At 41.8% G+C, this 144179-nt stretch overlaps 1 long non-coding RNA gene across 1 annotated transcript; it reads left to right on the top strand.

Annotated features, from left to right (window-relative positions):
• Positions 1-67445: 67445 nt before the first annotated feature.
• Positions 67446-96133, top strand: LOC115135405 (uncharacterized). The gene is made up of 3 exons (XR_003864496.2): positions 67446-67818; positions 68416-68490; positions 92550-96133. It is a non-coding gene; the product is annotated as an uncharacterized LOC115135405 (long non-coding RNA).
• The last annotated feature ends 48046 nt before the right edge of the window (positions 96134-144179 follow it).

Raw genomic sequence — 144179 nt, 5'->3', positions numbered from 1 at the left:
CCACTGGCTCTCTGCATTTCAGTCCAACCAAGCCCATGGCAGACAGGAAGCAGCTGTCCCACAGACAGAATGTTGGTTAGCTTCTGATAGACTGGCCTTCACATGATGTAGCTCCATCGGCCTTCAGTGTGGTGCTACACAGACTGTTGGTTAGAATTGTCTCAGCTCCAGCCACCACTAGCCTTCAGTATATTGTGCTATAGCTCACTACACCGACTGTTGGTTAGTCTCATGCACTGGCCTTCAGTACAGACTCTCTGCAGCTCCACTGACCTTCAGTACTACAGACTGTTGGTTATCCCAGTGGTGGAAAAAATACCCAATTGTCATATTTGAGTAAAAGTAAAGATACCTTAAAAATGTGTTAGGGATCAGCCTCACTTTTTAAATGTTTGCCTAAAATGACATACCCAAATCTAACTGCCTGTAGCTCAGGCCCTGAAGCAAGGGTATGCATATTCTTTGTTCCATTTGAAAGGTAACACTTTGCTGTTTGTGGAAATGTGAAATGAATGGAGGAGAATATAACAAAATAGATCTGGTAATAGAAAATACAAAGACAAAACAGCTGTTTTTTTGTATTTTTGTTGTACCATCATCTCTGAAATGCAAGAAGAGAAAGGTCACACATTTAGCCAGGAAGCTGGATGTAATTTAGATGGTGTCCACAAGAGGGCCACAGTGTATGTGCAAAGTGTCAGAAGGGTAACTTGAAGAATGAGCAATCTACATGACATTTAGTATGAAGTCACCCAGATGTCCTTCACAATTTGCCTAAATGTACCAAAGTGGCCGAATTGGTAAATTGATACATTTTCAAGAACTATAGAAAACATACAAAAATGCTATGTTAATAAAAAATACAAGTTGACACACTCCCAGGAATGTCATACATTATGGATCATTAGCATCCCTACATAAAATGTACTAACAGGAGACCCGACAAGGATGCTGATCCAATGTCTCCAAACACAGAGATTAAGTATTTAAGATAAAGTCCAAGTTAGCAGCCAACACTGATCTAATGTCATAAGTGAACACACCCCAAACACAAAGTAAAAAAATGACTGTACTTACAACACGCCCTCTACACAAGATTGTGCTGTTGGTCCCAAGTCCCTCTCAGCTGTAAAGCACTTACCATCCTCTACTTGTAGGCTGGCCGGGTATTCACACCACTAGATGGCCGGGCCGGGGTTTGTTGTGGAGCCAGAGAGAGCAGCAGTCAGACTAAGTGAGGGATGGAGGACTTCAATGTGGTCTCTTTGAAGTCAGTCTTTACCACACAAAAAAATCAGTAGGAACTGAATTTATTACATATTATATTGAACCTTTATTTTAGCAAAACATCAAATAAACAACAACACATCTATAAACATATATTATATTGAGTTGAGAACACTGTGGTGAAGGTTGTGTACCAATTATTATTATTTATTTATTTATTAACCTTTATTTAACTAGGCAAGTCAGTACAAATTCTTATATACAATGATGCCTAACCCGGCCAAACCCGGACAACGCTGGGCCAATTGTTCGCCTCCCTAAGGGACTCCCAATCACAGCCAGATGTGATGTGGCCTGGATTCACTTTTGTCACTAAAGCACCTTATACTACCCACCACTGCGACTTGTATGCTCTAGTCGGCTGGCCCTCGCTACATATTCGTCGCCAGACCCACTTGCTCCAGGTCATCTACAAGGCCATGCTAGGCAAAGCTCCGCCTTATCTCAGCTCACTGGTCACGATGGCAACACCCATCCGTAACACGCGCTCCAGCAGGTGTATCTCATTGATCATCCCTAAAGCCAACACCTCATTCGGCCGCCTTTCGTTCCAGTACTCTGCTGCCTGTGACTGGAACGAATTGCAAAAATCGCTGAAGTTGGAGACTTTTATCTCCCTCACCAACTTCAAACATCAGCTATCTGAGCAGCTAACCGATCGCTGCAGCTGTACATAATCTATTGGTAAATAGCCCACCCATTTTCACCTACCTCATCCCTACAGTTTTTATTTATTTACTTTTCTGCTCTTTTGCACACCAATATCTCTACCTGTACATGATCATCTTATCATTTATCACTCCAGTGTTAATCTGCAATATTGTAATTATTCGCCTACCTCCTCATGCCTTTTGCACACATTGTATATAGACTCCCCTTTTTTTCTCTACTGTGTTATTGACTTGTTAATTGTTTACTCCATGTGTAACTCTGTGTTGTCTGTTCACACTGCTATGCTTTATCTTGGCCAGGTCGCAGTTGCAAATGAGAACCTGTTCTCAACTAGCCTACCTGGTGAAATATATATATATATTTTTTAAATCGAACCAGGTACTGTGCCAGTCGGATGCCCAATGTGTATTGTATGTTGACTTTGACATGTTGTGGCTTTCGGATTTACAATATACAATATACAATATAAAGATTCGTATTTCACTTACCAGTCTAACGTTAGCGTCCTCTCCTTTAGCTGTTGTCTATTACATTTTTCTGCAAGAATATTGTCTGAAATCTGTATACTTGGAATTTGATTTAGCTTTTCCAGTATTAGTAGCCATATTGTAAGTTCAACTTTTACAAAACACTTAGTTTTCATAACTCAGATATGGGTAACTCACTTCGCCAAAAAAGTGTGTTGTTGTTTTGTGCGCTCCTCAAACAATATCATGGCATTTTTTTACTGTAATAGCTACTGTAAATTGGACAATGCAGTAAGATTAACAATAATTTAAGCTTTCTGCCCATATAAGTGTCACGGCTTTCGTCGGAAGAAGAAGAGTCGTCATTGGACCAAAATATAGCGGGGTACGTGTTCATGTTTATTAGCTTAACTGACTGAACACTGAATAAAAAAATTACTGAAGAATAGCCCGAAACAGTTCTGCAAGGTGCAACCAACACTAAACAGAAAATAACCACCCACAACTAACAGTGGGAAAACAGGCTACCTAAGTATGGTTCTCAATCAGAGACGACGAAAGACAGCTGTCCCTGATTGAGAACCATACCTGGCCAAAACATAGAAATACAAAACCTAGACATACAAACATAGAATGCCTACCTACATCACACCCTGACCAAACAAAAAATAGAAACATACAAAGCAATCTACGGTCAGGGCGTGACAATAAGACACTTATATGTACCAAATTATTTTTTTAGCTGTTTTTTCTTTGCATCGTCAAGACCGGACGACAGGCTCGGTTAAGACGAAGGGAGGAGGGTTGGATCTCTTTGTTAACAACAGCTGTTGCGAAGTCTCAGGTTTTGTTCACCTGAGTTAGAATACCTCATGATAAGCTGCAGACCATATTATTTACCAAGAGAGTTTTCACCTATATTTTTTGTAGCTGTCTTTTTACCACCACAAACTGATGCTGGCACTAAGATTGCCCTCAACTAGCTGTATAATCAAGGAAGCAAGAAAATGCACATTCAGAGGCGGCGTTTCTCGTGGCAGGTGATTTTAATGTAGGGAAATTGATTGACTACAGCTCAACATTCAACACCATAGTCCCCTCCGAGCTCATCACCAAGCTCAGGACCCTGGGACTGAATACCTCCCTCTGCAACTGGATCCTGGACTTCCTGACGGGCCGCCCCCAGGCAGTGAGGGTAGGTAACATCAACACGGGGATCCCTCAGGGGTGTGTGCTTAGTCCCCTCCTGTACTCCCTGTTTACCCACAAATGTGTGGACGCGCATAACTCCAATACCATCATCAAGTTTGCTGATGACACGTGGTGGTAGGATTGATCTCTATAGAACGCTTTTCTGCTACAGAGTCTTATGGTGTCGAGCTTTACACCACTCCTGCCCCCGCTTGGCATTCCGCATGGTGATCTTAGGCTTGTGTGCAGCTGCTCGGCCATGGACCCCCATTTTATAAAGTTCAATAATTTAACAATTATTGTGCCGACATTGCTTCCAGAGGCAGTTTGAAACTAGTGAGTGTTGCAACCGAGGACAGACATTTTTTACACGCTATATGCTACAGCACTCTGCAGTCCTGTTCTGTGAGCTTGTGTGACCTACCACTTAGCGGCTGAGCCGTTGTTGCTCCTAGATGTCTCAACTTCACAATAACAGCACTTACAGTTGACCGGGGCAGCTTTAGCAGGGCAAATATTTGACGAACTGACTTGTTTGAAAAGTGTCATCCTATGACAGTGCCACGTTGAAATTCACGGAGCTCTTTAGCTAGGCCATTCTACTTTTGTATATATAATGTAATTTGCATGGACTCACTCTGTGTGCCAAAATAGTGTTTAACTTGAGACTAAAATATATTTAAAGGTGCACTATGCAGAAATCGCTCTGACATTTCCTGATTACTAAAATTATAATAGTTTGCCTCATTTCAGTTTTTGTGACAAAACAAGCAATCATTGTGTAGAGAGTCATTGTATTATCTGAACCTTTGTGAAATATATTTTCCATAACCACAAATATTGTATTTTCAGCTGTTTGAAGGTAGTGTACAAAACCGAACTTAAAAGACGCAAAAATGAATCTTAAGAATGGGAAGCATAGAAATACAGCACACACTGTAGAACAGATCTATCACTTCTTAGCCTGCTTTCAATGAGAATGAAAGATATAACTCACATTTCTATGTGAATTTGATCGGGTCACCGAAAAATGTTACATGTAGTAGCTTTAATTCATTTTTGAATTGAGTCTGTAATACAACAATATGTGGAATAAGTCAAGGGGTATGGGTATGAATACTTTCTGAAGGCACTGTAAATAAACAAATGGCTACCCGGACTACCTGCATTTACCCTTTTTTTTACTAACTCTCTTGCACACACACTGGACTCTACACACACACACACACACACACACACACACACACACACTCACAGTTACTTACACACACACTCACATATACTTGCACTGCATACTAACGCCACACACACACACTCAAACAAACATTCAAACACACACTTTCACATGCTACTGCTCCACATATGCTGCTATTATCTATCCTGTTGCCTAGTCACTATGGCCCGACCTATATGTACAGTGCCTTCAGAAAGTATTCATAACCCTTGACTTTTTCCACATTTTGTTGTATTACAGCCTGAATTCTAAATTGATTAAGCTGTTATTTGTTATCACCCATGTACACGCAATACCCCATAATGACAGTGAAAACATGTTTTTAGAAATGTTAGCAAATGTATTGAAAACGAAATACAGAAATATCTAATTTACACACCCTTGAGTTAATACTTTGTAGAAGCACCTTTGGCAGTGATTACAGATGTGAGTCTTTCTGGGTAAGTCTCCAAGAGCTTTCCAAACACGGATTGTGCAATATTATGACCATTATTATTGTCAAAATTCTTCGAGCTCTGTCAAATTGGACAGAGCTCTCTGACATAGACGAAGGTACATTTAAGCCTCATCCTCAAACCGGCCCCAGTCATTGTTTTGCAATGCTTGTCGAAGGCTGCCTAAGCATGTTCCCTTCCAAATCAGTTGTTGTGTAGAAATGACAATCCTTCCCCGCAAGAATGTGGGGGTTCGAGTGTTTTGCATAGCTCACCCTGGGCCAGGGCAGCAGTGACAATTGTAAATATATAAGTACAGTATAATCACGGTTCAATCGCTATAGCCATGAGGCTAGTAAGGCGTTAGCTAGCTAGCAGCTAACTAGAGTGGTTAAGGTATGCTGTAGCTAGTGCAGTGCTAGCCAAAGGGAAACGCGGGGGAGAAGTATTTGACTTCAGGCTTAAAAACTCCAAGACCATAAAGCTGTCAGGCTAAACATGGTTGGTTTAGTTAACACAAACAAGTGAATGTAGGTTAAACTAAATGACAGAAGAGATCTAGCAATACTACATTCTATGCAGGTAGAAAAGCTAGCTGTTGATGTTAACTTGTTTTCCAACAAGCTATTCAAGTTTCAGCCTTGCAGCATGGGTTAACTAGGTCTTGATAGTTTGCCGTTTGATGCTAGCTACCACCGGTGACTGAAAAGTAGAATAAACAAATTCGACTTGAAGCAAAGGCTTTCCTTTTAGGTCAGTACTCAACACTATCGACACGTAGCTCTCCTACGTTCGGCAGCGTTAACCTCACGTTAAGCCTGAGAACAGTTAAATAGGAAGACAGGTATCCAGGAGAGCTAAAGAACGTAGTGATTCTTTACAAGGAAGAGATCAGGAATGATCGTAAGGCGGGAGGGGCTCACCCTATTCGCCACTCAACGACCTGTCTGTCTCTGACAGACGCTGTGTGATTGGTTCTTCCTCTTTGTTGTAAATCCTGACAAATTCCCATAGTGATATATCGAAACGAGTTGTTAAAATAGAACCACTGAAGTCCTACATGGTTCACCAGATTATGTTTATCATGTGGGTCATCATATCAAAAGCTTGCTTGACTATAATGAGTTGCCGATGGAGAGGAGAGTGAGAAACACATGGAGAAACACAGTAGCAATGATTAACCCAACAGATTTCACTGGACCTATCCGGTGTATGTGACAATAAAACATCTATTAGTAAGGTGGTTTGGGCTGGGTCAAGGTTGTGGTCTAGTTTGTATGTGGTAGGTTAGGCTGAAACCACGTAATGGCTGCTTTCCGAGGTAGAGATGATGCTTTTTTTGTAATTATAGATCAAATCAAATCAAATGTTATTTGTCACATACACATGGTTAGCAGATGTTAATGCGAGTGTAGCGAAATGCTTGTGCTTCTAGTTCCGACAATGCAGTAATAACCAACAAGTAATCTAACTAACAATTCCAAAACTACTGTCTTATACACAGTGTAAGGGGATACAGAATATGTACATAAGGATATATGAATGAGTGATGGTACAGGGCAGCATACAGTAGATGGTATCGAGTACAGTATATACATATGAGATGAGTATGTAGACAAAGTAAACAAAGTGGCATAGTTAAAGTGGCTAGTGATACATGTATTACATAAGGATGCAGTCGATGATATAGAGTACAGTATATACGTATACATATGAGATGAATAATGTAGGGTAAGTAACATTATATAAGGTAGCATTGTTTAAAGTGGCTAGTGATATATTTACATAATTTCCCATCAATTCCCATTATTAACATGTTCTTTTGTGAAACTACACAGATGTCCATTATGTACACTCATGAATTAAAATAAGACGGCTCTGAGATGGAGATGTATACAGGCCACCATCATCGCAGGCAGCCGGTGCTTTTGGACTCTTGACTGATCTCCAGTTACATCACATGGTGTGAGGTGGGAAAAATTCAGAGCGAGAGGGAGGTTGAGATGGGGAGAGGGAGGGAGGGAGGGAGCGGGTCGGCCAGTGTCAACCCATGAGACAGGAGAGAGAGAGAGATCTGAGAGAGGGAGAGACGGAGAGAGAAAGAGGAGCGGGTCGGACGGCAAGTGTCCGCCCATGATGTCATGGGAAAGGAAGCGAGCTGAGTTAAATGTTCCTGAGGTCCAATTTATAGAGTGTTTACGTTGGATGTCCAACAAATGGGGAGAAAGGGAGGGCAGGGCAGTTCACGCACCAGACAATTGATGAGGTATTCTATTGTTACTGTAAGATTTTTAGCGGTTTAGTGTGCAGAAGACGGTACTCTCCCTGTCACGGATGTAACATGTTCTTTTGTGAAACTACAGATGTCGCAGATGGAGATGTATACATCATCGCAGGCAGCGGTGCTGGACCTTGACATGAGAGATTGAGATATAGTGTCAGTGTTTGAGAGAGGGAGAGACGGGAGAGAGAAGAGAGGCAGGTCGGACATGATGTCCATAAAAACATTGATAGGAAAGCCTGGTTCAACCAGACTGAATGATTAGCTCACGATTGTTACACTTCACTTCAGTCTGTTTAAACCAGGCTACTTTTCCCTTATTCACTCAGAGAATGACATGAGGCAAATCCCCCTTTACTCCAAGCTTTCACTCTAACACAATGTACTTCCTATAACTATGCCCACTGCTGCCACGCATACTTTCCAGGAGGAAGTTCTATTGTCATGGCAGTTTTTTTGCTGTATGCCCATGGCAGCATGTACATAGAGGAACATTCTTGTCACTTGGAATATTAATTTCAGCTAATGAGCGCATACAGTGACATCATAAAAGAAGGCACATGGCTTTGTTTAACGTTTAAGAGGACCCAGCCTTTTGTCATGCACTGTACATGTGTTTTGGGAACATTTTGAATGATTCCTAGATTATTTCTGATGATCTACTTCTGATTAAGTGGCTGACTGAGGTCATATTATTCTGAACAGGGTGTAAAATGGCTGAGCCAACATATTACAGTAGTAGGCCTAAGGTGGATATCCTCTAGATTAGAATTTATTATTGAGTTAAATACTGAAGCACTACATTGGGCCTACATAAGAGCTGGTGTGTGTGTGTGTGTGTGTGTGTGTGTGTGTGTGTGTGTGTGTGTGTGTGTGTGTGTGTGTGTGTGTGTGTGTGTGTGTGTGTGTGTGTGTGTGTGTGTGTGTGTGTGTGTGTGTGTGTGTGTGTGTGTGTGTGTGTGTGTGTGCGCGCGCCAATGTTAATTTCGTCAACAATAACCATGACGAAAATACTCAGTAAATGACCAACTATGATGATAACGACATGAGATGCTACTACAAATTATTTATCATTTTAGTCAATAAAAATGTGCCCGCATGAGAATTCCACATGAGACTATTGGATATTAAATTTGACCAATAGCTCCTTTTCATCTGTTTTGTCCAAAAAATAAGCATGCATCCCTGTGCAGAATATATAATGCAATCCTCTCATTGGCAGAATTTACATCTTTCAGTTGTGCAATCTGATTGATCTGATTTGCACAGCTCTCCCACACAGCTCCCAGGGGTTCTCTTCAGTCACTCTTCAATCTTTTGAACTGATGCAAAGCCAAGACGCTTTACTTATAACTAACCTCAACTAGAAATAATACATGTTTACTCTCTCGCTTACTTTCATGTAGGCTATTGTTGCTTTGATCTCATCAGAAGTTCTATTTTGCAATGTGCGCTGCTATTCTTTCATCTGTGTTGATGTCTGCAACCCAGATGCGGTCTCGCAGTCCTGAAATGCAAGTTGCAGTTACTTATTCTTCGATGGGAAAAACTAATGCTATTTTTTGAATATGGAGTACACTAATACTTCTGGCATTTCTGGAAAGCTCAAATTCTCCCTACTGTTATTTACCCCCTTGACGGCTATGATGGAGAGAAAATCAGAGCTCTAAATTGTTTAACCTGTAGCCAAGGCTTTATAGTAAATGGTTAATTATGGTTGGCATTGGTTACAATCTCACAATATCACTGTTGCCAGCTAAGGTGTATGAGGGGACAGTAGGCCTAGTTGGACAAGGCTATCTGAATGTGCACATGATGGAAGTGAGGTGCTTTTAGCAAAGCAGGTGTATTTACATACACTAGTGTGTATGTAGCCTGGTTCCTCTCTAGGTTACTTCCTAGGTTTTGGCCTTTCTAGGGAGTTTTTCCTAGCCACCATGCTTCTACACCTGCATTGCTTGCTGTTTGGGGTTTTAGGCTGGGTTTCTGTACAGCACTTTGAGATATCAGCTGATTTAAGAAGGGCTATATAATGAAATAAATAAAACATAGTGTTGCTTTAAATTGTATTGGGTTACACAAAAACAGTCCGTGGGAAGCCATAAGTTGAATGCTATTACTCACTTACTATGCTGGTGGGCTGGACGGTTGGTCATTATGACTGGGGGAATTTGAGACAAAATATCTAAAAGATCATATTATTAAACAGGCTTTCCAAACGTGGGTCTGTTGTAAATCAAATTATATCAAAATCAAATCAAATTTGATTTGTCACATACACATGGTTAGCAGATGTTAATGTGAGTGTAGCGAAATGCTTGTGCTTCTAGTTCCGACAATGCAGTAATCTAACTAACAATTCCAAAACTACTGTCTTATACACACAAGTGTAGGGAGATAAAGAATATGTACATAAAGATATATGAATGAGTGATGGTACAGAGCGGCATAGGCAAGATACAGTAGATGGTATCGAGTACAGTTTAAACATATGAGATGAGTATGTAAACAAAGTGGCATAGTTAAAGTGGCTAGTGATACATGTATTACATAAAGATGCAGTAGATGATATAGAGTACAGTATATACGCATACATATGAGATGAATAATGTAGGGTATGTAAACATTATATTAAGTAGCATTGTTTAAAGTGGCTAGTGATATATTTTACATCAATTCCCATCAATTCCCATTGTTAAAGTGGCTGGAGTTGAGTCAGTGTGTTGGCAGCAGCCACTCAATGTTAGTGGTGGCTGTTTAACCTGTTGCGACGAGCAATCCCGTATCCGGGAGCGTAATTATAGCCTCACGCTCATTACCATAACGCAACGTTAACTATTCATGAAAATCGCAAATGAAATTAAATAAATATATTGGCTCACAAGCTTAGCCTTTTGTTAACAACACTGTCATCTCAGATTTTCAAAAAATGCTTTTCAACCATAGCTACACAAGCATTTGTGTGAGAGTATTGATAGCTAGCATAGCATTAAGCCTAGCATTCAGCAGGCAACATTTTCACAAAAACAAGAAAAGCATTCAAATAAAATAATTTACCTTTGAAGAACTTCGGATGTTTTCAATGAGGAGACTCTCAGTTAGATAGCAAATGTTCAGTTTTTCCAAAAAGATTATTTGTGTAGGAGAAATCGCTCCGTTTTGTTCATCACGTTTGGCTAAGAAAAAAAACAGAAAATTCAGTCATTACAACGTGAACTTTTTTCCAAATTAGCTCCATAATATCGATAGAAACATGGCAAACGTTGTTTAGAATCAACACTCAAAGGTGTTTTTCAAATATCTATTCGATGATAAATGACTCGTTGCAGTTTGGTTTCTCCTCTGTTCAAAATGGAAAAATGCACGCACCTGGAGATTACGCAATAGTATCGACGGACGACACCGAGCGGACATCTGGTAAATGTAGTCTCTTATGGTCAATTTTCCAATGATATGCGTCACAATGCTGCAAACACCTTGGGGAAACGACAGAAAGTGTAGGCTCATTCCTTGCGCATTCACAGCCATATAAGGAGACATTGGAATACAGCGCCTCCAAAATCTGGCTCACTTCCTGTATGAAATTTCATCTTGGTTTCGCCTGTAGCATTAGTTCTGTGGCACTCACAGACAATATCTTTGCAGTTCTGGAACCGTCAGAGTATTTTCTTTCCAAAGCTGTCAATTATATGCATAGTCGAGCATCTTTTCGTGACAAAATATCTTGTTTAAAACGGGAACGTTTTTCATCCAAAAATTAAATACTGCCTTTGAGATAGAAGCTATTTTTCAGTCTCTCGGTCCCAGCTTTGATGCACCTGTACTGACCTCGCCTTCTGGATGATAGCGGGGTGAACAGGCAGTGGCTCGGGTGGTTGTTGTCCTTGATGATCTTTATGGCCTTCCTGTAACATCGGGTGATGTAGGTGTCCTGGAGGGCAGGTAGTTTGCCCCCGGTGATGCGTTGTGCAGACCTCACTACCCTCTGGAGAGCCTTATGGTTGTGGGCGGAGCAGTTGCCGTACCAGGCGGTGATACAGCGCGCCAGGATGCTCTCGATTGTGCATCTGTAGAAGTTTGTGAGTGCTTTTGGTGACAAGCCGAATTTCTTCAGCCTCCTGAGGTTTAAAGAGGCGCTGCTGCGCCTTCTTCACGATGCTGTCTGTGTGGGTGGACCAATTCAGTTTGTCTGTGATGTGTATGCCGAGGAACTTAAAACTTACTACCCTCTCCACTACTGTCCCATCGATGTGGATAGGGGGTGTTCCCTCTGCTGTTTCCTGAAGTCCACAATCATCTCCTTAGTTTTGTTGACGTTGAGTGTGAGGTTATTTTCCTGACACCACACTCCGAGGGCCCTCACCTCCTCCCTGTAGGCCGTCTCGTCGTTGTTGGTAATCACTGTTGTGTCGTCCGCAAACTTGATGATTGAGTTGGAGGCGTGCGTGGCCACGCAGTCGTGGGTGAACAGGGAGTACAGGAGAGGGCTCAGAACGCACCCTTGTGGGGCCCCAGTGTTGAGGATCAGCGGGGTGGAGGTGTTGTTGCCTACCCTCTCCACCTGGGGGCGGCCCGTCAGGAAGTCCGGTACCCAGTTGCACAGGGCGGGGTCGAGACCCAGGGTTGGAGTGGGTCTAGGGCGTCAGATAGGGTGGAGGTGATATGGTCCTTGACTAGTCTCTCAAAGCACTTCATGATGACGGAAGTGAGTGCTACGGGGCGGTAGTGGTTTAGCTCAGTTACCTTAGCTTTCTTAGGAACAGGAACAATGGTGGCCCTCTTGAAGCATGTGGGAACAGCAGACTGGGATAGGGATTGATTGTATATGTCCGTAAACACGCCAGCCAGCTGGTCTGCGCATGCTCTGAGGGCGTGGCTGGGGATGCCGTCTGGGCCTGCAGCCTTGCGAGGGTTAACACGTTTAAATGTTTTACTCACCTCGGCTGCAGTGAAGGAGAGGCCGCATGTTTTGGTTGCAGGCCGTGTCAGTGGCACTGTATTGTCCTCAAAGCGGGCAAAAAAGTAATTTAGTCTGCCTGGGAGCAAGACATCCTGGTCCGTGACGGGGCTGGTTTTCTTTTTGTAATCTGTGATTGACTGTAGACCCTGCCACATACCTCTTGTGTCTGAGCCGTTGAATTGAGATTCTACTTTGTCTCTATACTGACGCTTAGCTTGTTTGATTGCCTTGCGGAGGGAATAGCTACACTGTTTGTATTCGGTCATGTTTCCGGTCACCTTGCATAGATTAAAAGCAGTGGTTCGCGCTTTCAGTTTCACGCGAATGCTGCCATCAATCCACGGTTTCTGGTTTGGGAATGTTTTAATCGTTGCTATGGGAACGACATGTTCAACGCACGTTCTAATGAACTCGCACACCCTATCAGCGTATTCGTCAATGTTGTTGTCTGAACGCAATACGGAACATATCCCAGTCCACGTGATGGAAGCAGTCTTGGAGCGTGGAATCAGATTGGTCGGACCAGCGTTGAACAGACCTCAGTGTGGGAGCTTCTTGTTTTAGTTTCTGTCTGTAGGCAGGGATCAACAAAATGGAGTCGTGGTCAGCTTTTCCGAAAGGAGGGTGGGGCAGGGCCTTATATGCGTCGCGGAAGTTAGAATAGCAATGATCCAAGGTTTTGCCAGCCCTGGTTGCACAATCGATATGCTGATACAATTTAGGGAGTCTTGTTTTCAGATTAGCCTTGTTAAAATCCCCAGCTACAATGAATGCAGCCTCAAGATGTATGGATTCCAGTTTGCAAAGAGTCAAATAAAGTTTGTTCAGAGCCATCGATGTGTCTGCTTGGGGGGGAATATATACGGCTGTGATTATAATCGAAGAGAATTCCCTTGGTAGATAATGCGGTCGACATTTGATTGTGAGGAATTCTAAATCAGGTGAACAGAAGGAAGGACTTGTTGTGTTGTGGCAACACCACGTCACGTTAACCATGAAGCATACGCCCCCGCCCCTCTTCTTACCAGAAAGATGTTTGTTTCTGTTGGCGCGATGCGTGGAGAAACCAGCTGGCTGCACTGACTCCGATAGCGTCTCTCCAGTGAGCCATGTTTCCGTGAAGCAAAGAACGTTACAGTCTCTGATGTCCCTCTGGAATGCTACCCTTGCTCGGATTTCATCAACCTGGTTGTCAAGAGACTGGACATTGGCGAGAAGTATACTAGGGAGTGGTGCACGATGTGCCCGTCTCCGGAGTCTGACCAGAAGACCGCTTCGTTTCCCTCTTTTACGAAGTCGGTTTTTTGAGTCGCCGGCTGGGATCCATTCCGTTGTCCTGGGTGAAAGGCAGAACACAGGATCCACTTCACGAAAGTCATATTCTTGGTCGTACTGATGGTGAGTTGACGCTCCTCTTATATTCAGTAGTTCTTCTCGACTGAATGTAATGAAACCTAAGATGACCTGGGGTACTAATGTAAGAAATAACACGTAAAAAAACAAAAAACTGCATAGTTTCCTAGGAACGCGAAGCGAGGCGGCCATCTCTGTCGGCGCCGGATGGCAGGTAGACGGCAGGTAGACTCACTTCCTCTCTGCTTACCTCATGTCAAAATAAATGTCCTGCACGTGTGCCATACGTGGACATAAAAATAATAACTTGTGGGGTACTTTTATTTTGACGTGAGGTAAGCTGAGAGGAAGTGTATACTTCTGGCATCCCAAGGACTGTGGGGTAGGCAGAGACGAAGTGTAAACTTCGTAGAATAGAAAGCAACGTGAGTGTATGTAAATAAACCGACATTGCCAAGAGCAGCGAGACTGAAGTTAGGGGTAGCCAAAATAATTGTTTAATACAAAAAAACACACCATCTATTTTGTGACTAAATGTCTGTGACTAAATCTATACTAAAATTGTCTTGAGTTTTAGTCGACTGATAACTTAAAGTAGTGAACTATGAAATTACGTAAATGTTACTAAGGCTAAAGGATATTTTAAGACTTAAACTAGGGCTGAAACATAATCTAAAATAGCTGCCAAAATGAACACTGTTGTGTGTGCGGGCATGCGTGTGTGTATATGCAGTCATCAGAAACATCAGATAAATCCTGGCCAGGCCGTTGCCACTGTAGGTGGGTGTTTGTTTTGGGCTACGTCATTGTTGAGTTAATGCCCTTCTTTCTGCTATGAACTCACACTGGGTGGAAACAGCTTGTAGTCAGTCACCTGGGCTGGATGCCCAACATGGCTGACTGACAGGATACTTCAGAGCATACTTCAAAGCATACTTCAGAGCTGAGCATCACCCTGTGTAACCTTCTCCTGTTTCATTTTGTCATTTCTAGAGGATTTCCAGTAGCTGGAGATGACTAAATGAGCAGGTGTGTGTGTGTGTGTGTGTTATTTCCTGTAGGATTGTGTTGCTGGTGAAGGCATCATCTCACATTGTCTAGACTTAACTTGTCACATTCCATATAAAAAAAAGCCTCTTTGGTGTAAAAAAGGGAAATCTATGTCATGCATCAATCTGTGTGGACAGGAAAAGACCATGCAGGAGGAGGGAAAAGTGTGCGTGCATTTTGGATAAATGTGAAGGTGATAAATGTGATTTGTTTGACAATAAGGTGAAAACATCATGACTGGTTGTGTTTATGCCACATTAAAGTGTAAATCCCTTTTTACAGTTAAGTTTTTACAGTTAAGTCTTTATACTGTATATAAAACTCACAGAAAACTCAAATGAATTTTCTATGTTTTTTCTGAAATGTTTAAGGTCATGCCCCCCTCCGTCCTTGACTTTTCCTAAAAAGTCTAGAAAACAAACTGTCGTTGTTAGAATCTTAATATCACAAATGTTATAACCAGTTTTAGGAGGGAATGTCATTTTTTATGGTATCACCCCGTTTCTCCTCCTTCACCCGACAGTAAGGCCTGCTCCCCTCCTTCTCCTGATAGTTGAAGGTGTCATGCCCAGTTGATAAACACCCTGATAATTGCCTTGAAACTGAACCGAAACTATACCGAAACACATTTCACACGTACAGTGCATTCCGAATGTATTCAGACTCCTTTACTTTATCAACATTTTGGTACGTTCCAGCCTTATTCTAAAATGTACAAGATATTTTTTTCCATCATCAATCACAACACACAACACCCCATAATGAAAAAGTGAAAACAGGTTTTTAGAAATCTTTGCACATTTATTGAAAAGAAAAAACAGAAATACCTTATTTACATAAGTTTTCAGATCCTTTGCTATTTTTGCTACCTTTATTTAACTAGGCAAGTCAGTTAAGAACAAATTCTTTTTTTTCAATGACAGCCTAGGAACTGCCTTGTTCAGGGGCAGAACAACAGATTTGTACCTTGTCAGCTATGAAATATAATCCCATCACCAAACAATTGATTAAAACACAATATTTTGCAAAGGTCTACAGTAGCTTCAACAGCACTCTGCAGTGTAGCACCATGGTGTAGCCAGAGGACAGCTACCTTCCGTCCTCCTCTGGGTACATTGACTTCAATACAAAACCAAGGAGTCTCATGGTTCTCACACCCTTCCATAGACTTACACAGTAATCACGACAACTTCCAGAGGACGTCCTCCAGCCCATCAAAGCTCTTGCAGTATGAACTGACATGTTGTCCACCCAATTAAAGGATCAGAGAATTAATCTAGTACTGAAAGCATAAACTACAGCTAGCTAGCACTGCAGTGTATACAATGTGGTGCTTAGTTGACTCAGAGACAAAGACAATAGTTAATTTGTTTTATTTTTTATTTAACCTTTATTTAACTAGGAAATTTAACTAGGTAGTTGAACTGTTAGGTAGTTGAACAAATACATATTTTCACCTGGTCACATACAGCTGTTGTGTTGTGCATTGAAGTCCACAAGCAAAATTACAAGGTGAGAGGAGGAGAGTGCATAGAAGGAATACAACGTGGCTGCTATGATAGTGAACCGTGTTTACACGTGATTAGGGGTGTATTCATTCTACCGATTCTGCTGAAAAAACATTTCTTAAAACAGAAGCAAATGGAATAAAACGGGGATAAACATACCTGAATTTGTCCACTGTTGCACTAGTGATGACACATTATATCAGCAAGTTGCAGGCAAGAGTGTGCAAGGAGTATTGAATGTCACTGTCTGTCCATGTGATACTGTCTGTCACCTACATTTTCATTCATAGGCTAGGTTGTAGCAACCTCATGATGGGTATAGGGAGAATGTGACTAACACTGTTACATTGAACTGGGTGAATGAAACATGAATGAGAGTCATCCAATATGCTGTAATAGAAATAAGGCCATGCTCTTGAATTTGTTTTATCCTCCGTCATCTTAAACGGCACTGACCGCCACTGGTTTCTACAACTTGATTGAAACCATCTGTGGTAAATTCAATTGATTGGACATGATTTGTAAAAGAGCACACCTGACTATATAAGGTCCCACAGTTAACAGCGTATTTCAGAGCTAAAATCAAGCCATGAGTTCCAAGGAATTGTTTGTAGAGCTCCGAGACAGGATTGTGTTGAGGCAAAGATCTAGGGAAGGGTACCAAAACATTTCTGCAGCATTGAAGGTCCCCAAGAACACAGTGGCCTCCATCATTCTTAAATAGAATAAGTTTGGAACCAGTAAGACACTTCCTAGAGCTTGCCGCCTGGCCAAACTGAGCAATTGGGTGAGAAGGGCCTTGGTCAGGAAGATGACCAAGAACCCGATGGTCACTCTGACAGAGTTCCTCTGTGGAGATGGGAGAAGGACAACCATCTCTGCAGCACTCCACCAATCAGGCCTTTAAGGAAGAGTGGCTAGATGGAAGCAAAGGCACATGACCGCCCTCTTAGAGTTTGCCAAAAGGCACCTAAAGTACTCCACGACCATGAGAAACAAGATTCTCTGATCTGATGAAACCAAATTTGAACTCTTTGGCCTGAATGCCAAGCGTCACATCTGGAGGAAACCTGGCACCATACCTACGGGGAAGCATGGTGGTGACAGCATCATGCTTTGGGGATGTTTTTCAGTGTCAGGGTCTGGGAGACTAGTCAGTATCGAGGGAAAGATGAATGCAAAGTACAGAGAGATCCTTGAAGAAACCCAGCTCCAGAGCACTCAGGACCTCAGACTGGGGTGAAGGTTCACCTTCCAACAGGACAACGACCCCAAGCACACAGCCAAGACAACGCAGGAGTGGCTTCAGGACAAATCTCTGAATTCCCTTGAGTGGCCCAGCCATAACCCGATCGAACATCTCTGGAGAGACCTGAAAATAGCTGTGCAGCGATGCTCCCCATCCAACCTGTTTGAAGGTCTTACTCACATCGGCTATGGAGAGTGTAAACAGCTGATGTTCTCATGCATGCTTCAGTGTTACTTGCCTCGAAGCGAGCATGAAGTAATGTCACTGGGCATCGCGGCTGTGCTTCCCTTTGTAGTCTGTAATAGTTTGCAAGCCCTGCAACATCTGACGAGCATCAAAGCCGGTGTAGTACGATTCAATCTTAGTCCTGTATTGTTGCTTTGCCTGTTTTATGGTTCATCGGAGGTCCTAGCCGGATTTCTTATAAACTTCTGGGTTAGAGTCCCAGTCCTTGAAAGTGGCAGCTCTACCCTTTAGCTCAGTGCGGATGTTGCCTGTAAAGCATGACTTCTGATTGAGGTAATGTACGTACAGTCGATGACGTCTGTGGAGACGACGTCATCGATGCACTTATTGATGAAGCCAGTGACTGATGTGGTGTACTCCTCAATGCCATCGGAAGAATCCCGGAACATATTCCAGTCTGTGCTATCAAAACAGTCCTGTGGCTTAGCATCTGCTTCACCTGACCACTTTCTTATTGACCGAGTCACTGGTGATTCCTGCTTTAGTTTTTGCTTGTAAGCAGGAGTCAGGAGGATAGAAATATGATCAGATTTGCCAAATGGAGGGAGAGCTTGGTACACACCTTTCTGTGTGGAGTAAAGGTGGGCTAGAGGTTTTTTCCCTCTGGTTGAACATTTAACATGCTGATAGAAATTAGGTAAAATGGATTTAAGTTTCCCTGCATTAAAGTCTCCGGCCACTAGGAGCGCCGCCCCTGGATAAGCGTTTTCCTGTTTGCTCATGGCCATATAAAGCTCACTGATTGCGGACTTAGTGTCAGCATCGGTTTGTGGTGGTATATTGACAGCTACGAAAAATACTGATAAACTCTCTTGGAAAATATAGGTTATCATGAGATACTCTACCTCAAGTGAACAAAACTTCGAGACTTCCTTAGATTTTGTGCACCAGCTTTTGTTTACATACATATGCTGTAAAGCATATTTTAAAAATCTGAGATGACAGGTTGATTAACAAAAGGCTAAGCTGTGTTCCAATATACTTCACTTGTGATTTTCATGAATAGGAATATTTTCTAGGAAGATTTATGTCCGTTGCGTCATGCTAATTAGTGTCAGATGATGACAACTGTCCCGTTCACGGGATGGGGTGTCACTAGAGGTTAATCACCCTGTCATCTCAGATTTTGAAATCATGCTTTACAGCCAAAGCAAGACAAGCATTTGTGGAGGTTTATCGATAGCCTAGCATAGCATTTTGCCTAGCTAGCAGCAGGCAACCTGGTCAGGAAATTCAGAAAAGCAATCGAATTAAATCGTTTACCTTTGATGAGCTTCGGATGTTTTCACACACGAGACTCCCAGTTAGATAGCAAATGTTCCTTTTTTTCATAAAGATTATTTTTGTAGCTGAAATAGCTCCGTTAGTTCTTCACGTTTGGCCGAGAATTCGACCGGAAATTGCGGTCACGACAACGCCGAATTAGCAACGCCAAATTAGCTCCATAATATCGACAGAAACATGGCAAACGTTGTTTATAATCCATCCTCAAGGTGTTTTTCAAATATCTATTCGATAATATATCAACCGGGACAGCTGTATTTTCAGTAAGATCGGGAGGAAAAATAGCTGCCTAAAAATAGCTGTCTCTGTCTATTACGGAAGAATTACTCTGAGAGCACTCAGCCAGCCACTTACGCAATGTAGTCGCTTACGCTCATTCTTCAACATAAAGGCGTATAACTACGTCAAAATGCTGTAGACACCTTGGGGAATACGTAGAAAAAGGAATCTGGTTGATATCCCATTCACTGCTCAATAGGGACGCATCGGAACGCAGACCTTTCAAAACATGAGTCACTTCCTGATTGGATTTTTCTCAGGCTTTCGCCTGCAATATCAGTTCTGTTATACTCATTGACAATATTTTTACAGTTTTGGAAACTTTAGAGTGTTTTCTATCCCAAGCTGTCAAGTATATGCATATTCTAGCATATTGTCCTGACAAAATAGCCTGTTTACTTTGGGAACGTTATTTTTCCAAACATAAAAATAGTGCCCCCTAGCTTCAAGAGGTTTGGGTGCATGCTTATTAGTAACTGGAATAAGCAATTTCAGTGTCTGGTTGCTCCTTATTACACACCACAGACCAGCAAATTGTTATGCAGGTGAGTGAGGACCCAAAAGCGATTTAACAGAAACAGAGTCTTTTAATGTCCAAACAGGGAAAACATAAATCCTCAATCTTTACAGGAGATGTCCAAACAGGGAAAACATAAATCCTCTATCTTTACAGGAGAGTCCCCCTTCTAGTAGTAGAGGAGAATAGCAGGGCTAGCGGCAACAGACTGCTGGTCCCTCCGGGTAGGCGCGGGCCGTATAGGACAGAGACACCTGCTCACACGCAGCATCTGATGAAGAGGCAGATTACGACAGGACGGGACAAGGGCAAAGCAAACAAGAATCCGACAAGGACAGAAGCAGAAACAGAGAGAGAAATAGAGACTTAATCAGAGGGCAAAAGAGGGGACAGGTGTGAGAGAGTAAACGAGGTCGTTAGGAGAATGAGGAACAGCTGGGAGCAGGAACGGAACGATAGCGAGAGAGAAAGTAACCTAATACGACCAGCAGAGGGAAACGAAGAGAAGAGAAAACACAGGGACAAGACATAACATGACAATACATGACACAAATATTATTTACATCATCAACATATGAATCACGACAAAACATATTGTATAACCTCTTATACACTATATTAGGCCCAGCCTTTGGAACTTTGGTTTTCCTAGATATGGCTATTATATTGTGATCACTTCATCCTATGGATTTGGATACTGCTTTAAAGCAAATTTCTGCAGCATTAGTAAAGATGTGATCAGTACATGTTGATGATTTCATTCCTGTGTTATTTGTAAATACCCTGGTAAGTTGACTGACAACCATGAAAATGGACAATGACAATGGACAATGACCCCAAGCATACTTCCAAAGTTGTGGGAAAATGGCTTAAGGACAACAAAGTCAAGGTATTGGAGTGGCCCTTAGAAAGCCCTGACCTCAATCCTATAGAACATTCGTGGGCAGAACTGAAAAAGCATGTGCGAGCAAGGAGGCCTACAAACCTGACTCGGTTACACCAGCTCTATCAGGAGGAATGGGCCAAAATTCACCCAACTTATTGTGGGAAGCTTGTGGAAGGCTACCCAAAACATTTGACACAAGTTAAACAATTTAAAGACAATGCTACCAAATACTAATTGAGTGTATGTAAACTTCTGACCCACTGGGAATGTGATGAAATAAATAAAAGGTGAAATAAATAATTCTCTCTACTATTATTCATAAATACATTCATACATTCTTAAAATAAAGTGGTGATCCTAACTGACCTAAGACAGGGAATTTTTACGAGAATTAAATGTCAGGAATTGTGAAAAATGGAGTTTAAATGTATTTAGCTAAGATGTATGTAAACTTCCGACTTGAACTGTATGTATCAAAAACACTAGGCACTTACAGTGCCTTCTGAAAGTATTCATACCCCTTGACTTAATACACATTTGTGTTGTGCTACAGCCTGAATTGAAAATGGATTACTTGTAAATTTCTTTCTCACCAATCTACACTCAATACCCCATTGTGAGAAAGTGAAAACATTTTTAAAAAAATGTTGTATACATATTGAAAATTAAATACAGAAATATCTAATTTACATAAGTATTCACCCCTCTGGGTCAATACATGTTAGAATCACCTTTGGCAACGATTACAGCTGTAAGTCTTTTGGGTAAGTCTTTAAGAGCTTCGCACACCTGGATTGTGCAATATTTGATTTGCAAAAAATTATTCTAGCTCTGTCAAGTTGGTTGTTGATCATTGCAATAGATTTTCAAGTTGATTTAAGTCAACACTAACAATGCCACTCAGAAACATTCAATTTCGTATTGGTAATCAACTCCTGTGTATATTTGGCCGTTATTGTCCTGCTGAAAGGTGAATTCGTCTTCCAGTGTCTGTTGGAAAACAGACTGAACCATGTTTTCCTCTGAGATTTTGCCTGTGCTTAGCTCTATTCCTTTACTTTGTATCCTGAAAAACTCCCTAGTCCTTGCCGATTACAAGCATAATATGAAGAGTGGTCCTCAGTTATTTGTTGTGTTGGATTAGCCCCAAACATAACACTTTTTATCCAGGACATAAAGTTAATTTCTTTGACACATTTTTTTGTGTCTGTATTTTTACTTTAGTTTCTTATTGCAAACAGGATGCATGTTTGGGAATATTTTATTCTGTACAGGCGTCTTTCTTTTCACACTGTCATTTAGGTTATTATTGTGGAGTAATGTTGTTGATCCATCCTCAGTTTTCTCCTATCACAGACATTAAACTCTGTAACTGTTTTAAAGTCTCCATTGGCCTCACGATGATATCCCTGAGTGGTTTACCTTCCTCTCTGTCAACTGAGTTAGGAAGGAAGCCTGTATCTTTGCAATGACTGGGTGAGTTGATAGACCATCCAAAGTGCAATTAATAACCACCATGCTCAAAGGGATATTCAAAGACGTTTTGAAAAATCTAATTTGTCTTTGTGGTTAAATATGTGTTTGAAATTCACTGCTCAACTGAGGAACGTTACAGATAATTGTATGAGGTACAGAGATGAGGTAGTCATAAAATATCATCACCAGTTATGCATTAGGGGGCGCTTTTAAAAATGTTGGATGAAAAACGTTCCCGTTTTAAACAAGATATTTTGTCACGAAAAGATGCTCGACTGTGCATATAATTGACAGCTTTGGAAAGAAAACACTTTCTTTCGTTTCCAAAACTGCAAAGATATTGTCTGTGACTGCCACAGAACTGATGTTACAGGCGAAACCCAGATAAAAATCCAACCAGGAAGTGCCGCATTTTTTAAAACCGCCTCATGCTAATGACTCCTTATATGGCTGTGAATGAGCTACGAATGAGCTTACATTTTCCACGTTTTCCCCAAGGTGTCTACAGCATTGTGACGTCTTTTTAGTCATTTCCATTGAAGAATGGCTGTAAGGGACCATATATAGCATGTGGTCACATGGTGTCTCCCGCAGAAAATCTCCCGTAAAATACTGAGGTAGCCATTTTTCCAATCGTATCTTATGAGAAACCAATTGCCTCGACGGATATATTATCAAATATGGATGTTAACCTGTTGCTTCTACTCGGGACGCTTGCGTCCCAACTAGAGCTCTGGAAATGCAAATGCGCTACGCTAAATGCTAATAGTATTAGTTAAAACTCAAAAGTTCATTAAAATACACATGCAGGGTATCGAATTAAAGCTACACTCGTTGTGAATCCAGGCAACAAGTCAGATTTTTAAAATGCTTTTCGGCGAAAGCATGAGAAGCTATTATCTGATAGTATGCAACACCCCAAAAGACCCACAGGGGACGTAAACAAAATAATTAGCATTTCGGCGTTACACAAACCGCACAATAAAATAGAAAACATTCATTACCTTTCACCATCTTCTTTGTTGGCACTCCTAGTTGTCCCATAAACACTATTTGGGTCTTTATTTCGATTAAATCGGTCCATATAAAGCCTAGATATCGTTATATGTAGACTGTGTGATAAACGAAAAAAACATTGTTTCAAAACGTAACGTCATTTTTTAAAATTCAAAAAGTCGACGATAAACTTTCACAAAACACTTCGAAATACGTTTGTAATGCAACTTTAGGTATTAGTAAACGTTAATAAGCGATAAAATTCATCAGGAGGCGATGTAAAGATCATTAGCTGTCCGTCTGGAAAAATGTCCGGCTAGAAACTCAACGAAAATATCCGGTCCTAGACCTAAGGAAATACGGTGCCCTGCATGGGTTTGACCAAGAAAAAACTCGAAGGGAAATGACAAGACTCTAGACACCGTGTGGAAGCTGTAGGTACTGCAACCTCAGTCAATTAATTGTGGTTCACCTTTATCAATGGGTTCAAGTAGCGCATGGATATATTTTCCCATTTTCAGTGATCAGTTTTTCCTGTGCTTTTCGATGTAAATGCCGTTCTGGTAAAGCCACAGCAGTGATTTAACCAGTTTTTTAAACGTCTGAGTGTTTTCTATCCACACAGACTAAGCAAATGCATATACTATATTCCTGGCATGAGTAGCAGGGCGCTGAAATGTTGCGCGATTTTTAACAGAATGTTCAAAAAAGTAGAGGGTCGACTTAAGAGGTTAAAAACACCTTGAGGATGGATCCTAAACAACGTTTGCCGTGTTTCTGTCCATATTATGGAGCAAATTCGGAAAAAAGTTTGGCGTTATAGTTGCAGCATTTTCCGGTCGATTTCTCAGCCAAGCATGATGAAGAACCGGGAGCTATATCGCCTACAAAAATAATCTTTTTGGAAAAAAGGAACATTTGCTATCTAACTGGGAGTCTCCTGAGTGAAAGCATCTGAAGTTCTTCAAAGGTAAATTATTTAATTTGGTTGCTTTTCTTATTTTCGTGAAAATGTTGCCTGCTGCCAGCAGAGCCTAGCATAGCATTATGCCATGATAAACTTACACAAATGCTTGTCTAGCATTGGCTGTAACGCATATTTTGACAATCTGAGATGACATTGTTGTTAACAAAAGGCTAAGCTTGTGTTTGAATATATTTATTTCATTTCATTTGCGATTTTTTGCGTATTTATGTCCGCTTGCGTTATGCTAATGCATTTGAGGCTATGATTACGCTCCCGGATACGGGTTTGCTCGTCGCAAGACACACAGAGTGAGTCCATGCAATTTATTATGTGACTTGTTAAGCAAATGTTTACTCCTGAATTTATTCAGGCTTGAATACTGATTGACTCAAGACATTTCAGCTTTAAATCTTTTAAGAATTTGTAAAAATGTCAAAAAACATAATTCCACTTTGACATTACCGGGTATTGTGTGTAGCCAGTAACACAAAATCCTAATTTAATCTATATTAAACAGGCTGTAACACAACAAAATGTGGAAAAGGTCAAGGAGTATAAACACTTTCTGAAGGCGATGTATAATGATTTAGGCTACTGTTGTTTTCATCATTTGACTGCGCATCTCTCCATCATGGTGGTTGGGACTTTATTTTTTATTTTGTCATAGTTGTAAGAATGGTACTCCACTTATAAAATTGATTTAACACTTGAATTTGTGTTTTTAGTGGGGATTTTTCATACAGTGTACAAAACATTAGATACAATTGCTCTTTCCATGACACACTGACCAGGTGAATCCAGGTGAAAGCTATGATCCCTTATTGATGTCACTTGTTAAATCCATTTCAATCAGTGTAGATGTTAAAGAAGGATTTTTAAGCCTTGAGACAATTGAGACATTGATTGTGTATGTGAGCCATTCAGAGGGTGAATGGGAAAGACAAAATATTTAAGTGCTTTTGAACGAGGTGCGCCGTTTTGTGTCAAGAACTGCAACGCTACTGGGTTTTTCACGCTCCACACTCTCCCATGTGTATCAAAAATGGCCATCCCACCCAAAGGACATCAAGTACATGGGTCAGCATCCCCGTGGAACGCTTTTGACACATTGTAGAGTCCATGCCTTGACGAATTGAGGCTGTTCTGTGGGCAAAAGGGGGTGCAACTCAATATTAGGAAGGTATTCCTGTTTGGGATATTCAATGTATATCCTACAGCAACAAACTAATACATGCTTTTGTGCTATTTGAAATAGATATATTTTCGTATTCTAATGTTATGAAAGACCGTCATAAACACAACCAAATTATTATTTTTGTGATAGCATATATGAAATGTATTAATTACACTGTTAGAATTTTGCAGTCAGAATGACTGCTCATTAGCTTAAAAGGAGAATCCCTCGAGGTCCAGCGTTGCTAGTGTTAAAAATGTTTGTGCACGTGCTGTGAAAAGAATGTGCCCACCTATGGAAATCAATTGCCCATCCAACTGATTTGTTCTGGCGCTGGCCCTGGTCCCAAAGATATTCCATGCTGCTGGTGAGTAGTTAATCTTTTACTGCAGTGGGCTAAATCAGGATGCCATTACTGTCCTGTGAGGATTCAAAGGTCAGATCAACTTGGCAATGGATGACTTCAACCAGACCCTCTCTCACCTACAGAGGGAGGAGAAGGGATTTGGTTGAACGTTGATAGCCCACACCCTGTTGTAAATCAAGGAGAGAACATCCCTCTCCAAATTCACGTAGGAATGTGCCTTTGTTTCACAGGCATTTTCCCGCTGAAACTCTAACAAGTTCTAAAGCAAATAATGGAACAATATTTCTAAAATAGAATGTGGAGAATGGTCAGAGGCGATCTAAAGAATAATAATGTCATTTTGGTTGTTATTTTGTGATGTCCTTAAAAATGTTATAAAGGAAATACTGTAACATGAAAAGTCTGCACAATACATAGACAACGTTTCCATCCTCTACATTGTGTATAAAATATAAAAAATGTTAAGTGTTTCTATTAAGAGAGGGATGTGATTTTAGACACTATTAGAGGAAATAAACTAAAAAAAAAAAAAAAAAAACGTCCTCACTGTCATCTGCATTTATTTTCAGCAAATTTAACATGTGTAAATATTTGTATGAACATAAGATTCAACAACTGAGACTAACAGAAATTGAATAAATTGTCCCTAGTAAAATCAATAGTAACAGTCAGTATCTGGTGTGGCCACCAGCTGCATTAAGTACTGCAGTGCATGTCCCCCTCATGGACTGAACCAGATTTGACAGTTCTTGCTGTGAGATGTTACCCCACTCTTCCACCAAGGCATCTGCAAGTTCCCGGACATTTCTGAGGGGAATGGCCCTAGCCCTCACCCTCCAATCAAACAGGTCCCAGACATGCTCAATGGGATTGAGATCCAGGCTCTTCGCTGGCCATAGCAGAACACTGACGTTCTTGTCTTACAGGAAATCACACACACAACGAGAAGTATGGCTGGTGGCATTGTCATTCTGGAGGGTCATGTCAGGAGATTGTTTTCTTCTTCTTTTGAGACTTCTTTCCAATGGTGGCGAATGTCTCGTGATAGGCAACGATTCTTCTATTGAACAATGCTGTTTTCACACCTGGAATACGAGGGAGCATGATGACTTTTTGAATATCAACCCTTTTTATAGACCGCTTCTCAGGCCAATCTTTCTGTGCATCAGCCTGGTAATGGCTTCTGCTCTGCCATGCAGACTTCTTATGTTCCTCATATTTCCTACATTGCATGCAGTCGGGGTTTGTGATGGTGAATTCAGGTGCTGCATGGCTGTTGTCTTGGCAGGCTTGGGTTTCCATGGCCTCATTCTCCCTGTGCTCCATCTTCAGATGATGACACTGCACCAAACAGAGCTCGCACTCCTCCTCTCCAAGCTTCACAAAGCTGATGTTCCTTCCCTTTACCGCCTTGCAATAGATTTCTTTCCCCTCTGATCCTTTGGTGGAATCAGTTTGGTGGTGATTGACTTGCCCATCATCATGACAATCACCCTGTTATTTTTGGGGTGGTAGCCCAATGTTGTCAGAAAAAACACTTTGCACACTTGTTGTGCAGAACCGCTCTGGTTTGGAAGATGGTACAGAAACGACCTGTGCGTCGACTGTCAGCGCCAACAGTGAACTTTTTCTTAGATTGCTGTGCCACCATGTGGAAAATCCATGTCCTCTTCTCCTTATATTTCATCTCCAAATACTTTTCCCATATTACCTTTTCTCTACCCTCTGAAATATTCTGAGTACATTGCCTCTTGCATTTGGGACCACATGGCTTACCCATTGGTGGAATCTTGGATTTCTTGTTTGATAGGTTGTCTGGAGTTGTGTCCACGGGCTGAGCTGCCACTTGTGCAGTCACGCAATACTGGAATATAAAAGAAAACCAGAAACCCTGAACATGTGAGTAGATATACACTGCTCAAAAAAATAAAGGGAACACTTAAACAACACAATGTAACTCCACGACAATCACACTTCTGTGAAATCAAACTGTCCACTTAGGAAGCAACACTGATTGACAATAAATGTCACACACTGTTTTGCAAATGGAATAGACGACAGGTGGAAATTATAGGCAATTAGCAAGACATGCCGAATAAAGGAGTGGTTCTGCAGGTGGTGACCACAGACCACTTCTCAGTTCCTATGCTTCCTGGCTGATGTTTTGGTCACTTTTGAATGCTGGCGGTGCTTTCACTCTAGTGGTAGCATGAGACGGAGTCTACAACCCACACAAGTGGCTCAGGTAGTGCAGCTCATCCAGGATGGAACATCAATGCGAGCTGTGGCAAGAAGGTTTGCTGTGTCTGTCAGCATAGTGTCCAGAGCATGGAGGCGCTACCAGAAGACAGGCCGGTACATCAGGAGACGTGGAGGAGGCCGTAGGAGGGCAACAACCCAGCAGCAGGGCCGCTACCTCTGTGCAAGGAGGAGCAGGAGGAGCACTGCCAGAGCCCTGCAAAATGACCTCCAGCAGGCCACAAATGTGCATGTGTCTGCAGAAACAGACTCCATGAGGATGGTATGAGGGCCCGACGTCCACAGGTGGGGGTTGTGCTTACAGCCCAACACCGTGCAGGACGTTTGGCATTTGCCAGAGAACACCAAGATTGGCAAATTCGCCACTGGCGCCCTGTGCTATTCACAGATGAAAGCAGGTTCACACTGAGCACATGTGACAGACGTGACAGAGTCTGGAGACGCCATAGAGAATGTTCTGCTGCCTGCAACATCCTCCGGCATGACCGGTTTGGCGGTGGGTCAGTCATGGTGTGGGGTGGCATTTCTTTGGGGGGCCGCACAGCCCTCCATGTGCTCGCCAGAGGTAGCCTGACTGCCATTAGGTACCGAGATGAGATCCTCAGACCACTTGTGAGACCATATGCTGGTGCGGTTGGCCCTGGGTTCCTCCTAATACAAGACGATGCTAGACCTCATGTGGCTGGAGTGTGTCAGCAGTTCCTGCAAGAGGAAAGCATTGATGCTATGGACTGGGCCACCCGTTCCCCAGACCTGAATCCAATTGAGCACATCTGGGACATCATGTCTCGCTCCATCCATTGTTTTTTTGAGCAGTGTATTATTAATGAGCAAGCAATGCTGTGTGTGCGCTCATCCGGAAAACAAAATATTCAGTATGGGGTGCATGTCCAACTGACCATCAGCTTTCCAGAGATTGTGTGTGTGGTGTAATGCTACGGATTCAAATAACCCATTGAATGTCAGAATAGAACTATGGGGATTATATTAATTATAGGTATAATAGATTGAAGCTAGTATAAACTGCTTATCGTCTCTTATGGGAACATGTAGCACAAATCTATTGCTTCATGCTAGGTAGGTTTTGACGTTTTGGTAGGGGCGCGTCAATTTTAGCTAGGTGGCTGTCACTGGCTAGAAATCGTGTGTATTCTGTACTGATTCAAAGAAACCATCAGATGAAATTTCAGAATAGAATTCATTATATGGCTAATAGATTGAAGTTAGTATCAATTGCAGATCTCCTCTTATGAGAGCAGGTAGCATTGTTAGTCTATGCTCGCTAGCTAGCTAGCTAATTCATTTTGATCTCAGATCTACTTAGCTAGCTAGTTCTTAGCAGTTCAACCACAATTTTCCCCCGGGAATGCTGTGTCTAGGGTGTTGTATCCCTAGATTAGCAATGTATGTGTGTGCAGCTGTCAGTCAGTGCCATGCAGATTTGATTGCATCACTATCAGAGTAAAATGATATGATACAAAGGTAAAACGCAGTAACTGCAGCCAAGGGCAGGTTGAAACCAAGCTAAAAGGCAGTAAGTTCAGTTACTGCCATTTACCTTGGTTTCACAGTAACTATTTGCAGTTACTGCTAATTACGACCCCCAATACAACAGAGGCAGGATACTTGTCCACATGATTAAGCATGCATTTAATGTAACAAAAATTACATTGACTCATTTTCGACCAAATGAGCAGTTACTGCCTTTTTGCTTGAGAGAGCAGATTTAGTTTAGTGTAGTACATCATAAGTAAGGCTGGAGTTTTTGCAGATGCAGGAGGTTATGACTGTTCAGAATATGTGACTCACCACCTGGATTCGGTCTTATGTAGCAACATTTGAATTCATGTTATTTTACATTGGATAAAAGTAGAGACTCAGAGCTACAACATGTTTATCATACACTGCATTTGAGGAAACAATGGGAAACTAATTCTGCTTTGAAAGTAGATCAACTTGTAAACTCACTTTTGTGAAAACTGTCTTTCAATCTTTTGGTACTACTATTGGAGAGCCCTTCTTTGTCTACACCCATTTATCAGCATTGTTCACACACTCTTAAGCCTTAGCCCCACCCATCTCTTTAAGGGTTGATCTGTGCGTTATGTACCAACTTGCCAGCCACTTCCAGACATCTAAGAGAGAGAGAGAACAACTCACTGAACATTACTCACCCTAGCAAAGCTGGTTAGACTGTTACAGTATGTTATCCAGAGCGTTTTTGTTTATCAATGTAGCTAGCTAGGTAAACAATGAATCCCAACGCATGACGTACCGTTAGTTAGCGAGCCAGCCAGCTAACGTTAGCTAGTTAACAGTACACTAACTTGAAATGAAAATACTTTGTCAAAATTAGAATGGAGTTTTTTGTTAAGACATGTAGCTAGATAACTAACTAAACAATGGACCATAATCACAACTCATGACGTTACTACCCTGCATGAATCTGCAGTTAGCTAACTAACCAGGTTCTATGGCTATAACTAGTCAAGCAAATGTGTCTGAGATAGAAAGAATAAGATCATACACATAACATTAACTATCGACCCAGGCAGCTAACATTAGCTAGCTAACAGTACACTTGAAATGAAACCACTTTGTCTAAATTAGAAACGTATAATATCTGAAAATGTAGCTAGCTAGACTATCTTACCTGTATGTATCATGGTTGGTTGTGCCTCCTGTCTGATGCCATGCATGGTTGCCCTTAGTTTGACTATGTAATCCAGGCTGGTGTTTTCTCCATCTCCTTGGCTATCATACTCAAATTCCACTGATTTCAAAACTTGGTCCTCCAGAAAGTGGAGACATAATGTCTATACATAACGTTAGCTAGCGAGCCAGCCAGCTAACGTTAGCTAGCTAACAGTACATTTGAACTTGATATTAGGTTTATGCAGTTTTACTACACGATACATAAAAAAAGCCGCATTTGGCACAATTACCTAGACATACTGACTAGCTCCAATAGACAGACGCGTGCTATATGGCAGACCAATCCAAACTAATCTCTCGGCATGTCAGTGGTCATTATCTCAGCCAATCATGGTTAGCGGGAAGGTTGCTCGCTTTTTCTGTGGCTAAACCAACTAGGCTCGAAATGTAACAGTTTTATTCTTAAAACAGTCGGTGGTCAGTCAGGCCAAACCACTGGAGACATGAGCAGAGTAGTGTAAATAAAAATAAAAATGTTTTGTCATTAACTTCTTGCGTCGAGCCATCCCGGATCCGGTATCGTGACTACAGCCTCAAGCTCATTACCATAACGCAACGTTAACTATTCATGAAAATCGCAAATTAAATGAAATTAATCTATTTGCTCTCAAGCTTAGCCTTTTGTTAACCTGTTGCTTCTACTCGGGACGCTTGCGTCCCAACTAGAGCTCTGGAAATGCAAATGCGCTACGCTAAATGCTAATAGTATTAGTTAAAACTCAAAAGTTCATTAAAATACACATGCAGGGTATCGAATTAAAGCTACACTCGTTGTGAATCCAGGCAACAAGTCAGATTTTTAAAATGCTTTTCGGCGAAAGCATGAGAAGCTATTATCTGATAGCATGCAACACCCCAAAAGACCCACAGGGGACGTAAACAAAATAATTAGCATTTCGGCGTTACACAAACCGCACAATAAAATAGAAAACATTCATTACCTTTCACCATCTTCTTTGTTGGCACTCCTAGATGTCCCATAAACACTATTTGGGTCTTTATTTCGATTAAATCGGTCCATATAAAGCCTAGATATCGTTATATGTAGACTGTGTGATAAACGAAAAACATTGTTTCAAAACGTAACGTCATTTTTTAAAATTCAAAAAGTCGACGATAAACTTTCACAAAACACTTCAAATACGTTTGTAATGCAACTTTAGGTATTAGTAAACGTTAATAAGCGATAAAATTCATCAGGAGGCGATGTAAAGATCATTAGCTGTCCGTCTGGAAAAATGTCCGGCTAGAAACTCAACGAAAATATCCGGTCCTAGACCGGATTAGATACGGTGTCCTGCATGTGTTTGACCAAGAAAAAACTCGAAGGGAAATGACAAGACTCTAGACACCGTGTGGAAGCTGTAGGTACTGCAACCTCAATCAATTAATTGTGGTTCACCTTTATCAATGGGATCAAGTAGCGCATGGATATATTTTCCCATTTTCAGTGATCAGTTTTTCCTGTGCTTTTCGATGTAAATGCCGTTCTGGTAAAGCCACAGCAGTGATTTAACCAGTTTTTTAAACGTCTGAGTGTTTTCTATCCACACAGACTAAGCAAATGCATATACTATATTCCTGGCATGAGTAGCAGGGCGCTGAAATGTTGCGCGATTTTTAACAGAATGTTCAAAAAAGTAGAGGGTCGACTGAAGAGGTTAACACTGTCGTCTCAGATTTTCAAAATATGCTTCTCAACCATTGCAAAACAAGCATTTGTGTAATAGTATTGATGGCTAACGTAGCATTCAGCGTAGCATTTAGCATTAGCATTCAGCATGTAACATTTTCCACCAAAACCATAAAAGCATTCAAATAAAATCATTTACCTTTGAAGAACTTCAGATGTTTTCAATGAGGAGACTCTCAGATAGCAAATGTTCAGTTTTTCCTGAAAGATTATTTGTTTAGGACAAATCGCTCCGTTTTCTGCGTCACGTTTAGCTACGAAAAAAACCCTGTATCCAGGATTGTGTAAATATATCAGCAAGCTCATTAGCATAACACAACGTTAACTATTCATGAAAATCGCAAATTAAATGAAATTAATCTATTTGCTCTCAAGCTTAGCCTTTTGTTAACAACACTGTCATCTCAGATTTTCAAAATATGCTTCTCAACCATTGCAAAACAAGCATTTGTGTAACAGTATTGATGGCTAACGTACCATTTAGCATTAGCATTCAGCATGCAACATTTTCCACCAAAACCATAAAAGCATTAAAATAAAATAATTTACCTTTGAAGAACTTCAGATGTTTTCAATGAGGAGACTCTGTTAGATAGCAAATGTTCCGTTTTTACAAAAAATATTATTTGTGTCGACTAATCGCTCCGTTTTGTTCATCGTGTTTTGGTAAGGAAAAAATAATAATAATAAGTCATTAAAACGCTAACTTTTTTCCAAATTAACTCCATAATATCGACAGAAACATGGCAAACGATGTTTAGAATCAATCCTCAAGGTGTTTTTCACATATCTATCGACGATAAAATCCATCGTGGCAGTTTACTTTCAATTCTGAAGAAATGGAACGTGCATGGACTTACTGATTACGCACACAGGACACCGGGCGGGACACCAGGTAAATGTAGTCTCTTATGGTCAATCTTCCAATGATATGCCTACAAACACGTCACAATGCTGCAGACACCTCGGGGAATATACAGAAAGCGCAGGCTCATTCCTGGCGCATTCACAGCCATATAAGGAGACATTGGAAAACAGCGCCTTCAGAATCCGGGGCAATTCATGTATGAAACATCATCTTGGTTTCGCCTGTTGCATTAGTTCTGGGGCACGCACAGATAATATCTTTGCAGTTTTGGAGACGTCAGAGTTGTGTCTTTCCAAGGCTGTCAATTCCATGCATAGTCGAGCATCTTTTCGTGACAAAATATTGCGCTTAAAACGGGCACGTCTTTTTATCCAATAATGACACAGCGCCCCTATAGGTTCAAGAGGTTAAGCAGACACTCTTATTCAGAGTGACTTACAGGAGCAATTAGCATTCACTCTAACACACGCACCAGGGCCCAGTTTCCCAAAAGATTCTTACGGTTAGAATCGCTATAATCCTATGGTTCTAATATTAATTTAGCCTTAAGATGCTTTTGGGAAACTGGGCACAGACCAGTTGAAGCTGAGGCCTCCACGCCTCTGTGGAGGAGAGAGGAAAAGAGAGAGGGATTGAGAGAGAGAGTGGCTTTGCTGAATGTGTAGAGGCCTCAGCTGTTCTGGACTGTGTGTGCAGCTCCGCCAACAGCTGTTTGTGTGCATCTAAACTCCCATGGAACGGAAGAAAGGAGGGAGGCGGTAACTAATGACTCCAGAGGGAATTACTAGAGGCCCTAACCTTAGAGATGAGTAGAGAGGAGCCCCTCTCTATATATCTCACTCTCTATTTCTATGGCTGTCTGAATGCCATTACTTGCATTCTAAATAGTAATAATTTGGGGTATATGTAAAAAAGGTGTTTTATACTAGGTGAAATTTTTTAATTAAATTGGGTATGTTTTAAATGCCACGCTGTCATACACATTTTGGCTTTTCATCTAGCAGAATTCATTGCACACATTTCAGGAATTTCACATATCACACAAAGCATTGGAACAGGATAAGAGTGAGATGTTTTAAAGTCAACAAAAAAACTACTTGGAAGATGGTGTTCAATTCTAAGTAGATTTAAAATGATCAAATCAAATCAAAATCAAATCAAATGTATTTATATAGCCCTTCGTACATCTGCTGATATCTCAAAGTGCTGTACAGAAACCCAGCCTAAAACCCCAAACAGCAAGCAATGCAGGTGTAGAAGCACGGTGGCTAGGAAAAACTCCCTAGAAAGGCCAAAACCTAGGAAGAAACCTAGAGAGGAACCAGGCTATTTGGGGTGGCCAGTCCTCTTCTAGCTGTGCCGGGTGAAGATTATAACAGAACATGGCCAAGATGTTCAAATGTTCATAAATGACCAGCATGGTCAAATAATAATAAGGCAGAACAGTTGAAACTCGAGCAGCAGCACGGCCAGGTGGACTGGGGACAGCAAGGAGTCATCATGTCAGGTAGTCCTGAGGCATGGTCCTAGGGCTCAGGTCCTCCGAGAAAGAAAGAGAGAAAGAGGGAATTAGAGAGAGCACACAAATTCACACAGGACACCGAATAGGACAGGAGAAGTACTCCAGATATAACAAACTGACCCTAGCCCCCCGACACATAAACTACTGCAGCATAAATACTGGAGACAGGAGGGGTCAGGAGACACTGTGGCCCCATCCGAGGACACCCCCGGACAGGGCCAAACAGGAAGGATATAACCCTACCCACTTTGCCAAAGCACAGCCCCCACACCACTAGAGGGATACTTCAACCACCAACTTACCATCCTGAGACAAGGCCGAGTATAGCCCGCAAAGATCCCCGCCACGGCACAACCCAAGAGGGGGGCCCCAACCCAGACAGGAAGATCACATCAGTGACTCAACCCACTCAAGTGACGCACCCTTCCCAGGGACGGTATGAAAGAGCCCCAGTAAGCCAGTGACTCAGCCCCTGTAATAGGGTTAGAGGCAGAGAAATTCCAGTTGAAAGAGGGGAACCGGCCAGGCAGAGACAGCAAGGGCGGTTCGTTGCTCCAGAGCCTTTCCCTTCACCTTCCCACTCCTGGGCCAGACTACACTCAATCATATGACCCACTGAAGAGATGAGTCTTCAGTAAAGACTGAAAGGTTGAGACCGAGTTTGCGTCTCTTACATGGGTAGGCAGACCATTCCATAAAAATGGAGCTCTATAGGAGAAAGCCCTGCCTCCATCTGTTTGCTTAGAAATTCTAGAGACAATTAGGAGGCCTGCGTCTTGTGACCGTAGCGTACGTGTAGGTATGTACGGCAGGACCAAATCAGAGAGATAGGTAGGAGCAAGCCCATGTAATGCTTTGTAGGTTAGCAGTAAAACCTTGAAATCAGCCCTTGCCTTGACAGGAAGCAGTAATATGATGACATTTTTTGGTTCTAGTCAGGATTCTAGCAGCCGTATTTAGCACTAACTGAAGTTTATTTAGTGCTTTATCCGGGTAGCCGGAAAATAGAGCATTGCAGTAGTCTAACCTAGAAGTGACAAAAGCATGGATTAATTTTTCTGCATCATTTTTGGAAAAGAAAGTTTCTGATTTTTGCAATGTTACGTAGATGGAAAAAAAGCTGTCCTTGAAATGGTCTTGATATGTTCTTCAAAAGAGAGATCGGGGTCCAGAGTAACGCCGAAGTCCTTCACAGTTTTATTTGAGTTGACTGTACAACCATCAAGATTAATTGTCAGATTCAACAGAAGATCCCTTTGTTTCTTGGGACCTAGAACAAGCATCTCTGTTTTGTCCGAGTTTAAAAGTAGAATGTTTGCAGCCATCCACTTCCTTATGTCTGCAACACATGCTTCTAGCGAGGGGCAATTTTGTGGCTTCACCATGTTTCATTGAAATGTACAGCTGTGTGTCCTCCACATAGCAGTGAAAGTTAACATTATGTTTTCGAATGACATCCCCAGGAGGTAAAATATATAGTGAAAACAGAGATGTATTGGCTGTCCAGATGTGCAAAGTGTTGACTCCGCCTAGTAGAAAGGTATAAATATATGTGCTTGAGTAAACATGTCTTAGTCTTTGCAGCTGTTTGACCCCTTGGGGGAATACACCTGGTTTGAGCTTTTCCTAGTTATTTGTTTGAGTTTTTACTCTGTGTGATTAGAACCTAACACTAGCTAATCATTGGATGTAGCCAACCAGGTTTCAATAATGTCTCACCTCAAACTGGCTAGCTAACATTAGCTAGCTAGCCAACTCATTTAAACTCGGTGTAACGGCTTTCTTCCTGGGAAGGAGAGGCGGACCAAAACGCAGCGTGGTTAGAGTTCATGTTCTTTAATAAGAGACACTTAACATGAACTAACTACAAAACAATAAATGTGAAAACTGAACACAGTCTTATCTGGTGCATAGACAAGAAACACCCCCCCCCCAAAAAAAAATTAAACCCAGGCTACCTACATTTACATTTAAGTCATTTAGCAGACGCTCTTATCCAGAGCGACTTACAAATTGGTGCATTCACCTTATGACATCCAGTGGAGCAGCCACTTTACAATAGTGCATCTAAATCTTTTAAGGGGGGGGGGATGAGAAGGATTACTTTATCCTATCCTAGGTATTCCTTAAAGAGGTGGGGTTTCAGGTGTCTCCGGAAGGTGGTGATTGACTCCGCTGTCCTGGCGTCGTGAGGGAGTTTGTTCCACCATTGGGGGGCCAGAGCAGCGAACAGTTTTGACTGGGCTGAGCGGGAACTGTACTTCCTCAGTGGTAGGGAGGCGAGCAGGCCAGAGGTGGATGAACGCAGTGCCCTTGTTTGGGTGTAGGGCCTGATCAGAGCCTGGAGGTACTGAGGTGCCGTTCCCCTCACAGCTCCGTAGGCAAGCACCATGGTCTTGTAGCGGATGCGAGCTTCAACTGGAAGCCAGTGGAGAGAGCGGAGGAGCGGGGTGACGTGAGAGAACTTGGGAAGGTTGAACACCAGACGGGCTGCGGCGTTCTGGATGAGTTGTAGGGGTTTAATGGCACAGGCAGGGAGCCCAGCCAACAGCGAGTTGCAGTAATCCAGACGGGAGATGACAAGTGCCTGGATTAGGACCTGCGCCGCTTCCTGTGTGAGGCAGGGTCGTACTCTGCGGATGTTGTAGAGCATGAACCTACAGGAACGGGCCACCGCCTTGATGTTAGTTGAGAACGACAGGGTGTTGTCCAGGATCACGCCAAGGTTCTTAGCGCTCTGGGAGGAGGACACAGTGGAGTTGTCAACCGTGATGGCGAGATCATGGAACGGGCAGTCCTTCCCCGGGAGGAAGAGCAGCTCCGTCTTGCCGAGGTTCAGCTTGAGGTGGTGATCCGTCATCCACACTGATATGTCTGCCAGACATGCAGAGATGCGATTCGCCACCTGGTCATCAGAAGGGGGAAAGGAGAAGATTAATTGTGTGTCGTCTGCATAGCAATGATAGGAGAGACCATGTGAGGTTATGACAGAGCCAAGTGACTTGGTGTATAGCGAGAATAGGAGAGGGCCTAGAACAGAGCCCTGGGGGACACCAGTGGTGAGAGCACGTGGTGAGGAGACGGATTCTCGCCACGCCACCTGGTAGGAGCGACCTGTCAGGTAGGACGCAATCCAAGCGTGGGCCGCGCCGGAGATGCCCAACTCGGAGAGGGTGGAGAGGAGGATCTGATGGTTCACAGTATCGAAGGCAGCCGATAGGTCTAGAAGGATGAGAGCAGAGGAGAGAGAGTTAGCTTTAGCAGTGCGGAGCGCCTCCGTGATACAGAGAAGAGCAGTCTCAGTTGAATGACTAGTCTTGAAACCTGACTGATTGGATCAAGAAGGTCATTCTGAGAGAGATAGCGGGAGAGCTGGCCAAGGACGGCACGTTCAAGAGTTTTGGAGAGAAAAGAAAGAAGGGATACTGGTCTGTAGTTGTTGACATCGGAGGGATCGAGTGTAGGTTTTTTCAGAAGGGGTGCAACTCTCGCTCTCTTGAAGACGGAAGGGATGTAGCCAGCGGTCAGGGATGAGTTAATGAGCGAGGTGAGGTAAGGGAGAAGGTCTCCGGAAATGGTCTGGAGAAGAGAGGAGGGGATAGGGTCAAGCGGGCAGGTTGTTGGGCGGCCGGCCGTCACAAGACGCGAGATTTCATCTGGAGAGAGAGGGGAGAAAGAGGTTAGAGCACAGGGTAGGGCAGTGTGAGCAGAACCAGCGGTGTCGTTTGACTTAGCAAACGAGGATCGGATGTCGTCGACCTTCTTTTCAAAATGGTTGACGAAGTCATCTGCAGAGAGGGAGGAGGGGGAGGGGAGGAGGATTCAGGAGGGAGGAGAAGGTGGCAAAGAGCTTCCTAGGGTTAGAGGCAGATGCTTGGAATTTAGAGTGGTAGAAAGTGGCTTTAGCAGCAGCGACAGAAGAGGAAAATGTAGAGAGGAGGGAGTGAAAGGATGCCAGGTCCGCAGGGAGGCAAGTTTTCCTCCATTTCCGCTCAGCTGCCCGGAGCCCTGTTCTGTGAGCTCGCAATGAGTCGTCGAGCCACGGAGCGGGAGGAGGACCGAGCCGGCCTGGAGGATAGGGGACATAGAGAGTCAAAGGATGCAGAAAGGGAGGAGAGGAGGGTTGAGGAGGCAGAATCAGGAGATAGGTTGAGAAGGTTTGAGCAGAGGGAAGAGATGATAGGATGGAAGAGGAGAGAGTAGCGGGGAGAGAGAGCGAAGGTTGGGACGGCGCGATACCATCCGAGTAGGGGCAGTGTGGAAGTGTTGGATGAGAGCGAGAGGGAAAAGGATACAAGGTAGTGGTCGGAGACTTGGAGGGGAGTTGCAATGAGGTTAGTGGAAGAACAGCATCTAGTAAAGATGAGGTCGAGCGTATTGCCTGCCTTGTGAGTAGGGGGGAAGGTGAGAGGGAGAGGTCAAAAGAGGAGAGGAGTGGAAAGAAGGAGGCAGAGAGGAATGAGTCAAAGGTAGACGTGGGGAGGTTAAAGTCGCCCAGAACTGTGAGAGGTGAGCCGTCCTCAGGAAAGGAGCTTATCAAGGCATCAAGCTCATTGATGAACTCTCCGAGGGAACCTGGAGGGCGATAAATGATAAGGATGTTAAGCTTGAAAGGGCTGGTAACTGTGACAGCATGGAATTCAAAGGAGGCGATAGACAGATGGGTAAGGGGAGAAAGAGAGAATGACCACTTGGGAGAGATGAGGATCCCGGTGCCACCACCCCGCTGACCAGAAGCTCTCGGGTGTGCGAGAACACGTGGGCGGACGAAGAGAGAGCAGTAGGAGTAGCAGTGTTGTCTGTGGTGATCCATGTTTCCGTCAGTGCCAAGAAGTCGAGGGACTGGAGGGAGGCATAGGCTGAGATGAACTCTGCCTTGTTGGCCGCAGATCGGCAGTTCCAGAGGCTACCGGAGACCTGAACTCCACGTGGGTCGTGCGCGCTGGGACCACCAGATTAGGTGGCGCGCCACGCGGTGTGGAGCGTTTGTATGGTCTGTGCAGAGAGGAGAGAACAGGGATAGACAGACACAGAGTTGACAGGCTACAGAAGAGGCTACGCTAATGCAAAGGAGATTGAATGACAAGTGGACTACACGTCTCGAATGTTCAGAAAGTTGAGCTTACGTAGCAAGAATCTTATTGACTAAAATGATTAAAAATGATACAGTACTGCTGAAGTAGGCTAGCTGGCAGTGGCTGCGTTGTTGACTTTGTAGGCTAGCTGGCAGTGGCTGCGTTGTTGATTCGGGGCTAGCTGGCTAGCTAGCAGTGTTGATTACGTTACGCTATGCTAAAAGAACGACAATAGCTGGCTAGGTAACCTAGAAAATCGCTCTAGACTACACAATTATCTTTGATACAGAGACGGCTATATGGCTAGCTATGTAGCTAGCTACGATCAAACAAATCAAACCGTTGTACTGTAATGAAATGAAATGAAAATGTGATACTACCTGTGGAGCGAGGCGGAATGCGACCGGGTTGTTAAGTTCTATTCGGTAGACGTTGGCTAGCTGTTGGCTAGCTAGCAGTGTCTCCTACGTTAAGGATGACAAATAGCTGGCTAGCTAACCTCGGTAAATTAAGATAATCACTCTAAAACTACACACTCTAAACTACACAATTATCTTGGATACGAAGACAGCAAAGACAACTATGTAGCTAGCTAACACTACACTAATCAAGTCGTTCAGTTGAGGGTAATAGTTACTACAGTGCTGCTATACGGTAGACGGTGGACGTTAGCTAGCTGGCTAGCTGCTGGGCAGATAGCAGTGTAGGCTACGTTAGGACGACGAAATACGATAATTACGCAATTATCTTTGATACAAAGACGGCTATGTAGCTAGCTAAGAAGAAATTGCTAAGATTAGACAAATCAAACCGTTGTACTATAATGAAATGTAATGAAATGTAATGAAAAGTTATACTACCTGCAGACCGAAGTGCGTATGCGACTGCTCGCTCCAATCAGAGACAACTAATGACACCTGCATCTGATTGAGAACCATACTAGGCCGAAACATAGAAATCCCAAAATCATAGAAAAACAAACAGACTGCCCACCCCAACTCACGCCCTGACCATACTAAATAACGACAAAACAAAATAAAGTTCAGAACGTGACACTCGGACAAAGATATGATAACGTGATAGAATATGGGGAAAAGCCACCAAATTATTTTTCAATCGTAGAAACGCTACCAAAAAAAATGTATTGAAACTTCTTACAAATGACTCATTATTCACCAAATTATATTTTGAAAGAGGAAGTAATGTACTTCAAGAATATGTTTTCGTTTCAGTCTCCTCCATCTCCACTAACCAAAGCTAATTGTATAGATTTTTTCCCCTATTAATAATGTAAAATTAACATCTCTACAGAGACTCATGCGAAGTCCAAATTACAGAGGAGACATTTCTTGATGCAATTAAAGCCTTTTTAAGGCTGGAAAAACTCCAGGGCTGGATGGCATACCAGTGGAAGTAAGCCAAACCTTTTTTGATATACTCAGAGGACCTTTATTAGCATATATTATTAGCCTTAGTAACAAGATAACCAATGTAAAACAGGTATCATTGCCAGAATGATCCAGCTTCGTTGCATAGCTTGTAAAAATACTCTGTTCCTGCTCCCCCTCCCCCCATTTTGCATGCATATTGAATATTTTCCATCACCTAATGAACAACCATAATACCAGTCTGGTGTTAATCTTTCTGTGCTGTATTGACGTAACCTGAAAATTATATCTGTTGCTTTACATTGAACAGTCATATCTCAGTTATTGTTTTCATATTTACAAAAAATAAGCTATTTGCTTTACTTTCAGAGTGCGAGCTGACCTAGGGGTCGAAAATGTAGATGTTGCCAGATGTATTTTCACTGTCCGAGGAACAGGCTGTGGAAGCTTTATTGCTGGCAAAAGTGTCCATAACCAGAGGTAATTAAACTGTTCTGTGTTCTTTTTCTCTCTTCCTCTCTGCCTGTCTTGTTGTACATGGAACCTGTCTCACATGCATTAATTTAAAAACCCTTAAGATGTTAGCTGCTAATCTTAAGATTTGCACCACATAAACACTAACCATTTTCACTGGACTATCAAGCCCCTGTTACTGCCAACTGTATCGTCACTAATAGAGATTTGTTTATTTTGAGTATTCAGGTGGAGGACCTGCTTTATCAGGAGGATAATCTGGAATCTGGAAACACTGACAATGGGGTCACTGTTCCTGACATCCCATGCCCCCTGTCTCTACTGAGAATCTTGCTGTGATGCAGCGTCAAGTGAACCCTACCACTGACTCCTCATCCTTTGGTCAGGACATATACATGCATGCTCTTCGATTAGTTATGCGTCTCCAGCCTTTTTAGGTGCAGTCCTCCCACACTATGTAGGATATTGTTTTAGCCACTCTTGATAATGGCAAACATTTGTATTTTTTGGAGAAGAGTGAAAGGATAGCAGGCCCAGCTGTCAAAGGCTATTCTGGATAGAGCAGGTACTTTTGTGTAGTCTATTTCTTGTGAGGTCTTCTGTCCTAAGATACAGAGATCTGTGAAAGCCTGTCTGCAGATTAAGAGGTCCCAATGAAGAGCAGCTGCTCTCAGTCCTGGTCCTGGCTCTCAAATGGGTGCACATATTTGTTTTTGCTTTAGATCTACATAGATGATTCAAATGATCAAGTCATCATCAAACTTTAAGTGGTATTTATGTATTCATTTGTGACGCTATCCTTAATATGATCCTGCTATTGTCACATGCTACACATATCTATCTATCCAATGTTTTCATGATTTGTTATAAGGGATATTATACTTATATTATACAGGAAGTATTATTAAAGAGATGCTTTACATTGAAATACAGATAGAGATGTAGTAGTCCCAGAGTTAATGATCCAAGGTTAGTTTTGCATTTCACCTCCTGATGATTATGATGACTGACTGTGTTACAATAAAAAAACAAAGCTTTATCATGCTATCTATCTATCCTTCTGTCTCTCGTCTGCAAGTATGTTTTGATGAGAGAGCGGAAGCCAGTCCCGTCATCGCTACCTCACCCGCTCTTAATATAGCCTTCGGGCTGACTGGGAGCCCAAGACTGGTTAGGAGACACACAAGAGAAACTATGTAATTGTGATGAACTGAGAGAACATTAGGGTCACACTGTAATTCAGTAATCATATACTCTCTTCCCTGCTCCTCTGTTTTACCTCTTTCCTTTTCTCTTTTCTACACCTCTCTCCCCACCTTGAAGTACAGATTGAATTTATATTCATAATAAAGTATTACAATTATAATATTTATAATGCATGTATTATGTATTTATAACACCTGGATAATGAATGTTAAATGAAATGTTTCACATTCTCCACTGGTTGAAATTAAGTATCTTATTGGAATACTACACCTATCATGTGTCCTCAGATTAATGCAGATGAAGGGGGTTAGATATGCATAGGTGTATTTCTAAGTATAAAGTCAGCAAAAAAATAAATTACCCTATGGATTTCACATGACTGTGAAAACAGATATGCATCTGTTGGTCACAGAAAAACAATCAGAAAAAGAGTCCGTATCTGGTGTGGCTGTCATTTACCTCATGCAGTGCGACACATCTCCATCACATAGAGTTGAGGCTGTTGATTGTAGCCTGTCGAATGTTGTCCCACTCCTTTAATGGCTATGCGAATTTGGTGGATAGTGACAGGAACTGGAACACGCTGTCATACACAGAGCACCCCAAATATGTCTGGTGATTAGGCAGGCCATGGAAAACGGGGACATTTTCAGCTTCTTGGAGTTGTATACAGATCCTTGCAACATGCTGAAACATGAAGTGATGCCGGAGGATGAATGGCACGACAATGGATTTCGTCACAGTATCTCTGCGCATTGAAATTGCCATAGATAAAATGCAATTTTGTTCATTGTCCGTAGCTTACAGTGTATTCGGAAAGTATTCAGACCCCTTTAAAAAAAATACATTACAGCCTTATTAAAACATTTATGAAATCATTTTTCCCGTCATCAATCTCCACACAATACCCCATAATGCAAAATAAAAAACGTTTTTTTAATGTATATTATGCAAATGTATTAAATGTAAAAAGAAAAAATGAAATATTAAATTTACATTGCTATTCAGACCCTTTACTCAGTACTTTGTTGAAGCACCTTTGGGAGCGATTACTGTCTTCTTTGGCATGATGCTACAAACTTGGCACAGCTATATTTGGGGAGTGTCTGCCATTCTTCCAATGCAGATCCTCTCAAGCTCTGTCAGGTTGGATAGGGAGTGCCGCTGCACTGCTACTTTCAAGTCTCTCCAGAGATGTTCGATTGGGTTCAATTCCAGGCTCTAGCATGGCCACTCAAGGACATTCAGAGACTTGTCCCGAATCCACTCCTGCATTGTCTTGGCTGTGTGCTTAGAGTCATTGTCCCGTTGGAAGGTGAACTTTCGCAGTCCTGAGCACTCTGGAGCAGGTTTTCTTCAAGGATCTCTCTGTACTTTGCTCTGTTCATTTTTCCCTCGATCCGGACAAGTCTCCCAGTCCCTGCCGCTGAAAAACATCCCCACAGCATGATTGATGTTGCCACCAACATGCTTCACCGTAGGGATGGTGCCAGATTTCCTCCAGACCTGACTCTTGGCATTCAGGCCAAAGAGTTCAATCTTGGTTTCATCAAACCAGAGAGCTTTAGTGAAGAGTGGCTTCCATCTAGCCACTCTACCATAAATACCTGATTGGTGGAATGCTGCAGAGATGGTTGTCCTTCTGGAAGGTTCTCCCATCTCCACAGAGGAACTCTGGAGCTCTGTCAGAGTGACCACTGGGTTCTTGGTCACCTCCCTGACCAAGGCCCTTCTCCCCTGATTGCACAGTTTGGCCGGGCAGGCAGCTCAAGGAAGAGTCTTGGTGGTTCCAAACTTCTTCCATTTAAGAATGGAGGCCACTATGTTCTTGGCGACTTTCAATGCTGAAGAAATGTTTTGGTACCCTTCCTTAGATCTGTGCCTCGACACAATCCTGTCTCGGAGCTCTGTGGACAATTCCTTCGACCTCATGGCTTGGTTTTTGCTCTGACATGACCTGTCAACTGTGGGACCTTATATAGACAGGTGTGTGCCTTTCCAAATCATGTCCAATCAATTCAATTTACCACAGGTGGACTCCAGTCAAGTTATAGAAACATCTCGAAAATGATCAATGGAATCAGGATGCACCTATAAATTTGCAAACATTTCTAAAAACCTGTTGTCATTATGGGGTCTAGATTGATGAGATTTTTTTATCATTTAAAAAAATAATTAATTTTAAAATAAGGCTGGAACGTAACAAAATGTGGAAAAGGGAATGGGTCTGAATACTTTCCAAATACACTGTGTGCCTGCCCAAACCATAACCCCATCGCTGTTACGATGTCTGTTACGATGCCAGACTGCAGTCAGGTCAAGTCCCTGGTGAGGACGACGAGCACGCAGATAGGCTTCCCTGAGACGGTTTCTGACAGTTTGTGCTGGAATTATTTTGTTGTGCAAACCCAAAATTTCATCAGCTGTCCGGGTGGCAGGTCTCAGACTATCCCGCTGGTAAAGAAGTCGGATGTGGTGGTCCTGGGCTGGCGTGGTTACACTTGGTCTGCGGTTGTGAGGCCTGTTGGACGTACTGCCAAATGATCTAAAATTATGTTGGTAGGGAAATGGTAGCTTATGGTAGGGATGCGCTATTATTTCCATGATGGAGTTTCATGTACTCCACCCCTCCTGCCATCTGACTGCATATGTCCATAACCTGTAATACTTGACATACAGTGGGGCAAAAAAGTATTTAGTCAGCCACCAATTGTGCAAGTTCTCCCACTTAAAAAGATGGGAAGGGACTTCATCACCCACTGGAGAGAAAGAGAGAACCTCGCCCAGAGAGCTGTGCATGTCGGTATGTTAGACAGCCAAATGCTTAGATTTGGGCAAATAGACCATAGAAATAGAAATGCCATTCTAGTTCTGGTTAGAGGGTTGAAGTTGTACTCTACATACAACATATTTGTATTTTTAAGTAAAATGTATTCCTACTTTCTTTATAAACACATCAATCTTCATTTTTTTTGTCTTTGTAACACGACCACATCGAATAACATTTTTTGCTGATGTATCTACACTCAAGTTGGGTGAGGTTTGTTCAATGTCCACATGTAGCCTACACCTGTCGGAATATTAGTTCTGGGATTTGTATCCCGGGAAAGCTCTAACAGCGGACAAAAGGAGAGATGAGACAAAACTAGCCAATTATGGAATATTGTGTTGTAGGACAGTCGATCTGACTAAACATTTACATTTAAGTCATTTAGCAGACGCTCTTATCCAGAGCGACTTACAAATTGGTGCATTCACCTTATGACATCCACTAAAGACCTGGCAATCAACTCGCAGTTGATACCGTTTCGATGGTAATATGTAGTTACATGGTGTAATGAAACATTGAAACTAAGCTACAAGCTTCTTTGGTAGCAAGGTAGCAAGAGTGTCTTATGAAACACATTCCGGTTACTGGCTCTTGCTATCTTGCCATAACTGATTTGAAAGAGAAATATCAACTAGATAGGATAGCCAGCTGCAGCTATCACCAAGCTATGCCAGCTAGCTGCTGTCAGCTAGGCTAAACACAAGGGAAGTGCATGCTTTAGCCTACACAAAGAACTGAATTAGTTGACCATCTTGAGATGGTGAGTCAGTCAGGAGGGAAGAACATCAAAACTTTGCTCTTTCCATAGCAAAGCTAGCTTAGCTTACCTCTGTACTCACTACTGCCCTTGTTTGTTGTGATTGAATGGCAACGACATCCTTGAAACACCCACATCAAGCCATAACCCCAAGTTTGCCTTTAGTCATGGCCACTAGCATTTCTTAATGAGCATTGATGAAAAACAAGGCCAAATCAGGAAGTGCAGTCGCCCTTTAAGTAAATAGTAGGCAAGCCAGATTTTGTAGATGACCTCTCTCTGTGTCTGTGTTTGTTTCTCACTCCATCGCTCTCTCCTCTCTCTCTGTTACTCTCTCTCTCTCTCTCTTCTATCTCTCTCATTCACAGCCCTCAAGACAGGAGGGTGAGAATTACTAATGGCCTCCACCTGCCTCATGCTCTTCTATGACGTAAGAGGAGGAGACGCACAAATCCTGGCCAGGAGTCTCTCTCCTATACTGGTGTCATGCGTTCTGGACTGGGAGACGTTCAGTGTCAGACCTGGGTTCAGGATTTGGACAAATTAGTTTAATGGTGCAGCAAATTGTAAAAAGAATGGCCTATAATATTTTATTAATGTATCTTCTTGGAATGGGATTCTACTGCCAATGTATTGCTCCCACTCAGGGCATCCATCATAACTGGATGGGCAGCATGTTCCCATAGCTGGATGGGCAGCATGTTCCAATAGCTGGATGGGCAGCATGTTCCCATAGCTGTCTACAGGCTGCTCTGCTCCAGGAGAACCCAAGAACCACTCTGGACTATACAGTATGTTCCACACACAGGGCAAAGCTCACAATTTAGGAATAGCTCCTGTCTGTTTCGGGCTGGGCTAAGTTATGAGTAATACTCCAATTCTAGTTAGAAGATGTCTAGGGAACAGCCAGGACAAATAAATAAAAAGGTTCAGTCATGACCCAGCCTTTTGGGCTTCAACCCAAAAAAGAGGTGAAGCAGGTGATTGTGCTGGATGTCATAAAGTGGTTGCATCTCAATCGTCTACAGTCTTCCTCCTCTAATCTGCTCTCTTTAATCTGTTCCATTCAGAGAACACTTCATCTTTCCAGGCCTTCATCTCAGTATAAATGAAGGAGAGGAGAAGATGAGAGGACACCACATGAGACTATGGAGACGCAGCCTTTACAGTGTTTGGTTTTTGAGTATGTGTCAACCCCCCTATTGGTTGATTAGGGGAAGTGAGAGGGCCTGACATGACATACTGTAGTACTATAATTATTACTCCACTGTTTCCTGCTGAAGGATATCCCCATCTAAGGGAATTAACATCTTAATTTGTTTTCATCATGACATGTCTTTGTTATTTTTGGAACTGTGATGACTCCTCCTCTTCCTCTTCCTGGTGGTTTCAGTTTACCTCATGCTCTTGTTATTCTCCTGTTCCTTTTTTTCAACTTATTTTTGCTTTTACTCTTTAGAGAGCAGAAATGACCCATATATGTTCTTTGTCGTGTCCTACAGTTGCTATTTAATACTATATATTGGCACCCTTGCTCTTTACAATGGAGTGCAATGGTGCAGAATGTTCTGTTTGCTTTGTTCAAAACTGTGACCCTGTAGTCACCTGCAATTTACCACAAGTGAAATAAATTAAAGCAACTATACTCGAGAGGGTGTGCTAAAATTACGTTAAGGTTGTTTTGCACAACCTCGAGTGTACAATTGCTTTTCTACAAAGGGTTACCAATGAAATTAAAAACATTATTTTGATAAATGTGTTCATAGACTACTATTTCATCCCGCAATGAAAAAATAGGCCGTGTCCCAACACATCTACGGTTGCAAGCCAGGCTAGCTGGCCGTTCATTCTATCAGTTAGGTTTCCAGAGACGTGACCCAGTCGTGAAGTCTTTTTGTTCTATATTTATTGCCTCGACCCAGTCGTTTGTTCCAAATGTTCTGTTCCAACACTGGCTGGCAACACTCTTATCCCTTTATTGTGTTAGCTGTGTAGCCAACTACACAGCTAACACAACCACAGGTAAAACAGTGCAGCTATAATAACAGCAAAGTATCTGCATTTGTGTATGTTTAAGCTTTTTTGGGTACATCCATAACAATGAGCTAATAATGTGTGATTTCACCTGGCATAGAACATGTGCTCACTCATCAGGCCAGTGTTCAGAGGAGCTAGCCAACTACACAGCTAACACAATCACAGTAAATTAGCTGTATATCAATTAGCTGTATATCAAATATCATTTTACCTGTTTTTCTACTTTATTTCTTTGTATATATCCATAAATATGATGCTGATTCATGATTTCGACTGGCTGCAAAAAGATGTCCGTACATGCTATCGGTTAGTTTGCCAGAGATGCTACCCAGTCGTGAAATCTTTTTGTTCTATATCTATGGACGCAACCCAGTCATTCATTCTAAATTCCGTTGCCATGATGGCTATCACTTGCTTGTGACAGTCACGTCAAACAATGCAGATAGAATAACAAAGTAGCTGCTTTTCATTTTGTTTTACCTGTTATTCTATTGACATTTCTTTGTAGTTTAAGATGGCGTACCAGAAAGACTTGTTTGTTTTTGTCCCGTGTTTTGTCCTATGTAAATATTCAGATTTTTTTACTTTTCTAATTAAATATACCTTCCTGCAACTGCCTCAACCAACGTGGTATGGATCTGCTACTAGATACTTAGTCATTGTTAGCCACTGCTAGCAGTCTTTACCTTTAGCACAGACACCAGCCGCTTTAGCCTGGATAGCCTGGAAAATATCTGCCAGTCTGCACAGCGCGAAGTCAGCCCTGAGCATATCGGACTGCTTTCTTTTCCTACTTTATCACCGGATTCTTGCCACAACAATCTCTGAAACATTACACCGGATCATCGCAGCTAGCTAACTGCTACCGAGTGGCTATCGTGGCTAACGCCCTTGTGCAGGCGCAAGCACCAGTTAGCCTCGAGCTAGGCCCATTCCCCAGGCTAGCAAGCTAAGTACACCAACTACAATACCTCTCTTGCCAATTCGCATGGACCCTTTGTCAATACGGAGCCCCGCCGATCCATCTCGTTATTTGATTTGATAACGAGTGGTCTGCTGACGAATTTCGGCCAATGTGCTCTCAACCGGCCTCTGCATCGTTGACGTCGGTGAGGACCCAGCTACTAGCCCCGGCCCGCTAACTCTCTGAACTCCGTGTCTCCCGCTCGGCCAGCATAGTGACGACTGCCCGAGATGCTCCCTGTTTTGTCCATTGCTGCTTATTGAACCCTATGATCACTCGGCTACACAGCTGATGCCTACTGGACTGTTCATTAACACGGTACTTAATTTGGTTTATCTGTCGGCCCCAGCATCGAACTCAGGCCCTGTGTGTAGTTAACTGACCCTCTGCCCATTCATCGCCATTTATCCATTGTTGTTGTCTTAGCTGTTTACCCGTTGTTGTCAGCCCTCCCAATCAACACCTGTGATTGCTTTATGCCTCCCTCTAGTGTCAATATGTCATGTATACTGTTGTTTAGGGTAGCTCTCATTGTTTTGTTTTACTGTGGAGCCCCTAGTCCCACTCTACATGACTCGGTTAGCTTCCTTGCCCCACCCCCACACATGCGGAGACCACACCTAGCTTAACTGGCGCTTCCAGAGATGCAGCCTCTCTCATCATCACTCAATGACTAGGTTTACCTCCACTGTATTCACACCCTACCATGCCCTTGTCTGTGCATTATGCCCCGAGTCTATCCTAACACACCCAGATGTCTGCTCCTTTTACTCTCTGTTCTGAACGCACTAGATGACCAGTTCTTATAGCCTTTAGCCGTACCCTTATCCTACTTCTCCCCTGTTTAACCCAGGCCCTGTGTTTCCCCAGGCGCTCTCATTTGTTGACTTCTGTGACCGGAAAAGCCTTGGGTTCATGCATGTTAACATCAGAAGCCTCCTCCCCAAGTTTGCTTTATTCACTGCTTTAGCACACTCTGCCATCCTTGATGTCCTAGCCGTGTCTGTATCCTGGCTTAGGAAGGCCACGAAAAATGTTAAGATTTCCATCCCCACTTACAACATTTTCCTTCAAGATAGAACTGCTAAAGGGGGCGGAGTTGCAATCTACTGTAGAGAGAGCCTGCAGAGTTCTGTCCTACTATCCAGGTCTATGCCCAAACAGATCGAGCTACTACTTTTAAAAATCCATCTCTTCATTAATAAGTCTCTCACTGTTGCCACTTGTTATAGACCCCCCTCAGCTCCCAGCTGTGCCCCAGGCACCTTATGTGAATTGATTGCCCCCCATCTATATTCAGAGTTCGTAGTGTTAGGTGACCGAAACTGGTATATTCTTAACTTACTTCGCCACTATGGCCTATTTATTGCCTTACCTCCTTACTTCATTTGCACACACTAGATTTTCTATTGTGTTATTGACTGTATGTTTGTTTATCCCATGTGTAACTCTGTGTTGTTCTTGTCGCACTGCTTTGATTTATCGTGGCCAGGTCGCAGTTGTACATGAGAACTTGTTCTCAACTGACCTACCTGGTTAAATAAAGGTGAAATAAAAGTAAATAAAAAATAAAAAATATGCTGATTCATGATCTCGACTGGCTGAGAAAATATGTCAGTTTCGTCCTGAGAAGTTAATTCTGAATAGGAGAGTGGAGATCGAAATTCAATATTGCAACGATGTTCCAAATATAAAGACACAGGCAGCAACTTTAGTACAACCCCCCGTTGTTGTGAACCAAATGTTAGGCTAGAAGCAAGGGGAAATAATGTCTAGATGCTTTTAACTTCTTAGGGCTAGGCCCCTTTGTTCTCCACTTCCTGTCTGAATGACATGCCCAAAGTAAACTGCCTGTAGCTCAGGCTCTGATATGCATATAATTGGTACCATTGGAAAGAAAACCCTTTGGAGTTGGTAGAAATGTTAAAATAATGTAGGAGAATATAACACAATAGATATGGTAGGAGAAAATCCAAAGAAAAATCAACCTGAATTTTTGGGGGAGAGAGACCATCTTAGAAAGGCAAGAGAAAGGTCATATTGAATATTACCTCCCTGCATGCAATTCCTATGGCTTCCACAGGGTTTCAGCAGTCTATGGTCAAGGTTTCAGGCTTGTAACTTCAAAAATAAATAACAAATAACAGTTTTAGTAGAGGGACATAGGCTTGGAAATGCGTGTTTGCGCACGCCATGAAGACATTAAAAGGTAGAAATTGAGTTATGCCTAATATGGCAATTCAAATGAGTATTTCAAATGTAATTATTGTTACAAAAAAATGCTAGCTTAAAAATAACCACATTTTGGTAATTTTGGCCAACACAGCATTGGGTTAATTCAACCCAGTGGGTTTGGGTTTTGCTTCTAACCCAGTGCCTTTCATTTTTGGAAAAATAACGTTCCCAAAGTAAACCACCTTTTTCTTTTCCTGAGAAAAATCCAATCAGGAAGTGACTCTTATTTTGAAACCCCTGTCTTTCTATGCATCCCTATTGCCCATTGAAAGGGATATCACCAGATACCTTTTTCTGTGGATTCCCTAAGGTGTCTACAGCCTTTAGACGTAGTTTCAGGCCTTTAATTTTGAAGAATGAGCGTAAACGACTACATTGCGTTAGTGGCCGGCTGAGGGCTCTCAGAATGATTCTTGCGTAAAAGACAGAGGTAGTCATTTTTCTTCTCGCTCCTACTGAAAAGCCAATTGTCCCGGTTGATATATTATCGAATAGATATTTGAAAAACACCTTGAGGATTGATTATAAAAAACGTTTGCCATGTTTCTGTCAATATTATGGATATAATTTGGAAATTCTTTCAGCGTTGTCGTGACCGCTATTTACGGTGGATTTCTCAACACAATATGACCAACAAAAGGAGGTATTTTGGGTATAAAAATAATCTTTATGGAACAAAAGGAACATTTGCTGTCTAACTGGGAGTCTCGTCAGTGAAAACATCCGAAGATCATCAAAGGTAAACGGTTAATTTGATTGCTTTTCTGTTTTTCGTGACTAAGCTTCCTGCTGCTAGCTGGACATAACGCTTGCACAGTGCTCCTTGGGATGTTTAAAGCTTGGGAAATCTTTTTGTATCCAAATTCGGCTTTAAACTTCTTCACAACAGTATCCCGGACCTGCCTGGTGTGTTCCTTGTTCTTCATGATGCTCTCTGCGCTTTTAACAGACCTCTGAGACAATCACAGTGCAGGTGCATTTATACGGAGACTTGATTACACACAGGTGGATTGTATTTATCATCATTAGTCATTTAGGTCAACATTGGATCATTCAGAGATCCTCACTGAACTTCTGGAGAGAGTTTGCTGCTCTGAAAGTAAAGGTGCTGAATAATTTTGCACGCCGAATTTTTCAGTTTTTGATTTGTTAAAAAAGTTTGAAATATCCAATAAATGTCACTCCACTTCATGATTGTGTCCCACTTGTTGTTGATTCTTCACAAAAAAAATACAGTTTTATATCTTTATGTTTGAAGCCTGAAATGTGGCAAAAGGTCGCAAAGTTCAAGGGGGCCGAATACTTTCGCAAGGCACTGTAAAGACACTTACAGTATATGTACATAAATGTTTAAAATCCATTGGTTACCCCTAGCACTAAGAAGTCAGTGGAGACCAAGTTAATTTATTGGCTGGCTGGGCTGATGGGACACGAGACGCACAGGGATTTCTCAGATGTAACAGAAAACAAGATGCCCATTTTTGTGTCATAGGCTTACCCGTGCTAAACATTTTTTTTGTATAGCTTAGAACACGTCTCAACCACTCACAATGCTTGACCAACCAATTGTAGAATACACAGTAAACTAAATAATATGAATTTGGAGTCATTTAGTCCAGGCAATTTTTTGACTGAAAACTCGCAATTTAAATGTTGATGGGTTTTTTTTGGTCCTGTATAGTGTAAATCAAACAATACATGTATGAACACCAACAGTTTGTTCAATTTCAACTTATTTTAGGAATAGCCAATTGTGCAAGGGTGACAATATATTAGAATGCAGAGGTACATAATCAATAACACTGGATGTAACAAAAGCAACCACTGAAGTTTGTGTATTCCTCATTCAACCTATGCATCTGAATTGAAATGGATGGCACTTTATATTAGGATGCATTTTTGGGATTGTCAAAATCAAAGTTGAATACCTTAGCAGCTGAAATACTACCATGCATGGTTACATAACTCCACAGTGGGGAAGGGGGTGGTATTTGTGCTCAGAACAGGCTTGACTGGAGAACAATCACCTCACAGTAACTCTCTAACTTTGCAATAGTTTAGAACATCTCAAAGGCCTTTTTACTTTTTGATTCATGGAGGAATGCTTTGTGTGTTCAGACCCTGCCTTTGAGAGTCATATAATTACAGTACTCATGATGTCACACCCTGATCTGTTTCACCTGTCTAGAGTCTATACAGTTTATGCTCATCAAGTCTCCTCAGGTTTCCGTGGTATTGGGGTTTTCTTGGCTCCAGTGCAACAATCCCCTTATCAACTGGACCGCTGGTACTATCAGACCTCAGGATACGACCCAGATGCAGACAGTTCAAAGTAACAAAAGTTTATTACAAAAACAAGGGTCAGGCAAACGACAGGTCAAGGGCAGGCAGAGCTCAGTAATCCAGAGCAGAGTACAAAGGGTACAGAACGGCAGGCAGGCTCAGGGTCAGGGCAGGCAGAATGGTCAAAACCGTGAAAACTAGAAAACAGGGACTAGAGAAAAACAGGAGTATGGGAAAAACGCTGGTTTGCTTGACGAGACACGACGAACTGGCAACAGACAACCAAAAAACACAGGTATAACACAGGGGATAATGGGTGACACCTGGAGGGGGGGGGTGGGGCGGTGGAGACCAGCACAAGCTAGGTGAAACAGATCAGGTTGTGACACATGAGTTAGAGTAAAGTGAGTAAGCTGTTTGTTCTGTCTTATTAGATGACCTTATAGCAAAACCTCCTCTAAAGGCACAACTTTATATATATCCTCCAATGCCTTATCTAATGTAATGTTGTAGGGTCATACCCTACATATCAATCAATTATGAATCTAAGATATGATGTTTCATTAGGATCTTGCTGTGCACATGCATTACTGTTGTCATGGTTCTCCTATTCCCTATACACTAATTCTCTCCTGCCACCATATCGTGTATGTTACTCTCACATGCTCAGTGATGTTGACATCTAATCTTACATATCTAGCATCCAAAAATATTGTTCATGCATAACACCAAGACACATATTTCAGGCAGGAATCCTTCCCCACTTTGTTTTAACAGTATAACTGTCTCTCTGGGTGATCAAACAGGATTAAACAAACCACCCATCTCTGTACAAATACCCTCCTCCACTTTCACACAGAGGAGAAGAGAGATCTGCGTCCCAAATGGCACCCTATCCCATATGGGCCCTGATCAAACGTAGTGCACCATATAGGGGATATGGTGCCATTTGTCAGTGAGTATTACCCTACCCTATCCAGTAAAGCTCTTCTTCTTCCCTCAGGTACCCCTTAGACATGACTGCAGTTATGGGTTGCGTCTCAAAAGGGAAGTGTAAAAACTGTCATTTTTAATAACTAGCCACTGTGGGGCCTGAGGCGGAGAGGGAGGAACACGCTGGGCGTCTTGGTCCTTATGTCTCCACCAACATGTAGGCAGAAGGGTGGCTAGGCTGTTATTACACCTGATAAATTAATGCACAACCCTGTGATTAGGGAGGTGTAGAGTGGTAGTGATACTACACACACACATTGGGCTCTATTTTAACAAACCTAACTCAATGGTCAATTTAAGCACTGGCGGTAGCACTATAGGTACAGGGTGTGTCAGAAATATGTTTGCTATTTTCCCAAGCATTATTATGAGCACAATAAATGGCAGTAGTGTGAAAGGGTTGGGTTTTGATGAATAAACAAGTTGTCATAAGTGATTGGCCATTCACTAGCAAATCAAGGCGTTACTCCATAATACTGCATGCGCTTTTCACAAGTTCTCTAGGTTATTGACGTCTTTGCATCGGATCAACTCCAATTTGGCTGGGGGCACAGAATATTCTCATCCAAATCCATTGTGGATTGATACTACAGTTGATTAAATAGCATAGGCTACAGTAAGGAGTGATTGTAACAGTAAAACAATGGACATCAAGTGTTTGCTGAATATGTTGACAGTAATATTGACAGTATTGACAGTCAACATTTGCTTCAAGGAGTAAAGGTCTTTACGCATCATACTTCTCCTCAAAGAAAAAAAATACCAGGCTCCCTTAAATTATATTGTATGTTTAAGGCATGTTCTCAATAAGCAGGATACAGCCTGTTTTTTAGTGGGTAGATCAGCTTTAATATTGCAGAAAGACGTGACTTCTATCAATGTAATTGTCACGTTCGTCGTAAGAATGAGTGGACCAAGGCGCTGCCTGAGTAGAATTCCACATTTAGTACAGTGAAACTTCAAACCAACACAGAATTTACGAACGTGCATTTAACATTGGATTAAACTGAAATTTAAACCAGCTTTCTATTGCTTATTTGGAGTTTATTTAATTTTCAAATAACCAAAAGTGAGAGGTTGTAATCTGAATGAAGGAAAAAAGGCAATTTTTTAACACAGGGTGAGCCATTCTTACTAATCTGCTAGGGAATTGTGAAAAACTGAGTTTAAATGTATTTGGCTAAGGTGTATGTAAACTTCAGACTTCAACTGTATATTCATAGCTGAGATGTCTTCGCTATTATTCTGCAATGTAGAAAATTGTAAAAAAAAAAAAAAAAAAAAAACTTGAATAGTAGGTGTGTCCAAACTTTTGACTGGTACTGTAGATGACTTGAGTTGAAGTCAGAAGTTCACATACACCTTAGCCAAATATATTTCAACTCAGTTTTTCACAATTCCTGACATTTAATCCTAGTAAAAATTCCCTGTTTTAGGTCAGTTAGGATCACCACTTTATTTTAATTAAGAATGTAACGGTCATTGGTGGAAGGAAGAGTGTGCCAAAGCGCAGCGTGAAAAGTGTTCATGATATGTATTTTCAAGAAACACACAAAAAAAAAGACAAATTCAAAAACGAACAGTTCCGTCAGGCACAGACACTAAACAGAAAATAACACCTCACAAAACCCCAACGGAAAATGACAACTTATATATGATCCCCAATCAGTCAGAGACAACGATCGACAGCTGTTTGGGTACGACACTCTGCAAAAACAACAAAGAAATAGAAAACAGATTTTCCCACCCGAGTCAAACCCTGACTTAACCAAACATAGAGAATAAATAAGGATCTCTAAGGTCAGGACGTGACAGTCCCCCCCCCCCTCCCGCAAACCTGTACCTATAGGGGAGGGTCCGGGTGGGCATCTACTCTCAGTGGGGGCTCCGGTGCGGGACGTAGACCCCGCCCCGCTTTAGGCTCCTCCCCACTTCGGTGGCGCCTCCGGTGCAGGGTTCGTCGCCGGGATCTCCAGACCGTAGATCGTCGCTGCAGGCTCCAGACCAGGGACCGTCGCTGGAGGCTCCGTGCCCTGGATTTTCACTGCAGGCTCCGGCCCATGGATCATCACTGGAGGCTTTGTGCCATGGATCATCACTGGAGGCTTTGTGCCATGGATCATCACTGGAGGCTTCGTGCCATGGATCATCACTGGAGGCTTCGGGCCATGGATCATCTCTGGAGGCGTCGGGCCATGGATCATCACTGGAGGCTTCGTTCCATGGATCTTCACTGGAGGCTTCGGGCCATGGATCATCACTGGAGGTTTCGTGCCGTGGATCATCACTGGAGGCTTCATAGGTTGAGCCAGTGGAAGCCTGGTGCGTGGAGCTGCCACAGGGTTTACCAGGCTGGAGAGACATACTGGAGGCCTGGTACGTGGAACCGGAACAGGTCTCACTGGACTGGGGAGATGCACTGGAAGCCTGGTCCGTAGAGCAGGCACCCTATACACTGGGCGTGGAGGCGCACTGGAGGTCTCGAGCGTAAAGCTGGCACAGCCCGTCCTGGCTGGATGCCCACTTCCGCCCGGAAAAATGCGGAGCGCTGGCACAGAGCGCACCGGCCTGTGAATGCCCACTGGAGACACCGAGCACATCACCACATAACACGGTGCCTGACAGGTCACACACCTGGCTCAGGTCTAAACCCTTCCTCCGCCAATCTCCCCGTGTGCATCCCCCAAAAAGTATTTTGGGGCTGACTCTCGTGCTTCCGTCGTTGAGCTAACTCTTCGTGTAGTCGCCGTTCCGCTCTCGCTGCCTCCATCTGCTCCCTTCGACGGCAATACTCCCCGCCCCGTGTCCAGGGTCCTTCTCCCTACAGGATTTCCTCCCATGTCCAGTCCTCCTGGCTACGTTGCTTGGTCCTTCTTTGGTGGGGTGTTCTGTAATACTCATCGTCGGTGGAAGGAAGTGTGGACCAACAGGCGCAGCGTGAAAAGTGTTCATGATATTTATTTTCAAGAAACACTCAAACAAAAAGGTCAAATTCAAAAACGAATTCGAACAGTTCCGTCAGGCACAGTCACTAAACAGAAAATAACACCCCACAAAACCCAAACGGAAAATGACAACTTATATATGATCCCCAATCAGAGACAACGATAGACTCTGATTGGGAACCACAAAGAAACAACGAAGAAATAGAAAACAGATTTTCCAACCTGAGTCACACCCTGACCTAACCAAACATAGAAATTCAGGGCGTGGAACAAACTCCCTCACGACCCCAGGACAGCGGAGTCAATCACCACCTTCCGGAGACACCTGAAACCCCACCTCTTTAAGGAATACCTAGGATAGGATAAAGTAATCCTTCTCACCCCCCCCCACTTAAAATATTTAGATGCACTATTGTAAAGTGGCTGTTCCACTGGATGTCATAAGGTGAACGCACCAATTTGTAAGTCGCTCTGGATAAGAGCGTCTGCTAAATGACTTAAATGTAAATGTAAATGTAAATGTGACAAAGAATGTGACAAAGAATGTGAAATGTCAGAATTATAGTAGAGATAATGATTTATTTCAGCTTTTATTTATTTCGTCACATTCCCTGTGGGTCAGAAGTTTAAATACACTCAATTAGTATTTGGTAGCATTGCCTTTAAATTGTTTAACTTGGATCAAATGTTGCAGGTAGCTTCCCACAATAAGTTGAGTGAACTTTGGCCCATTCCTCCTGACAGAGCGGGTGTAACTGAGTCAGGTTTGTAGGCCTCATTGCTTGCACACACTTTTTCAGTTCTGCCCACAAATTTTCTACATTTTCTATCGGCTGAATGAGCGACACCATTTGAGCATGCCGACAGCATTTCTTTCCAGAAGCCGTGAGAAAATTGTCTGGCTGCGGGGACCGTGCAGAGGTATTAACACTACTACCTGTATTTACAGTTTAATTGCCCTTGCTTCTGAAGTCGGGATTGCAACTCAGATATCCTCACCTTAACCTTTCAGCGCACGGTCTAGTTTCCTGAATTTCCGCCTGTCTGACGTGCCCAAAGTAAACTGCCTGTTACTCAGGCCCAGAAGTTAGGATATGCATATAATTGGTATAATTGGATAGACAACACTGTGAAGTTTCTACAACTGTTAAGATAATGTCTGTGAGTATAACAGAACTGATATGGCAACTGATAAAAAACCAGAGGAAAATCAATCCAAAATCCATTTTCTTTTGAGCTCCGAGCCACTTCAAATGTGAAGCTACTGAAAACTATGACTTCCGCCTCACAGATTACAGTTCCTATGGCTTCCACTAGATGTAAACAGTCTTTATACATGGTTTCAGGCTTTCAGGCTTAAAAAACTAACGAGGAATAGTAGTTTATCCAAGGGAAGCACTAAGGCAAAAATAGTCTCTTTGCACGCGTGAACGAGGGCGCGCTCTTTGTTATTTTCCTTTCCTATTGAACATACTTGTCCCCGTGTGAAATATTATCATTCATTTAGATATTAGACTACCTGAGGATTAATTAGAAACGTCATTTGACTTGTTTGGACAAACTTTACCAGTAACTTTTAGGATTTCTTTGTCTGCATGTTGAACAGGTGGATTACTGAACTCAATGACACCTACTAGACTGACATTTTGGGATATAAAGAAGGACTTTATCGAACAAAATTACCATTCATTGTGTAGCTGGAACCCTTGGGATTGCAAACAGAGGAAGATCTTCAAAAGTAAGTGATTTATTTTATCGCTATTTATGATTTTGTGATGCCAGTGCTGGTTTGAAAACAAATGTTTTACGTGGAGCGCTGTCCTCAGATAATCTAATGCTATGCTTTCGCGGTAAAGCCTATTTTAAATCGGACAACGCGGTTCGATTACCAAGAGTCTAAGCTAAAGAATCATGTATGACACTTGTATTTTCATGAATGTTTAATATTATGATTTTGTATTTTGAATTTGGCAAGCTCTGATTTCACCGGATGTTGTCAAATTTGATCCCGCTAGCGGGATCCGTGTGCTAATGTTAGTTCTCCTGTATATTATGAGTACAGCAACTGCAAAGAGAAGGCATAATGTTACCTAGCACATTTCACATCAACATTAATCCAGCCCCCAAAAAACTGCTTCACTTCTCGTGAAATGATGAAAACTCAGAGCTCTGTTAAATTATTTAACTATTTATATATGGCCCCAAAAAATCCCTGATATTTTTCAGGAAGTCGCTGTTAATTGGGACACAAACATCATGTGCTAAACTGTACATGATATATTTATAAAATAAAAAAAACATTGATGAAAATATGTATACCAGCAGAAGTACTACCATGAATACATCAATTAGCCTTCAACAATGCCCCACACAGTCACAACATCAAGGTTATGATGTGTTCAGTTTGCAATGTATCCCTTACAACCAACAGCCACGATAAAGGCAATAAACAATGCAACGTATTTCCATTCTATAATTTCAACAATTTGGTATTTACATTCTGTCACACCCTGATCTGTTTCATCCATCTTTGTGATTGTCTCCACCCCTCTCCAGGTATCGCCCATCTTCCCCATTATCCCCTGTGTATTTATACCTGTGTTCTCAAAACCTGTGTTTGTCTTTTGACAGTTAATTTTGTTTTGTCAAGCCTACCAGCGTTTTTCCCTCCGTTCCTGTCTCTTGATTGTTCCTGTTTTGAAGTTTTCCCAGTTTTGACCTTTTCTAGCTGCCCTGAACCTTCCTGCTGTCCTGTACCTTTGCCCCACCTTACTGATCTCTGTCTACCCTGACCCCTGCCTGCCCTTGACCTGTCTTTTGCCTGCCCCTGTTGGATTAATAAACTGTTGTTAATTTGACGTTGTCTGCACCTGGGTCTTACCTTTAAACATGATACATTATATGATTTTTATAAACAGTATCATATGAATTTTGATTGGGATTAATATTTAACAAGTGAGAGTGTTACATATGGATTGTAGTTGGTGGAAGAAGGTCCTCTCCATTCCATCACAGTGTGTGTAATCCCTCTGTGAGTATCTTACACTATGAGTATTATGGGCTCATTTGCAGCATGTTTACACCTAGTTTAAGCAGAGGCAGTATCCACTGATACAGAATATCCTTTAGAAATATATAGTAAAGGTGAATGGAAATAATCTCATTGAAGCTATGTGTGAATTTGTGTAGTTTACTTGTAGTTAATTTGTGCATTTAACCATTATCTGCATCTTCTTCCAGACTCTGAACTGTTCGTTGCCCAGGTGCTTTGCCACATCAACCAGGGCTCCTGTTTTCTTTCCAAATCTGTCAATTATATGCATAGTCGAGCATCTTTTCGTGACAAAATATCTTGTTTAAAACGGGAACGTTTTTCATCCAAAAATTTAAATAGCGCCCCCTATATCCAAGAAGTTAAAGGTCAATGACGCCTTTGAACCAAATTCGCTGGTTTTAAATGGCAAATGTGCCATCGATGTGAGTAAGAAACATTCCTTCTACAGTCAGGGCCAAAAGTTTTGAAAATGACACAAATATTAATTTTCACAGTCTGCTGCCTCAGTTTGTATGATGGCAATTTGCATATACTCCAGAATGTTATGAAGAGTGATTAGATGAATTGCAATTGATTGCAAAGTCCCTCTTTGCCATGCAAATTAACTTAATCCCCCCAAAACATTTCCACTGCATTTCAGCCCTGCCACAAATGGACTAGCGGACAAGTCAGTGATTCTCTCGCGTGAGTGTTGACAAGGACAAGGCTGGAAATCACTCTGTCATGCTGATTGAGTTCAAATAACAGACTGGAAGCTTGAAAAGTAGGGTGGTGGTTGGAATCATTGTTCTTCCTCTGTCAGCCATGCTTACCTGCAAGGAAACACGTGCCGTCATCATTGCTTTGCACAAAAAGGGCTTCACAGGCAAGGATATTGCTGCCAGTAAGATTGCACCTAAATCAACCATTTATCGGATCATCAAGAATTTCAAGGAGAGAGGTTCAATTGTTGTGAAGAAGGCTTCAGGGCGCCCAAGAAAGTCCAGCAAGCGCCAGGACCGTCTCCTAAAGTTGATTCACCAGTACAGAGCTTGCTCAGGAATGGCAGCAGGCAGGTGTGAGTGCATCTGCACGCACAGTGAGACAAAGACTTTTGGAGGATGGCCTGGTGTCAAGAAGGGCAGCAAAGAAGCCACTTCTCTCCAGGAAAAACATCAGGGACAGACCGATATTCTGCAAATGGTACAGGGATTTGACTGTTGATGACTGGGGTAAAGTCATTTTCTCTGATGAATCCCCTTTCCAATTGTTTGGGGCATCAAGAAAAAAGCTTGTCCGGAGAAGACAAGGTGAGCGCTACCATAAGTCCTGTGTCATGCCAACAGTAAAGCATCCTGAGTCCATTCATGTGTAGGGTTGCTTCTCAGTCAAGGGAGTGGGCTCACTCAAAATTTTGCCTAAGAACACAGCCATGAATAAAGAATGGTACCAACACATCCTCCGAAAGCAACTTCTCCCAACCATCCAGGAGAAGTTTGGTGACGAACAATGCCTTTTCCACCATGATGGAGCACCTTGCCATAAGGCAAACATGATAACTAAGTGGCTCAGGGAACAAAACATAGATATTTTGGATCCATGGTCAGGAAACTCCCCAGACCTTAATCCCATTGAGAACTTGTGGTCAATCCTCAAGAGGCGGGTGGACAAACAAAAACCCACAAATTCTGACAAACCCCAAGCATTGATTATTAAAGAATGGGCTGCCATCAGTCAGGATGTGGCCCAGAAGTTAATTGACAGCATGCCAGGGCGGATTACAGAGGTCTTGTAAAAGAAGGGTAAACACTGTAAATATTGACTCTTTGCATCAACTTCATGTAATTGTCAATAAAAGCCTTTGACACTTATGAAATGCTTGTAATTATACTTCAGTATTCCATAGTAACAGCTGACAAAAATATATAAAGACACTGAGGCAGCAGACTATGTTCATGAATGTTTAATATTACAATTTTGAAAGAGTAGCATGTTGCGTTTGTTTTTGTTTAGTGTTTTTATTATCTATCCCGTTGCCTAGTCTCTTTATCCCTACCTATATGTACAAATCTACCTCAATTACCTCGTACCCCTGCACATCAACTCAGTACTGGTAACCTGCGTATATAGCCAAGTTATTGTTATTCATTGGGTATTTATTCCTTTTCTATTTGTTCCTTATGTTAATATTTTTCAAATGTTTCAACTCGTATTATTTTTTCTCTGCATTGTTGGGAAGGGCCCATATATAAAAATGACACTGTTAGTCTACACCTGTTCTTTACGAAGCATGTGATGAATAAAACACTATTTGATCTAATATTATTTGATTTGATTTTACAGCTTGCAGATGATGGGGATGTTGTAGACATGTTATTGTTCTCAGATATCAGTCCTGAGCACTGTCGTGACTTTACTTTCATTAATCTAATGACTTATTTATTGAATCAACTAACTATGTTTAGTTGTTACCTGATTAATGGAATCAAGTAACAATTAACTTGTTAAGAATTTGGGGCACACAAGAGCGGTTGTTTAAAGAGTTACCATCTCCTGAATTAAACTTTAAAGGTCTTTACCTATCACATCCATAAAACAGTTAAAGTATTCAATCATAACCTCATATCATATTATCCTTCTGAACAGTCGTAACCTTCTTGGATCTGCAAAAACCCCAGCCTTACTTATGATTCAGTACTACACAAATTGGTTTAATTATTTATTTACTAGCTAACTAAATAATAACATAGAATAAACACACACACTTAATACATGAGAAAAAGCCCCTAGCGGAGTGACACAACATATGACGGCTTGTTACACAATGACATGGAGAGGGAGAGAGAAAAAGAGGAAAAGAGAAAGACACACTAATCATTGATACATTTTAGAAACTATTCTAAGGGAATTTAATGTTAATTTCTCTACCATAAGCCACCTTCAACATCGTTCTAGAGAATTTGACAGGATGTCCAACCGGCCTCATAACTGCAGACCACATGTAATCACGTCAGCCCAGGATCTCCACATCCGACTTCTTCATCAGCGGGAACGTCTGAGACTAGCCACCTGAACAGCTGATGAAACGTTGGGTTTGCACAATTGAAAAGTTCTGCACAAACTGTCAGAAACCGTCTCAGGGAAGCTCATCTGCATGCTCATCTTCCTCACCAGGGTTTTCACCTGACTGCCGTTCGGCGTCGTAACCGACTTCAGTGGGAAAATGCTCACCTCAATGAAAATTTGAATGCACAGACATACTGCATGAGGCAAACGGTGATCACACCAGATGGTTTTCTGATCCACAACCCTACTTTTGTTTTTGGTGTCTGTGACCAAAAGATGCACATCTTTATTCCCAGTCATTTGAAATCCATAGATTAGGGCCTAAGTAATTCATTTCAATTGAATGATTTCCGACTGGCTCCAGAACATTGATGCTAGGTAAAGCTCCGCCTTATCTCAGCTCACTGGTCATGATAACAACAACCACGCACGCTTGTTTGTGTTGTTTGTGTCGCACTGCTTTGCTTTATTTTGGCCAGGTCGCAGTTGTAAATGAGAACTTGTTCTCAACTAGTTTACCTGGTTAAATAAAGGTGAAATTATAAGAACTTTAACTCAGTAAAATCTGAGAAATTTATGTATTTATATTTTTGTTCAGTGTAGATGTAAAATTGTGCAACTAAGACCTCGTCAAACATGTCTAAATGAAATACAGATTTCTTGATTTATCCTAGATTCCTTCTGACTATTTTAAGGAAGTGACTATTTTGAGGAAATCGCTATGTTGTTGATACGGTGACTCTAGAGGGACAAACAATAGTACCTGCCAAGGTACGACATGCGAACATAACACACCCACATCAAACCACACCCTAAGACAGCTCTCGTTTGGCTTCAGTCATGGCCGCTAGCCAGTCTTGAGCCCATCACTTAAAAAAACAAAGGCATATGGCATCCAACCTGTCAGTTGGACCTGAAGTCTGACCCTAAAAGAGATTAATTACCACCATCCCGACCGCTCCTGTCTCAGCCTCCAGTATTATGCTGCAATAGTTTATGTGTCGGGGGCCAGGGTCAGTCTGTTATATCTGGAGTATTTCTGCTGTCTCATTCGGTGTCCTGTGTGAATTTAAGTATGATCCCTCTAATTCTCTATCTCTTTTCTCTCTTTCTCTCTCTCTTCTCTCAGAGGACCTGAGCCATAGGACCATACCTCAGGACTAGCTGGCCTGATGACTCCTTGTTGTCCCCAGTCCACCTGGTCATGCTGCTGCTCCATATTCAACTGTTCTGCCTGCAGCTATGGAACCCTGACCTGTTCACTGGACGTGCTACCTTGTCCCGCACCTGCTATTTCCCACTCTGAATGATCGGCTATAAAAAGCCAACTGACATTTACTCCTGAGGTGCTGTCCTGTTGCACCCTCTACAACCACTGTGTTTATTATTATCTGACCCTGCTGGTCATCTATGAACGTTTGAACCTCTTGGCCATGTTCTGTTATAATCTCCACCCGGGACAGCCAGAAGAGGACTGGCCACCCCTTAGAGCCTGGCTCCTCTCTAGGTTTCTTCGTAGGTTCTGGCCTTTCTAGGGAGTTTTTTCTAGCCACCGAGCATCTACATCTGCATTGCTTGCTGTTTGGGGTTTTAGGCTGGGTTTCTGTACAGCACTTTGTGACATCGGCTGATACATTTGATTGATTGAGGTGTGTAGGCTACTTTGTTTTGTCTTAAAAAATACATAATTCATCTTAATTTGCTATATCATTGTTGTACTGTTTTCAGTAGGTCATGAGAAGATGCTGACAGGTCCCAGAACAGCCTGCTTGCATGGTGACCATCCTGGCCTATACCCTGTCTTCTGTCTATTCATTGCAGAATGCATGATTATCTACAGGGCAGACTATAGGCCTCTGCATCTCAGAGGCCAAACACACTAAGTAATACTGATCGCCCATTCAAATTGTGTTATTAACAAAACAAGAATTAAAATGATGATCCTACATCTGTACAAGAACACGCACGTGAGGACATACGGCTGCACAAATGTACAGGAGCACGCACGTATGCAGACACACACAAACACACACACACACACACACACACAAAAATTCGCAAAAGCTGCCAGGTGGAAACACAAGGGCAGGACCGCAGCCCTGGCCTCGTCTATTAGTTTTGGAAAAGAGCTGAAAGGATATCTCCCCACTGATGATTACCTGATGTGAGGAACTCAATCCTCTCAGACTGTATGTTGAAGGAAACCTTCTCATTATCTAAATGTATTCCAAATGGCACCCTATTCCCTATATAGTGCACTACTTTTGACCAGGGCCCATAGGGCTCTGTATTAGTGAACATGTTCTATAACCACATAGTAAGATTAATCTGCAGATGACAGAAGTTTAGCAGCCACAGCAAAGCAACCGCACACTTTACTGAGTGAGCACCTTTTTATGTCTCAAACTTTCATGAATTATCGACATAATTTGAAAAATAAACAACCCACTTCCCGCAATTTTTCTTCTTAATTTCTCGGGAGATAAAACGCCCCTGCCTTTTAAAGTGTGAAAGAGGGGATGCAGGAGAGAGGAGGAAGAGGGTGAGGGTTTATGGGTTGGTGGATAGATGTGTGGTTTGACTCAGGTTCTATTTGAAAGGACTATAAAGGATAGCGGAGGAAAGTATTTGAAGCGGAGGAAAACCACAACGATTATGTTCTCAGCAGCATCTGGGCTCGACTTGTTGAAAGCGTACGTACAATTGAACTATTTTTGGTCAAAAGTACTATTGGTTTTGAGACGGGAAATGTGTACTTTTCCACTTAAAACATTTGCAATTAATTTATATCATTATTTTATTCATTATTATTTTATGTAGCAGAGATTGGATAACAACTGCACATGTGCACCTTCATCGGGGAGACCTTGCTATGTAGAAACATCACGATATGCCCTTTTATGGAGCTTGATGTCAAATATTGGGGTGGCAGGGCAGCCTAGTGGTTAGAGCGTTTGATTGGTAACCAAAAGGTTGTTCTAATCCCCAAGGCACCCCGATGAAGGTGCACATGTGCAGTTTGTTACCCAATCTCTCTGTCGTTCTGCCCCTGAACAGGCAGTTAACCCACTGTTCCTAGTCAGTCATTGAAAATAAGAATGTGTTCTTTAACTCACTTGCATAGTTAAATAAAGGTAAAATATTAACATTTTTGGGGGGAGAAGTAGCTGGTGAGAAGGTATGGCAAATGGCAAGTAAAGTTAGTTATGCAAAGTGAAAAAATAGATAGCAGCAAGAGCAAGCTGGTGTTCGATCACTGAGTGCACTTTATACAGGAAATCAAGAGAATAAGGCATCAAATGTCACTGTTTTCTGATTTTTTTTTAAATACGGAGAGATGTAGATGGTTAGTCGCAATTCAAAATAGTAAATACAATGTAAATACTCCTGCAGCCAACTTTGCATCGCTGCCTTTGTGTAGCAAGCAGTTCAGCGACGATGCATATGAACAAGATATACAATCTGAAATTATGAGGACAGAAAACCAAAGGATACTAGAAGATACAACTGTTGCTAATGTATTTCCATGCTCTGGCGCAGTGCCAAAATACAAAGGCGTGTTTGGGAAGAGAAAGCGACATAACAAGCGTGCAGAGGTATGTAGGCTAGCCTGATTCTTAACGTTTGAGGTGTTCTTATTTTGTTATTATCATTGCATATGCCATTTATGTACGAATTGTCTTCACGTATTCAAATTATCTGCAGTACAACCATTGCTCATTCGCAGCATTGGAGCACAAGTGTCACAACTTCACCACCAGTCTGTGTTGAAAACCAATTATCTCAGAATCAACTTTTTTCCCTATAGTTCCAAACTCTCAAATCGTCAAAACAACCCAGTATCGGCTCACCCTGGCTGGGACCCTACTCTCTGAGGGTGTCTTTAGGGGGAGTTGTGTGACATGTGTGACATTTACATTTCACACAAGAAACAGGACGAATATAAGCACCCTTCCACCCTGGCTGTACATGTGGATAGCTTTGTTTCAAGCCATAGATTATATACATTGTCCTTTATAAATGATTATTGGATGCCACCCTTTGACCTGTACGTTTAACCTGAGTTATCCCTTCAGCAGGAGGCCTTGTGATGTTTTCTCTACCCTTTGTTACCAACTCAGCGAGTCAAGTACTGCGTGTGTGTGAGTGATTTTTGTACGCTCTATTATGATCTTTTACCCTCACCACCACAGGGTACCCGCATGACCCCCATCCTCCTCATCTTCCTTACTACTACTCAACGTCTTCATCACTCATTACATGGTCAGGTATGAAAAACAGAGGGTCCCCTGACCTTACATGCATGCCTCTCCTCCCACAGTCTCTTTCCTCTCATCTCCCCCCGTTCCACCGCACATCTCCCCCCACTGACTCCCTCCATTCCCCCAGTCTCTATCTTCCCCAACTGTCTCCCCCTCTCCATCACTTCAGGGGATGTCGTTGTTACCCATCCTCATATATCAGTAGTTTCAGAACAACACTGACATGTTGTTCAGCACCATGTTACATTTCCCCTGTTACCTCTTAACCTTCCAAAAGGGCTAAAATATGAATTCTCCATGAACAATCTCTTCATGTCTGACTGTCCATTAAAGGGGCAATCTAGCATTCAAACAACAACAATTATATGTTGTACCAATCCCAGATGGCCCCTTTAAGTGTCATGTTTACCATACCTCCTGAATAAGGGGGTTACACTTTATTAGGACAGTACATCTGTAGATGCTCTACAGACTATCAGTAACATTTTAACTTACTTTCTACTACCAAAAAGGATAATCCTCTCCTCAATGGATCCTCTCCTCCATGGATGATCTCATACATACTGCTACTCCACACTGGGCTGTCCAATTATGTGTGTTGTGTTCAGCACCATTTCCTATAGCCTGGCTGTTACCTCTTGTGACCTCATGTTTACCATTTAAAGGAGGTAAGAGATTAATCATCTCCCCCATTCTGGGATCTTTACATTCCAAGGAGGTAAAATATGAATTATCTCCCCCATAGAGATTATGAGATTATTAACTGCACAGTGGGCTGTCCTACTATGTATTTCAGCACCATCTCGCATGCCACTCTTACCTCTCATGTTTACCTTCTTAACTATGGAGGTGAAAGGTTAATCCTCTCCCCCATAGACAGTCAGTCTTATACACTGGGATGCCAGTCTGGGAGTCAACGTCCTGTTTTTCATCATGGAGATGTCAAAAACCAAACTTTGGTCTCCCATAACCAGACAGGAGGCAGACAGTCAGTTATGGTTCATTAATATATAATATTCATTTGGTTTAAAAAGGGAGTTAGAATGTATTGTAAAAAACAACACAGAAAAAGCAAACACAAGGAAAGGCACACCCTTACAAAAAAATCACTAAAGGATTCCTTTAGGATTATTATAGGAATATACAATGCAAATATCACTGAAAAGCTATATAATAATACCAACATACTAAAGTAATACTGTAGTCATATTTTGTAGTTTATAGATGATGCTATTTGCAGGTTAATTTCCCTTTTTCATGCCCATGGGGATATCTCCATGTCAGGGGATATCTTTACATGACATGTTTTTTATATTCTAGAGAATACAGACCATTTCCAATACATATATCGAGTTTTGTGGCTATGCACCATAACCTGACAAATTATGAATCAAGCCAAAAGTTTGTTGAACATCACATTACATAATCATGGGCATTAATATGGAGTTGGTCCCCCCATTGCTGCTTTAACAGCCTCCACTCTTCTAGGAAGGCTTTCCACTAGATGTTGGAACATTGCTGTGGGGACTTGCTTCCATTCAGTGAGGTTGGGAACTGATGTTGGCGATTAGGCCTGGCCCGCAGTCGGCGTTCCGATTCATCCCAAAGGATTTAGATGGGTGTTGAAGGAATTCTAAATTCCTCTGTTTTATTTCCCAATCAAAATTAAACACTCTGTCAATGCATTCGAAGGGTTTGTAAGACCCTATATTTTATAAGAATGGGCAGAGCCCCGGTCTTAAAAGTCAGGTAACAGCGTTTAATTCAAGAGAGTACTGGCTTCATACACATTTTACCACAGGTTATAAACTGAAAATGACGTCAGCGTTTTCTAAATGTTCTATCTCTTCTTGACACTGGTAAAGAGGCCCTATAGTTCTCGAGCCTTCCCTCCTCGCCTAAAGCCAAGGTCAGTCAGTGTAGATAGCATTCTAGACAGTCTGGAGATAGTTCATTCATTTGTACCAAGGCATTGTTCTAAACTCCTGACTATATTATATACAATTGGGAATGGGAGCAAGAGAGAAAATTCATACATGTACAGTACATAATAGCATTTGGACTAGTCAGTCCTGATTGAAATGTATACATAATTAGTCATCATTGATAAAAAATTCCCTTAACAATGGGGTTGAGGTCAAGGCTCTGTGCAGGCCAGTTCCGCACAGATCTTGACAAACCATTTCTGTATGGACCTCGCTTTGTGCAGTTGACACTATGCATTCGGGCAGGTAGCGTTTTCCTGGCATCCACCAAACTCAGAGTCCATGGCGGCAAGCTTTACACCATTCCAGCCGACACTTGGCATTACGCACGGTGATCTTAGGCTTGCATGCGGCTGCTCGGCCATGGAAATCCCAATCATGAAGCTCTGGACAAACAGTTATTGTGCTGACGTTGCTTCCAGAGGCTTCCAAGTAATTGCTTCAAAGCAATTTTTCCAACAATTGTTTACAGACAGATTATTTCACTTGTAATTCACTGAATCACAATTCCAGTGGGTCAGAAGTTTACATACACTAAGTTGACTGTGCCTTTAAAAAGCTTGGAAAATTCCAGTAAATTATGTCATGGCTTTAGAAGCTTCTGATTAGCTTCTGGCTAATTGACATCTTTTGAGTTAATTGGAGGTGTACCTGTGGATGTATTTCAAGGCCTACCTTCAAACTCAGTGGCTCTTTGCTTGATATCATGGGAAGCCAAAAGAAATCAGCCAAGACCTCAGAAAAAAAATTGTAGACACCACAAGCCTGGTTCATCCTTGGGAGCAATTTCCAAACCCTGGAAGTTACCACATTCATCTGTACAGACAATAGTACGCAGGTATAAACAACCTTAGGACCACGCAGCCGTCATACCAATCATGAAGGAGACGTGTTCTGTCTCCTAGAGATGAACGTACTCTGGTGCGAAAAGTGCAAATCAATCCCAGAACAACAGCATAGGACCTTGTGAAGATGCTGGAGGAAACAGGTACAAAAGTATCTATATCCACAGTGAAACGAGTCCTATATCAACATAACCTGAAAGGCCGCTCAGCAAGGAAGAAGCCACTGCACCGAAACCGCTATAAAATAGCCAGACTAGGGCTTCACAACTGCACATGTGGACAAAGATCGTACTTTTTGGAGAAATGTCCTCTGGTCTGATAAAACAGAAATATAACTGTTTGGCCATAATGATCATCTCCATGTTTGGAGGACAAAGGGGAAGCTTGCAAGCTGAAGAACACCATTCCAACCATGAGGCACGGGGGTGGCAGCAACATGTTGTGGGGTTGCTTTGTTGCAGGAGGGACACATAATAGATGGCATCATGAGCGAGGAAAATTATGTGTATATATTGACGCAACATCTCAAGACATCAGTCAGGAAGTTAAAGTTTGGTCACAAATGGTTCTTATAATGGACAATGACCCCAAGCATACTTCAAAATGTGTGGAAAAATGGCTTAAGGACAACAAGTGTGTGCGTGCAAGGAGGCCTACAGACCTTACTCAGTTACACCAGCTCTGTCAGGAGGAATGGGCCGAAATTCACCCAACTTATTGTGGGAAGCTTGTGGAAGGATACCTGAACCCAAGTTAAACTATTTTAATTAAGGCAATGCTACCAAATACTAATTGAGTGTATGTCAACTTTTGACCAACTGGGAATGTGATGAAAGAATTAAAGCTGAAATAAATCACTCTCTACTATTATTCTGACATTTCACATTCTTAAAATAAAGTGGTGATCCTAACTGACCTAAGACAGGGAATTTTTACTATGATTAAATGTCAGGAATTGTGAAAAACTGAGTTTAAATGTAATTGCCTAAGGTGTATGTAAACTTCTGACTTCAAATGTATACTGTATGAAGTTGGGATTACTCCGAATACCACACATGGACATTTCCGATTACCGGACATTGACTCATTCAATATCCTGATATGTGAAATCCTATTTTCTCTCTTCATGTTGACAATTACTCACTGTATACATCGTGTTTTCTTAGCATGTTCAAGATATTAAGCTATATTGATTGCAGATACAGTTTTCTTCATTTGGCCCAGGTTCCATGATCTTGATATTCTTTATGATATGCTGAAAATAAGGACATTTTCTGGAGCATTTCAGAGTTTTCAGCACATGCTCAATAGTTTGATTATTATGATATCCATATTTTGTTTTCATGCACAAATCATTTTTGGATACCCTCTGGATATCATGCATGCTATGGATATCCTGATATAAGCCTGTGGACATCTTATTTTCTCCATATGTTGACTAATACTGACATTAGTCATACAATGCCTTACCAAAGTATTCAGAACGCTTTACTTTTTCCACATGTTGTTACATTACAGCCTTATTCTAAAATGGGTGAAATAAAAAAATGTCATTAATCTACACACAATACTCCATAATGAAAAAAGCACAAAAAAATGAAATTTGAGATCAGTGTCACGCCCTAGGTCAGAGAGAGGCTTTTATTCTCTATTTTGGTTAGGCCAGGGGGTGACTAGGGTGGGCATTCTATGTTCATTTTCTTTGTTTTGGATTTCTTTGTTGTTTGGCCGGGTGTGGTTCTCAATCAGAGGCAGCTGTCTATCGTTGTCTTTGATTGAGAACCATACTTAGGTAGCCTTTTCCCACCTGGTGGGTAGTTGTTTTCTGTTTTGTGTCTTTTTGCACCTGACAGGACTGTTTTGGTTTCGTTCATTATTTTTGTTATTTCAGTGTTCACTTCCAATAAAAGCATGAACACGTACCACGCTGCACCTTGGTACTCTCCTTCCAACAGCCATTACAGAACAACCCACCACCAATGGACCAAGCAGCGTGGTGAAAAGGAGGAATGGACATGGGAGGACATCTTGAACAGGATGAAAGGGATCCTACACATGGGAGGAGATCCTGGCTGGAAGGGATCGCCTCCCATGGGGACAGGTGGAGACAGCCAGGAGAGCGGAGGCAGCAGGAGAAGGGAACCAGCGGTACGAGGGAACACGGCTGGCAAGGAAGCCCGAGAGGCAACCCCTCAAAATAATTTTGAGGAGGCACATGGGGAGTGTGGCAGAGTCAGGTTGGAGACCTGAGCCAACTCGCCGTGCTTACCGTGGCGATCATGGGACTGGTCAGGTGAAATTGGAGGTGAGCGAAGGAAGCGAAGCCGAGACTGTGAAGGAGTTGATGGGGAGATTGCTGTGTTGGTGCATGAGGCACAACATCCGCCCGACGGAGCGTGTCTGCGTTTGATGTCACCTGAGTCAGCTCTCCATATTCGTCCTGAGGTGCGTGCTAGCCGTCTGGTGAAGACTGTGCCGTCCCACGCACCAGGCCTCCCGTGCGCCTCCCCAGCCCTGCACGTCCTGTGCCAGCTTGGCGCTACAGATCTCCAATATGTGCTCTGAGCCCGGTCCGCTACATTCCAGCTGCCCGCATCTGCCGGGCTAGGGTGAGGATCCAGCCAGGACGGATGGTGCCAGCCCTGCTCTCCAGACCTCCAGTGCGTCTCCTCGGGCCAGGATATCCTGCGTCGGCTCTGCACACTGTGTCTCCAGTGTGTCTCCACAGCCCAGTGCGTCCTGTGCCTGCGCCCCGCACGTGCAGGGCTAAAGTCACCATCCAGCCAGGACGGGTTGTGCAGGCCCTTAGTTCGAGACCGCCAGTGCGTCTCTACGGCCAGGGCTATCCTGTGCCTCCTCCACAGACCAGGACTCCAGTAGGTCTCCCCAGCCTGGTGAATCCTGTCCGGCGCTGCCAGAGTCGCCCGCCTGTCCGGCGCTGCCAGAGTTGCCCGCCTGTCCGGGGCCCACTGCGAGGGTCCCCAGTCCGGGGTCGGTGGCGAGGGTCCACGTCCCGTACCAGAGCCGCTGCCGTAAAAAGACCCACCCGGACCCTCCCCTTTAGAGTCAGGTTTTGCGGCCGGAGTCCGCACCTTCAGGGGGGGGGTGACTAGGGTGGGCATTCTACGGTAATTTTCTATGTTTTGGATTTCTTTGTTGTTTGGCCAGATGTCTATCGTTGTCTCTGATTGAGAACCATACTTAGGTAGCCTTTTCCCACCTTGTTTTGTGGGTAGTTGTTTTCTGTTTTGTGTTTTTCTATTTTGGTTAGACCAGGGTGTGACTAGGGTGGGCATTCTATGTTAATTTTCTATGTTTTGGATTTCTTTGTTGTTTGGCCCGATGTCTATCGTTGTCCCTGATTAAGAACCATACTTAGGTAGCATTTTCCGACCTGGGTTTTGTGGGTTGTTGTTTTCTGTTTTGTGTCTTTCTGCACCTGACAGAACTGTTTTGGTTTTTATTCCTTCTCTTTGTTATTTTTGATATTTCAGTGTTCAGTTCTAATAAAAGCATGAACACGTACCACGTCACACCTTGGTCCTCTCCTTCCAACAGCCGTTACAATCAGGTGCATCCTGTTTCCATTGATCATCCTTGACATTTTTCTAGAACTTGATTGCAGTCCACCTGTGGTAAATTGAATTGTAACCGAAAGGTAGCAAGATTGAATCCCCGAGCTGACAAGGTAAAAATATGCCATTCTGCACCTGAACAAGGCAGTTAACCCAGTGTTCCTAGGCCGTCATTGAAAATAATAATTTGTTCTTCACTGCCTAGTCAGCCTAGTTAAATAAAGGGAAAAAAATACCCAAGAGGACTGAAGGCTGTAATCGCTGCCAAGGGTGCTTCAACAAAGTACTGAGTAAATGGCCTGAATAGTTATGTAAATGTGATATTTCATTTTTAATATTTATTCAAGTTGCTAAAATTTCTAAAAACCTGTTTTTGCTTTGTCATTATTGAATATTGTGTGTAGATTTACAATATTTTTTTGTAATCAATTTTAGAATAAGGCTGTAATGTAATAAAATGTGGAAAAAGTACTCTGAAAACTTTCCGAATGCACTGTACATAGTATATTTTCTCAGCACATACAATGCATATGCTCTTGACTGAGGTCCATATCAGGATCTTGATATGCTTTTTTAATATGCTAAATTAGGACCATTTATTATGCCTATTTGAGTTTTGAAGACAGGCTCAATAATTTAACAACTATTAAATCCATACTATTCTTTCAGACACTAGCTGTAATTGTGTATTCCTATGCATAAGATGCTAAACTAAAAGCACTATAACTGGTAGCCTAGCAACAATAATCAGTATTTTATGCTGTGGAGTTCCAACTGTCATCTTTTGTATTTTTGGTGCAACAAATAACTGTGTAAACGGTATGTGGTCGAACTGACAACAGGAGAAACAAACAGGTGAGAATCTTTTCAGAAAGTACCTCAAAGAGGTTAGCGCTAAAGTGAGTAGCTAATTTGAGATGTTTTATTTGTCTTGGTAACTAGAACTACATTACTACATTACTCATCTCATATGTATACACTGTACTCGATACCATCTACTACATCTTGCCTATGCCGTTCTGTACCATCACTCATTCATATATTTTTATGTACATATTCTTCATTCCATTACACTTGTGTGTATAAGGTAGTTGTTGTGAAATTATGTTAGATTACTTGTTGGTTATTACTGCATTGTCGGAACTAGAAGCACAAGCATTTCGCTACACTCGCATTAACATCTGCTAACCATGTGTATGTGACAAATACAATTTGATTTGATTTAGAATCAAGAACATTAGCTAATTTGGCCAACAGCCAGTATGGCTAGCTAGCTAGGCTTTATAGTGGGGAAAAGCTAACTAGCTAACAAATAATGAAATTGCCTTCCGTTCAGGAAAAAACATTTTTACCTACTATTAAGCCTCAAGGTAACAGCCAACATTTTAAAACATTTAGACATATTTTGTATTGCTGGTTAATTTAAGATAACTAAATTAGCTAGCTTGCTAATTAGCAACTTGGCTACATTTGAGCAAACTTATAACTTTATAATCACAAGCTAGAAAAATGTGAAAGGTATGAAGGTAGGTAGCTAGCCACATGGTTAAACATACAAAAAACAAAAAAATCTTAAATGGAGAACGAAATGTAAATGATTATAGCTAGTTAACAATCTACGTGTTAATCTAATTTATCCAGTTTGTCCCAGTTTAACTGAATAGCATGTGCCACACCATGGATATTGTGGGGCAGTGAAACATGACAAACTGAACATACTATGCATGTATTAACGTATAATGATCATATGGTGTAGTTAAGAAACATTTGAGATGTGAATGGCCAACATTTCATTCCAAAACAAGAGTTGATTTTTCTCTGGCTACAGCTCAAAAACGGTTGCCATTTTTCCAAAATATTTCAGAGCGGCAGACTGATCACACGACCAATATACAGTTTGTCCTCTGATTGGAAGATTAAATGCAAAATGCACACTAGCTGGGGCCGCCAATCAACATTCTCGAGAACATGTTTGTTGTTGCTAATTGTCAATTGAAGAATGTTGGAGCAACCATTGGTGGCAGCTTTGCTCTGCAATATTACCTCAAATAATTACAAGTGTATCGTAGCCTTTACACTAAAATGGCATTATCCTAATTTTCACAATTGTACAGTATTATTCCAACCTCATAGTGTGGAAATACATATACAACCCAAGAAAACCAATTTCTGACTGAACTGGGCCTTTAAGGGTTTCAGCGAGACTTTACCCCGAACCATAAGAGGATGTTCAGTACAGGTCCTGGTTTGGTAACACCATAATAAAGTATTTTGATGTCAATTTTGGGAACGTTACAAATAGGATCCTATTTGTTTCCTATATGGGACATTTAATGACCACAATGGGATATTTAATGATGGTCAATGGTCACATGATGGTCCGAAGGGAAGTTCTCTGGGGGACCTTTTTGTAGTTCCCTGTAAGTTTCCAAAACGTCAGTGAGGACCATGTCAATAGTTTTTTAGCATGTTCTCAGGACTTGCATTTTACTAGTCATTAGGACGCCATGTGATGGTCCCAAGGTATTGTTCTCTTGAGTAAATTACCTGGACTTTACTGAGGACCTATTACAAGTTATTTATCCCTCAACCTTCGAAATAAACAGAACTTTCTTTTCTATAGTATGTCCTATACGATTTTTTAAAATAAAATAAATTGTTGTTGTGATATTTGCATAGCAATCTCCTATAATAATCCTAATTGAATCCTAAAGTACTTTTTCGTAAGGGCTGGCACTCACATCACATGCACTCCAAGGCTCGTTTTATCCCGCTGGTTGGCTCCATACATTGGATAATCGTGGTTGTCTCTGCCATCGCATCTCGTCCGGGTTGGTTCCACTGGAGAGAGCTGGATCAGTAATGCATTCATTCGAAACGCCACAGTACTTCACTCCCACTAGAAGAGAGCAGAGGATGATGTTAGTTTGGCTCTCCCTGAGCAGGGTCATTTGGCTCTTCCCAAGAAGGGGCTCATTCACTCCGGTAGCAGCTTCCCTCTACCCAGTTATGGTAGACTGCAGTCTGCGTGAGGCCTGCCCTCCATCATATGTCTGGTCATTGGCTGACGAGCTACCTTCATGCAGATGAAAGATCGCAAACCCAATGCTGATCAGGTGCAGCGAAGAGTTGAGTCCCTCTTTCCCTCAGTCACTCGACAAGACAAACACTCAAAAAGAGGTTAAAAAGTTCAAGCCAGAAATAATATATGAATGAATAATATACTCATGTAGTGATACATGTCATGCAAAACTACACGTCAGGCACTTCTAGAATTTAAAGAAAAATAAAGCACACTTTAGGGAAAGGGAGAAATCTAGGCTATGGCACACATGACAGAGACACCAGTCCTAATCATGCTGCTTATTAGTATGATTGTGAATGGCATGATTAATGAAGTCAGACGAGGTGTTGCGAGGCCATAGCTAGTTGATACCTCCATCACGGATATTAGAGCAACAACAAGTGGGGATAGGCTGTAGACAGCTTCCTGGCTTCCCAGCATGCTGTCTCTGCTGTGTACGTGAATCCTTGAAGGGGACAACGTTGGGTTGTTTCTCTCTCTCTGCCAAGCAGCAACTTTGTCATTAATCAGTACCGCAGTACAAAGGCAGATCGGACATGGTTATTGGTTAGCTATGCTAACTATGCTTATTTATCTTACAGTATGTGTTGATCAGTGGCAGCTCTCTCACGCCCTGCTGAGTTTCGCAAAGCACTGGCAAATCTTAACAGTGAAGACATACAGTACACCACCATGGTGAGCCAAGGATCTGTTGCTATGATGAATGGCCCACATAAGTGTCTGAGTAAGAGAACTTGTATGCTACAATAGCAGACCAGGGGTTATTGAGGTTCATTGCCTGTTAGGATTGGTGGATATGCAACAGCATTATGCATGTAAGATGGTAATGTACTCTGTTTCATGTGAAAAATGGAGAAAGGTTACGTTTTACCAGTTTTCATACATACTCAAGTGTGTTGAAGGTGCAGTCATGAAGAGAGGGCATGTAAGAAAAACAAAACATTGGCTGGCAGTTTAAGAGCAGAGGGTGGAGCTAGCCCCACATAAAAAATGACTTCATACAATACCACAATACAGGTTTCTCGAACACGTTGTTGTAGCCCCCATAAGGTCTATCAAAGTGTGAATGAAATGGTTGCTTGTGAATCTATTGCTCCCTGAAGTAAATGCCCGCCATATTTGGTAGTGAGTCCCAGTAGAGTCAAGGTCTCTTGTAACACTCCCTCCAGAAAACAGGGCCTATTAAGAGTGAAACATGCATACCAGAAAGAGAGGGTCATCTGTAAAAAATGACGAGGAATTCAGAAACACTGCTCAACAAAGCCTTCCAGTTGGTTTTATGTTCTCCATTAATCTGAGGTTGCTTGATTGATTGTGTCAGTGTTCATTATGATTAAGTATGCACCCCTGAATGCCTAGAATGCACACAAGAAGCTCACGCGCACACACATACACACAGGCAATCAGACACACGTCATCTTTCTTTTCACACCCATTGTGAACAGAATTTTCTATTGTTTTGATTCTTCACAATAACAATGTTGTTGAATACATGCTCAAAGAATGCATGCCAGTGTATTCATAGCATGCATATACAAACATTATCTGTAGATGTACATAACTTGCCATGTCAAATTAATTTGAATTGAATGTATGATGAAATTGTCTTGGCTTGGAGCACTGGCCTCGCTCTCTGAGGAATCAGGGTCTTGCTCATTGACTCTGTTGTGACTTGTAATTGAGGCATGAGTCTAAAGTCAACACTCAAATTGTTTCCTGTTTGATGAAGAAAGAGAGAGAGCGTTATTTGTTAGGCCTGATTCACAAGGTCATGGATATCCATGAAACAAATATGTGACTTAAAAACCAGTCCACATAGTGTACAGTACCAGTTCATCAATTAAACAAAGCCCTGTGCATATACAGTGCCTTCGGAAAGAATCCCTTGACTTTTTCCACATTTTGTTACATTATAGTCTTATTGTCACGTTCGTCATAAGGATGAGACCAAGGCGCAGCGTGATTTGTATACATTCTTCTTTTTATAAAAACGAAGAACACCTAAACAAACAAATAACGAGTGCTGACATGCAACTACACATAGACAATAACCCACAAACTATCCGAGGCATATAGCTACCTAAATATGGTCCCCAATCAGAGACAACAATAAACAGCTGCCTCTGATTGAGAACCAATCTAGGCAAACATATACATAAAAACACCTAGACTGGGGAAACCCATAAACATACAAAAACCCTAGACAGGTAAAAAACACATATATCACCCTCATCACACCCTGACCTAACCAAAATAATAAAGAAAACAAAGATAACTAAGGTCAGGGCATGACAGTTCCCCCCCAAAGGTGCGGACTCCCGGCCGCAAACCTAAACCTATATGGGAGGGTCTGGGTGGGCATCTAACCTCGGTGGCGGCTCTGGTTCTGGACGCCGCCCCCCTTCTTTATTCTGAGTCCGCTCTTGTAGCACCGACCGTGGATCATCGTCGGAGGCTCTGGACTGCAGATCCTCGCCGTAGACCCCGGGCTGGGGACCCTTGCTGCATGGATCATCGCCAGATGTTCTGGACTGGTGGACCATTGCTGGAGACCCTGGACTGTGGCCCGTCGTTGGAGGTTCCGGACTGTGGCCCGTCGTTGGAGGTTCCGGACTGTGGCCCGTCGTTGGAGGTTCCGGTCTGTGAACTGTTGCCAGACACTCTGGACTGGGTACTGTCGCCGGACGCTCTGGACTGGGTACTGTCGCCGGACGCTCTGGACTGGGTACTGTCGCCGGACGCTCTGGACTGCAGAGGCGCACTGTAGGCCAGGTGCGTCGTGCCGGCACTGGTGGTATCGGGCTGGGGACATGCACCTCTTGGCGAGTGCGAGGAGCAGGAACAGGACGTACTGGACCCTGGAGGCGCACTGGAAGCTTGGTGCGTGGTTCCGGCACTGGTGGTACCGGGATGGTGACATGCACCTCAGGGCGAGTGCGGGGAGGAGGAACAGGGCGTACTGGACTGCCGAGATGCACTGTAGGCCTGGTGCGTGGTGCCGGCACTGGTGGTACCGGGCTGGGGACATGCACCTCAGGGCGAGTGCGGGGAACAGGCACAGGACGTACTGGACTTTGGAGGCGCACTGGAGACACAGTACGCAGAGCCGGCACAGGATATCCTGGTCCAAGGAGGTAAGCTGGAGACCAGGAGCGCTGAGCCGGCACCCTCCTTCCTGGCTGGATGCCCATTCTCTAGCGCACTGGAGCTCTACCGCATAACACGGTGCCTGACCAGTAACACGCTCCCCACAGTAAGCACGAGGAGTATGCTCAGGTCTCAGACCTGACTCATGCAATCTCCTCGTGTGCCCCCGCCAAAGAAATTATTGGGGCTGCCTCTCGGGCTTCCGTGCTAGCCGTGTACCTTCATATCGTCGCCGTTCCTCTATTCTCCGGTATTTTTCCTCGTAGTATCGCCATTCCGCTTTCGCTGCCTCTATCTCCTCCTTAGGACCGTGATACTCCCCCGGATGTGTCCAGGGTCCTGCGCCATCTAATCTCCTCTCAGGTCCATTTCCCCATTAAGCGCTGTTCCTCCTTTTCACGCTGCTTGGTCCTGTTTTGGTGGGTTATTCTGTCACGTTCGTCATAACGATGAGACCACGGCGCAGCGTGATTTGAATACATTCTTCTTTTTATAAAAATGAAGAACACTAAACAAACTAACAAAATAACAAAACAAACGTGCTGCTAATAATAACGAGTGCTGACATGCAACTACACAGACAATAAACCACAAACTATCAAAGGCATATGGCTACCAGAATATGGTCCCCAATCAGCTGCATCTGATTGAGAACCAATCTAGTCAACCATAGACATAAAAACACCTAGACTGGTTATAACCCCAGAAACATACAAAAACCCTAGACAGGACAAAAACACATATATCACCCTCGTCACACCCTGACCTAACCAAAATAATAAAGAAAACAAAGATAACTAGGGCATGACAGTTCTAAAATTCTAAAATTGATTAAATAAAATATTTTCCTCAGCAATCTACACACAATACCCCATAATGACAAAGTAAAAACTGGTTTCTATAAATGTTTGAAAATGTATTAAAAAAAAAAACAGAAATACATAAGTATTAAGACCATTTGCTATGAGACTCGAAATTGCGCTCAGGTGCATCCTGTGCCCATTGATCATCAAACTGTAGAAACATCTCAAGGGAATCCAGCTGTGGTAAATTCAATTGATTTGACATGATTTGGAAAGGCACACATAGGTCTATATAAGGTCCCACAGTTGACTATGCATGTCAGAGCAAAAACCAAGCCATGAGGTCGAAGGAATTAACCGTAGTGCTCCGAGACAGGATTGTGTCGAGGCACAGCTCTGGGGAAGGGTACCAAGACATTTCTGCAGTATTGAAGGTCACCAAGACCACAGTGGCTTCCATCATTCTTAAATGGAAGAAGTTGGAACCAACAAGACTCTTCCTAGAGCTGGACGCCCGGCCAAACTGAGCAATCAGGAGAGAAGGGCCTTGGTCAGGGGGAGGACCAAGAACCCGATGGTCACTCTGACAGAGCTCTAGAGTTCCTCTGTTGAGATGGGAGATCCTTCCAGAAGGACAACCATCTTTGCAGCACTCCATCAATCATAACTTTATGGTAGTGGCCAGACGGAAGCCACTCCTTAATAAAAGACATATGACAGGCCGCTTGGAGTTTGCCAAAAGGCACCTAAAGACTCTCAGGCCATGAGAAACAAGATTCTCTGGTCGGATGAAACCAAGATTGAAATATTTGGCCTGAATACAAGTGTCACATCTGAAGGAAACTTTCCACCATCCCTACGGTGAATCGTGTGGTGGCAGAATCATGCTGTTGAGATGTTCTTCAGCGGCAGAGATTGGGAGACTTGTCAGGGTCGAGGCAAAGATGAACGGGGCAAAGTACAGACAGATCCTTGATGAAAACCTGCTCCAGAGCACTCAGGACCTCAGACTGGGGTGAAGGTTCACCTTCCAAAAGAACAATGACCTTAAGCACACAGCCAAGACAATGTAGGAGTGGCTTCAGGATAAGTTTCTGAAAGTCCTTGAGTAACCCAACCAGAGCCCAAACCCGATTGAATATCTCTGCAGAGACCTGAAAATAGTTGTGCAGCAACGCTCCCCATCCAAATTGACAGAGCTTGAGAGGATCTGCAGAGAGGAATGGGAGAAACTCCCAAAATACAGGTGTGCCAAGCATGTAGCGTCACACCCATGAAGACTCTAGGCTGTAAACACTGCCAAAGGTGCTTCAACCAAGTCTTAATACTTATGTAAGTTTTTTTTTTTTTATACATTTGCAAAAATATCTAAAACTTGTTTTTGCTTTGTCATTATGCGGTAGTATGTGTAGATTGATGACGGAAAAAAACTATTTTATAAATTATAGAGTAAAGCTGTAACCTAACAAAATGTGGAAAAGTCAAGGGGTCTGATTACTTTCGGAATGCACTGTACGGTACAGTATACTGTATCTTCACAGAATCTGAATCCTATCTGTGTCTACCCCTCACGCACAAGATTGGGCAAGTTTTTGTTTCCCCAGCGGCTCCCCCAGTCGTATCGTTCTCTATGTGGGGACGTGGTTGTGAAGTGGCCCGAGTGACTGAAATAAGAAGTGAAAGTCGGCATTGTGGGGGCTCTGCTCTTTTTTGTCTTTTTGTCCTGCTCAGGCCTCTGGGAAATCGCTGTAATTGGCAGGGAAATAGGTGACTGCTTTTCGGGTTTGACTTGATCAATGTCGGTAACAGAAAAGAGAACATGGATGTCTGGTGTTTGATGAGATAGTACATAACCCAGCTAGCACAGAAACATATGTTTCTTAGAGCTTGGTGAGAGCATGGTTGTCCTATAGTTATTTTGCATACAACCTTCCCACAACCTTCAGGGAATAGTGCAGGGTAGTTGCTTGGCTTTCCAGCACGTAAAAAAAACAAGTTATTTTCTTGGTATTTCATTACTTTAATAGAATGTTAAGTTCAATCATGGTTACATTTAATTAACATTTTTTTGTAATGTTATAGGAACGTTCTGCAACTTGTTTTACATTGGGAAGGTTCTCAAATAGTTCTGAGAACCATAAGATGCAATGTTCTTCTGTGGGAGATTCAGTACTTCAGCATTACGTTTCCTACAGGTTTCCTCATGGTTGTTTTTAAAGTCATGTTCTCATTGTTCCAAGATCAATAAGAAACAAAGTTATTCTGTGGAAATGTCAGTACTTCTACAGAACATTATATACACAAGTTCCGATGTAGTTCTATTGAATGTCATATTTATACTAAATTCTGGGTATGTTCTAAAAGATGGTGTGACTTAAGCGATATTCTCAGAACGTTCATAGAATAAATGGTTCTCTTTTATGTCAGCTTTTGGCAATATTCTGGGAATGTTACAAATAATTGTATTCTAAACATCAACATAAATTACTTTAAATTCCGTTCTCAGAACATGAATAAAACTTTCCACAAAAATCACAATTTTTAGTAACGTTCAGAAACTGCTCCAAGAATGTTATATAAAAACATTTACATTCCATTCTAAGAACATTAAGATAACTTTAGTAACATTAAGAAAACATTTTAAGAATGTTATTTAAAAACATATACATTCTTTTCTCAGCGTCTACAAAACTCTGTCCTCTATCTTGTTAACTGTGTTCAGGTGTGTTGGCTGCGCCCACTAATTGGCCACACGTGATTCCTTTGAAATGGGGTCTGTTTTATTAGACTAAAATTAACATCTTTGTATGCTTAAAAAAACATGCACACTAGCTCCATCCTAGCTCCATCCTGGTGGCGCAGTGGACTAATTCTAGGAACAGAAGATCATAGATTTGAATCTTGCTGATGCTTTGTCACAATAAAAAAATGTGTTTGCATGATTAATGCCATGGTAAATGTAATGTATTTCCATGTGTCCTACTGTATCTGTGCTTGGAGTTAACCTAGAATAAGCTAGCAGTTTTATTTAAAGTCTTATTGAAACATTCAGTGAAAGTCTGAGGGAAGCTATTCAAAAATGTCCAAATAACCTTTAAATTCAATTCTCAGAGTGTAAATGTCCATTCTCAGAGCACATAAATATATCCTCCTAGGAAAGCTTTAAGGCAAAGTTATCAGAACCTCCCTGCCATCTAAACATTTACATAACAAAACGTTCTGTTTTAACAATCAGGAAACGTATGGCTTTGTTCCCACAAACAATGTGAAACCAAATCCATACGTTCCCACAGCTTCCAAGGAACAAAATATGCTACATGGGAAGAGCCTGTTTTGACTTCTGAGAGCCTGTTTTGACTTCTAGGAACCCTGATCCAGTAATGCATGTGTGAGTTCCAACGGGAAGAGCTGCCCAAAATGTGGCTCTATCCGTGACATTTCAAGCTAGCTGTTACACACAGACAGATGTTACTGCCACATGTAGATAAAACATCCATAAGCATGAAAATGTATCACTTATTCACAAACATGGCTAAAGACATCCATGTGTGTGTGTGTGTGTGTGTGTGTGTGTGTGTGTGTGTGTGTGTGTGTGTGTGTGTGTGTGTGTGTGTGTGTGTGTGTGTGTGTGTGTCTACACGTGTGTATGCGTGCCTGCATGCAAACTATCTTGCAGGTGTTCCTATGTGTTAGTCTTTATGCATGTAAGGGGTGATCAAGTGGGATATAGTTTCATGTTTATGGATGTTCTACACGTTGCAGTAAAATCAGTCTGAATTATGTGTAACAGAATTGAGAACATGCAATAAGCTCACTCCATAGCTAGCTTGAAATGTGGCAGTTGGAGCCATCCAATCAGAAATTTTTGGGTGGCTCTAACCCATTTGAACGTTGTCAAGGAGGGTGGTCAAATGTGTTGGGAATCAGAAGATCACTGGTGCGAGCCGAGTATGGGGCAGTTGGACAGTGGAGGAAGCTGTTAGCAGCACAACGCATATGCAACCCTGTTACATGTGCATTGTGTGTTCAACACCCAAGGCCTACCCCCATTGTTAATAATATATGTCATTTAGCAAACACTTTTATACAAAGTGACTTACAGTCATGTGTGCATACATTTTACGTATGGATGGTCTCGGGAATCGAACCCACTACCCTGTCGTTAAAAGCTCCATTCTCTACCAACTGAACAACAAACAACCACAGGCTTCTTCACCTCAGGACATTTATGGAATGCTGCTTCAGCGCCAGTTGTGCTGGATACGCCCTCACTGAGCCCTGAATGCTAACTTGAGTTTTCGCGCAAGTTTCCCATTGACATCAGAACATGAAAGACTGAGTGATGAACTGAAAGAGCAATGAGCACAAGTCAGGTCAGATTCAGGAACTACAACAACAATCAGCACCAAGGCCATTTCCATCATGTCACTCACCACATACAATCATTCTGTCACTATCTTTCCAGGAAGCTGCAATATAACCCTTTGAAGCACAATATCTCTCGAAGTGAAATGGCAGAGAGACAGAGAGAGAGAGAGAGAGGAGGGGGGAGACGGCATCGGAGAGAGAGATGGAATAACAGAACAGAGGGAACAGAGAGAGAGAGGGAAAGAGAGAGAGAAGGAACTGGGAAAAATAAATGGAGGGAACAGAACAGAGGGAGGTAAATCAATTTAAATTTCTCCCCCCTCTCATCAGAGGTGTATAAAACAAAATTCCAGGATTAAGGAAGCTAGCTAACTAGCCTAAATATTCCGATATAACTTCTTATTTTTTTAGACGGATAAGCTTGAAATGGCATGGTCTAATTGATTCAGCAAACAAAAACACACATCGAAGTTTATCTTTTTTTAATATTACAGAAAATGTATTGTTATTTCTGGTTGCTTATTGAACCTTATTTGTAGTGTACTCCTCTGGTCTACGTTAGATGGCCAACAACATCAGAGTTTTGTTGCTGAACAGCCCTGTTGGTTAGACATGCCATAAATCTAGAGAAACGCTCTGGAACAGACAGGACTGAAAATAACCCAGAGGAGCTAGACAAGACATGTAGAACCAAGGTTATGATTACTTTTTGCTATTTCTTAAGCCCACTGGAGCATTTGAAGCCAGGGGAGGCAGAGAACAAGTTTGTTTTGGCAGTGGAATGGGATTTCTACACTTTAAAACTATTTACGTTTTCAGTCTCTTGGAGTGATTCATTAAGCACATTAGAACGTTTTGTCAATAATATGGACTTCTCTCTTCCTGATATAACCCAGCTAGCACATTTGGTTCCTTGGAAGTTTTTGGTTTCCCATCGGTTCTTGGAATGAAGCCATACGTTTCCTGACCAGTAAAACAATGTCTTTTAAATGTTCTGAGAACGGAAGTGAACATTTAGCCTGTTCTGGGAACGTAAATTATTTGGTTGCAGAGATTGTCGAAGAACGTTTTACTATGGTTCCCTGAACACTTTCCTGGGAGGTTTTATTAAAAATTTTATAGGTTATTTGAAGGTAATTAAATAAAGTTCTGAGGACATGTCTCAATAAGACTTTTAATAACACTGCTAGCTTAGTTTGGGGTAACTATTTTGAGCTTAAAGCACAGATAGGACAGAAGGAAATTCCTTTGCCTAGGCCTTAATCATGCAAACATGTAGGCGGAGCCAACACAGCTGAACACCCTTATCAAGATAGAGGATGGAGAGTTTTGTTGATGCTGAGAACGGAATGTATATGTTTTTAAATAACATTAGAACATTCTTTGAATGTTACTAATGTTTTCTCTTGGTTTAAATGGAATGTTTAATGTTAAGAGAACATGACTTTAAAAAGAACCATGAGGAAACTGAAATTGCAACAGAAGAATGTTGTTTCTTAAAGGGGAACTGCGCCCGCTGATTTGGTCTCGGCTTTTGTCGTGCACCTCAAGAAATGCTGCTGGCAATGAAAGAAGCCAAGCGTGAGTTGGTTTAGGGGTGTGGTTTGAAGTGAGTATTTCTTGGGTGTGTCCCATCTGTCAGATCCTTGCCCACAGCTGTTTCCCCCCACTCATTCACAACAAACAAACATCCTGCAGGTTGAGTTCGATAACTATAGGCATATGTATGGTGAGATGCCAGAGGAAGCTTTGAGTAGGTCAGTAGCCTACAGAGTAATATGTGAAGAATCCAAATGCGAGGGTTTTGATAACTTTCAAATGTACTAACAGATGAATGTAGAATAAACCTCCTTTAAATAATAACATAGAAGCAGTGTTCTGCTAATATAACAATGTGCACTTTTACTCAGGTAGAATTTTACTGGGTGACTTTCACTTTTACTTGAGTCATTTTCTATTAAGGTATCTTTACTTTTGCTCAAGTATGACAATTGTGTACTTTTTCCACCATTGATGGTCTTCCCATCAAATGGCCGAGGCTGGCGTCTGGCAAAAGCATCTACTACAGTCCTCTCCATCTGTAGAAATAGGCAGAGTTAAGGCAGAGTTCATCAGTGACGCATGGTATGAAAAGGTTGTTGCAAATACAGGACATTCCTGCTGTACTGTGTTACTAGTAATCACCTTCAGTCCCACAATGTGGATGTGTTGAGTGCCAGGTCTGTCTCCATTCAGAGACATCAGTATCAAGCCTGTCTGTCGGTCGGGACTCCTTCACATCATCTTGCAAGTCGAAGTGCTGGTTCTATAGATGCATCTGTGAACACATACACAGTCACTGTTTTATTACTAATTGCAGTTAGGATAGGTGATATCTGACTAGCAAATACGTATATACTATATTGAAGTTTTAACATGTCAGACTATACCTACCTAATTATGGTTTCCTCATCGACGACAGTTGGTAAGCAGGCTAGAGGTGAGGCTGGAAGTAAGGTCTTTGCCGGTGCCCGATGGGTATGGCAACACAGATCAGCTCCTGGCCCTTCATCAAAGATACTGGTCGGTCACACACAAACACACACACAGAGGACTGATTACATTATCAATGTGATTATGATCAGCATGGTGGAACCAACCTGATCACTGCATTCACCTTTCTCTTTAACTTCAAATAACATGATTTGTAAAGTGAAATAGAATGGTAAACGCAGCAATCAGGCTGGTTCAATCAGGCTAGGTTATGAAGGTGAATTGGGACAAAACTCTAAACGGTTTGTACCTTTGACCAGGACAAATGTCCCCAACCTGATTCAAGTGTCCTCCATGTTGCATTTATAGGAATGCTCACAGTGAGGGCATGCAGCTGAAGTCAGAAGTATACATACACTTAGGTTGGAGTCATTAAAACTCGTTTTTCAACATCTCCCCAAATTTCTTGTAGCAAACTATAGTTTTGGCATGTCGGTTAGGACATCTACTTTGTGCATGACAAGTATTTTTTCCAACAATTGTTTACAGACAGGTTATTTCACTTATAATTCACTGTATCACAATTCCAGTGGGTCAGAAGTATACATACACTAAGTTGAATGTGCCTTTAAACAGCTTGGAAAATTCTAGAAAATTATGTCATGCTTTAGAAGCTTCTGATGGGCTAATTGACATAATTTGAGTCAATTGGAGGTGTCCCTGAGGACGTATTTCAAGGCCTACATTCAAAGTGCATTTTTATTTGACATCATTGGAATATCAAAAGAAATCAGCCAAGACCTCAAAAAAGAAATTGTAGACCTCCACAAGTCTGGTTCATCCTTGGGAGCAATTTCCAAACACCTGAAGGTACCACGTTCGTCTGTACAAACAATAGTACACACGTATAAACACCATGGGACTACGCAGACGTCATACCACTCAGGAAGGAGACGCGTTCTCTCTACTAGAAATTAAAGTACTTTGGTGTGAAAAGTGCAGATCAATCCCAGAACAACATCAAAGGTCATAGTGAAGATGCTGGAGGAAACAGGTACAAAAGTATCTATTTCGACATAACCTGAAAGGCCGCTCAGCAAGGAAGAAGCCACTGCTCCATAACCATCATAAAAAATGCCAGACTAGGGTTTGCAACTGCACATGGGGACAAAGACCGTACTTTTTGGAGAAATGTCCTCTGGTCTGATGAAACAAAAATAGAACTGTTTGGCTATAATGACCACCGTTATGTTTGGAGAAAAAAAGGGGGAGGCTTGCAAGCCAAAGAACACCATTCCAACCATGAAGCACGGGTGTGGCAGCATCATGTTGTGGGGGTGCTTTGTTGCAGGAGGGTCTGGTGCACTTCACAAAATAGATGGCTTCATAAGGAAAGAAAATGATGTGGATATGTTCAAGCAACATTTTGAGACATCAGTCAGGAAGTTAATGCTTGGTCGCAAATGGATCTTCTAAACGGACAAGACCCCAAGCATACTTCCAAAGTTGTGGCAAAATGGCTTAAGGACAACAAAGTCAAGGTGTTGGAATGGCCATCACAAAGCCCTGACCTCAATCCCATAGAAAATTTGTGGGCAGAATTGAAAAAGCGTGTGCGAGCAAGGAGGCCTATAAACCTGACTCAGTTACACCAGCTCTGTCAGGAGGAATGGGCCAAAATTCACCCAACTTATTGTGGGAAGCTTGTGGAAGGTTACCCGAAACGTTAAGCAATTTAATGGCAATGCTACCAAATACTAATTGAGTGTATGTAAACTTCTGACCAACTGGGAATGTGATGAAACAAATCATTCTCTCTACTATTATTCTGACATTTCACATTCTTAAAATAAATTGGTGATCCTAACTGACCTAAAACAGGGATTTTTTACTCTGATTAAATGTCAGGAATTGTGAAAAACTGAGTTTAAATGTATTTGGCTAAGGTGTATGTAAACTTCTGACTTCAACTGTATATGCGTGATGCTAAGGGTTCCCTTTGCTGGTCTTCTCTATGTTGCATTTTTGGCTGCAAACTGTAGAAAATAGTAAAATAAAGAAAAACCCTTGAATATGTAGAAGTGTCCAAACTTTTGACGGGTACTGTATATTCTGGAATGACATTCCTTGCCTTTTACTTTTTGTATTTTGTGTCGTTCTTTTTATTGCTAGTTATTATTACTGTACTGTTGGAGGTAGAAACACAAGCATTTGACTGCACATGCGCTAACATCTGCCATTCTGTGTTCGCAACCAATAAACTTTGAGTTGATTTTGATTTCAAACCTGTAGAAAACATTATCATGAAATACTGACATTTTCACAGAAGAACGTTAAATCTTTGCGTTCTTGGAACAATTTGAGAACATTACTTTAAAAAACAGTACCATAACAGGCTGACTACACCTCTCGCGTCGCGTGCGCGAGCTTTGCAAAATCAATAGAAATCTATATTATTCAATTATTGCACCCAGACTGCTCGCGCGCGCCATCGAGCATTTGTGTTGGTAAGGGCTAAAATAGGAGTCAGTTCTATTTCTGATGCAGATCACGCTGCAAGTCCTGCCTCTCCCATCTCCTCATTGGTTTATAGAAGCAGGTACCCACATGCCATCTCCTCATTGGTTATACCCACGTGGGTGACTGAAAGACGAACGAGGTCGGTGGCGGTAATGCACCTAATTTATGAAATTTGCCAATCGCAATATAAAGTCAAGAGAAGAAAAAGCCTAGAAGGAGGAGAGATGACTAGAAACAATTCGGTTGACCGTTTTATATGTGGATTAATTGTCAGAGTAGAGGACATGTGCATTTGAGGTAAAATAACAACTCAATGTTTATATCCCAGGACAAATTAGCTAGCAACAGCATGCTAGCTAAATAGGACAAATTAGCTAGCAAGTGCAAGCTAGCTAGCTAAATTGCTGTAAAGGTTTAATGCTTTTCGACCTGTCTCCAAATTAATGGTTAATTATTCGTTCAGAGTTTGTTTTGATATTTTAACCTGTGTGTCGTGATCGCGTTTGGTGTGGGGGGGACAAAATAAATGTATGCATGATGGTGCACGTGCACAGTCGGTTTGGGTTCCGTGTAAGGAAACCTGTAAAAAAACATTGTGCTGAAGTATTGAAATTCCCACCTAAGAAACACATGGTTCTCAGAACAATATATGCTAGCTTGGTAATCTGCACAATTCCCAGAAAGTTGTGGGAAGCTCTAAGAAGCTCAAAGAAACATATGGTTCTCGGAATGTTATGTACTAGCTGGTAATGCTTGGTGCTTCTTCCTTCAGGGTGCATACTATTCTATTTACAGAGACAATAATACGCAAGCCATGACTAACAGTGACAAATAAAGACGATCGAGAACCATAACAAACTGAAACTGAAATATTCTCCTATTCCGCTCTATCCTCCTCAAAGAAGTCCATCCTAACAGCCTGGCAACTTGTTTATGCAGTACAGCATTTCTCGTTACAGTGTTAAAGCAGCCCGATAGGCCCCTAAAGACCATGGGCAAACGGCCTGCTTTTTTCCCGGCACCATGGCATGAGTCTGGTAATGTGATGTTGAGTCGTTTACAATGCCAGAGTGAGGAATGAAACATCGGAATGAAGTGAGGTCACCAGTAGTGCCTCAGACTGTACTGTTCTACCCCAAACTACAGGCAGGTGAAACTGATTTTGTCATTAGATTGGTCCTTTTGATGGTTTGCTTCCTTCTCCACAGGGCAGTAAAAACATGCACACACGCACATACCCTGATGCTTCCCTTCTTTCTCCACAGGAAAGTAAAGAGAAGCCTGGTGCCTCAGAGATGTTATGGGTTCCAGATCAGAGCCCAGTTACCCGACATCGATTGAGCTTAGACTTATGAGAATTTTAATGATGCACCTTTCCTTCAATGGCTGAAGATGTAACATGTGTTTCCCAAAACACCACGTAGAGAAAATGTTTGCTAAGTGCGTCATTGAGGCCTGTGTCGATACTGATAGGATCGAAACAAAGGTAACGCTGCTCTCGGATCAGCTTTCTCAATTAAAATCTTACCTTAACATGATAATTATTCTCCCTTACTCTTGACAGATCAGCTCTGAGAGAGATATTATGACTTATGGCTGAAAATATTGAGGAGGCTCATTCTGGACCCTAAAATAAATATAATACCCTTTGTACCCTATAATAAATCAAGATTTGGCACATTATTGTGCAACATGAAATATATTGAGCTGAAAATGATAGACACTAGCTAGGTTTTTTCATCCAATTGGCGACAGATTTTCATGTGAATATTGTAAAATCTGCACAAAGAAAATATTTCCACCAAACTGTGTGTGATGACGTAGTGCACACAAAATGTACTCATTGTGTTTCCATTGCATTTTCAACTCTCACAAAAGCTGTTGCGTTAAATAGCAAATGTGCCTATTCTGGTCTTGGCACGTGCATTCTAGCCAACAGCTCGCAGGTGCATTGCGCTTAGGCTTTTTGGGTAGGCTAGTCTACATTATGAGATTATTATGGATAAGAGAGAGAATATTTATGTTTGTCGAATGGCAGTCAAGCATCGATCATCACCAGAATAAGGCCCTCGATATTTATTGGAAAGGAGCTCAAGCTCATCACCATGCACTTTCACACTCTTTGAAGTTCATCACAACATACAGTATTTAACTTGTAGAATAATAAACTCCATGGTTTCCTGAGTCGTACTGGGAGGACCTCACACCGTATCATCACGTGACTCCAAGTTTATTTCGATATGATGGTTATTATATAAACATCTACACTTAAAGGTGTTTCCACTGCCATTTCTTGTATGATTAATTTTACAGACACAAAAACATCCCACCATGTCGAACGAACAAATTATCTGTCTGCATTTATAAAATTGTACCGAAACTGCCTGTTTCCATCACAGCTGCAGTGATTTTTTTTTTATACGGTATGTCTCTCATAAAAGCTGTGGATGGAAACGTGGTTATAAGCCTACAATTAGCTAAATAGAACTCAATTTAATATGTTATATTCTGAAAACATGGCAACCATGTTCTGGGTATGTTTGGTGGAACGTTGATGGAAAATTCTCCTAACCCACAGAAAGTGGACAAATGACAGTTCTTGCAACGTTCTCATCAAACCTGTCTAGAACATTAATATCTCATGTTCTGAGAACATGGTAATCACTTTCTGGTTAAATTCTATTTGGACTTAAGGGAATGGTCTCTTGGAAACATTCCTTGCACTTCACAGGAACATTCCTATGACAACGTTAGTTAATGATCTAATGAGATTCTTAAAGGAACGTTCACTAAAGTTGTGTGAACGTTTTTGTTAGATGGGAATCTTCACCCATTGAAAGCAATGTATTAAGTTAAGCCTCATATCTGTTGGCATCAATATTGTGACACTAATATCCCCTCCCCCCAGTTAATGCAATGTATTCACTTAGGAAACATCTTTCATGGTTATCTCTGCGTTTCAAAATTGTGACACATTCCTCCCCAAATGGCGAAGGTGCATAAAGATGGAGAAATTCAGATATTATGCTATTGTTTTTAGCACTACCCACAGAGTTCATAAACAACGGTGTGCAATATGGTTCAATGTGCCAGTAAATCAGCACAATCAACTTTTTCGTTTTTTTCAAATTGCCGCCGTATTTTGAGCTACATTTGGGATTATATATACTGCGCTACTGCTTATACAACAAAAGAGTAACAGAGAGTAATGTACAATACAGCGAACTGAGCAAATTAAGCATATTGTGGTCGCCATATTTATGCACCTTCGCCATTGAATGCAATTTATACAAATAAGCATTGTGTTTATTTTGCTAAAACGTACCAGATTGATTCTTTTCAATTATATTATGTTGAAATTTACCACCATAGAGTTAGATAGAGGACTATAGATGGATAAAATCTATTTGGGCATGGACATTGCCATTTAGGGCTTCACCATTTTAAAGTAGTCAACTGGGTGGGGCATCCTATGGGTGAAGGAAGGACCAAATGATTCCATGCGGGTTATCACGAGGGATTAGCGAATTAATTATACTCGTAAGTAAACATTTCATAACTTTAGGTGGCAGTAAATTGCCATTCTTGACTTTATACCTCTTCAATCAACACACTCTAGATGGCAGTATGCACCCACTCAGTTTGTTTGCCAACACGTAGATGTAGTAGAAGAAGAAAATGGACTGCTTCAAAATGAAGATGGTCGCAATGGTGCTGGCCATGCGTTCACAGACGCAATAATGAGATATACAGCATAAAGAATATGTCTTTATTATTCTACATGTTTTCCACATTTGTCTGGGAGAAATCCATGAGTTGAGTCTGACAACAGTTTGTAGCCGGGAACTTAGACCTCTGTAAAGAACACGTGTACATGTCTGTCCAAAACAGATGTGAAAGGGTACAGATAAGATATGAGATGAAATGCGCTGTAATGTTTTATCTTATCCTTAATGGTCTGTGTTACTCTTTATCTGTCTCTCACAGTCTGTCTGTCTGTTGGATGTTGTTCTCTCTTTCTTCTCTCTCTCTCTTCATCAGCTTGCCCAACAAATAATTGTTGTCACAAGAATCCAACACCCAACAACCTCATTAAAAGGCACAAGCTGGTGTGATTCCTAGAGAGTGCAGAATGGTCAATCAATCCAGATGCAACAAGTGTTTGTTTTATAACATCTAATATTGCAGGGACGACTGGTGCCTCAAAACTTTAACAGATATATTTTCTCTGTAGATAATGAGACAGACAACTCAAAACTGCTGCAGGTGATTTACTGTTCAAAAATCATGGGTACAAGGATTTGAAAGATTTAAGGATACATTTACAGGTTTGTGGAACAAGGAGCGTGGAGATATCCTACTTGGGCAGACACTCAGGCAACGTTTGTTCCTCTTTAACCGTCCAACATCAACCTCACTTGAGATGTGCACACACGTGCACACACACACACACACAGGGAATCACTTGATTATAAGTAATTGAAGAATGGAAATAGAAGATATATTGGCTATATGATTAGGAGTCATGATGTGGCTGTGAAGCTAACCATCTGTACTTTTCTTTTTAGAGGGAGAGAGGAACACCCTCTGACCACCATACACCAAAACACGTCTTCCCATCTGTCCTGTCCTCCTGCAACCCCCAACCCCTCGCAAAATGTGGTTGTTTTATGGTCTAAACGCTACCAGCGCAGTGCCTCACAACACCTGCATAGTAAATCACTTAGGGCTGGGGCTCTGAGGTGTTACATAATAGAACCAGCCAGGAGAGCTGGAGAAGACCTAAGGAGGAGTGTCACAGGCCTGGTGGGTGGAGACAGGCAGGGCTGCACAGGAGAGGGGCTGGGGGAGAGGTGCAGGGACAGGGCTGCACAGGCATCCTAACCAGCCAGAGGGGGGGACATGGGTGGGTGGTAGTAGAGGGAGGGGGGCAAGTCTACTGTCATCTCGCCACCCACCAGCTGGAACACAAGCACACGGCGGATGCCTCATGTGAGGTGTGGAGGGAGGGAGGGAGGGAGGGGTAGAAGAGAGAGAGAGAGAGCCACATCGTTACAACACTGTACATAGCCTTAATATGACATTTGAAATGTCTCTATTCCTTTGGAACTTTTGTGAGTTTTATGTTTGATGTTTATTTCACTTTTGTTTATTAGAGAGAGAGAGGGGGTATTATGCTAAAGCACTCAGCAATTTATCAATGTTATGATTTGGGATTTTAAAAAAGCCATGATCATAAACCTTCAAAAACAATATCTGAAGCCAAAGCCTGATTCACTAAATTAACTTTAATTTACAATCTCCAAACACAGTCTTAATCCTGCAGCCTGAGGTATAGCTTCATAGCTTTACTGCTGGAGTTTAGGGAGAAGCTTTATCTCCTGGCAGTGCAACTGGCTGCAGCCCCAGTAAGAGGTCAGAGGGTACAGTACAGTATCTACTGCAGCTTGGACTGCTAGACGGGATGGTTAGTAACCTAGCACACAAGGACACGCACACACAAAGAAAGAGAGAGATGGAAAGACACACACACCATCATGTGCCAACTGTGTAACGTAAGAGCTGCCCACGCCTCAGTAGTGTGGATTAATGTATTAAAACATACAAAGTTACTACCTATGGAGGCCGTCTAGATATTGGATGGTTGGCTGGTTTACACTGAGCCAAGTATAAAAGTCATCAAAACAACTTACTCTGACTTGACTTGATGTACAGGGCAAAACATCAGAGAACTGAGACACAAACAAATGGTAAAACTTTGATGATCTAATATGTGTGCTATTTTAAACCACAAAGGTATGTATCACGTTAATTAAATTAAACATCATTCCTCAAAGTGTTTACTTATGACCGTTAATGTAAATAAACAAAAAAACAGATCAGGGAACTAACCAACCCTCACAGCTAGCACATTTGGTTCTTTGGAAGTTGTGGGAACGTATATGTTTTTGGTTTTACATTGGAACAAAGCCATACGTTTCTTGACTGGTACAACATTTTAAAAAATTAAACGTTCTGGCAACATGCATTTTTAGGTTGAAGGGAGATACTGACAACATTTTACTGATTCCCTGAACATTTTCCTAGGGGGTTTTATTAATGCTCTGAGGTTAATCTTTATTTGAAAGTTTTGTTATGGTTATTATTTTACGTTTTCTTAACACTCTAAGAACAAAATGTAAGGGTAATTTAGAGGCTTTTCAACAAGACTTTTAATAACACTGATAACTTAATTTGGGTTAACTTTTTGGAACTTTAAGCACAGATAATGTAGGACACATGGAAATGAATTTGCTTAGGCATTAATCATACAATTATTTGTATTCTTTGGGGAGATTCAAACCTATGATCTTCTTTTCTCTATCCCTGGAATTAGTCCACTGTGCCACCAAGATGGAGATAGCATGCAGTGTCTTTTTACGCACACTAAGCTGGTCATTTTATCTACTAAAACAGACACCACTTCAAAGGAAACAAGCACTCATTAACAAACTTAACAAGATAGAGAATAGAGGGACTTTTCTTGACTCTGAGAACGGAACGTATATGCTTTTAAATAACATTCTTAGAATGTTATTGTGATGTTACAAAAGTTGTGGCTTTTACGGGATGTTTTCTTCATGTTCTGAGAACAGAATGTTATATTTTAATACATAGAATTTCATTTTTTAGAACATTCACAGAATATTGCCAAGAAGTAACAAAAAAGAGAGACCCATACGTTCCCATACCTCTCCCTGACCCAGTCTGTAATGTTTCAATCAGACCACCATAGTCCCTGTGTCCAAGAACGCCAAGGTAACCTGTCTAAATGACTATCACCTTGTAGCACTCACATCTGTTGTAATGGCTGTTGTTGGTGGAAGGAGAGGAGGACCAAAGCGCAATGTGGTAAGTGTTCATATTTTTTATAAAACAACTGAACACTGAACAAAACGACAAACGAACAGTCCTGTAAAGGTGACGAAAAACACTAAACAGAAAATAATCAACCACATCTAAAATGGGGAAAACAGGCTACCCAAGTATGATTCTCAATCAGAGACAACGAACGACACCTGCCTCTGATTGAGAACCATACCAGGCCAAACACATAAACACAACATAGAAAAAAGTACATAGACTACCCACCCCAACTCACGCCCTGACCAAACTAACACAAGGACATAAATAAAGGCACTAAGGTCAGAACGTGACATCTGTAGCCATTAAATGCTTTAAAAGGCTCATCATGGCTCACATCAACCCTATCATCCTAGACGACCTGGACCCACTTCAATTCGCATACCGCCCCAACAGATCCACAGATGACAGAATCTCTCCACACTGCTTTTTCCCACCTGGACAAGAGGAACACCTACGTGAGAATGTTGGTCATTGATTATAGCTCAGGTTTCAACACCATAGTGCCCTCCAAGCTCATCACTAAGCTCAGGGCCCTGGGACTGAACACACTCCTCAACTAGATAGGATAAAGTAATCCCTCTCACCCCCCTTAAAAGATTTAGATGCACTACTGTTCCACTGGATGTCATAAGGTGAATGCACCAATTTGTAAGTCGCTCTGGATAAGAGCGTCTGCTAAATGACTTAAATGTTAAATGTAGATCCTGGACTTCCTGATGGGCCACCCCCAGATGGTGAGGGTAGGCAACAACACATCTGCGCCACTGACACTTAACACGGGGGGACCCGTGTGACCGCGCATTACTTCAAAACCATCATTAAGTTTTTTTACAACACGACGATGAGACCGCCTATGAATCAAAATCCAATCAAAATGTATTTGTCACGTGTCGAATAAAACGGGTGTACACGTTACTGTGAAATGCTTAATTACTACGAGCCCTTTCCCAACATGGCAGAGTTAAAAATTAAGAAAATATTTTGTAATAAATAGTAACACAATAAAAGAACAATAACAAGGCTAAAGAATACCGGTTCTGAGTCAATGTACAGGGGTACGAGGTAGTTGAGTTAATTGAGGTAATACAGTGCATTCGGAAAAGTATTTAGACCCCTTGACTTTTTCCACATTTTGTTACGTTACAGCCTTATTCTAAAATGTATTCAATTGTTTTTTCCCCTCATCAATCTACACACCCCATAATGACAAAGCAAAACAGTTTTTTAGAAATGTTTACAAATATATTACAAATAAATAAATAAAATCACATTTACATAAGTACTTTGTTGAAGCACCTTTGGCAGCGATTACAGCCTCAAGTCTTCTTGGGTATGACGCTACAAGCATAACTGTATTTGGGGAGTTTCTCCCTCTTAAGTGATGTCAGGTTGGATCGAGAGCGTTGCTGCACAGCTCTTTTTAGGATTCGCAAGAAATGTTCAATCAGGTTTAAGTCCAGGCTCTAGCTGGGCCACTTAAGGTCATCCAGAGACTTGTCCTGAAGCCACTCTGTGTTATCTTGACTGTGTGCTTAGAGTCATTGTCCTGTTGGAAGGTGAACCTTCATCTTAGTCTGAGGTCCTGAGCGCTCTGGAGCAGATTTTCATCAAGGATCTCTCTGTAATTTGCTCCGTTCATCTTTCCCGAGTCTACCAGTCCCTCCCGCTAAAACACATCCCCACAGCTTGATACTGCCACCACCATGCTTCACTGTATGGATGGTGCCAGGTTTCCTCCAGACGGGACGTTCAAGCCATAGAGTTTAATCTTGGTGTCATCAGACCATATAATCTTGTTTCTCATGGTCTGTGAGTCCTTTAGGTGCCTTTTGGCAAACTCCAAGTGGGCTGTCAAATACCTTTTACATATGCCTTCAGTCTGGCCACTCTACCATAAATGCCTGATTGATGCAGTGCTGCAGAGATGGTTGTCCTTCTGAAGCACTCTCCCATGTCCACAGAGGAACTCTGGGGCTCTGTCAGAGTGACCATAGGGTTTTTGGTCACCTCCCTGACCAAGGCCCTCCTCCACTGATCAGTTTTTATTTGTTTTATTTTATTTTAACTAGGCAAGTCAGTTAAGAACAAATTCTTATTTACATGAATGATAGAAACCACTGTGTTCTTGGGGACCTTCAATGCTGAATATTTTTTGGGGTGCCATTCCCTAGATCTGTGCATCGACACAATCCTGTCTCGGAGCTCTACGGAGCTCCTTCCACCTCATGGCTTGGTTTTTTCTCTGACATGCACTGTCAACTGTAAGACCTATATACAGACAGTTGTGTGCCTTTCCAAATCATGTCCAATCAATTTAATTTTCCACAGGTGGACTCCAATCAAGTTGTAGAAACATCTCAAGGACGATCATTGGATCAGGATGCACCTGATCTCAATAGCAAAGGATCTGAGTACTTATGCAAATAAGGTATTTCTGTTTTTTGTTTTTGATACACTTGCTAAAATGTCTGATAACTCGCTTTGTCATTATGGGGTATTGTGTGTAGATTGCTGAGGATTTTTATTTTATTTAATCCATTTTAGAATAAGGCTCTAATGTAACAAAATGTGGAAACAGTCAAGGGATCAGAATATTTTCTGAAGGCAATGTCCCTGACAACTGACACTGTGCAAATGATGATACCCTAGGTAGGTAGCAATAAGAACGAGTTACAAATTGACCCATTTTAAACAATTAGACAATTTAAAAAGGGGGCTTAAACATTAACAAGAATTTGGGCCTTCAAATAATCAAAACATTTAGATTAATTTGTCACGGGTGTCGTTGGAAGTAGACCAAAGTGCAGCGTGGTAGGCGTACATTTTATTTTTATTTGAATGTTGCCAACAAAACAATAAACAATACAAAACGACCGTGAAGCTTAATAGCTTAAGGGAATATTTTGACATTTGCCATATGGTTAGTGAGAAAGTCCACATTGCAAATGTACGGTCCCTTACTAGATGTCCGACAACTTTTCAAAAATTTGCGGACGGCGTTGGGCCGTGCGGCAGGGCCGGATCTTCCAGGAAGTCATCAAAACGAACTCTCTCGGACTTTCGGTTTCCATTTTATACAATTTTCTAATTTTGGTCATAAATTCCACAAGAGGGCGAATGGAATCATATTGCAAATATACAAAACATCAGCAATCACGACGTGGCCTCATCTACTAAACGGAAAATATTTCGAAGAAGAAACTTGGTGAGAATAGGTTTGGCATAATGGGCAGTTGGCCCCGAACAAAATGACGTCTAGGCCTCAACGGTTTTTGAGTTATGGCCATTTTTCTGGGATTAAAGGTCAAAAAAGAAAATAAAGCAATAATTCTTCCGCTTCACGTCAAAATAAATTAACCTACGGTGTTAATAAAAAAAGAACCAGCCATTTATCTATCGTAATTTAAGAGAAATCGTACAATGTCAAATTGGTGATGTTCAAAAATAGGTGTTTTTTTGTTGTTTGTTTGTTGTTTGTTACAGATCCAGTTGCAGCGTGTTCATACAAATCTTTTTAAAGTGTGCTTCGGAGCTCTGCGAGATTTCTGGGATTTTCTGAAATAACACACTCACTAAACCCTCCGTAAATAAGTAAATTCTTAAAACTCAAAATTCTATAAGTGCCTACCCCAAGGAGGATATGTGTTCACTTTCAGCTTCCTGTGCCTTAAAATGGTGACATAGGTGCTGTTTTGAAGGGTTAAAAAGGTCTGATCTTTTCAAAACTTCATTTGTGTTATTAGGCAACCCTCATGAACTGTAAAACAGTAATTTCTCCCCAACAGATGTCAAAGAAAACCTCTCACACACACACACACACACACACACACACACACACACACACACACACACAGCAAGGATGTAGTGACAAAGTGCAGTGCTTAAAGACACTCAGAGCCTGCAAATGCATTACCATAGTCTCTAGGCTGTGCCGAGTTCAACGAGATGCCCCGCTTGACCGTGGCTCGCTCGGTCTAAGCGCAGCGACCATGAGAAAAAGTAGGCCCAAAATGAAGCCTGGCCCTAATTTTCATTTGCTTTTGGGTGACAGTAGGAGAACCTTTAGGGTGAGAAGCACAATTTGACATTCAGGAACGTTCCTGAGGTCCTCCCGATCTGTGAAAGCCTAACCTTGACCGTGTGGCATTAACCCTTAACAGTTAAAAGAAGGTGCTTACATCAAATTGTTTTCAATGACTTCTCTCCCCATAGGAATGCATTGCCTGCACCCCTAAATTCAACCTGAAGCCTATGTGGGTTATGAATGTCTTATGAACCTGTCTTCGATGACAATCCATCAGGCCACTATGAGGTCTACCTGTGTTGATTCTAAGCTTCCTGGGGCAACCGGAAGTGGTTAAAATCACCCTAAAAGTGTTTTTCCATACCCAACCAGCAGTTTGTGATAAATAGTGCATTCAACCCTGTGTAAATCGGTCAGTTCTTAACGTAAACACTTAAAACTCAGGATTCTGTAAAGGCATACCCCAATCAGGATATGTGTTTACTTATAGCTTCCTGTGCCAACCGAAAGTGCCGTAAATGGTGTCATAGGGACTGTTTCGAAGGGTTAAAAAAGTCAGATATTTTCAAAACCTCATGTGTGTGATTAGGCAACCCCCACAAACTGTAAATCAGTCATGTCTCCCATAAAATTTCACACACACACACACACACACACACAGCTAGGACAGAGGGACACAATGTGGTGCATAGAGACAGACAGAGCCTGCAATAGTTACCTTTGCTTTTGATTTTAGAGCGGTTCACCATTAACAAAGCCTACCTGTGCTTAGTTTCAACCAAAGCACATATTTTGCCTTGTGGCAATCGCTGTTAAGTTTTGGCCACATGAGACAAAAATGTGACTATTCGCGCAATCATTCTGGAATTTCAGAAGAAATTGCTGGTATGCCGTTTTTTTGTCTTACAGTAACATTCTACTATTTAAAGGATACACAACTCTTGGCTCTATGCATTCTCTGGAAAATAATGAACGACATGGAAGGTGTGTTCCAAGACGCGCTAGCGAAATGGAGCTAACCTCACTGAGTTGCATAATTTCCAGACAACGCATAGAGTCATGAGTTGATTATAATTTAGAAATGTGTTCATTTGCAGGTAGGAATGTGTTCAACATCCACCGAAGTAGCTAGCAAGTTTATTAGATAGCAACAGTAGTTGCCTTGGTAACCAAACAAACAGACTTTCTAGTTTAGCTACCCAAACCATCAGTCCTAACTTGATATTATGAAGATCAAATTTTAAAAAATGCCAATAAAGTTTTCATTTTTCCATTAAATTTAACTTTTGCTTTCAAATGCTTTGATATAACATTATTAAATTAGCACTATTTGCCAGTAACCTGTTCTCTACGAATAGAGCAGAGACTGTGTGCAAAGTAGAGAATCCTGCACATGCACAGAAGCTTCTGGAAAAGAGCTCCAGAAAAGTCGGATCCACAGCCACTCTATTTTAAGTTTAGGTGTACATGCAAGAATAATTAAGTTAGCTACCTAGATGATTTTTCCCTGTTAGCTAGTGACAGCTAGTGAAAGTAATGGACAAGCTAGGCCTATTTGAAACATTACCATCTCCTGGCCACATTTACTCATTAGATTCATTACTTTGAAAACCCTGTTGAAACCACTATTAGAATTTAGCCCAATGTTCAGAAATAGAACTACAACTAAGCATAATTTGTGATGGTTTTTATTTAATTTTAGTTTGTTTGGGAGTCAGAGATATTTGTTTCAGTATAGTTTAAGTTTTCAAAAAGGGTTTGTTAATAATTTGTTTACTAAATATTTTTTCCATGATTCATTATAATTTTAGTTACAGTTTTGGTTCATTATAATAACCCTGGAGTTTTTTCACGTAATTCTTTGTAAGGGGAGGTGCCCTTGAAGTGTGTCTCTGTCGTTTTGCATATGTATTCAGTACCAGTCAAAAGTTTGGACACGCCAAATCATTCAAGGGTTTTTCTTTATTTTTTCACAATTTTCTACATTGTAGAATAGTAATGAAGACATCAAAAATATGATATAACACAAATGGAATCATGTAGTAAACAAAAAAGTGTTAAACAAATCCAAATATATTTTACATTCTTCAAAGTAGTGGCATGACTCCTGTGAGGATCGAAAGGATCAGGTTACAGTCGGTCCGCTCTACAGGCCAACGAAGTTGGCCGTTTTATGACGGTCATAAATACCTTACAGAAACTTCCTCTTCCTTGTCATGCAATATTGAGGGAGAGAACCTCCCTCAAAACTCCAACATGCAGCAGAATACCACCCTTAGGTACCATCTAAAGTTATTCCAGAATGGTCATGCGCTACAGCATGTCTACCCAACCATGCAACCGGAGCTCTGTACTCAAAGGAATAAAGATGATAGATGGTTTCAGACTTTGCCTCCCTCATGTGTCCCTCAGTCTTCTACTCTTGGCCATTTGGCACAGGATAATATGACGCCTCTTGGCCAACAAAGCCAAAGCTGGGCTTCTCCTCTTGGCCTTTCGGCCCCAATTTACCCACAGGATGAAGCCAACCCTCTCCGCCCACTTGGCATGCAACGCCTTGACAAACTCGTCAAAAACTTCCAGATCAAGTCAGATCAGTTCCAGATCAGCCAAACGATACTGAGACATTCCTAGCTGACATAGAGAACGCATTGGATGGCTACCCGAACGCAACGGGTTCTGATAGGCTTTACCTGTCGAACGTCGAATAGACATGTGACAAGGTTCATTCGTCTACATCAGCAACACGTGCAAAACGACTACGCTAAACTTGCCACAGCTTTGAAATTAAAATTCAGTGGTTCTGCAATTCGCAACGACGATAGCTCATTGGGTAACACTGTCAAACAAGCTCGGAATGAACACCCACAAGCTTACTGTCATTGACTTCATTCAGCTTACTGTGGCCTACTCACTGAAACAGGAATGGAAGAGCTGTTACCATTCAAACTAATTTCTGTCGAACATGTATCCCACCTTCATTACCTACTTGGGTCCTACAGCCCACGTTGGCTTGCCTATCTTACAACTCAGAGAGCTTGCAAGCACAGCTTTTGAGGCATCAAAAGTACACAACGCTAAGAGCCCTGACATCTCGGTTTTTGAAGTTTGACCAGGATCACTCACTCCAGTTAGAGGGTGCATTATCAGGTATTGAAGCGTTGAGAGATGATGCACAACAACAGGTTCTACCATGAAACCACAATAGCAATACCCACCATGGTCGAAATCACTGTAAAGTATGTAGCTATTGAAACGACTACCGCTACAATCGACCTGATCGCTAAGTTCCTGCACCCAATCCACACAAAGTGTCAGAGCAGAAGGGTAACAAAAGGTTCAAGGATGATCAAAACGTAGACCGATGTTCTCTTGAAGTTCTTCTATGTGAAGAACTAAGCAATAAAAATGTGAGAAAAGGGAAAAAGATAAGTCACAAGGACTGGACGGGGAATTGACGGACAACATTAAAAATGTAATTTCTCACTTGTGACCCTATCCAGGGCCCGATCGATCAAGAAACAAACCCATTGGCTTTGTCTATAAATTCTGATACTAAAGGTTGCGAAGAAAGAGGTCAAATCTTTGCAAAAGCCAAGTCCACTCAAAATCCGATAAGTCGATTTGCTTTCACCATGAACAGAAATGGAGCATCACGTTATTGCGAACAACCACTCCACTTTGTGGGGAATATGTACGGCAGGGTAGCCTAGTGGTTAGAGCGGAAGTAACCGGAAGGTTGCAAGTTCAAACCCCCGACCTGACAAGGTACAAATCTGTCATTCTGCCCCTGAACAGACTGTTAAACCCACTGTTCCTAGGCCGTCATTGAAAATAAGAATTTGTTCTTAACTGACTTGCCTAGTTAAATAAAGGTTCAATTTAAAAAAATAAACACAACTCAAAACGGCTAAACCTGGAAACAGTCCTGGAGGACTGCTTAAATAGTCACCACTAGCCGCCCTCCACCCAGTACCCTGCCCTGAACCTTAGTTGCTGTTACTAGCAAGCTACCACTGGGTACTCTGTCATGCACTTTAGAGTCTACTGCCCTATATACAGTATATAGAGTACATAGGCACTGGGCACTTTAATAATGTTTACATACTCTTTTACCCACTTCATATGTATATACTGTGTTCTAGTCAAGTCTCATCCAATATAACTACTGCTGTACACAAATTGACAACAGACTTTCAGCATTCTTATAGGGAAGGACATTCAAAAAGCACAGCACTTACACAAATGACTGATGAGTGGCTAAGAGAAATTAATGATAAAACCATTGTGGCGGCTGTTTTGTTAGACTTCAGTTTGGCTTTTGACATTATCGATCATAGTCTGCTGCTGGAGAAACATGCATTATGGTTTTACACCTCCTGCTATATTGTGAATAAAGAGTTACCTGTCTAACAGAACACATAGGGTGTTCTTTAATGGAAGGCTCTCCAAGGGCTTAGGTGGTCACAAATTTTAGTCTGCCGGTGATTGTCAAGCAAATAACTGTCGGTCTCACGGTAATTGACAGTTAATTAACATAAACACAGCATCTCGAAGGCTTCTACACAGCCTGCAAGCCACTGATGAAGACCTTTGGAACACCTACATTTGAGTCTAATAAATCCATATCACAATACACCCATTATTTATTTTCGACAGGTCTAAAGAAACATGATATGAAGAAAATGTAGTCTATTTCAGAAGAACAGAATAGCATACTGAGTTGTCCTTAACCTGTTAGTCCTATAGGGGCAGTATTTCATTTTTGGATAAAAAGACGTGCCCGTTTTAAGCGCAATATTTTGTCACGAAAAGATGCTCGAATATGCTTGGAATTGATAGCTTTGGAAAGAAGACAGTCTTACGTTTCCAGAAATGCAAAGATTTTCACTGTGAGTCCCTTAGAACAAATGTTTCGGGCAAAACCAAGATGTATGACCGACTAGGAAATGCACAGGATTTCTGAGGCTACGTTTTCCATGATCGCCTTATATGGCTGTGAATGCGACAGGAATCAACGGACTCTTTCTCTTGTTTCCCCAAGGTCTCTGCAGCATTGTGACGTATTTGTAGGCATATCATTGGAAGATTGACCATAAGAGACTACATTTACCAGGTGTCCCGCTAGGTGGCTGCGTGGCAATTGGTGCGCAAAAGTCAGGTCCCGGTATTTTTCCATTCAAATCTCAGAACAAACCAGGCTACAAGGACGGTGCTTTCAACGGAGAGAAATATGACAAACCACCTTCAGGATTGATTCAAACAACGTTTTCCATGTTTCAGTCAATATTATGGAGTTAATTCGGAAAAAGTTTGACATGTAGGTGACTGAATTTTCGGTTAGTTTCGTAGCCATATGCATAGTAACAAAAGGAATGATGTGTCCTACACAATAATCTTTCAGGAAAAACTGGACATCTGCTATGTAACTGAGAGTCTCCTCATTGAAACATCTGAAGTTCTTCAAAGGTAAATTATTTTATTTGATTCCTTGGCTGGTTTTTGTGAATATGTTGCGTGCTAAATGCTAATGCTAACGCTAAGCTAGCTATCACCACTCTTACACAAATTAGTGATTTTCTCTGGTTCTAAAGCATATTTTGAAAATCTGAGACGACAGGATTGTTAAGAAAAGGATAAGCTTGAGAACAGGCATATTTATTTCGTTTCATTTGCGATTTTTAAAAATCGCTAATGTTGCGTTATGCTAATGAGCTTGAGGCTGTAGTAACGATACCGCATGCGGGATGGGGCGGACTAAGAGGTTAAGTTAGGTCCTGATCTGGCTATACCAAATGGCTGTGGGCTACACTAGTTCATTTAGCAGACAAGATTTGCTTAGAATTCCGTGGCTGTATTTTCTAGTATGAAGAATACTATTGAACAAAGCTGAATACAATAGAAAAGACATCTTCTCTAAACAAATTTGATGGAGTGCGCACATGCGGCTATTGTTTGTTGAGAGTTTAACAAATGTCACGGCTGATTTCCTCCTCTTCGTCTGAAGAGGTGTAGTAGGGATGCAGCGTGGTAAGTGTCCATAGTAGATTTTAATGAAAAAAACGAAACAGTACAAAACTATAAACGAAACGTGAAACAACCCGAAACAGTACCGTGTGGTGAAACAAACACAGACACGGAAACAATCACCCACAAAGTACCCACAGAATATGGCTGCCTGAATATGGTTCCCAATCAGAGACAACGATAGACAGCTGCCTCTAATTGAGAGCCAATCTAGGCAACCATAGACATACAATATACCTAGAAGGAAACATACAAAAAACCCTAGACAAGACAAAACACATACATCACCCATGTCACACCCTGACCTAACCAAAATAACAAGGAAAACAAAGAATACTAAGGTCAGGGTGTGACAGTACCCCCCCAAAGGTGCGGACTCCCGGCCGCACACCTAAACCTATAGGGGAGTGACTGTGTGGGCGTCTGTCCATGGTGGCGGCTCTGGCGCTGGACGTGGACCTCACCACACCATAGTCTTTGTCCGCTTTAGTCTCCTAGGAACGGCGACCCCCGCCGTCAACCTAGGATTGGCAACCCTACTAAATGGCCCCACTGGACTGAGGGGCAGCTCCGGACTGAGGGGCAGCTCCGGACTGAGGGGCAGCTCCGGACTGGCTAACGACTCTGGAAGATCCTGGCAGACAGGCGGCAGACTCTAGCGGATCCTGGCAGACAGGCGGGAGACTCTAGCGGATCCTGGCAGACAGGCGGGAGACTCTAGCGGATCCTGGCAGACAGGCGAGAGACTCTAGCAGCAACTGGCAGACAGGCGGTAGACTCTAGCAGCAACTGGCAGACAGGCGGGAGACTCTAGCAGCTCTGGACAGGCGGGAGACTCTAGCAGCTCTGGACAGGCGGGAGACTCTAGCAGCTCTGGACAGGCGGGAGACTCTAGCAGCTCTGGACAGGCGGGAGACTCTAGCAGCTCTGGACAGGCGGGAGACTCTAGCAGCTCTGGACAGGCGGGAGACTCTAGCAGCTCTGGACAGGCGGGAGACTCTAGCAGCTCTGGACAGGCGGGAGACTCTAGCAGCTCTGGACAGGCGGGAGACTCTAGCAGCTCTGGACAGGCGGGAGACTCTAGCAGCTCTGGACAGGCGGGAGACTCTAGCAGCTCTGGACAGGCGGGAGACTCTAGCAGCTCTGGACAGGCGGGAGACTCTAGCAGCTCTGGACAGGCGGGAGACTCTAGCAGCTCTGGACAGGCGGGAGACTCTAGCAGCTCTGGACAGGCGGGAGACTCTAGCAGCTCTGGACAGGCGGGAGACTCTAGCAGCTCTGGACAGGCGGGAGACTCTAGCAGCTCTGGACAGGCGGGAGACTCTAGCAGCTCTGGACAGGCGGGAGACTCTAGCAGCTCTGGACAGGCGGGAGACTCTAGCAGCTCTGGACAGGCTGGAGACTCTAGCAGCTCTGGACAGGCGGGAGACTCTAGCAGCTCTGGACAGGCGGGAGACTCTAGCAGCTCTGGACAGGCGGGAGACTCTAGCAGCTCTGGACAGGCGGGAGAATCTGATGGTGCTGGAAAGGAGGAAGGCTCTAGCAGCACTGGACAGGCGGGAGACTCTAGCAGCTCTGGAGAGAAGGGAGAGTGACGGCGCTGGAGAGGAGGAAGGCTCTAGCAGCGCTGGACAGGCGAGGCGCACTGTAGGCCTGGTGCGTGGTGCCGGAGCTGGTGGTACTGGGCCGAGTACACGCACCTCAGGGCGAGTGCGGGGAGGAGGAACAGGGAGCACTGGGCTCTTGAGACGCACAGAAAGCCTGGTGCTGGGGGCTGCCACCGGAGGGATGGTGCGTGTAGGTGGCACTGGATAGACTGGACCGTGCAGGCGCACTGGAGCTCTTGACCACCGAGCCTGCCCAACCTTACCTGGTTGAATGGTCCCGGTCGCCCTGCCAGTGCGACGAGGTGGAATAGTCCGCACTGGGCTGTGCTGGCGAACCGGGGACACCATGCGTACGGCTAGTGCCATGTATGCCGGCCCAAGGAGACGCACTGGAGACCAGATGCGTAGAGCCGGCTTCATGGCACCTGGCTCGATGCCCACTCTAGCCCGGCCGATACTAGGAGCTGGTATGTACCGCACCGGGCTATGCACCCGCACTGGGGACACCGTGCGCTCCACAGCATAACACGGTGCCTGCCCGGTCCCTCTCGCTCTCCGGTAAGCACAGGAAGTTGGCGAAGGTCTCCTACCTGGCTTCGCCATACTTCCTGTGTGCCCCTCCCAAAGATATTTTTGGGTCTGACTCTCGGACTTCCAGCCCTGCTTCTGTGCTGCCTCCTCAAATCGCCCCCTCTCCGCTTTGGCTGCCTCCAGCTCTGCCTTGGGGCGGCGATATTCACCCGGCTGCGTCCAGGGTCCATCTCCATCCATTATCTCCTCCCAAGTCCAATAGTCCTGATTGCGCTGCTCCTCCTGCCGCTGCCTGTCACCACGCTGCTTGGTCCTGTACTGGTGGGTGATTCTGTCACGGCAGATTTCCTCCTCTTCGTCTAAAAAACCCCTAGACAAGACAAAAACACATACATCACCCATGTCACACCCTGACCTAACCAAAATAACAAGGAAAACAAAGAATACTAAGGTCAGGGTGTGACAACAAAGAAATAGGTATTCCTATATGCTTAATTTAGAGTAATTAATGTAACTTTAGCTATTCTACAGAAGTTGGGCTATATGTTTAGATTTCTAATAGGCTGCATGATGTGACTCTGATGATTTGAAAAAAGTTGCTCCTTGTATGAGCTCTGATTTATTTTTTGGGGGCAGGCTGTACACACTTCATCAATCACTCATTCACAACATGACAAGCACTTGATAATACATAGAATTTCACGGCAGCATCCCTTGTGTGTGGCCATAAAAAGATAATCCTCTCAATCACTTGGCTCTCCATCACCGGATCAGGTCTTTTTTACAGGCTACAAGTGAAGACAGACACATCGGGGACGCAACTACGCATGTCCTTATTCAATTCCGAAGTGCATGTTGAAGATTTTGGATGAACTGTCCACATTTACTTTTCGGCCACCAACAAGATACGTATTTATTTATTTATTTCACCTTTATTTAACCAGGTAGGAAAGTTGAGAACAAGTTCTCATTTACAATTGCGACCTGGCCAAGATAAAGCAATAAGTCTATATACAATGTGAGCAAATGAGGTGAGATAAGGGAGGTAAAGGCAAAAAATGGCCATGGTGGCGAAGTAAATACAATATAGCAAGTAAAACACTGGAATGGTAGATTTGCAGTGGAGGAATGTGCAAAGTAGAGATAGAAATAATGGGGTGCAAAGGAGCAAAATAAATAAATAAATACAATAGGGGGAGAGGTAGTTATGGCTAAATTATAGATGGGCTATGTACAGGTACTGTAATCTGTCAGCTGCTCTGTGCTTAAAGCTAGTGAGGGCACTCTTCACACACGTAATATTGTTGTATGATGGTATTATACATTTTGTACTGTAGATATGTAGTGGTATAACAATGTTACAGGATGTACTGTTTTATCTTATGTTTTATATGTAATGTAAGTGCCTTAATGTGGAAAAGTAGCTGGAAAGGAAAAGTAGCTGCTGCCTTGGCAACAGCCAATGGGGATCCATAATAAATACAAATACAATACACCTTTTCTATTCATATACTGTCCATACTGCCTATGCACAATATTACTGCATATACAGTGCCTTCAGAAAGTATTAACATCACTTGACTTGTTCACACAATACCCCATAATGTCAAAGTGGAATTATGTTTTTAGGAATGTTTTCAAATGAGAAGCTTTGAGTCAATAAGTATTCAACCTCTTTGTTATTTTTAGTTGTTTACCTTTATTTAACTAGGCAAGTCAGTTATGAACAAATTCTTATTTTCAATGACAGCCTAAGAACAGTGGATTAACTGCCTTGTTCAGGGGGCAGAACAACAGATTTGTACCTTGTCAGCTCAGCGATTTGATCTTGCAACCTCTCAGTTATTAGTCCAACACTCTAACCACTAGGCTACCTGCCGCCCCTATGGCAAGCCTAAATCACAAGCCTAAAAATGTGCTTAAAAATACATAATAAATTCCATGGACTCACTCTGTGTGCAAGAATAGTGTTACATTATTTTTGAATAACTACATCTCTGTACCCCACACATACAGAAAATTGTAAGGTCCCTCTGTCGAGCAGTGAATTTCAAACACAAATTAAAACACAAAGACCAGGGAGGTTTTCCAATGCCTCGCAAAGAAGGGCACCTATTGGTAGATGGGGAAAATAAAGCAGACTTTGAATATCCCTTTGAGCATTGTGAAGTTATTAATTACACGTTGGATTGTGTATCAATACACCCAGTCACTACAACGATACAGGTGTCCTTCCTAACTCAGTTGCCAGAGAGGGAAGGAAATCGAACAGAGATTTCATCATGAGGCTAATGGTGACTTTAAAACAGTTACAGAGTAACTGGCTGTGATAGGGGAAAACCGAGGATGGATCAACAACATTGTACAGTAGTTAATTCCCAATACTAGCCTAAATGACAGAGTGAAAAGAAGCCTGTACGGAATAAAAATATGCCAAAACATGCATCCTGTTTCCAATGAGGCACTAAAGTAAAACTGCAAAAAAAAATATATATATATATATATATATATATGAACTCTATGTCCTAGACACAAAGTGTTATGTTTGGGGAAATCCAACACATCACTGAGTACCACTCTTCATATATTCAAGCATGGTGGTGGCTGCATCATGTTATGGGTATGCTTGTCATCGGCAAGGACTAGGGATTTTTTATGGATAAAAATAAATGGAATAGAGTAACAAACAGGCAAAATCCAAGAGGAAAACGTGGTTCAGTCTGTTTTCCAACACACACCGGGAGACAAATTCACCTTTCAACAGGACAAAAACCTAAAACACATGGCCAAATATACACTGAAGTTGCTTACAAAGATGACATTGAATGTTCTTGAGTGGCCTAGTTACAGTTTTGACTTAAATTGGCTTGAAAATCTATGTCAAGACTTGAAAATGGCTGTCTAGCAATGATCAACAACCAGCTTGGATAATTAAAAAAATTATAATTCGCAAATATTGTACAATCCAGGTGTGCAAAACTCTTAGAGACTTTCCCAGAAAGACTCACAGATGTAATCACTGCCAAAGGTAATTCTAACATGTGAATACTTATTTGAGATTTCTGTATTTTATTTTAAATAAATTAGCAAACATTTATAAAAATATGTTTTCACTTTGTCATTATGGAGTATTGTGTGTAGATGTGTGAGGGAAAACAAACAATGTGGAAAGAAGTCAACGGTTTGAAGGCACTATATATATATATATATATATATATATATGTATGTGTGTGTGTGTGTGTATTTACATTCTAGACATGGACATTGCTAGTTCAGATATTTCTTAATGAATGAATAAAAATGTGTATGTTTACTTGTGTGTATTGTTAGGTATTACTGCATTGTTGGAGCTAGAAACATAAGAATTTCACTGCTCCTGCGATAACAGATCCTAAATATGTGTACGCAACCAATAAAATTTAATTTGGAAGTACCCGAAACATGAACAATACAGTCCAAAACATTAAAAACAATATAAAAAAAGTAACTCTACAGGAACTTGCACAAAGTGGCCCAAATAAATCTTTAAATGTTCTGAATTTATACTTCTTTTTTTCTCGGAAAGACATGTTTGAGAATTTACTTCTAGAGCAACATTATTTCAATATCAATAGAAAACATTATGATATACCCTTTTTCATTCAGAGGTCCCCAACTCATAACCTGCATCTCTACTGAGGCATGGCATGAGTGAGAATACACAGTCAGCGAAGTATATGGGTGTGTCTGAATTGGTACCTTACTCCCTATACAGTAAATAGTGAATAGGGTGCTATTTGAGATGTAGCCCTGGTCTCCATAGCATAGACCTCAGAGGTAGGCCAACAGCTTAATTTGAGTCTGATAAGCAGGCTAAAAACGAACTAAAACAAATGAGGCAAGCATTCTTACCAGGCCTATCCTCCATGTAGTAAAACTGCAGCTGTAGCTTTTTACATTTTATTATCTTCTGCCAATCTCACAGGACATGGTGTGTGTGTGTGTGTGTGTGTTGACCCCACTGGGAACACACTGGTTGAGTACATTTTTTTCTGTGTCATTTCAATTAAATTACGTTGAACCAATTTGGAATAGATGTTGAATTGATGTCTGTGCCCAGTCTGATTCCTGTCAGAAGAGAACATTGGACAGGATCAGGATGACCTCAGTCAGAGTAGACTCACTCCTCTCATCCAGTTACTTCAAAGTGCTAAGAGTGTCTCACAATTTAACTGCTGTGGTGTCTGCAGTGTCTCAGCGTTCATAAATCTGCAGGGCCTTGCAGAGGTGCCAAACACACATACACACATGCTTGCACGCGCACACACAGACACACCAAAAAAAAACACTCACACAACAGCACATGCTTGCACTCACGCACGCACACCCGCATGTAGGCACACACACGCACAAACACACATACACAGTTTCTCTGCTTCACTAATGGTGGTGTCAGTTAGGCACATATAAAGACAAAGTAAGACATTCATTGGAAGTGTTTCCCCACTGGGAAACTGACTTGTCAAAGAGTGTTGTGCCATTTTACCATCAAATTCAAGTTAAATTATGGAGTCAAATGTCCCTTTAAAGGTCAAATTTAGGCACATTAGTATGACAGAATACCATAATTTGAAGTACTTAATGTTCAATCCACCTCAGTAGAGTATCACGTTTCCCTATGCCAGTCCATCCATTGAAGTCGTTACCATATCCCACTCAGAATATGTCTCCCCTTTGTCATGTCAAACAAGTCTAACCTTTGTTCCAAACTACACGTGCTCGACCACCTGGTCCCCACAACAAATTGTTGGTCTCAAAACGGATCCCTAATGAATTGTGTATCAATGCCCGGCAGAACTTGCCCAACTCATAAACTACAGGGAAGGCAGAGAGAATGTTTTTTATGGATAACACCTGTCCTGTATAGGAAAACATAGGCTTAATTGCTGCTGAATCCATGAGGTGTTTTAATGCAAGTCTTCTTGTAGCTATTATCCAAAAAACACAAGAGACTCCTTCAGTGGTAAGCAAAACAATAATTTATTGGGCCATATTGCAAATAATAAATACAGAATTTTAAGTCAGAGAATGTGCAAATAAATAGTTTAATTGGTCAGAGGTTTGACAGTGACAATGTCACCGGTGTGATGAAGGCCTTTAATTACTTTGCATGCATTTTCTCATGTACTCTCAATTGAGAGCTTGTTAGCTTCCACTGTATAACCCTTGTTTATTTTGTTTGAGGTGTGGCTGCCCAGGGGAAGGTGCAGGTGAGAGGCAAGCTACGTTTGTGTTGACACTGTGGCAGAGCTCTTTTGGAAGCCTTGGTTTGTTGTAGACAACCTTAGTTAAAGTTAAAATGCTTTTCCTCTACCAGCACTGAAACATGTTTATTTATGTTTTGCTTTGTTCTGAAGACTAGTTCATCCAAGGAAGCAAAGAGTTTATATGCATAGAGTGGGGTTCAAAAATATTGACACTTGATAAAGATGAACAAAAATGACTGTATAAAATAAATAATTAAAATACTAAGCTATAAATACTAAGCTATATGGTGACTATATTATTTTATATTGCTCAGAAATATATTTAATTTAACAAGTAATATGTATATATAATATATATTTTTTAAATATAGGGGTCAAAATGATTGGCACACAAACATTCTTATAAATAAAGTAGTCAAAAGTTCAGTCCCGTATTCTTAGCACGCAATGACGACATCAAGCTTGTGACTACAAACTTGTTGGATGCATTTGCAGTTAGTTTTGGTTGTGGTTCAGATTATTTTGTGCACAATAGTAATTTATGGTAAATAATATATTGTGTCATTTTGGATTCACTTTTATTGTAAATAAGAATAGAATATGGTTCTAAACACTTTTACATTAATGTGAATGCTACCACCATTACGGATAATCCTGAATGAATCATGAATAATGATGAGCAAATAAGTTACAGAGGGTCAAAGATCATACCCGCAAGATGCTACCCTCTCCCCGTTACAAATAACAGGGGAAGTGAGCATGTCTTGTAACTTTCCAACTCATTATTTTTGATTCAGATTATCTGTAATCATGGTAGCATCCATACATGTTAAACAAAATCTCTTTCTCTGAGCAATTGTATGAAATAATGTAAATTCCCATTTTATTTTAGCATACAACGTAGCTCGGAATTTGAATGTTTTATTTTCTACAGTAATTTTTGCTAATCTTTATCAGGGGTGTCAATGATTTCCGACCCCACAGTATGTCTAAAAAGCATTGTGGTTTGTGGGAAATCACACAAACTGTAAATAATTTGGTTTTCTATAATGGGGCCAAAGTGTGACAAGGGGATAAACAAAAAAATGGTATGAAACAAAAATCAAAACTATTCTTATGCAGTTTCACGTGTGTGCCCATGAAAACTGTTTTCATGCCTTAACGTAAGAAGAAACAAAATATTAAATACCGGGTTCAAGTTCAATGTCTAATTTAACTGATAGATGCTTAATATATTATATATTGACAAACAACACTCCCATAAATGCAAGGAAAGAAAAGTTGTGTTTTTATGTAACACAAATTAGGACAAATCCGTCAAGACACCAACAATGAGAAAGGGTAAACATAGGTTGTATATCAAGTCATGAATTTTATTAAATGTAGCCATGTTCCCCCCTTATATGTTAATGTATTGACATACATGTTTTTTTGCAGATTATTACGAAAACCCCTATTCGGAAAGGATTTGTTTTGCTGGGAGAGGACGGGTGATGATGTGCATGAGCACAAAACACCACATCTGTCATTTTAGTCCCGTGGGAATGTGCCATGTCAGCCATTTTTACATGGCGGGAGAATAACAATTCAACCCAGAATAACCTACTGCTAATAGTAGCGTTTGACAGGTGCTGCTTGCAGTTTGAGAAGGATCCAAAGCTGATTTGATACATTGATGCTTATTCATATGAATGGCCTACATTTATCAACTTTCACAGTGAATATAAATATCAAAATATAAGGACCAAAAGGCTCCTCAACAGCTTCTACCCCAAAGCCATAAGACTGATGAACAATAAATAAAATGGCCACCGGAGGTACCTACGTCTTCATCCTCAGTTCTGTTTCCCTCTCCAGTGGCTTCTACCTCGGGTTCGACTCCTCGGAGCTCTCACCAGAATGTGAGGCTGCCCGAGAGACCGGCCCATTCAACATCACCAGCTGCCATCATAGGCAGCTCTATGGTGAGAAACATCTCGGTCCCCAAGGCCCCTGTGCTACCCAGGAGCACGAGTACAGAACATAACAAGGTTGCTTCCGACTGTTCTACCAAAGATGCCGGGAGCTGACACTGTCATAGTCTATGTGGGGTCAAACAACATTGGAGGGCTAGCTCGGAACATTTGAAAATAGATTTTAAAGAACTGATTTTAGCATTAAAAGACTCCAAAAAACAGCCAATAATTTCAGGTCCAGTACCATCATTGGACCGCGGGTGTGAAAGATTCTGCAGACTGCTGGCATTACACATCTGGCTAAAAGACTAATGTAGCTCTGATGGAGTCACTTTAATTGAGAACTTTGACACCTTCTCGAAACAGAAGATACTCTACATGGATGTTGGAGTCCATCTAAATAATTTTGGACTCCTGGACTCTGTCCATGCATTTCAAGGCTGCGTTGAAACAATGACTGTTAAATGTTCCAAGACCAGCTCAGTCAATCCCTACCATTGTGACAATGAGTTGTCATAATGCTGCATCAAATGTATATGATCTTAGGGGCATTGGCAAACACAATGTAAGTCATTTAATTTATGTACCCCTAATTTCACCAAATACATCTGTTTATCCTACAACTATTGTAAACAGTAATCATGAGCCTATACTATTAGCACTGAGGCGGTGTGCAAAAGTAGGATGACCACTTTAGGCAGCTCCACCCTGCACTATCAGCTCCAATGTAAATAACATCAATAAGTCTACCTCTGATAAGCTTCCCAGTAAAGCATTAAAAACAATAAAGCAACCCAGAAATGTGCTAAAAATAGCCCATATTAACATTTGTAGCCTAAGAAACAAGATACATGAAGTTAATAACTTGCTTGTAACAGATTAAATTCATATTCTGACTATCTCTGAAACTAACTTTGGTTATGGTTATAGCTACCGAAAAATAATGCCAACGGAGGCGGTGTTGCTGTCTATAATCAGAACCACATTTCTGTAAAGCTTATGTTAAATACTGTTGAAGTAATATGGATACAGGTTCACCTGCCTCACCTAAAGCCCATTCTTGTGGGAAGCTGCTATAGACCACCAAGTGCTAACAGTCAATATCTGGATAATATGTGTAAAATGCTTGATAATGTATGTGATACCAACAGAGAATAATCTTTTCTGGGTGAGTTAAATATTGACTGGCTATCATCAAGCTGCCCACTCAGGAAAAAAATTAAAACTGTATCCAGTGCCTGCAACCTGGATCAGGTTGTCAGTCAATCTACCAGGGTAGTTATAAACAGCACGGGGATTAAATAATCCAAATGTATTGATTCCATCTTTACTAATGCTGCAGATATTTGCTTTAATTAAAGCACTATCCAAATTCATAGAATGTAGTGATCACAATAGCCACATCTAGGAAAACCAAAGTTCAAAAGGCTGGGGCTAATATAGTGTATAAGAGGGCATACAAGAAGTTTGGTAGTGATTCATATGTTGACGATGTAAAGAATATTTGCTGGTCTGTGGTGTGTAGTGAGGAGCAACCAGACACTGCACTTCACACATTTATGAAACGACTTATTCCAGTTACTAATAAGCACGAACCCATTAAGAAAATGACTGTAAAAAAATGTGAAATCCCCTTCGATTGAAGAGGAATTGAAAAGTTGTATGGTTGAGAGGGATGAGGCAAAACGTGTGGCAATTTAGTCTGGTAGCCCAACTGATTGGCAAAAGTACTGCCAATTAAGAAATCATGTTACGAACCTAAATAAAAATAAACTGCACTATGAAACAAATAAATTATATAAAGAAGATAGTAAAAATCTTCGGAGCACCTGAGATGACATTTTGGGGAAAAAAGCTTGGCTTCTTCATTCATTGAAACAGATAGCTTATTTATCACAAAACCCACTGATATTGAAAACTGCTTTAACCTCTTGAATCTATGGGGCACTATTTTCATTTTTGGAAAAATAACGTCCCCAAAGTAAACGGCTATTTTGTCAGGACAAGATGCTAGAATATGCATATAATTGACAGCTTAGGATAGAAAACACTCTAAAGTTTCCAAAACTGTAAAAATATTGTCTGTGAGTATAACAGAACTGATATTGCAGGCGAAAGCCTGAGAAAAAAATCCAATCAGGAAGGGACTCTTATTTAGAAAGCTCTGCGTTCCTATGCGTCCCTATTGAGCAGTGAATGAGATATCAACCAGATTCCTTTTTATATGGCTTCCCTAATGTGTCTAGTGTCACAATACATAGTTTCAGGCTTTTATTTTGAAAAAAGAGCCTGAACGTCAATATTGCGTCAGTGGTCAGCTGAAGTCTCTCAGAGTGTTTTGTGTGTAAAGGACAAATGCGGCCATTGTTTCTCTCTATCCTACTAAGAAGCCACCAGTCCCGGTTGATATATTATCGAATAGATATTTGAAAAACACCTTGAGGATTGATTATAAACAACGTTTGCCATGTTTCTGTCGATATTATGGAGCTAATTTGGAATGTTTTTTGGCGTTGTAGTGATCGCAATTTCCGGTCGATTTCTCAGCCCAACGTGAAGAACAAACGGAGCTATTTCGCCTACAAAAATAATATTTTTGGAAAAAATAAATATTTGCTATCTAACTGGGAGTCTCGTGAGTGAAAACATCCGAAGCTCAAAGGTAAACAATTTAATTTGATTGCTTTTCTGATTTTTGTGACCAGGTTGCCTGCTGCTAGCTAGTCATAATGCTATGCTAGGCTATCGATAAACTTACACAAATGCTTGTCTTGCTTTGGCTGTAAAGCATATTTTCAAAATCTGAGATGACAGGGTGATTAACAAGGCTAAGCTGTGTTTCAATATATTTCACTTGTGATTTCCTGAATAGGAATATTTTCTAGTAATATTTATGTCCGTTGTGTTATGCTAATTAGTGTCAGTTGATGATTACACTCCCGGACCCGGGATGGGTAGTATCAAGAGGTTAATGACTTTTTCATTGGCAAGATAAGCTAACTTAGGGATGACATGCCAGCAACAAACTCCAACACTACACATCCAAGTATGAAAGATAATAATTTTACTTTGAATAAAGTAAAGTCAGTGTGGAAGAGTTGAAAAAAAGTGTTGTTATCTATCAACAATGAAAAGCCACCGGGGTCTGACAATCTGGATGGAAAATTGCGAAGGATAATACCAGACAATATTGCCACATCTTCAATTTAAGACTACTGGAGAGAGTGTGCCCTCAGGCCTGGAGAGAAGCGAAAGTCATTCTGCTACCCAAGAATAGTAAAGCCCCCATTACTGGCTCAAATAGCCAACCAATCAGCCTGTTACCTACCCTTAGTGAACTTCTGGAAAAAATGGTGTTTGACCAGATACAATGCTATTTCACAGTAAACAAATGAACAACTGAATTTCAGCATACTTATAGGGAAGAACACTCAACAAGCACAGCACTTACACAAATGACCGATGATTGGCTGAGAGAAATGGATGATAAAATGATTGTGGGGGCTGTCTTGTTAGACTTCAGTGCAGCTTTTGACATTACCGATCACAGTCTGCTGCTGGAAAAACGTATGTGTTATGGCTTTACACCCCCTGCTATAATGTGGATAATGAGTTACTTGTCTAACAGAACACAGGGTGTTCTTTAATGGAAGCCTCTCAAATATAATCCAGTTAGAATCAGGAATTCCCCAGGGTAGCTGTTTAGGCCCCTTGCTTTTTCAATTTTTTACTAACAACATGTCACTAACTTTGAGTAATGTCTATGTATGCGGATGACTCAACACTATACACGTCAGTTACTACAGCGACTGAAATGACAGCAACACTCAACAAAGAGCTGCAGTTAGATTCAGTGTAGGTGGCAAGGAATTAGTTAGCCCTAAATATTTCTAAAAGCAATTGTATTTGGAACAAAACGCTCACAAAACCATAAACATCAACTAAATATTATAATAAATAATGTGGAAATTGAGTTGAGATGACTAAACTGATTGGAGTAACCCTAGATTGTAAACTCATGGTCTAAACATATTGATGCAAGTAGTATCTAAGATGGGGAGAAGTCTGTCCATGATAAAACAATGCTCTGCCTTCTTAACAACACTATCAACAAGGCAGGTCCTACAGGCCCTACAGTTTTGTCGCACCTTGACTACTGTTCAGTCATGTGGTCAGGTGCAAGAAAATTGCAATTAGCTCAGAACTGGGCAGCACGGCTGGCCCTTGGATGTACACAGAGAGCTAATATTAATAATATGCATGTCAATCTCTCTTGGCTGAAATTGGAGGAGAGATTTACTTTTTGCTACTTTTATTTAAGAGCGGTATTGACATGTTGAATGCACCAAGCTGTGTCTAAACTACTGGCACACAGCTCGAACACCAATGCATACCCCACAAGACATGACACAAGAGGTCTCTTCACAGTCCCCAAGTCCAGAACAGACTATGGGGGGCACACAGTACTACATAGAGCCATGACTACATGGAACTCTATTCGACATCAAGTAACTCATGCCAGCAGTAAAATTTCATTTAAAAAACAGATAAACAAACACCTTATGGAACAGCGGGGACTGTGAAGCAACAAACATTGGCACAGACACATACAAACACACACGATAACATACGCACTATACTGTACATACACATGGATTTAGACCTGTAGATTGGTGGTAGGGGAGAGTATGGGCCTGAGGTCACACATTGTGTTGTGAAATCTGTGAATGTATTGTAATGTTTAAAAAATTGTATAAACTGCCCTAATTTTGCTGGACCGCAGGAAAAGTAGCTGCTGCTTTGGAAGCAGTAATATTATTCCAGTCTGAATATGGGTAATGGCTTATCAACAGCTGGAAAACCTCACTGGTTCCCAGTGGTGTAAAGTATTTAAGCAAAAATACTTTAAAGTACTACTTAAGTCGTTTTGGGGGGGTATCGGTACTTTTCTATTTATATTTTTGCCAACTTTTACTTCACTACATTCCTTAAGAAAAGGATGTACTTTTTACTCCATACATTTTCCCTAACAACCAAAAGTACTCGTTAAATCTTGACAGGAAAATGGTCCAATTCACGCAATTATCATGAGAACATCCCTGGTCATCCCTACTGCCTCTGATCTGGCGGACTCACTCAACACAAATGCTTCATTTGTAAATGATGTCTGAGTGTTGGAGTGTGCACCTGGCTATCTTTCAATAAAAATTAAAAACAATAATCGTGCCATCTGGTTTGCTTAATATAAGGAATTTGTAATGGTTTATACTTTTACTTTTGATACATAAGTGCATTTTATCAATTCCATTTACTTTTGATACTTAAGTATATTTAAAACCAAATACTTTTAGACATTTACTCAAGTAGTATTTTGTGGGTGACTTTCACTTTTACTTGAATCATTTTCTATTAAGGGATCTTTACTTTTACTCAAGTATGACAATAAAAACAATTCCACCACTGCTGGTATCCTAGTTTTTAGAAAGGTGTAGTTGTGTTAATTGTTTTGTGTAACTCCTCACTCCATTTTTATGCAAAGTTAACGCTCGCTGGTTAATTTATGGAAACTGAAATGTCCATGTTCTACTATTAATTCTCAAACTAATAGAACCTGTGTAGCTTATGGTATAGATGTATAGATGACAACACTCTCAATGGCACCAGAGGAGATGGCTGCCATTTTATGGTCTCCTAACAAATTATGCTATTATGTGTTTTATTTTCGTTATTTGTAGATGTTGTTTCTGCCACCGTCTCTTAGGACCAAAAAGAGCTTCTAGATATCAGGACAGCGATTACTCACCTCGTACTGGAAGATGATTTTTTGTTTAACGAGTCGGACGCGAAGGATTTACTTCAGACACCCGACAATACCCTCATCCCCGTCATTCGCCGGAGAAAGAGATGGAGATATCTCGGACGTAGGTCGGGGTGCCTTGTAAGGATCCGACTGCAAGTGGGTAATCTGCCTTTACCATCAATCCTATTAGCCAATGTACAATCATTGGATAACAAAATAGACAAGCTACGATAACGTATATCCTACCAACGAGACATTATAAACGAATATCTGAATGATGAAATGAATAAAATTCAGCTGTCGGGTTATACCCTGCATTGGCAAGATAGAACAGCCGCCTCCGATAAGATAAGAGGTGGCAGTCTGTGTATATTTGTACACAACAGCTGATGCACAAAATCTAAGACTAAGGAAGTCTTGAGGTTCTGCTTGCCTGAGTATCTCATGATAAGCTAGAGACCACACTAGTTACCAAGAGAGTTTCCATATATATTCCTCGTAGCTGTCTATTTAGCACCACAAACCAATGCTGGCACTAAGACAGCACTCAATAAGCTGTATATGGCCATAAACAAACAGGAAAACACTCATCCAGAAGTGGCACTCCAAGTGGGCGGCAGGGTAGCCTAATGGTTAGAGCGTTGGACTAGTAACCGGAAGGTTGCAAGTTCAAATCCCCGAGCTGACAAGGTACAAATCTGTCGTTCTGCCCCTGAACAGGCAGTTAACCCGCTGTTCCTAGGCCGTCATTGAAAATAAGAATTTGTTCTTAACTTACTTGCCCGGTTAAATAAAGGTAAAAAAATATATATAAAAAAATGTGGCCAGGGACTTTAATGCAGGGAAACTTAAATCTGTTTTACCTATTTCTACCAGCATGTTAAATGTGCAACCAGAGGAAAAAAAAAAAAAAAAAAAAAAAAAAAAAACTCTGGACCACCTTTACTCCACACAGAGAGACACATACAAAGCTCTCCCTCGTCCTCCATTTGGCAAATCTGACCAAAATGATATCCTCTAGATTCCTGCTTACAAGCAAAAGCAGGAAGCACTAAAGCAGGAAGCACCAGTGATCGGGCAATAAAGAAGTGGTCAGATGACGCAGATGCTAACCTACAGGACTGTTTTGCTAGCACAGATTGGAATATGTTTCGGGATTCTTCCGATGGCATTGAGGAGTACACCACATCGGTCACTGGGTTCATCAATAAGTGCATAGATGACGTTGTCCCCACAGTGACCGTATCTACATACCCCAACCAGAAGCCATGGATACAGGCAACATCAGAACTGAGCTAAAGGGTAGCGCTGCCACTTTCAAGGAGCGGTACTACCCAGAGGTTTATAAGAAATCCCGCTATCCCCATCAAACAGGCAAAGTGTCAATACAGGACTAAGATTGAGTCGTACAACACTGGCTCCGACGCTAGTCGGATGTGGCAGGGCTTGCAAACTATTACATACTACAAAGAGAAGCACAGCCTCGAGCTAACCAGTGACATGAGCCTACAAGACAAGCTAAATGACTTCAATGCTCGCTTCGAAGGAAGAAACACTGAAGCATGCATGAGAGCATCAGCTGTTCCTGACGTCGGTGTGATCACGCTCTCTTTAGCCGATGTGAGTAAGATCTTTAACCAGTTGGATTTAGGGGGCGCTATTTTAATTTTTGGATGAAAAACGTTCCCGTTTTAAACAAGATATTTTGTCACGAAAAGATGCTCGACTATGCATATAATTGACAGCTTTGGAAAGAAAACATCTGACGTTTCCAAAACTGCAAAGATATTGTCTGTGAGTGCCACAGAACTGATGTTACAGGCGAAACCCAGATAAAATCCAACCTAGAAGTGCCACATTTTTTAAACCGCCTCATGCCAATGACTCCTTATATGGCTGTGAATGAGCTACGAATGAGCTTACGTATTCCCCAAGGTGTCTACAGCATTGTGACGTCTTTTTAGGCATTTCCATTGAAGAATGGCTGTAAGGGACCATATATGGCATGTGGTCACATGGTGTCTCCCGCAGAAAACCTTGCGTAAAATACTGAGGTAGCCATTTTCCCAATCGCTTCTTATGAGAAACCCACTGCCTCAACGGATATATTATCGAATATATTTGTTAAAAACACCTTAAGGATGGATTCTAAACAACGTTTGCCGTGTTTGTCGATATTATGTAGCTAATTTTGAAAAAAGTTTGGCGTTATAGTTGTAGCATTTTTCGGTCGATTTCTCAGCCAAGCATGGTGAAGAAACGGGAGCTTTTTCACCTACAAAAATAATATTTTTGGAAAAAAGGAACATCTGCTATCTAACTGGAGTCTCCTGAGTGAAAGCATCCGAAGTTCTTCAAAGGTAAATGATTTAATTTGGTTGCTTTTCTTATTTTCGTGAAAATGTTGCCTGTTGCCAGCACAGCCTAGCATAGCATTATGCCATGATAAACTTACACAAATGCTTGTATAGCGTTGGCTGTAACGCATATTTTGAAAATCTGAGATGACAGTGTTGTTAACAAAAGGCTAAGCTTGTGTTTGAATATATTTATTTCATTTCATTTGCGATTTTCATGAATAGGAAACGTTTCTAGGGGTATTTATGTCCGTTACGTTATGCTAATGCATTTGAGGCTATGATTACGCTCCCGGATACGGGTTTGCTCGTCGCAACTGGTTAAACAGGTAAACATTAACAAGGTCGCAGGGCCAGACCATTTACCAGGATGTGTACTCCGAGCATTAACTGACCAGCTGGCAAGTGTCTTCACTGACATTTTCAACCTCTCCCTGTCCGAGTCTATAATACCAACATGTTTTGAGCAGACCACCATAGTCTCTGTGCACAATAACCCTAAGGTAACCTAACTAAATGACTACTGATCGTAGCACTCATGTCTGTAGCCATGAAATGCTTTGAAAGGCTGGTCATGGCTCACATCAACACCATTATCCCAGAAATCCTAGACCTACTCCAATTTGCAAACCACCCCAACAGATCCACAGATGATGCAATCTCTATTGCACTCCACACTGCCCTTTCCCACCTGGACAGAAGAAACACCTATGTGAGAATGCTGTTCATTGACTAAGGATCAGCATCCAACACCATAGTGCCCTCAAAGCTCATCACCTAGCTATGGACCGTTGGACAAAAACCTCCCTCTGCAACTGGATCTTGGACTTCCTGACAAGCCACCCCCATATTGTAAGGGTAGGTGACAACACATCCGCCACGCTGATCCTCAACACGGGGGCCCCTCAGGGGTGCGTGTTCAGTCCCCTCCTGTACTCCATGTTCACTCATTACTGCATGGCCAGGCACGACTCCAACACCATCATTAAGTCTGCCGATGATACAACAATGGTAGGCTTGATCACCAACAACGATGGGACAGCCTATAGGGACGGGAGGTTAGAGACCTTGCCATGTGGTATCAGGATAACAACCTCTCCCTCAATGTGATCAAGACAAAGTAGATGATTGTGGACTCCAGGAAAAGGAGGACGAACACACCCTCATTCTCACAGACAAGGCTGTTGTGGAGCAGGTTGTTAACTTCAAGTAACCTTGGTGTCAATATCACCAACCAACTATCATGGTCCAAACACACCAAGACAGTCGTGAAGAGGGCACAACAAAGCCAATTCCCCTCAGGAGACTGAAAAGATTTGGCATGGGTCCACAGAGCCTCAAAAAGTTATACAGCTGCGCCGACAAGAGTGTCCTGACTCCAGCCACCCTAGACGTAGACCCTTTCTCTCTGCTACCGCACGGTAGGTGGTACCAGAGCGCCAAGTCTAGGTCTAAAATGCTTCTTAACAACTTCAAACCCCCAAGCCGTAAGACTCCTGAACAGCTAATCAAATGGCTACCCAGATTATTTGCATTGACCCCTCCCCACTTTACCTAGTGCATAGTCACTTTACCCTTACCTACAGTTGAAGTCAGCAGTTTACATACACTTAGGATGGAGTCATTAAAACTCGTTTTTCAACCACTCCACACATTTCTTGTAACAAACTATGGTTTTGACAAGTTGGTTAGGACATGTACTTTTTGTATGACACAAGTAATTTTTCCAACAATTGTTTACAGACAGATTATTTCACTTATAATTCAGAAGTGTACATACATTAAGGTGACTGTGCCGTTAAACAGCTTGGAAAATTCCAGATAATTATGTCATGGCTTTAGAAGCTTCTGATTTCTGCTTCTGCTAATTGACATAATTTGAGTCAATTGGAGGTGTACCTGTGGATGTATTTCAAGGCCCACCTTCATATTCAGTGCCTCTTTCCTTGACATCATGGGGAAATCAAAAGAAATCAGCCAAGACCTCAGAAAAAAAATGTAGACTGCTTCAAGTCTGCTTCATCCTTGGGAGCATTTCCCAAATGCCTGAAGGTACCACGTGCATCTGTACAAACAATAGTACGCAAGTATAAACACCATGGGACCACGCAGCCGTCGTACCGCTCAGGAAGAAGACACGTTCTGTCTCCTAGAGATGAACATACTTTGGTGCGAAAAGTGCAAATCAATCCCAGAACAACAGTAAAGGACATTGTGAAGATGCTGGAGGAGACAGGTACAAAAGTATCTATATCCACAGTAAAACGAGTCCTATATCGACATAACTTGAAAGGCCGATTAGCAAGGAATTAGCCACTGCTCCAAAACTGCCATACAAAAAGCCAGACTACGGTTTGTAACTGGAAATGGGGACGAAGATCATACTTTTTGGAGAAATTTCCTCCGGTCTGATCAACCAAAAATAGAACTGTTTGGCCATAATGACCATTGTTATGTTTAGAGGAAAAAGGCGGAGGCTTGCAAGCCCAAGAACACCATCCCAACCGTGAAGCACAGGGGTAGCAGCATCATGTTGTGGTGGTGCTTTGCTGCAGGAGGGACTGTTGCACTTCACAAAATAGATGGCATCATGAAGAGGGAAAATTATGTGGATATATTGAAGCAACATCTCAAGACATCAGTCAGGAAGTTAAAGCTCGGTCGCAAATGTGTCTTCCAAATGGACAATGACCCCAAGCATACTTCCAAAGTTGTGGCAAAATGGCTTAAGGACAACAAAGTCAAGGTATTGGAGTGGCCATCATAAAGCCCTTACCTCAAACCTATAGAAAATCTGTGGGCAAAACTGAAAAAGTGTGTGCGAGCAAGGAGGCCTACAAACCTGAGTCAGTTACACCAGCTCTGTCTGGAGGAATTGGCCAAAATTCACCCAACTTATTGTGGGAAGCTTGTGGAAGGCTACCCAAAACATTTGACCCAAGTTAAACAATTTAATGGCAAAGCTACCAAGTACTAATTGAGTGTATGTAAACTTCTGACCCACTGGTAATGTGATGAAAGCAATAAAAGCTGAAATAAATCACTCTATACTATTATTCTGACATTACAAATTCTTAAAATAAAGTGGTGATCCTAACTGACCTAAAACAGGGAATTTTTGCTTGGATTAAATGTCAGGAATTGTGAAAAACTGAGTTTAAATGTATTTGGCAAAAGGGGATGTAAACTTCTGACTTCAACTGTACATGTACAAATTACCTCGACTAACATGTACCCCCTCACATTAACTCAGTACCTGTACCCCCTGTATATAGCCTCGTTATAGACAGCCTCCTGAGTGGCACAGAGGTCACTACAGACTCTGGTTCTACAGTCCCCTAACCCTCTGCTGCTGCTACTCTCTGTTCATTATCCATGCACAGTCACTTTAATAACTCATTTACATATTACCTCAATTACCTCGACTAACCTGTGCCCCCGCACATTGTCTCTATACCGGGACCCACTGTATATAGCCTCACTACTGTTATTTTAGTTATTTGTTATTACTTACAAGGGCTTGTAAGTAAGCATTTCACTGTAAGGTACAAATTACAAACTACACCTGTTCTATTTGGCGCATGTGACAAATCACATTTTATTTGATGATATTCAGAGCTCCCTATGTTCTTGGTCGAAACCTAGGGTTTTCTAGTAGGATCTATGGTCCTGAACTCTCGGGGTGTGACAACAACATGACATGGAAATATGCGACAAAGCCATGTAAGAGTATAGGTTTAGTGATGATGTGTTTGAAGTGAGAAGACTCAAGCACAACGACTGATGTGCTAGAAAGATCTGTTTTCACTGGGAGACGGCCATGATCCATTTACTACTCCCACATCCCACCTCAGCTCTTTCATGACATCACAGTCAGAGGTAAAAACTGGTAAAGACAAGTAGCACTGGGCCAATAAAGCTCACTCAAATCATTAGCTATCAATGGGCCACTAAAGTCAACCTCTGATGGAATCTGGAGACAATCAGAACAATGACTGAAAACACTTCCAGTCAATCAAAGCATAGTCATAAAATAATCTAGCGGCTACACTGTATTTGCCCTTCCTTGTTTCTACAGCAACCACAATGAGTTTGTTGAGCACCATGTCAAACCATTAATACCTTTTCATCTATGTTCTACTCAAATCCATGCGTCATGACAGGTGTAAGCCCACTCTTTAGTTTTCATTTCGCGTTCTATTCTCATCAATCAACATTAATTTTGAACGATATCCAGTAGTATAAACGTTGCTGCCTTCAGGTTGTCAACATGGCAACAGTGGTACCCATACAGTAGGCCGACATACAGTATAACCAGGTCACAACCCTACATACTCTTTACATTCAATGTACATCTTTCAATGCATGTTATAGACTCTCATGGGCAGACTCTAGTGTGTTTGTGGGAAATGCACTTGGTTTATCTCTTATGATGGATTTATCTGTCACTGTGATCAGGTTCACCAAAACAGTTTACTGTCATCATTTCCAGGCATAGATCTGATTCCCCTTCAGAAAATCATGTTTGAAAACTAAGCTTTTGGCTGACGGAACATTGAACCACACCATCATTATGTTGTGTTATGGCCTGATGTGTGTGTGTGTGAGAATGTGTGCATCACTCATATCCGAGTTAGCCCAGAGGACTAAACTGAACAGTGAAGTCACCCCCACAGTCACCCCCACAGCAACATCACAGCAACCCCAAAGCATTGCTGCTAACTCTCTGCCAGCCTCACGTTTCCATGGCTTGGCAGTGAAACAGTCATCAAAACAGGAAAACTGCAACTCCCTCTAGGAAACCAGTCCCCTATGAGAATCACCCCTCCTCTCGAAACACAGTAATCCAACCTACACCCCTGGGACCCAAGGGAAACATTACAATCCCATCCCATTGCTCAGCAGAGAGAGATGAGTGTTTTGGGTGTGATTGGCAACACAAAGGTTTGGAAGTTAACTGTTGTGCAGCGCAGGGCTAAACATTTGGAATCAGTAATATCTGACTTAGTGTTCAGAACCTGACAGCTGTAATCTGGGATAGTGCTCCACTGACGGACCAGAATGTATCACTGAGGAGAAAATATTAAATAAACTGTTGAGACATTGGGAGATTTTTTTTTTCAAAGCTTGAAATAAGACTGTTATTACAGTTTAATTAATTCAGACAGGCTCAAATACTTACGATTTATAACTGTCATTGATAATATAGACCAAACAGAACAGGAGTTTTTTTTCCTTTCTGATTCATTCAACAATATATTCATAATTGCTTATTCATGGGAGAAAAAAAAATACTACACATTATCCAGCACAAGATGTGCCTCAGAGCATCTGGGGTGAAAGGAGAGGAGACACCCAGATATATTTCTCAGCTAAAACAGTAGCAAGGCACCATTAGTGACATCTGTTGTGATCTATGGACCTCTGCTAAGTGCAGTGCTTCAGCATGAAGATATGACACATGGGTTGGGAAGCTGACAGCCCCTGAAGCACATTGGTCTGGAAATGTCTGTGATGGACACACTCACTCAATCGTAACTGAGTAACTAAACCATAACCTTCAATACTGTACAAAATCAGTGGCTACTCATTGAAGTTTCTCTCACTAGACATAGCACAAATCAGGCCGCAAGGCTGTAAAAAGATTGAACATGGACGTGTTGAGACTTGAACTATCCTGACATGCCAGTGAACAATCACAACCAGGAAACTGACTGAATTTATGCACACACACACAGTGAAGGATCCCTGAACATGTGGTTAACAAGATGAGCATGCAGCGAAAAACCAACCAAAGGGAATGTGTTTGTTTTGTAACTTAGAAAAGGAAACTCATATTTATTTTCCAAGAATATGCCAATATTTCACATAATGCGTTATTTAAGGGCAATAGGAACATCCGTGCATGGCGAGTTTGGAGGTCCAGCAGGGAAACAACTAGGAATGTCTTCACAGTATATGAAAACATTTGAAATTTCCTTTGAATCAATATGATGCCAAAGAATATGATCCTTAAAAATAATATGAACAATAATGATACATACTTCCTGTTATTGGTCCTCGGTGGAGCCTATTTTAGCTGTAACATCTCTCTGGAAATCCCCTCAGAATCAGATTATTTCCAAAGCCCCCAGAGGTCTCTTTTCCCATAAAGAATCCCATTTGAATTCCATCCATTCAATTAACAAAGGGATCACATCAATTGCAAGTGTTGACTGTTGAGGTTTACTCACTAAACAACATGTTGTCCTGATGCTTAATTTCATGTGTGAAGAACAACCAATAAGTTATAGATCAAAGGTTATTTAAGATATGGGAAATTGATTTAGAGGCAAATGAGAGCAGAGGAAAATCCCAAGATGAGTGAAGACTAGCAACAGCAACCTAAATAGTTACCGTCACTAGGAGAATACAGTATTAAGTCAGTATTAAGACGCCATCTCACTTTAAAACTGAAGCACCCATATTAACGGGGAATTCACAGTTGTTCAACTTCATGTTAGTCATCTCCAGCACTACCCCAACATGAACACATGTGAAACCTGTTAGTTTCTATGTTTTGTACTAAACAAGATAGAGGAAGGTAAATGTTTCTGATGACATCTTGTGTGCATGTCATTTTAATTAATCATATTAATGTGTAAGCATTTCCCTTTAAATGAGGAACAAGGTTTATTTGAATCACATCCCAAAAATACTGTTACCTTATTTGTTACAGTTGTCTAAGAAGGGTACTTTGCTAGTTGGCTGAGGAACCTGTGGCGAAAGGAGAGAGTTGAGAGTTTTGTCACTTACAATGCTCTTATGGGTGAACTATGTTCTCATTAAAATGCCAAGGAATGTGTATAGCTGATAAATGACACTAATTAAAGAGGTTGGTTCAAAATGTATCTGACTGGACACAGTAGCCCCCAGCCCCCCCACCGACCCAACCTTTGAACAAAGATTTATATACAGTGGGGCAAAAAAGCATTTAGTCAGCCACCAATTGTGCAAGTTCTCCCACTTAAAAAAATGAGGCCTGTAATTTTCATCATAGGTACACTTCAACTATGACAGACAAAATGAGAAAGAAAATCACATTGTAGGATTTTTAATGAATTTATTTGCAAATTATGGTGGAAAATAAGTATTTGGTCAATAACAAAAGTGTATCTCAATACTTTGTTATATACTCTTTGTTGGCAATGACAGAGGTCAAATGTTTTCTGTAAGTCTTCACAGGGTTTTCACACACTGTTGCTGGTATTTTGGCCAATTCCTCCATGCAGATCTCCTCTAGAGCAGTGATGTTTTGGCGCTGTTGCTGGGCAACACGGACTTTCAACTCCCTCCAAAGATTTTCTATGGGGTTGAGATCTGGAGACTGGCTAGGCCACTCCAGGACCTTGAAATGCTTCTTACGAAGTCACTCCTTTGTTCCCCGGGCGGTGTGTTTGGGATCATTGTCATGCTGAAAGACCCAGCCACGTTTCATCTTCAATGCCCTATCTCATGGAAGGAGGTTTTCACTCAAAATCTCAAGATACATTCATTATTTCCTTTACATGGATCAGTCGTCCTGGTCCCTTTGCAGAAAAACAGCAGCAAAGCATGATGTTTCCACCCCCATGCTTCACAGTAGGTATGGTGTTCTTTGGATGCAACTCAGCATTCTTTGTCCTCCAAACACAACGAGTTGAGTTTTTACCAAAAAAAGTTATATTTTGGTTTCATCTGACCATATGACATTCTCCCAATCTTCTTCTGGATCATCCAAATGCTCTCTCGCAAACTTCAGATGGGCCTGGACATGTACTGGCTTAAGGAGGGGGACACGTCTGGCACTGCAGGATTTGAGTCCCTGGTGTTACTGATGGTAGGCTTTGTTACTTTGGTCCCAGCTCTCTGCAGGTCAGTCACTAGGTCCACCCGTGTGGTTCTGGGATTTTTGCTCACTGTTCTTGTGATCATTTTGACCCCACGGGGTGAGATCTTGCGTGGAGCCCCAGATCGAGGGAGATTATCAGTGGTCTTGTATGTCTTCCATTTCCTAATAATTGCTTCCACAGTTGATTTCTTCAAACCAAGCTGCTTACCTATTGCAGATTCAGTCTTCCCAGCCTGGTGCAGGTCTACAATTTTGTTTCTGGTGTCCTTTGACAGCTCTTTGGTCTTGGCCATAGTGGAGTTTGGAGTGTGACTGTTTGAGGTTGTGGACAGGTGTCTTTTATAATGATAACAAGTTCAAACAGGTGCCATTAATACAGGTAATGAGTGGAGGACAGAGGAGCCTCTTAAAGAATAAGTTACAGAAATCTTGCTTGTAGGTGACCAAATACTTATTTTCCACCATAATTTGCAAATTAATTAATTAAAATCCTACAATGTGATTTTCTTTCTCATTTTGTCTGTCATGTTCTTGATTATGGTGATACTATTTATCAGTATGCATCTGCCACTGCATACTGTTTATCATAGCTCCCATCGTTTTATCACAGGAGACAGTTTTATTACTCATCAATGCATTCTTTACCAAAGGTTGCTGGACCTCATTAAAGCAAGGTAGATCACCTCATTATACTTTTCTTGCTTACGAAGCCCTGCGCCATATGCTTCCAACTTACCTAACATCACAGTTAAGATTTCATATTACAAGTTATCAAACACCTTCACATGGTTTGTTAACTTTGGAGACTCCTTTGGTGTCTATAGAGTTAGGGAAATCAGCCTTTTATTTCCCTTGCACCCTGTTTGGAATATTCTCCAAAACATATACATATAACATATAAATATACAGTGAACACACCTACTCATTCCAGGGTTTCTTTAATTTGACTATTTTCTACATTCTAGAATAATAGTGAAGAAATTAAAAGTATGATGAAATAACACATATGGAATCATGTAGTAAGCAAAAAGGTGTTAATCAATTCAAAATATATTTTATATTTGAGATTCATCAAAGTAGCCACCCTTTGCCATGGTGACAGCTTTGCACACTGCTGACATTCGCTCAACCAGCTTCTTGAGGTAGTCACCTGGAATGCATTTCAATTAACAGGTGTGCCTTGTTAAAAGTTAATTTGTGGAATTCTTTCCTTCTTAATGCATTTGAGCCAATCAGTTGTGTTGTGACAAGGAAGGGGTAGCATACAGAAGACAGCCCTATTTGGTAAAAGACCAAGTCCATATTATGTCAAGAACAGCTCCAATAAGCAAAGATAAATGACAGTCCATCGTAACTTAATATGTTACGATGAATGAAGGTCAGTCAATCCGGAACATGTCAAGAACTTTGAAGGTTATGAAAGTGCAGTCGCAAAAACCATCAAGCGCTATGATGAAACTGGCTCTCATGAAAACCGCAAAAGGAAAGGAAGACCCAGAGTTACCTCTGCTGCAGAGGATAAGTTAGAGTTACAAGCCTCAGAAATTGCAGCCCAAATAAATTATTCACAGAGTTCAGGTAACAGACACATCAACATCAACTGTTCAGAGGAGACTGCGTGAATCAGGCCTTCATGGTCGAATTACTGCAAAGAAACCACTACTAAAGGACACCAATAATAAGAAGAGACTTGCTTGGGCCAAGAAACACGAGCAATGTACATTAGTCTGGTGGAAATCTGTCCTTTGGACTGAGTCCAAATTTGCGATTTTTGGTTCCAACCGCTGTGTCTGTGTGAGAGGCAGAGTGGGTAAATGTGTTTTTCAAAAGGACTATGACCAAAGAAACCTCCAGGCTGTGTAAAGACTATTTGACGAAGGAAGAAAGAGTGATGAGTGCTGCATCAGATGGCCTGGCCACCACATTCATCTGACCTCAATACAATTGAGATGGTTTGGGATGAGTTGGACTGCAGAGTGAAGTAAAAGCAGCCAACAAGTGCTCAGCATATGTGGGAACTCCTTCAAGACTGTTCCAGGTGAAGCTGGTTGAGAGAATTGCAAGAGTGTGCAAAGTTGTCATCAAGGCAAAGGATGACTACTGTCGTGTCTTTGGCTGTCATTAATGTGTTTGACTAATTTTATAAAACAAATAACTAGATTTCATTTTTACACAATTACATTAATCATATAACAATTAGTTAAGTAGTAATCTGAGGCACCATGGAAAAAGTGTATTTAACGAGTTCCCGTTTCCCGAATTAACTCTGAAAGACATAAAGATCTTACATATCAGTCATAAATTATTTGTTTACCTTCTATTAGACTCATTCTGAATGTTGTAAACTCTTGGATATCTGTACGTATTATTGATTTACTAACTAACTAAACAATCACACAGAATTACATAAACAGAATAGCTTACACATTGATTACTACATAATTCATTGAAAAGTCCTTAATGGACTAAACCGATTTGACGGCTTGTTACACAAAATGAAAAGGGAGGGCATGTAAGAAAGAACGGGAGGGCTTCACTATCGTACACTCAGCTGATAACTATGCTCACGGACATGTTAAGATTTTGCACATGAACAGCCGCTCATTCGAAAATAAGAGCAATTTACATATTTAAGATCATATGCCTTTCTTGTCTCTGTTGAAATCGTCGGTCTTTCGACTGGAGAGCCAGTTGACAGAAAGTCTGGTTGTGTTCCCCAGAATTCACAAGGTCTTTCGTGGTTGTAGCTTGTCCTCTGTTATAATGAATACGTCAGGCGTACCAATGGTCATTTGAAAGGGAAATGATCTCCTCTCGTCTTCAGTCGAGTTTCCTGGACTATTTTACATATACAGCTGCAGACTGTAAATGTGTAGTCTTTAGTTTTGTAGATTTCTTAACCATTCGTTATGTGTGGATTGCGTCCTCAAGTCCTCTGGTCTGCATTTAGATTGCCAACCATTTCAACATGTAGCTACAGCTCCATGCTCTCTGGTCTATAGAGTAGTAGCCATTTCAGCGTGGGGACTCCTGTCCCTGCATTTTCTTGACTAAATGTAAATTTTGTCACGAGTGCTATTCAAGCACTCGGGGGAAAAGGGGCGTTCCCTCCTTTTGTCGTAATGTCTGATCTCCTGGTTAATTATTGGTTAAGAATTCATATGGAAAACAATTCTCTCATTTAGAAGGCTAACATCACATTACACCGCCCCCCGGAAGGCTTCTGACAGATGCAAAGCACCACAAGAATGGCCAGGGGATGTCCTGGTTGGTGATCGCCGTTGCGGTCCCCCTTTGGTGGTTTACCCTGGTAGGCCTTCTGCCAACGGAGCAGTCCACCAGCAGGATGGGCAGCGGATGTCCGGATTGAGATAGCCGTTCTGGACCCGTCGTCTGGTCGTCTGGTCGTTCAGGCTGGCGGATCTAAACAGAAGCTTAGGTAGATGTTAACAATGCACACACTCACGAATACATAATTCAATTTCTTCCCAAATGAGTGGCGTTGTGGCACTAAGTGATGTTGTATGGGGAACTTCCTAAGTGACAGAGGAAATGAAACGAAAAGGAATAAAAGCATAAACAAAAGATACATAAATATATTTTATCACTCCTTAATCATCTAATTGGACTGTATTCTATATACATCCAAGGTCTTGGCAAATTTACCCGATCATGGCATTTTCTAATATCATTTAATATCATCTAGTGCGTTCTTAATTTGCGGTGTGTTGCTTAGGGCAGTATCCTAAGTTGATAACTACATGATAAGTCTACAGCTGTAAGGCACCAGCTTCGGGCAGTCTACAGGGATGACCTATGGACCACTGTGGAGAAACTGGTGAGTACTGTAACTGTAGAGTCAAAGGCCTCAGAGTAAATGTTCAACTTTACTAAGGCTGGTATTTTGTTCGTACCCTTAAGTGATCTGAGCATAAATCCTTATTAAATGTTACATTGTACGTGTGTGTTTATGCTTACATAAGCGCACATGCCAAGGGAAAGAAACCAAGTATCCTGGCAGGCTGCAACCTGTTCAGAGTGAGTCTGACGTCATCAGATCATTTCCAAGTCAATGCCTGGAGGTCAGTAAGAATTGATGTCGACCTCAAGACATGTGTTAGTTTTACTACACGTCACTATGTCCTACAGCATTTTAGTGGTGATTGGTATGAAGGAGTCTATTTCATAGCTATGTTATCCATGGAAGAGCTAACCTCATGATGGAAGTAATCTATAAGCACTGAACCAATCATATGCGGTCTGATCATGGTTCATCACTTGTAATAACTTTCCTCCTGAATGGAGGGTTCTATTTATTAGTGCCATGTGTGTTAACCATCAGAAGAGTGTTCTGGAGATTCCCTTACACGTGTTGCAATCTGAGTGACTACTAACTCTGTCGCTGGTATCAATAGCAATTTGACTTGTGAGGTCTCAACTTCTTACTGATTGTGGCTGGACTGACTGCTGGCATTGGTACTTAAGGGGACCAATTATCCTCACGATTGATTCTCAAATGTTATCCTACCGGAACACATGATTAGAGCATGTTACTAATTGCATTGTAGTTGAAACTACACTTGGCAAGGAATGATTATTTTTGTCAGTAATATCTTTGATGTGTTCTTAAGTTATCCCCATGGAGGGGCCTGTCCACTCTGTTCTCATGGGGAATTTTACAACTCGATTTGTTTTCTGCTCTGTCGGCCTTGTACAGTGTTGCACGTACTCTTGACCCCCCCACTGGATCTGGGCTAGTACCCCCCCCCCCCCTTGTCTCGGGACCCCCCACCTGTGGTTAGTGTTGGTATCCTAGGCACAAACAAAAAGATTGGACCCTATGTACGTGTTGTCAGCGACTGCGTAGTTATTAGATTGGCTGTAACCTTTCAACCATATCTCCTGGTATTGTCAAGGGCTGTCAGTCACCACATCGTCCACTTGTGGCATGTGGCAACCTCTTCAGTACCTGCAAACTGATATCGCAAAGTTTTTCACCAGTGGGAGTCATCAGGTCAGTTGTGGGACTGATGCCATTTGTGTCATAGTAAGGGGTGACAGTCCCCCACAAAGTGGCAGATGTATCATCGGAAGCAGAGTACACTCTGCATGTGGATGTTTCTATTGCTGAGACGGCCACAGTGCTTGCGGTAGTGTCCGAAGGGCAAGAGAAGTTCATCTCAACTACAGTATTGCAACACTTTAAGGAGGAGGGAAGTTGCTCATTCACAGAGACTGCTGGCTCAAAATCATGAAAAGAATGGTCAATCAGGTTTGCTGATGGAATGTGTCAAGACATCGTAATATCTCCTTGGATCGGCTTCTACACCAAGAGGTTTCTAAACGTCTTTTTCCCAAGGGGTGCTTTTGACACATACCCCTTGTGAATGACTGTGTTGCAGCTAGCGTTAGGGGAAGACAGTGTGGTCAGTGGAGAAGGCACTGTGACCATACGTGGTTGGTTTTCCAATCCATCAGTGGGAGTAAATGGTCCATCAAGTCTGCACAGAGTAGCAGGGGTTCAGATTCGAGGCTGGTAACATACACAGGGTGAACGAGTGATACGTCCTGGAAGTGTAGTTTCAGCATGAGTCTCAATGTAAGAGGCGAGGTAGTCTGAGTGAAGTGTCGCATCATTCCCAATGTTTAGTTGGCTTCAAAGCCCTTTTCAGATCATTGAACAATGCTTGAGAGATGAGCAATATTGTCGAGCCTGAATCAATTAGCCCATGACAGTTTAACTGGCGCGCCTTGATAAAAGTTCATTTGTGGAATTTCTTTCCTTCTTAATGCGTTTGAGCCAATCAGTTGTGTTTTGACAAGGTGGGGCTGGTATACAGAAGATAGCCCTATTTGGTAAAAGACCAAGTCCATATTATAGCAAGATCAGTTCAAATAAGCAAATAAGAAATGACAGTCCATCATTACTTTAATACATGAAGGTCAATCCGGAAAATTTCAAGAACTTTTAAAGTTTCTTCAAGTACAGTCGCAAAACAAAAGTGCTATGATAAAACTGGCTCTCATGAGGACCAACACAGGAAAGGATGACCCAGAGCTACCTCTGCTGCAGAGGATCAATTCATTAGAGTTACAAGCCTCAGAAATCGGCAATTAACTGCACCTCAGATTGCAGCCCAAATAAATCCTTCACAGAGCTCAAGTAACACACATCTCAACATCAACTGTTCAGAGGAGACTGCATGAATCAGGCCTTCAAGGTCAAATTGCTGCAAAGAAACCAGTACTAAAGGACACTCATAAGAAGAAGAGACTTGCCTTCTATTATTCTACAATGTTGAATAATAAAATAATTTGATTATTTTAATAACTGAATGAGGTGGTGTCCAAACTTTTGACTGGTACTATGCATCTTGTGTCTGAGCTGTTGAATTGCAGCAGCGGTTAGAGAGTTTGAATCCTAGATGCCATTGCTTGCCATTTTTGCCCTCCACAATAGCTCACTGGGCACCCAGTGTGACAGCCCCCTGCATCTCACCCCCCAAAAAACTGTATGTGTGTCTTTCAGAGGGGTTGGGTTAAAAGCAGAAGTCAAATTTCGGTTGGACCTTGTGTAAAATAAAATGATCTTAATCAAATCTTAATCTTGAAATTCAATTTTGTTCCTGTACTGACATTCTGCTTCTTTGATTGGATTACGGAGGGCATAGCTGGTCTGTTTGTACACGTCCATGTTCCCAGTCACCTTGTTGTGGTTAAATTCAGTGGTTCATGCTTTCAGTTTTGCTCAAATGCTGACATCTATCCCCATTTGAGTTTGGATAAATTCTTATCCTAACAGTGGGAACAACATCCTCTACGCACGTCCTGATCTCTATGCACTTCCTGATGAACTCGATCACCGAGTCAGTGTATACATCAATACTGTTCTCGGAGGCAACCCAGAACATTTCCCAGTCCGCGTGATCAAAACAACCTTTGAAGCATAGATTCTGATTTGTCAGATAAATGTTGAACAGTTCTTACCACGGGTCCATCCTGTTTAAAATTTCTGCCTATAGGAGGGGAGGAGCAAACTGGAGGCGGGATCTAATTTGCCTGAAGGGAAGGCAGAGGGCCTTCAAGCCATCCCGGAAGGGGGAGTAGCAATGGTCAAGAGTGCTCGATGAGCGATTAGCACAGGAGATGTGTTGATAGAACTTTAGTAGCATTTTCCTCAGATTCCCTTTATTAAAGTCCCCAGCTACAATAAATGCGGTCCCAGGATATGAGGTTTCCAGTTTGCACAAATTCCAGTGTAGGTCCTGGAGAGCCGTAGCTGTGTCGGCTTGGGGGGAATAAACACGGTCGTGATGATGACCTTAGAAAATTATCTTGGGAGGTAACACGTTGGTATTTTGATGGTGACATATTATAGGGCAGCAGGGTAGCCTAGTGGTTAGAGCGTTGGACTAGTAACCGAAAGGTTGCAAGTTCAAATCCCTGAGCTGACAAGGTACAAATCTGTCGTTCTGCCCCTGAACAGGCACTTAACCCACTGTTCCTAGGCAGTCATTGAAAATAAGAATTTGTTCTTGACTGACTTGCCTAGTTAAATAATTAGATTGGGAGACCAAAGGACTTGAGTTACTGTATGTTATCACACCACAAGTAGTTAACTATGAAACATACACCTCCACCTTTTTCCCCCCGGAGATTTCTTTCTTCCTGTCCGCACGATTGACAGAAACTCGCTGGCTGAATGGACTGGGACAGTATATCCGGAGAGAGCCCTGATTCAGTAAACAGAGTATGTTACGGTCCCTGATGTCTCTCTGGAGGAGGATATCAGTTGACAATTTTTGAAGTTGGGGAGCTAACTTCCATGAAGAACAAAGCCTTGGCCCACTCAGGCTAAAAGCACAGTCAGAGTAAAACAATAAATCTGCTGAATCAGATAGTATTCTCATTGATGTGTACAGTGAGGTAGTGACATGTGACATATGCCTAGCTTCTTGAAACGAGTCACAAACGTCACCCCCCCAATAAAAATGCTAACCTCCCATTTTATTGTAATGGTGAAAAGATAGAATGTCTTGGTAGTATGACATTTGTGCGTAGGTAACTTTCTCACTCATCATTATTCACAATTCATTCAGGACTAGCCGTAATCATGGCAGGATCCACATTAAGGTCGAAGTGTTTAAAAATATTTTATATACTTATTTACAATAAAAGTGACTCTAAAATGACACAATACATCATTTACTATTAATTTCTATCGGGCACAAAACAATCTGAAACACAACCAAAACAAACAGCAAATGCATCCAACAAGTTTGTAGAGTCACAAAATTGATGTAATCATTGTGTGCTAGGAATATGGGACCCAGTGGTGGAAAAAGTACCCACGTGTCATATTTGAGCAAAAGTAAAGATACCCAGTAAAATACTACTTCGGTAAGAGTCAAAGTATTTGGTTTTAAACATTTTACATTTAAGTCATTTAGCAGACGCTCTTATCCAGAGCGACTTACAAATTGGTGCTTTCACCTTATGACATCCAGTGGAACAGCCACTTTACAATAGTGCATCTAGGTCTTTTAAGGGGGGGGGGGAGAAGGATTACTTTATCCTATCCTAGGTATTCCTTAAAGAGGTGGGGTTTCAGGTGTCTCCGGAAGGTGGTGATTGACTCCGCTGTCCTGGCGTCGTGAGGGAGTTTGTTCCACCATTGGGGGGCCAGAGCAGCGAACAGTTTTGACTGGGCTGAGCGGGAACTGTACTTCCTCAGTGGTAGGGAGGCGAGCAGGCCAGAGGTGGATGAACGCAGTGCCCTTGTTTGGGTGTAGGGCCTGATCAGAGCCTGGAGGTAGTGAGGTGCCGTTCCCCTCACAGCTCCGTAGGCAAGCACCATGGTCTTGTAGCGGATGCGAGCTTTAAATATACTTAAGTACCATAATTAACAGTAAAAGTATTTTTCATTTAAGATTTCTTATATTAAGCAAATCGGAGGCCATTTAAAAAAAAAAAAAGTATGGATAGATAGCCAGGAGTACACTCAGACATGATTTATAAATGAAGCATGTGTGTTTAGTGAGTGTCAGATCAGAGTCAGTAGGGTTGACCAGGGATGTTCTCTTGATAATTGCGTGAATTGGACCATTTTCATGTTCTGCTAAACATTCAAAATGTAACGAGTACTTTTGGGTGTCAGGGAAAATGTATGGAGTGAAATGTACAGTCAAAAACATAAATAGTGGGCCTTCCAAGTGGTGCAGTGGTCTAAGGCACAGTGCTAGCTGTGCCACTAGAGATTCTGGGTTTGAGTTCAGGCTCTGTTGCAGCCGGCCGCAGCAAGGAGACCCATGGGGCGGGGCACAATTGGCCCAGCGTCGTCCGGGTTAGGGGAGGTTTCTTTTTTTCTTTTTACAGAAATAATCATTAAAGTACAAATACACCCCCCCCCCCCCAAATGACTTAAGGAGTACGTTAAAGTATTTTCCCTTAAGTATTTTACACCACTGATGGGGCCCAATACTAAACTTTTGACTACTTTAAAATACATAATGTACATGTGAATTTGTCCCAATATTTTCGGTTCCCTAAAATGGGTTGGCTATGTACAAAAGGTGCTGTAATGTCTAGTCTAAATGGTTCACCCTATATGGATGAAAATACCCTCAAATTAAAAGGTAACTGTCACGTCTAATCAAGGTGGGTGGAATCAGGCGCAGAGAGCAGATAGCGATATAAAGTTTTATTCTCCGGTGAACAAAACAAACACTGTCAACCCAAACACACACAGGGTGAAATTATCCAACACAGGATAACAGACTAACCGGAGAACACAGAAAGACCGATAGACGAAAATGAATGACAACATAAACAATCCCGCACAAAACAAGGGTGGGACAACCTACATTATATACAGACACTAATTAACTAAACACACAGGTGCAACCAATCAGACAAAACCAACAGATACACGAAAAGGGATCGGTAGTGGCTAGTAGGACGGTGACGACGACCGTCGAGCACCGCCCGAACGGGCAGGAGAGCCAACCTCGGCGGAAGTCGAGCCAAAACAACAAAAAAATCTCCCCCAATACTTTGAGTTCACCGTAATTCCAAAATTGCATATACCAACTAACAATTTTAGGTCAGGGTAAACAATTTAACATCAATAAGTAACTGGAAGCCAGCTCAAATGTCCTCGGCCTTAATACGTGACAGTTAAAGATTAAATATACGGAAATCGTTCCCGACATTTCCTGGTTGCTAAAATGTTAATAGTTTGCCTAATTTCACTCTGTGACAAAACAAGCAATGTGTAGTGTAGAGAATTATTGTGCCATTTAAACACATTTTCAATAGCTAAAAACATTGTATTTTCAGCTGATGGAACTGGTGTGAAAGAACAAACTTTAGAACTTTAAGCATTGAAATACCATAAAGAACAGATCTATAAATCACATTTGTGTGAATTTGGTCGGGTTGCCCAAAAAATTACTTATTGCAGCTTTAATCCAAAGTCCCATGGATGCAAAAGTATTCTGCATGTGGCTCTCAACAAAACACTTTTGTTTTTTTAATGGTTACTGCTTTACATGCTTAATGTTGTAGTGCAGA

This window comes from Oncorhynchus nerka, linkage group LG10, assembly GCF_034236695.1.
Source record: "Oncorhynchus nerka isolate Pitt River linkage group LG10, Oner_Uvic_2.0, whole genome shotgun sequence".
Lineage (NCBI taxonomy): Eukaryota > Metazoa > Chordata > Actinopteri > Salmoniformes > Salmonidae > Oncorhynchus > Oncorhynchus nerka.
Note: the sequence above shows the minus strand (reverse complement) of the source record. Positions and strands in the feature narration are given on the sequence as shown.